At 40.9% G+C, this 144,179-nt stretch overlaps 3 protein-coding genes across 15 annotated transcripts in view; 2 read left to right on the top strand and 1 right to left on the bottom strand.

Moving 5' to 3' along the window:
* Positions 1-22,402, top strand: part of LOC128688654 (probable sodium/potassium/calcium exchanger CG1090) — a 272,867-nt gene extending 250,465 nt beyond the window's left edge. For all 8 annotated transcript variants that reach the window (XM_070084516.1, XM_070084513.1, XM_070084515.1 and 5 more), the window contains 5 exons: positions 12,882-12,961; positions 15,166-15,376; positions 19,449-19,550; positions 19,979-20,110; positions 21,097-22,402. In XM_070084516.1, the coding sequence (XP_069940617.1) occupies positions 12,882-12,961; positions 15,166-15,376; positions 19,449-19,550; positions 19,979-20,110; positions 21,097-21,296 (725 nt within the window). In that variant the 3' untranslated portion in view covers positions 21,297-22,402. The remainder of the gene's footprint in view (positions 1-12,881; positions 12,962-15,165; positions 15,377-19,448; positions 19,551-19,978; positions 20,111-21,096) is intronic.
* A 35,705-nt stretch (positions 22,403-58,107) lies between these two features.
* Positions 58,108-124,646, bottom strand: LOC128688653 (salivary peroxidase/catechol oxidase-like). 6 transcript variants are annotated; one of them, XM_070084505.1, is made up of 16 exons: positions 124,488-124,645; positions 123,328-123,856; positions 116,332-116,474; positions 115,444-115,657; positions 87,255-87,455; positions 86,587-86,810; positions 83,934-84,104; positions 79,992-80,165; positions 79,643-79,761; positions 75,542-75,644; positions 75,007-75,204; positions 74,749-74,888; positions 72,511-72,678; positions 70,233-70,432; positions 67,315-67,484; positions 58,108-64,284 (listed from the first exon to the last, which is right to left on the bottom strand). In XM_070084505.1, the coding sequence occupies exons 2-16, from the start codon at positions 123,441-123,443 to the stop codon at positions 64,103-64,105; spliced, it is 2,523 nt and encodes an 840-aa protein (XP_069940606.1). In that variant the 5' UTR covers positions 123,444-123,856; positions 124,488-124,645; the 3' UTR covers positions 58,108-64,102. The 6 variants fall into 6 exon arrangements, with proteins under 6 accessions (XP_069940606.1, XP_053632551.2, XP_069940605.1 ...); XM_053776576.2 differs by having other exon boundaries at positions 123,328-123,588; XM_070084504.1 differs by having other exon boundaries at positions 123,328-123,859; positions 124,488-124,643.
* Positions 124,647-129,411: 4,765 nt separating this feature from the next.
* LOC128688652 (salivary peroxidase/catechol oxidase) overlaps positions 129,412-144,179 on the top strand; it is a 29,298-nt gene continuing 14,530 nt past the window's right edge. The window contains exons 1-3 of the mRNA XM_070084503.1: positions 129,412-129,476; positions 140,076-140,296; positions 140,455-140,608. Of these exons, the coding sequence (XP_069940604.1) occupies positions 140,077-140,296; positions 140,455-140,608 (374 nt within the window). The 5' untranslated portion in view covers positions 129,412-129,476; position 140,076. The remainder of the gene's footprint in view (positions 129,477-140,075; positions 140,297-140,454; positions 140,609-144,179) is intronic.

Here is a 144,179-nt window from a genome sequence, read left to right as displayed (position 1 = left end):
ACCTGCTTCAGCTAAACATATCAATAAATGGTTCACCCATTGCAAGATACACTGAGGACAAATTTCTAGGTCTCCACCTTGACTGTAATCTTAAATTTCAGACCCACATTCAGCATATAACTTAAGAAAGTTTCCAAAACAGTAGGTATCCTTTCCAAGATACGATACTATGTACCCCAAAGGGCGCTCCTTACTTTATATCACTCTCTAATACACCCTTACCTCACCTATGGTATTTGTGCTTGGGGATCTACCACAGCCAATCACCGTAAACCTTTAATAACCCATCAAGAAGCAGCAGTGCAGATGATCACAAACTCCTGCACCATACAACACACCCCACCACTCTTCAAAAGCTTGAATTTACTTAATATACAAAATATACACACTTATTAACCCTTTCAGGGTTTTCGACGTACTAGTGCGGCTTACGCACAAGGGTTATTGACGTACAGTACTAGAACGCCTAAATTCTAGCGCCTTCAAATCTAGCGAGAGAAAGCTGGTAGGCCTACATATGAAAGAATGGGTCTGTGTGGTCAGTGTGCGCAGTATAAAAAAAATCCTGCAGATTAGATAGATTTTGCCACCAAAGTGGCTAGTTTATTGTGCACCCCATATCCATCCTGTGGACGGTAGCGCGAGAGCATATGGATACACAAAAGGCCTAGGAACTAGGCCCCAAAGGGTTAACAGGAATACATATGGATTTATATCTACATATCTATAGTTCACTTATCTGTTACAAGCAAATTTAGGAAATTTGCTTAGTATATCTGGTATCTTATTTTCATTAATAAGATATCTTGACATGTCACATAGGTTATTATACTGTCTGTCTCTGTATTCCTCAATAAGTGGACAATTAAGCACATAGTGTTCAAGAGAGTGACCATATGCCTGATCACATAATTTACATTTAGTTTGATCATCATCTGTGTGTCTCCCAAACTGCCAGAAGTACTTGTAACCAAGCCTAAGCCTGGCCACTACAACATCAGTCAGTCTGTTCACATTGCAAGTTGCTCCATAAACATACTTATCTACGTTCATGTTATCATAGTGGGTTATAGATCTACTCAGGCTTCTAACTGCATTCCTATAACAATCATTTTCATTATTTACTTCTCTCCTAATATTATTCCTAATGCTAGACACAGTTATACCAAAGTTATATTCTACATTCTCCTTCTGGATACTCTTCTTGGCTAACATATCAACTTCATCATGAAGGAGTAATCCAATGTGTGATGGGATCCATAGCAATTGTACATTAATTCCTTTGTCCCTAATTTTTGAGTATCTATACCTGGCTTCCCCAATGAGCATGTTGTTGGAGTCATTATATGAGCCAAGAGCCTTCAATGATGACATAGAATCAATAATGATGATAGAGTCAAGCTCGGTGTCATAGGTTAGCTTTAGCGCCATTAGGATTGCAAACAATTCAGTTTGCAGTGTAGACGCCCAGTTGTTAATTCTTATGCCTAACTCAACAAATTTATTATCGTTCTTAACTAGGGAGGTGGCAACAAGAGCAGATGCAGCCCTGCCAGAAGACTCCTGTTTAGATCCATCAGTGTATATAACTTGTGATAACTTGTTACTACCAGCTAGGTGAGAAATTTCTTCTTGAGCAGTTGCTCTAACAAGAGATTTAAGGAAGGGATTACTAGCAATGAGCTTCTTGGGAGGGACTTGTAGGTATGTGATATTAAATGAACACATCTTCCATGGAGGGGTGAAATGCTCTTGTTGCCTACAGTGATACAGTTCATGCAGGTTATAAAACTTAATGCAATTGCACGTTTTCACAATCCATTTAGATCTGTGTGTATTTACCTCTAGACACTTGGTAAGATTCACTGTGACAGTGTCTGGTTCATTTCTCAACATTCTAATACCGAGTACAGTGTTAATTTCAACAATCCTATCACTGATACTAGAAATACCAAGCTCCTTCCTCATGTTAAGAACTTTTGTAGATCTGGGACAGCCAAGAATAATCCCGAGAGCTTCATTTTGCATTAACTCCAAGGGTCGGAGAGAACTTTCTCTAGCTAATATCAACATGGGAGCAGCATAATCAATTAAGGACCTAACATAGGCTATGTACATCATTCTCACGATTCTCACATTAGCACCATAGTTGGGATTGTAGCCAGCAACAGCTTTGAGAGCATTTAGCCTAGCTTTACATTTCTTGTTTAGTTGTGGTATAGTGGATTTGTTAAAGGGTACATCTACACCAAGATATCTGTAAGTTTTAACGTAGCTAATGATTTCACCCTGCAAATAGATGGGTGGGGGATGTCGTTTGCTTGTTAATATCTTAGTTTTAGAGGAAGATATTATGAGGCCTAGTCAATTACAAATTGCTTGAACTTCATTAAGAATGGTATTCATCTTCTTATGCCCTGTTGTATGGATCATGATATCATCAGCATAGCTTATAGCTATATGTTTAGGTGAGGCAGGTAGAGCATTTAGGAGAGCATTAATCAGAATATTAAATAGCATGGGACTAAGAACTCCTCCCTGCGGTGTACCTAAAGACATTTCTTTAGAATCACTTCTGAAGCCTTGGTAAAGGACAGAGGATACTCTATTTGACAGGTATCCTATTATCCAGCAGAGTAAGCTACCACCAATATTCATTTTGGCTAGTTCATGTAGTATAACGGTTCTGTTCGCAATATCAAATGCAGATTTTAGATCAAGAAAAGTGGTAAAACTAGTAGAGGTGTGTGCAGTGAGAAAGGTGGAAATACAGTTCTGCACACTTTTACCTTTCATGAACTCATAGAGGTAGGGGGAAAGTTGGTGTCTGATTCTGTAGTACAGTCTGTTAAGCATCATTCTTTCAAAAGTTTTACAAAGACAACTAGTTAAGGAGATCGGCCTAAATGTATCAGGCTGTTGGGGCTTAGGGATAGGCACAATGAGACTATTGGTCCAGGAAGTAGGAAGAACGCCCTCAATGTAACTGAGATTATACAGTGCCAACAAAGCAGCACACAGTGCGTAATGAGAAAAAAAAAACCTTTGACCGTGTTTTTGGATTAAAACAGCGACTTTGCACTGTATTTTCGTATGATATTAATGGTTGTATTTTAGTTTTCCAGATCTCATTTTATAGAATGGAAGACATATTACAGAAATTGAGATGATTTTGATTGATTTCACAATGAAAGTACCTTGAAATTGAGCTCAAAGTAGCAGAAATGTTCGATTTTTACCTAAGTTCAAAAGTAAACAAATCATGCCAAGCGTCCAGTACATGTCAACTGGTGAGTCTAATATTCTTTCACAAGTGCACTGATATTATTTATACCATTTCTACACTAATGCAGTAGGCTGCATAACAGTAAATCTTCTATTTTTTGTGAGAATAAAAATTCAAAGTGGAAAGCAAAAGAAATATAAGATGGGCCTGCGGACGTGACTAACTTGTTTATTCTGGACCCTATTTTGAAATTGGCATCTTCTGAAATTTGTGTGAAATTCTCAAAATTGCCAATTTCTAACCACTTTATTGGATACTTGAAATTGGTAAATGGGTGGTTTCTTGTACTCATTCGATAGAAAAAATGGAGTTTTAGTGAAATAAATATGATTTTTGTCGACTAGTACGAAGCAATTAGCTGAAAATAGGGCTCAAAGTGGGAGAAATCGCCGATGTTTACACATCGGCGAGACCACTAACTTCACAAGAGCATAATTCCGTAAGTTTTCCATCAAATTTCATACTTTTGGTGTCATTATGATCGGGAAAAGATTCTCTATCATTTCATAAGAAAAAATAATTTTTTTCCGAAAAATTTTCAACCCTGAGAACAAGTTTAGGAGAGGTCCTCTCGACCATGAAAGGGTTAATGTGCCTACTATATACAGAACATTAAACTCCAATATTAACCCTCCACTCAAACTTCTAGACAGCTTCAACAGAACACAAAGGTATAACACAAGGTACAGAACACTTTTTGACGTTCCTCGTGTTCCTCTAACTCGATGCAAAAATGCAATGCACATAAAGGGCCCGAAGATCTGGAACTTTTTGCCTGAAACAGCAAGAGGTCCCCTGCCCACAAATCAATTTAGGGCTATACTCAAAAATCATCTCATCTCTCAATAACAACCATACCCACACTATGCTACCTGGAGTTTACCTGGAGAGAGTTCCTGGGGTCAACGCCCCCGCGGCCCGGTCTGTGACCAGGCCTCCTGGTGGATCAGAGCCTGATCAACCAGGCTGTTACTGCTGGCTGCACGCAAACCAACGCACGAGCCACAGCCCGGCTGGTCAGGAACCGACTTGAGGTGCTTGTCCAGTGCCAGCTTGAAGACTGCCAGGGGTCTGTTGGTAATCCCCCTTATGTATGCTGGGAGGCAGTTGAACAGTCTCGGGCCCCTGACACTTATTGTATGGTCTCTTAATGTGCTAGTGACACCCCTGCTTTTCATTGGGGGGATGTTGCATCGTCTGCCAAGTCTTTTGCTTTTGTAGTGAGTGATTTTCGTGTGCAAGTTCGGTACTAGTCCCTCTAGGATTTTCCAGGTGTATATAATCATGTACGTATCTCTCCCGCCTGCGTTCCAGGGAATACAGGTTCAGGAACCTCAAGCGCTCCCAGTAATTTAGGTGTTTTATCTCCGTTATGCGCGCCATGAAGGTTCTCTGTACATTTTCTAGGTCAGCAATTTCACCTGCCTTGAAAGGTGCTGTTAGTGTGCAGCAGTATTCCAGCCTAGATAAAACAAGTGACCTGAAGAGTGTCATCATGGGCTTGGCATCCCTAGTATTGAAGGTTCTCATTATCCATCCTGTCATTTTTCTAGCAGATGCGATTGATACAATGTTATGGTCCTTGAAGGTGAGATCCTCCGGCATGATCACTCCCAGGTCTTTGACGTTGGTGTTTCGCTCTATTTTGTGGCCAGAATTTGTTTTGTACTCTGATGAAGATTTAATCTCCAAAATATTTGATTATCCCTTAACTGTTAAATCATTATTACAAACTTAAAAATGTATGTTTGTATCATAAATTGTACTACATCATATTAATATCATTTTAATTTTTTTTATTAACACATTGATCATTTCCCACCAAGATAGGGTGGCCCAAAAAAGAAAAACTTTCACCATCATTCACTCCATCACTGTCTTTCAGGAGGTGCGCTTACACTACAGTAATAAAACTGCAACATTAACACCCCTCCTTCAGAGTGTAGGCACTGTACTTCCCATCTCCAGAACTCAAGTCCAGCCTGCCAGTTTCCCTGAATCCCTTCATAAATATTACCTTGCTCATATTCCAACAGCATGTCAGGTCCTAAAAACCATTTGTCTCCATTCGCTCCTATCTAACATACTCATGCTTGCTTGCTGGAAGTCCAAGCCTCTATTCACTTGTCTAGACTTAAGTAGTCTTTAACCCTTTGACTGTTTCAGGCCCCTTTCTGAAACTGTCATTCTATGTCGCTAAATTTTTGAAAAAAAAATTATTTTTTCTTATGAAATGATAGAGAATCTTTTCCCGATGGTAATGACACCAAAAGTTCAAAATTTGGTCGAAAACTCATGGAATTACGCTCCCGTGAAGTTAGCGGTCTCGGCGACATATGCATATCGCCGATTTCGCCGACTTTGAGCCCTATTTTCAGCCAATTCCTTTGTGCCAGTTGACCAAACTCATAGCTATTTCTTTAGAACTCCATTTTATCTATCAGCTGAGTACAAGAAACCTCCCATTTACCAATTTAGACTACCCAATATTGTGGTCAGAAATTGGCAATTTGGCCAATTTCATGCAAACTAAAAAATAGGGTCCAGAATAAACAAGGTAGACATTCTTGGCACTAAAATAACATATCCTCTGTTCATTAGTCACATCTCTAGGCCCCTCTTATATTATTATTGCTTTCTATTTTGATTTTTTATTCATACAAAAAAATACAAAATTTACTGTTATGCAGACTACTGCATTATTGTAAAAATGGTATAAATAATATCAGTGCACTAGTGAAAGAATATTAGACTCCACAGTTGACGTGTATTGGACGTGTGGTGTGATTTGTTTACTCCTGAACATTGGTAAAAATCGAACATTTCCGCTACTTTGAGCTCTGTTTCAAGGACGTTTTCATCTTCAAAGTAATGAAAATCATCTCTATTTCTGTAATATGTTTTCCATTTTATCGCCTAAGACCATGAAAACGCAAATACATCGATAAATACTATACGAAAATACACCTCAAAGTCGGCATTTTAATCCAAAAAAACGATCAGTTTTTTTTTTCTCATTACGCACTGTGTGCTGCAGGATTTTTTTTATGTGGTGCACACTGACCACACAGACCCATTCTCTCACATGTGGGCCTACCAGCTTTCTTCCGCTTGATTTGAAGTCGCTAGAATTATTGAGTATATATACGTCTGAAACACTGGCTCGTAAGACGTATATATACAACCAAAACAGTCAAAGGGTTAAGTATGTACATGTACAGTGGACCCCTGGTTCGCGATGCTGTCGGTATCCGATAAATCCGGTAACCGATGCATTATATCGCAGAAAATTTGCCTCTATTCCCATTACAAAACCCGGTATGCGATACGATTCGTACGAGACGTGTCCATGTGTGGCCTGAACTGAACCGTGTGTGCCAGTGTTTACAAGCCAGCCAGTGTGTGCGCATCTAAGGATACATTCGGTACATTCCATATTATCACTGTTTTTGGTGCTTGTTTCTGCAAAATAAGTCACCATGGGCCCCAAGAAAGCTTCTAGTACCAACCCTTCGAGACAAAGGGTGCTAATGACTATTGAATTGAAGAAAGAGATAGTTGCAAAGTACGAAAGTGGAGTGCGTGTGTCGGAGCTGGTCAGGTTGTATAGTAAACCCCAGTCAACCATCTCTACTATAGTGAGCAGGAAAATGGCAATCAAGGAAGCTGTTCTTGCAAAAGGTGCAACTGTGATTATGAAACAGCGACCGCAAGTGTTAGAAAATGTTGAGAGACTGTTATTGGTGTGAATAAATGAAAAACAGATAGCAGGAGATAGCATCTCTCAAGCGATCATTTGTGAAAAAGCTAGGCAGTTGCATGACGATTTGGTAAAGAAATTGCCTGCAACTAGTAGTGATGCGAGTGAATTTAAGGCCAGCAAAGGTTGGTTTGAAAGATTTAAGAATCGTAGTGGCATACATAGTGTGATTAGGCATGGTGAGGCTGCCAGTTCAGACCACAAAGCGGCTGAAAAATATGTGCATGAATTCAAGGAGTACATAGAGGCTGAAGGATTGAAACCTGAACAAGTGTTTAATTGTGACGAAACAGGCCTGTTTTGGAAGAAATTGCCAAGCAGGACCTACATTACTCATTAGGACTTGCTACCTCAAGTCCTAATGGAGGGGGGATTTCCCTTCTAAACAATAGGTTCAACACTCTCCCCTCCTCCCATCCCATCAATCATCACCAGATCTTCATTAAAGGTAAGTGTCAATTATTCTATTGTTATTATTCTATTGTTATTGTTGTTATTGTAATTATTCTATTGCATTAAACTTAATATTTCATGTGGTAAAAGTTTTTTTTCTTACTTTTGGGTGTCTTGCACAGATTAATTTGATTTCCATTATTTCTTATGGGGAAAATTGATTCGCTTTCCGATAATTTTGGTTTACTATGAGCTCTCAGGAATGGATTAATATCATGAACCGGGGGTCCACTGTATTAGGTTAAGTCTGCTCGAAATGCCTCGGCATGATAGTGGCTTTCTTTGTACCAATCAAATTATGAAATGTAAATGCACATTATAACCTTAGCAAAGAAATAAAGTTTTGATTTTGATAAGATATTTTTTCAACTCAGTGGCCAACTCTCACTGAGGTAGGGTGAGATAAGATAAGATAAGATAAGATTTCGTTCGGATTTTTAACCCCGGAGGGTTAGCCACCCAGGATAACCCAAGAAAGTCAGTGTGTCATCGAGGACTGTCTAACTTATTTCCATTGGGGTCCTTAATCTTGTCCCCCAGGATGCGACCCACACCAGTCGACTAACACCCAGGTACCTATTTGCTGCTAGGTGAACAGGACAACAGGTGTAAGGAAACGTGTCGGAATGTTTCCACCCGCCGGGAATCGAACCCAGGCCCTCCGTGTGTGAAGCGGGCGCTGATCCACCAGGAGGCCTGGTCACAGACCGGGCCGCGGGGGCGTTGACCCCCGAAACTCTCTCCAGGTAAACTCCAGGTTTAGCCACCAGGCCACCGGGGCACCTAAAATATACACAAACTGTAAAATATACACACACTGTCACCATTCACTCTATCACTGTCTTTCCAGAGGCCTGCCAATACCACAGTTCAGATGCCCCTCCAACCTGCAAATACCCAGTCCCTCCTTTTGAGTGCAGGCACTGTACTTCCTGTCTCCAGGACTCAGATCTGGCTAACCAGTTTTCCTGAATCCCTTCTCAAATGTTGTATTTCTCACATTCCACCAGTAATAAATCTGTCCTTCAGAGTCAATGTTCTCTATTTTACAATTTATTTTTATCACTTAGAACTTTGCGCATTTTCACATCTGCAGAGCGTCATTCAGTCGCTGCCTTCTTATATTTTGTAATTTTTGTAATTTTGGCATTTTAGTCACCTTTTATGACATTTATGGCTTATGAAGGAAGAATTCTTTTACAAGTCCCCATGAAGAAGAAAGGAAAATAAATAACAAGAACTATTAAGGAACTAGGAGAAAACTCAGAGGGGTGTGTATACATATACATTCAAAGTTTATTCTCTATAAAGATTACAATGCTGAATTTACAGAATTTGGTTGTTGTGTGGTTTACATGTAGTTAAATAATGATTACAGAGTGTACCACTAGAACGCCTAGCATGGCTAGGCATTTCGGGCAGACTTAGTTTAATTCTTTATTTTAAAATATTACAAATTATGAGGTAAGTTGGTATTATGGCTAAGTGACTAAATACTAGTTTGTGAGTTTAGCAATGTGAATGCTTTTGTTTTGGCACAGTACATAGTTTCAGTATTGGAGTATCATAGGATTCATTATTTTAAGATTGAGATTAATATTTCTGTTTATGGTCAAATGGGTGAGTGAGTGTAAGTGTGAACCACCAGATGGTATTCGTGTAGTTAGTTGATGGGGTGTATCAGGGAGATAAGATGTTTTCTAATGGTAGTTTTGAAGGTGATGAATGTGTCTGCAGTTCTAGAGTTCTCAGGTAGGGTGTTCCAGATTTTAGGGCCTTTGACATACATTGAATTTTTGTAAAGGTTTAGTTGGACACGGGGAATGTCGTAGAGATGTTTGTGTCTGGTGTTATGCCTGTGGGTTCTGTCACAACTATCAAGAAAGAGTTTTAGGTCAAGGTTGATATTGGAGTTTAAGGTCCTGTAGATGTAGATTGCACAGTAGTAAGTGTGGATGTACTGAACAGGGAGTAAGTTTAGATCTATGAAGAGTGGGGGGGTGTGTTGCCAGGGATGGGATTTAGTGATTATTCTTACTGCAGCTTTTTGTTGGGTTATTATTGGCTTTAGGTGTGTTGCTGCAGTTGATCCCCAAGCACAAATAGCATAGGTGAGGTATGGATAAATAAGTGAGTGGTATAGTGTGAGAAGGGCATTTTGTGGCATGTAGTATCGTATCTTGGAGAGGATCCCAACCGTTTTGGATACTTTTTTGGTTATGTGTTGGATATGGGTGCTGAAATTCAGGTTGCTGTCAAGGTATAGGCCTAGGAATTTGCCCTCATTATGTCTGGTAACTAGAGTGTTGTCGATCTTAATGTTAATTTGTGCATCTCCTGCTCAGCTACCATGTACATGTACTACATGCTTGTGTAGTGTGATGTAAGTGCAAGTAAAAGTAAGAAGAAACATGTATATCTTTTATCTTTTGTGTTTATGAAACAAAAAGAAAAATATTCAGTAATCCTACAATTGTGTAAAACAATTACAGAATGATGGATTTTTTTTTTTTGGGGGGGGGTCACCCTGCCTCAGTGGGAAATGGGAAAGTGGGTCATCCTGTCTCAGTGGGAAATGGGAAAGTGGGTCATCCTGCCTCAGCGGGAAATGGGAAAGGGGTCGTCCTCGACAAGGTTGGAGAGAGGGGGTAAAGGAGGTTTTGTGGGCAAGGGGCTTTGACATCCAGCAAGCATGCGTGAGCATGTCAGATAGGAGCGAATGGAGACGAATGGTATTTGGAACCTGACGAGCTGTTGGAGTGTGAGCAGGATAATATTTAGTGAAGGGATTCAGGGAAACCGGTTATTTTTATATAGCTGGACTTGAGTACTGGAAATGGGAAGTACAATGCCTGCACTTTAAAGGAGGGGTTTGGGATATTGGCAGTTCGGAGGGATATGTTGTGTATCTTTATATGTATATGCTTCTAAACTGTTGTGTTCTGAGCACCTCTGCAAAAACAGTGATAATGTGTGAGTGAGGTGAAAGTGTTGAATGATGATGAAAGTATTTTCTTTTTGGGGATTTTCTTTCTTTTTGGGTCACCCTGCTTTGGTGGGAGATGGCTAACTTGTTAAAAAAAATTATATATATATATATATATATATATATATATATATATATATATATATATATATATATATATATATTTATATATATATATATATATATATATATATATATTTATATATATATATATATATATATATATATATTTTTTTTTTTTTTTTTTTTTCAACAAGTCGGCCGTCTCCCACCGAGGCAGGGTGACCCAAAAAAGAAAGAAAATCCCCAAAAAGAAAATACTTTCATCATCATTCAACACTTTCACCACACTCGCACATTATCACTGTTTTTGCAGAGGTGCTCAGAATACAACAGTCTAGAAGCATACACATATAAAGATACACAACATATCCCTCCAAACTGCCAATATCCCAAACCCCTCCTTTAAAGTGCAGGCATTGTACTTCCCATTTCCAGGACTCAAGTCCGACTATATGAAAATAACCGGTTTCCCTGAATCCCTTCACTAAATATTACCCTGCTCACACTCCAACAGATCGTCAGGTCCCAAGTACCATTCGTCTCCATTCACTCCTATCTAACACGCTCACGCACGCTTGCTGGAAGTCCAAGCCCCTTACCCACAAAACCTCCTTTACCCCCTCTCTCCAACCCTTTCGAGGACGACCCCTACCCCGCCTTCCTTCCCCTATAGATTTATATGCTTTCCATGTCATTCTACTTTGATCCATTCTCTCTAAATGACCAAACCACCTCAACAACCCCTCTTCTGCCCTCTGACTAATACTTTTATTAACTCCACACCTTCTCCTAATTTCCACACTCCGAATTTTCTGCATAATATTTACACCACACATTGCCCTTAAACAGGACATCTCCACTGCCTCCAACCGTCTCCTCGCTGCTGCATTATATTATATTATAATTATATTATATTATAATTTATTTATTTATTTAAAAAAAGAAGAAGCACTTACACCATCACTCCATCACTTTCTTGCCAGAGGGGTGGTGATACTACAGTTCAAAGCTACAAATATTTCCTTCCCTCTTTCAGAGTTCAGGCACTGTACTCTCTACCTCCAGGACTCAAGTCTGGCTAACTGGTTTCCCTGAATCCCTTCATAAATGTTATTTTGCTCTCTCTTTTTTTTTCTCTTTCTTTTTCTCTTTCACTTTCTCTGTTTTTCTCTTTTTTTTTACACAGGGTTTGACAAGGTTAAGGATCCCTAGCTTTATTGACAAGCTATTTACAGGTTAAGGATTCCTAACTTGATTGACAAGCTAAGAGCTGTTACCTACATCAGCTCATTTGAAAGCATTTTTATTGTTACGATACATACAAGTAGGGAACAGGATGAAGTTGGAGCCATCTGTGGGCCCACATTTTCATTTGATCAGCTGACTTTACCTCGTTGACATCGTGAATTAATCTATGTCTGCTCGAAATGCCTAGCCATGCTAGGCGTTCTAGTGGCCCCCTCTGTAATTAGTATTTTATAACATGTAAACCACACAATACCCATAACCTGTAAACCCCACATTGTAACTCTTATAGAGAATAAACTTGAATTGAATGTGTTCCATACTTGAGTCATCCTGGGGATAAATGATCTCAGTATAGAAGCTTGCTTCATGCTGTTCTCAGTCTCTGTCTGTCTCTGTCTCTCTCTCTCTGTGTCTGTCTCTGTCTCTCTCTCTCTCTGTCTGTCTCTGTCTCTCTGTGTCTGTCTCTGTCTCTCTCTCTCTGTGTCTGTCTCTCTCTGTCTCTTCTCTCTGTCTCTCTGTCTGTCTGTCTCTCTGTCTGTCTCTCTGTCTCTGTCTCTCTCTGTCTCTCTGTCTCTCTCTCTCTCTGTCTCTCTCTCTCTCTGTCTCTCTCTCTGTCTCTCTCTCTGTCTCTCTCTGTCTCTCTCTCTCTGTCTCTCTCTCTCTCTCTCTCTCTCTCTGTCTCTGTCTGTCTCTCTCTCTCTCTGTCTCTCTCTGTCTCTCTCTCTCTCTCTCTCTGTCTCTCTCTCTCTGTCTCTCTGTCTCTCTCTCTCTCTCTGTCTCTCTCTCTCTCTCTGTCTCTCTCTGTCTCTCTCTCTCTCTCTCTCTCTCTCTCTCTCTCTGTCTCTCTCTGTCTCTCTCTGTCTCTCTCTGTCTCTCTCTCTGTCTCTCTCTCTCTCTCTCTGTCTCTGTCTCTCTCTCTCTGTCTCTCTCTCTCTGTCTCTCTCTCTGTCTCTCTCTCTCTGTCTCTCTCTCTCTCTCTCTCTCTCTCTCTCTCTCTCTCTCTCTCTTTTGCTCACATTCATGCACACGCACACACACTATGTATGCACATGAAAATCTAATATAATATTTACTATTATCCCCAGATGGTGAGGGGATGCCCAAGCAAGTAGAACCAGCAGAGGTAGAAGCGGCTCCTACCAGGTCCATGGCTCCTGAGATGAAGGTTAGACTATGTATTTTACTGAAAGAGAATGAATGGTTGCAGGAATTGGAGAAATCATCAAGTGGTGGAGATAAAGGAGGAAAACAAAAATAATTTGGTTTAGTGAAATAAGTGAGAATCAGTTGAGATTAGATAAAAGGGGAAAAAGATGAGCAGGTTACAATATTCTCATATAAACAGTCATCTTGTAATTTTTCTCATTATTTTTATTTACATTTGTTACTATTTTTGTTATTCATGTAATTTTTATTACACTGGCCATCTGCCATTGAGGTAGGGGGACTCCCCCCCCCCCCAAATAAAAAGCACATTCACTGTAACTTGTTCAATTGCTATCTTGCCAGAAGCATACTGACATCACTGTTCAGATAGCCCTCTTAAGGGGGGCTAGTATATTGGTCCATATGTGGTCTATTATGGTTGCACTTGTCTCTGTGAGCCTGGTTGGTTTAGTTATTGTTGATATGAGAAGTGTGTTGTTCATATTATTGATGAAATCAGTTACAGGCTGATCATCTAGTAGGCCAAGGTTGATATTGAAGTCTCCAGCTAAGAGAAGGTGGTGCTTGTTCATTTGTCGGTTAGTTATTAGTGCCTTTAATTTCTCACTGAAATTTGGGATGTTTGTGTGGGATATCCGGTAAATGGCACCGATTGTTATAGGCGTCTTAAGGTTTTTTTATAGTAAAATTAGCAAAAATGTATTCCCCATATTCATCACTAAAGCAAGTGGTGCTAATACAAGATAGTTGGTTAGAGAAATAGATTGCAATACCACCCCCAACTTGGTATGGTCTGCAGTTGTGGATTGCTGTGTATCCTGGTAGAGGGTAGATATCTGTTGTGTCCTGCTTAAGCCAAGTCTCAGTAAGAATAATGCAGGAGAAAGGTGTCTTTAGCGACTCAAGGAGTGCCAGGAGGTCATCATAGTGTTTGCTTAAGGACCTGATGTTGTAGTTAAGAACTGATAGACTTTTAGCACTGCTTAGGATAGTGCTGGCTTGTGATGCTGTGTAATAAAGGCAGTTACTTTCCAGTAGGTTTTGATTGGGTGTTAGATTATGGAGGTTTAGATCAGGGTCAATGTGATCAATCATCTTCTAGGTTTAAATTGTGGCTATTTATAAACATAATTGTGAGTTGTGGTAGCCTGCAGGCTACCACTACTTGCCTCTCACCCTACATTAAGACTACAAATATTTTAAGATAAGTAATGAGTGTACTGTATGTGCATTTTACTTTTTTTATTGTTTTTTTTATGTCTAATTCTATTGATAATACAGTAGGACCCCATATCCTCCGGGGATACATTCCAGGGACCTGCCATGGATACTGAAACTGTGGATAAATAAATAAATAGTAATAATAATTAAATTTTATTTCTTTCCTAAGGTTACATGTGTTTACATTTCATAATTTGATTGGAACAAAGAAAGCCACTATCATGCTGAGGCATTTCGGGCAGACTTAATAGTAGCTACCCCTATACAGTGGTACCTCGGGATATGAACAGCCCAAAATTCGAACAGTTATGTAAGTGTATTTATGGAAGTGCTTTTGTAAGTGTATTTTTGAGGGTCTGAAATGGATTAATCTAATTTACATTATTCCTTATGGGAACATATTCATTCGGTATCGGCACTTGAACAGCCTTCTGAAACGAAATAAATTTGTATCCCAAGGTACCACTGTATATAAGTCCTATACATACCTATTACAAAGTTTAATTAATAAATTATGCACAATAAGTGCAGAATTATCACTTTTTTCACTGATGGGAAGCACTTCATGGCTTCTCGTAGGCTTTCAAGAGCTGCCAGCTTCTCTACTTTGTGCTTTGGGGCCAATATTATGCAAAATTAAGAAGTATTTTTGGCCCACAGTAAACTGTGGATAACTGAAACCATGATAGTGAATTAGTGGATACGGGGGTTCTACTATATATGATAGTGTAAACTTGTTATCAGGCATTTATGCGCATTTAAGTGATAAAAGGGTGATTTGCTTTACAGCAATAGCCTGGAACCTATCCTGCTATATAAGTGGTGCCCTCCTGTAGGTTAATCTTTGATGGTTTATTCTTCTATGCAATGATGGATTACAGTTTTAATAAAGTTTTTCTTTCAAAACTAAATTGTAAAAATTTAAATTTTTAACTCTTATTTTGTAAACTTTAATTGTTTTTTTAACCTCTGCCTTTCCAGGATGACGATGTATCACCCTGGACAGTACCAGTGGGTATATGCGAGCGAATTAATTGGGCTCTGTCACTGCCTCTTGTTGCCCTCCATCACTTCACTACCCCAGACTGCCGCAGGGAGCGTTTCCGTCGCTGGCACCTCATCACATTTATCATGAGCATGATCTGGATTGCTGCCTATTCATATGTCATGGTCTGGATGATAACAATCATTGGTATGTTATGTGTATACGTTACACAGTACAGTACAATACAATACAGTTTTATTTCTTTGGAAATGTTATAATGTGCGATTTACATTTTACAAAATGTTAAGTACAGAGAAAGCCACTAACATGCCTGAGTATTTTGGGCAGACTGATAATAATGTTTACTCACTACTTAAAACTAGACATAATATACAGCCTCTCCTCACTTAGCGACGTACTCATTTACCAATGCCTCAGACTTGCTACGGGCTCTCTGTCCAGCATTCATACCTAAATAATGTATATTAGAGCTGGTTTCCTCTATGTATTCTGTTTATTTCACTATACAGTACACTACTGAATAAACATTTAAAAATATACACCAGAAATGTTATAAATGATGCAGTGGTGACATTAAAACAATATCAAAGATGGTTGACACAAACTTACTACCATTATATTATGCTCCTCACTGAGTGATGAATTCGTTTAATGATGTGGTCTCAGGAGTGGAACTCCGTCATTAAGTGAGGAGAGGCTGTATTGACATAATGTGATCACATTCAGTGTTTTAATGATTGTGAAGAATATATAGTTTTCACATATTTAGCTGATGTTGGGGTATGTTAGGGAGGGAAGGTGTTTTTTTAATGGTAGTTTTGAAGATGCTGACTAAGACAGTGGCTTTGGAGATTTCCAGCAGAGTTTTCCTGATTTTGGGCCCTTTTATATACAATGAATTTTTACAGACATTTCACCAAATCAAATCAAATCTAAGTTTATTCTCTATAAGGATTACAATGCAGGGTTTACAGATTTTGGTTATTGTGTGGTTTACATGTAGTAAAATAATAATTACAGAGGGGGCCACTAGAACACCTAGCATGGCTAGGCATTTCGGGCAAACTTAGATTAATTCTTAACCCTAAATTATAACAAATTGTGGAGTAAGCTGACTAAATACTAAGTGACTAAATACTAAGTGACAGATACTAATTTGTGAGTTTAGCAATGTGAATGCTTTTGTTTTGGCACAATACATAGTTTCTATATTGGAGTATCACAGGCAAACTTATGACTAGCTTGGAATCATTATTTTAAGATTAGGATATGTATTTCTGTGCTTATAGTCAAATGGGTGAGTGAGTGAGTGAGTGAGTGAGTGAGTGAGTGTAAATGTGGACCACCAGGTGGTTTTTATGTAGTTAGTTGATGGGGTGTATCAGGGAGATAAGATGTTGTCTAACAGTAGTTTTGAAGGTGATGAATGTGTCTGCTGTTCTAGAGTTTTCAGGTAGTGTTTTCCAGATTTTAGGGCCTTTGACACAGGGCCTTAGGGCCTCTGACACCAGACATGGATATGCCATAGAGATTTTTGTGCATAGGATTATGTCTATGGGTCCTGTTGCCACTATCAAGAAAGTGCTTCAGGTCAGGATTAATATTAGAATTTAATGTTCTGTAAGTGTAGGATGCAAAGTAATAAGAGTGAATGTTTTGTATAGTGAGTAGATTTAGGTCTTTGAAGAGTGGGGGAAGGGGGTGTTGTCTGGTAGTGGACTGTATAATCATTCGTACTGTGGCCTTTTGTTGAGTCGTTATTGGCTTAAGATGATTTGCTGTTGTGGATCCTCAGGCACAAATAGCGTAGGTGAGGTAGGGGTAGATCACTGCATAGTACAATGTAAGTAGTGCTGTTTGTGGTACATAATAACTTATCTTAGAGAGGATGCCAATGGTTTTGGACACTTTTTGTTCTGTGTTGGTTATGGGTGTTGAATTTCAAGTTGCTATCAAGGTGCAGACTCATAAATTTTCCCTCATGTTTAGCAATAGAGTATTATTAATCATAATGTTTGGTTGGCTGTTACTTGCTTTGCTCCCAAACATAATGTAGAAGGTTTTGTCAGTGTTAAATCTAAGTTTATTGGTAGCCATTCAGGTTGATATTTTTAAGAGCTCTTCATTAACAATGTTGTTGAGTGATGCTGGGTTTGGGTGGGAGATGACCAAAGTTGTGTTGTCAACAAAGAGAATAGGTCTAAGTTCTTGCGATACATTTGGAAGATCATTGATGTATAAACGGACAGGTAGGGAGCCAAAGATGCTTCCTTGTGGAACGCCAGTGTCGAGGGGTCTTGATGAAGAGGGTGTGTCCTTAATAGAGATGTACTGCTGTCTGTTAGTAAGGTAAGACTATGTATGCAGATGCATGGCCTCTGATACCATAATGATCAAGTTTGTGAAGTAGGATACTGTGGTCTGCTGTATCAAAAGCTTTCCTTAGGTCGATAAAGAGCCCTAGTGGATATTAATTTTTTCAGATGCTGTGTAAAGTAGGTGCTTTTGTTTCTCCTGAAGCCAAACTGGCAGGGGTTGAGAATCCTTTGTGATGTTATAAAGGAGTATATATCTTGTGTATGAGTTTCTCAAAGATTTTGGATAGCAAAGGCAAGTTTAATATTAGCCAATGCACGTTGTTTACATCTGTTGGGTCTCCACCTTTGTGTATTGTACTACCTCTTGCTATTTTAAGTAATGTTGGTAAAGTGCTGGTTTCTAGTGATTTGTTAAAAAGTAAGTTAATGGTGGGTGCAAGGACTTGAGTCACTCATTTGTACGATAGTGGTGGGACGTGAGCTAGATTTCCTGATTTATTTCTTGGTGAATTAATAATCAGGGTGACTTCATTGGGCTCAGTTGGAGCAAGATAGAGGGATGGTGGGAAGTTACCTTCTAAGAAATCACTCACTTAGGTATTGGTATTTTCTAGATTTGATCCTGTGTTTGAGAAGTTTGGGATGTTAGGACAATATCTCTAGTTTTGTTCAGCTTTTGGGTGACCAGGATCTGAGAGTGTCTTCCAGGTTTTTTATATCTCCTCTTGTTTCAGTGAATCTATTAGAATAGTACAATTGCTTGGACTTTCTTATAAGTTTGGTGAGGACTGTTCTAAGTTCTTTAGTTATTTAGCCCCATCTATAGTGTTTTTCATATTGATATTTCCCATCAATGGATCTTAGAATGCTGTTAGTAAGCCACAGGCAACTTAGCCATTTATTGGTTATCTGTTTATTTTTTATGGGACAGTGTTGTGCAGTCTGTATTTTGTTTAGAAATGTCTATCCATTTATCAGTACCATTGGCATTAGAGAATTCTGTAGGCCAGTCAGCTGAGCTTAGCTCTTCAATGAAGTTATTAATTGATGCTTCATCATGGAGCCGAAAAGAGATCTTGCTATATTCCATTGGTTGCTTAGAAATGTTAGGTGGAAAGTGGGATAGTGGTTAGTAGTGTTGTCTGTGATTATCCCAGATTTGAGGGGAGCTAGTATATTTGTCTGTATGTGGTCAATTATGGTTGCACTTGTTTCAGCCTTGTTGGTTTGGTTATGGCTAGTATGACTAGTGAAATCAGTTACTGGTTGGTCATCTGCTATGCCAAGGCTAATGTTGAAGTAAAAGAATTCACTGCTAAACGAATTCGTCGCTAAATGAGGAGCATACTACAATGGTAGTGGATTTGTGACAACTATCTTTGATGTTGTTTTAATATCACCTTTGCACCATTTATAACATTTCTGGTATATTTTTAAATGTTTATACAACAGTGTACTGTATATTGTAATAAACAGAATTGAGGAAATCAGCTCTAATATACATTATTTAGGTATAAATACTGGTCAGAGAGCCCGTTGTAAGTCCGTGGCGTCAGTGAACAAGTACGTCGCTAAGTGAGGAGAGGCTGTAGTATTTAGATTAGCAATGGCATTATGTGGTATCATGGTACATTATGTGGCTAGTAATGGTTGTTGGTTCAGTGCAGCATTGGTTTAATGTTTAATATGGGTATAATAATAATGTTGGTTCATTACAGTATGTACTTTGTATGGTTGGCCATATTCTTAATAACGTATCACAAAGATATTAATCTCAATATTTTGACCAAGATTTGCACAAGCATTTTTTTTTTTAATTTTTAATTATATAAGGCAGATAAAAATTGACTTAAGTTGTAATTTTCAGGATTGCATATTATAGATAGCACAGTACAGTAGTAAATTTAGGTTAACTTTGAAATTAACTGAAATTTTTCCAGGTTTCACTTTGGGCATCCCTGACACCGTCATGGGTCTAACACTCATTGCTGTTGGTGTGTCTGCTCCTGATGCTCTTTCATCTCTCTGTGTTGCCAAGCAGGGTAAGTATCCATTTGGATATATACCCAAATAAAGTGAATAGCTACCTGGAGTATAAGAGGGTAATAGATCAAGAATGCATAATTATGCCATAGGATAAGTGGCAAAGCATGAGAATTCACCATTTCTTGGTAGATGGTGTGCACTTAATAAACTCCAGACCTCTGGATGTATTAGTAGTATTGGGCAAAAGGTAGCCATGCAATGGCTACCTTTAAGTGGCCAAACAGAATAGCAGTCATGGAGGAAATGTAATGCTGGAGGCTCATTCCTCCAACATCCCAGATAGAAGTATAATGTGTCATAGCCTGGCTTACATATCAGATCAATCCATAACCACTTCATGACATGCAAGGAATATATGGAGGCAGGTTAAGTGGCTCTCAAGGGTAGATACATAAAAAAATAATTTGGATATATCTTGCTGCAGGTTTTGGAGACATGGCAGTCAGCAATGCCATTGGGAGCAACGTGTTCGACATCCTTCTTTGTCTGGGTTTTCCCTGGTTCCTTAAAACTGCTGTCATCTACCCTGGTACCATTGTTCCGGTTGAGAGTAGAGGTAAAGCACTTGTATCTCTCTTATACTATCATATTGTTATTCTGTAGAGAACATACTATTCTAAATTGTGAATTGTACATATATATACGGCATTTCTAACTATTATTTTATATCTTGGTATATATGTACATACAGTACCTGGAGTTTACCTGGAGAGAGTTCCGGGGGTCAACGCCCCCGCGGCCCGGTCTGTGACCAGGCCTCCTGGTGGATCAGAGCCTGATCCAATACATTGAATGTGTAATTGATTTCTTCTTTCAACAAACCAGCTGTATCCCACTGAGTCAGAGTGGCCCAAAAAGAAAAACGAAAGTTCCTTTTCTAAAATTTAGTAATATATACAGGAGAAGGGATTACTTGCCCCCTGCTCCTGGCATTTTAGTTGCCTCTTACAACACGCATGGCATACGGAGGAAGAATTCTGTTCCACTTCCCCAAGGAGATAAAAGGAAATAAACAAGAACTAGTACGGAAATAGAGGAAAACCCAGATGGGTGTGTACAGTAGGGCCCCACTTATATGGCAGGTTAGGTTCCAGGCTACCGCCTTGAAGCGACACGCCATTTTTTCCCCTTATAAATGCCAAACAAGTTTGCACTAACTTACATGAAGTCAGTAATAGAACTAGACATTAAAATACACAATAAAAAGTAAAATACACAGTACACCCATTACTTACCTTAAAATATTTGTAGTCTTAATGTAGGGTGAGAGGTGAGTCGTATTTATTTGTAGGAAGTCAGGTGTTGTAGCTTTGTTTTATATTTATATTTATCTGTTTTGGTTCATGTCATGTGAATTGTGATGGTTAAACATGTTTGTTATGATATATATTTTTCATTTGGGTCTCCCTGCCCTGATGGGAAATAGCCAGTATGATAAAAAATAAGGATTATTTGGGTTCTAGTTAAAGGATTACTTTTGTCTGGCAAAAATACAAATAAGTTGAAATGCACAACTCCACTGAATACCTTTTATCTTTACAGGTCTGACGTACTCGACCATCTCGCTCTTCTCAACGGTGATTTTTTTGATCATTGCCACTCACATGAATGGCTGGAAGCTAGACAAGAAATATGGAGTGGTGCTCATGTTTTGGTATCTCATTTTTATGGTATTTGCCAGCCTGTATGAGCTCAATGTCTTTGGCTACCTCAATCCACCTGAGTGCTCAAGCCCTTATTGAGCTCACCCACTAAAGCTTAAGGGTATTTATATCAAGCCTACTAGGATTTTCAATGTCATTTGCATATGCTGCAATTATTTTTGAGGCATTGCAGTATTTATGGTTGTGAATTTTGTTTTGAAACTAGAGAGTATGCATTATACATAATAAATAATTATTTATTGCTATGGAAACTGGATATATATATATTTATTTTAATTTGAATGTGAAAATATTTACAGTTTCATATTTAATCTTATCTTAAGCCTTTAGTGAAATGCATAATGAAAGATCTTTCAGTAGAATAAATACTGAAAGTAATACATATTTAAAGACCTATACAGGTATTGTATTTCAAAAGTTTAATGCGGAAATAGGTTTATCTTTAAGACGTCTGAGAGTTCAAAGCTGTTAAGAAAAATCTTAAGATTTTATTTGATATCCTTCCAATAGATCAGAGAATTTTATTGTATAGTTTCTTTATAGAGTGGAATCCTGAACAGATGCTGAGAATGTTATGTTTTGCCTTCTTGCAGTGATAGTTTTGATATACCATAAATGAGTAGAATCTTTGTATTTGTCACCAGCATGCTTCCAACACAAAGATCAATTTCTTGTCCTTCATGTTCAAATTTAATATACCAAAAGCTTGAGCATTTGTATGTGACAAGGATATTTTTTAACTTTTTTTCTGAGAGATACTGTCAAAAAACATGGTAATAATGTTCCTTAAAAAGGTGTGTTACCCAAAACTTTGTTAATAAGCAAAATGAAGATCATACAAGAGAAATGGAGTGAACGTTCGTGACATTTAGGAAAAATAAAGTTAAAATTTTTGTAATTCATCAAAAAATAATAGTTTTAGATTCCATACATAGTTGTTGCATGTTGATCTGGAAATACTGTATCAAAGTGCGAGCATTGCCAAAAAATATGAAAAAAATCCCAGAATAGCGAGAAAAGTATCAAGTTATTATCACTGTTGTTATTGGGTTTAAGGGCTGTGATGGTCCAGGCTGTTGAGTTCATCTCACTGTTATGAAATTGACTACCACAAGGCTTTTGTAAATATAAACTATTTAATTCGTGTTAATAATTTTATTTAAATAAAAAATTAAAATACAGTATCATTTTTCTCATTTTATCAATGCTAGAAATAAGAGTAGGGAGGGAGAAGGGAGAGAAGAGCAGTTTATGAACATTGCCTGCAGAGGAAGGTCACTTTACACATACACACTTGTTTATTTTTCACAAAATATGTTTATCAACTAAACTGATGCGGTGTGTACAGTAGGTACTATATACACATTATATTCAGCTTCCCCTCAATTTAGCCCTCATAATGCAAAATTAGGGAAGCAGAGGGCATATAAATACTGTGCGGGTGGAAGTCTCTCATGGATAGGTCCAAAATATGAATTGAGAATCTGACTTGTTTATTTTCACAAAATACAAGTTAGACGAACAAAACATGCATATTGTATATAAAGTAGGTACTGTATTCACATTTTCTCTAGTTTTCTCTCATTTTAGCCCTGATTATGCAAGTGGATGGATGCAGAGGATACTGTACAGATTTTGGTGGAGTCCATCCAGTATCCTTGCATTTTAGCATTGATGGTGCATAAATATGAAAGCACAGCATGTATTGACTGCTTTACAGAAAATATCTGATTTGGTTATATCTGTTAGTTAGACCTATGACTCCTGTGGTGATAAATAGTATACATCAGTATCAGCAGTTTCTCAAAGAATATGAAAGCACTGCATGTGTTAACTGCTGATGTAGAAGAAAAACACCAGGAACACTGCTCTTATTGGTGTGCAGGTCGATGCAGAGAATGCTATTGTGACTCCAAATAAAAGTTTTTGATGACTATACCACAGGATTATCCCTTCACAGCTATTTTTTTCTTTAATATTTTTTCACACTTAGCAATTGCCAACATTTACAACAATTGTATACATACACCTAGAGTAGGTAATTTATTGTTAAAGGCAAAGGAATGTGTAATTACACTGGAATTATGGCTTACTAGCCATTGTGCAATGCCTTCTAGTTACTGTATTTACCTATAAATTTTTGGTGTGCTATACAAGCATCCTCCCATGCTGCTCGAAATGGGGGTAGTGATGTGTTGAAAATGTGCTGCTCACTCACGTGTTATTTGATGATCTTCTGTGCTTATTAAAATATATTTACAGTTCTTGTTGCTCATAATAAACCTAGAAGCTAGAGATCTGGTTTGTAGAAAACTTGTTATTGTATGCCCTTGATATAATGAATTAATAGGGAGGAGCTGGTAGCTAGTAATGACAGTTGTGATGGATAAAGAAGAGATTATTTTGCCTTGATGGTAGCAATAACGAGTAATTCTGTAATCGGCAAACTTTGTCCGTTGTTTCTCAATCGAGTGACTTAGTTGATTTTGTTTCATGTTTCCAAAGTCTATTATGTTAAGGTCAATTAAATCAAGAGTTTATTTTTTTTTTCAACGAACTGGCCATATCCCACAGAGGTAGGGCAACCTAAAAAGAAAAATGATAGTTTCTCTTTTTAAATTTAGTACTGTATACAGGAGAAGGGTTACTAGCAACTTGCTCCTGGCATTTTAGTTGCCTCTTATGACATGCATGGCTTACAGAGGAAGGATTCTTCTCGACTTTGCCATGGACATACAGCAGGCATGTGTGAGTATGTTAGATAGGAGTGAATGGAAATGAATTGTTTCGGGGACCTGACGAGCTGTTGGAGTGTAATCTGGGTAATATTTTGTGAAGGGATTCAAGGAAACCGGTTAGCCAGACTTGAGTTTTGGAGGTGGGAATTACAATGCCTGTACTTTAAAGGAAGGGTTTGGGATATTGGCTGTTTGGAGTGACATCTAAACTGTCATATTTGGGGGCCTCTGCACAGACCGCGATTATGTGTGAATGATGGTGAAAATGTTGAATGATGGTGAAAGTTTTTTTTTTTCTTTTTTGGGTCACCCTGTCTCAGTGGGAGACGGCCGGCATGTTAAAAAAAAATACGTACATACGAATATACGTATGTACATGCATATGTACATATATGCATATGTACATACATGCATATGTGCCACATGCATACGTACATACATACATACACGTACACATGCACACACACGGCCAGGAGCTGTGACTTGAACCCTGGAATCACAATTGAGTACACATATATGTATGTTTGAACATGGACGTGAGCACACACACTATACATATATTGTACATGGGCAAGGGGCTAGTGACCCCTTTCTCCTGTATAAATTACTAAATTTATTTATTTTTTTTTTTTTTTTAAGATCACCCTGCCTTGGTGAGATACGGCAGGTTCGTTGAAAAAGAAAATATATGTACATATACTTATTTATTTATTTATATTGAGAAGCTCCATTCCAAGCTTTTTCTCCTTTAGAGATACAGCATAAAAGTGTCATTTTAGTTCACAATTATAATAATTGTAAATTGAAATGCTCAAGATTTGATTAATATGGTAATGAAAAATTTTCTGAGCTCAGTCTACATTTCATAATAAAATTGGTGGAAGCATGTATAAAAATAACTTGATCAGATATTGGACATTCGTTATAAAGATTCTTCCTAGTCACTGTTGTCTAGAGTAAATTCACACTTAAAAGTTGTGGTGTTTGTTGATATTGAAGAGTTTTTGGTGTCAGTAAATGTTTTTTTAATTGTGCAAACTAGACAAAACAAATTTGTTTTAGTCCCTGTTGTATATGCAGTAGTAACTAATTGCAAATTAAAGGATAAAAATTATTGAATTTAAATCCTTTGAGGTTTAAGGGACATCAAATTAAATCTGAAGACTCATGATGTTTGTAGATAGTACTAGCTTTTTGAGAGCAAAAATACACTGCAATCAACATCTTGAAATGCAGTTTGTATAGGAATGATCCCATTGTAATTCCTAGTTCTTCCTGGCTTGTATTGAAGGAATGCCAGATATACTTGTATACAGTTATTGCTATAATTTCATACCTCACATTCCTATATATTTATCTTACAACACAACAAAATATGGTGTGTAGAAGTTAGCAGTACTCTAGTTAACATTTTATCCAGTTCTGTTATGAGAAGATCATATTTTATATACATTTGGCTTTATGCAAATAAAATTATCAATGAATTATATAGTGCATTATTGCTTAAATAAGTTGTGGTAAAAACATGAACATAGTACTTTGATTTGAAGTTACACACCATATACTGTTATGCTGCAAGCTTACCACAAAAGGGGGTGAAATGTATGGCCAATAGTCGTCACATTATCACAGGCGTTGACTTGAACACAACTTAGTTGTTATGGCAGAGCTTCCAAGCCTTTTAATTTAGATGAGGCAACACTTGTAGACAATTGTAGAGTTTTAAGAGTCCATAAAACATGTCATAATTGAACAGTTAAGTTATAAGGGTCTGACTTTCAATATTGCATAATTTAGCAAAGATCTCAACTTCTCGTATAGGTTCAAAGTATTTTGCCAGCGTTTTAATAGTCAAATATTGTTGCACTTACAGTAGTTCTGGCCAAGATGGAAAAAATGTTTTTATAGCAGTATTTAGAGGTCAGTCTTAGTACAGTATGAAGTGGTGCAATGTGTGTGTGTGGAGCAGTCCTTGACTTACTGATGTTAGTAATAAAGATAATTTTAGGCCAAGGTTCTGCCTCATGACTTGGTAAAGGCATTTTGAGATTCTGTAGATATGAAATAATAGAAGGCTTCCTTGGATTTTTAACCCCATAAGGTTAATAGCCAAGGATAACCTAAAAGAGTCAAGGAGTGTGGCTTATTTCCAGTGAGGTTCCTAGGTCCACTCTTCCAAAAATGCTACCTATAACAGTTGACTAATTCCTAGGTTCAGGTGTAAGGAGACTTGCTCATACACCTTGCCTTGCCCAGGATTCAAACTTGGGTCCTTTTATTTGCAAGCCAGTTGCTCTGCTATTGAGCCACTGGAGTGCAACTTCACTAGTTATTTTTTAGAAGTGCAGATGTTCATATTGTTTTAAGCCTAATTGAAGTTTAAAAAAGCTTCATGGTTAATTTAGAGCCTGAGGTATCTATATAAATTATAGCTTGGAAGCATTCCAGTAATGTTAGCTCAGATGATAGATATGTTTCCAAACAGATGAAATAAAGGAGTGGAACTGTCTTCCAGATTAATGATTGAAAGTATCATTACCATTTCAAAGTCAACTTACTGTCAACTTACCAGATACAGTGAGATTGTAACCATCCAGTTGTATATGGTTTGTAAGTGTTTATTGCTAAATGTGAAGTATGGTGCACCATTATCATTTATGGTGTATTAGAAGAAAAATCTGCTTATTGATTGAGAAACTCATTCTTATTAATTTTGCCTTTTAATAATAATAATAGTAATATTTTTGTATATTTTTTAACACGCTGGCTCTCTCCCACCGAGGTAAGGGGAACTGAAAAAGAAAGACTTTCACCATCCCTCTATCACTGTCTTTGCCGAGGCATGCCAACATTACAACTTAGATGTTCCTCCAGACTGCAGTATTCCTGTCCCTCCTTCAGAGTGCAAGCACTGTACTTTCCTCCTTTAGGACTCGAGTCCAGCTAACTGGTTTCCCTGAATCCCTTCATAAATGTTACCTTGCTCACTCTCAAACAGCACCTCATCACAAAAACCAGTTGCCTCCACTCACTCCTATCTGACACGCTTGCATATGTCTGTTGGATATCCAAGCCCCTCTAGCACAAAATCTTCTTTATTCCTCTCCCCCAACCCTTCCTAGGATGACCCCTGCCACTCCCTACTTCCACTACAGCTTTATTCATTCTCCAGGTAGTCCCATTTTCCTCCATCTGCTGTGAATGTCCAAACCATCTAGATAATTCCTCTACAGTCCTCTGGATAATACGTTTATTAACTCTGCATGTTTTTCTAATCTCCAGACTATAAGTTCTTTGCATAATATTGACACAACTTGTTGCCCTCAGACAACATCTCCACTGCCTTGAGCCGCCTCCTCACTGCAATGTTTAAAACCAATGCCTCGTGCCCATATAAGAGTGTTGGTACCACTATACTCTGGTACATTGTCTTTTTTGCCTCTATGGATAAGGTTATTTGTCCATACAATTACCTCAGTGCAGCACCCACTTATTTCACCCTCCTCATTTCTGTGGTTTATCTCATCTTTTGTAGACCCAGTCACTGACAAATCCACTCCCAAATACTGAACACATTCCCATAGGATGCTCTGCATCGTATGGGCCTTCAGACCATTGTATGTCTTGTACAGTAATTTTGAACTAGATTATTATTATTATTATTATTATTATTATTATTTTTTTAACACACCAGCTGTATTTCCATCCAAGGTAGGGTGACCTAAAAAGAAAAGCAAAAGTTTTTCTTTTTAAATTTAGTACATAATTTATATAGGAGAAGGGGTTCATAATTTATATAGGAGAAGGGGTTACAAGCCCCTTGCTTCCAGCATTTTAGTCGCCTCTTACGACATGAATGTTATTATTATTATCATTATCATTATTATTATTATTATTATTATTGTAGCAACATACAGGTGACACAGCTTTTGCAAGAAACTCGTGGTATGCTCAGCATTTTGAACAAATTTGAATGAGACAAAAACTACATGGTTGTGGAACTGTTATTGATAGTTAAGATGGTAAACAAAGCGATGTTATATCTTGACAGCTCCCAAGTGAGAAGTATTGGTTGAAAATATTTCATTATTTGTAAATCAAAATTAATAGTTGGATGAGCATACCATAGAATAAAATGCAGTTGTAATAACGTGATAATTGTTAAAAAATGTTAATTTTAAAATTTTGGGGGCAGGATTATAAAAAGACATGAGAGAATGGGTGTGTCTGGTGGGCATGAACAGTATAAAAAAAATCCTGCCCCATGTAGTGCATGATGGGAACAGCAAACCTTGGACCCTATGTTTGGGTTAAAATAATGACTTCGAGGTGTTTTCTGTGGTGGTTTAATGGGTCTGTAACACCCATTAGTGGTCTGCTATGCCCATCAGTGGTCTGCAATACACAGAAGCAATATGCAACATTCATTGGTGGTCTGCAACATCCATCAGTAACCTGCAACACCCATATATGATGTGCCACTTTTTTGTGTCAGTTAATAGACTGAAAGAGACATATTAGTGAAATGTTGATGATTTTGGTTTCAAACTGGAAGAGGCCTGAAATTAGTGGAAATTTTAAATTTTTGGCAATTTTCCTGAAGATGGTTAGAGGCCTCAAAACCCCCTGGTCTGTTTTATTATTTTTTTTACTAGGTTTGCTTCAGTTTTTTGGATAACCTAAACCATGACCAAATCATTCTTAGTTATATTGTATTCACTGAGAAATAGGGTAAAACTTCAATTTTTTGTGTGATGATGGATTCAAAATAGAGGGCAAGTGTTATATGGAAGAGGCCCGGGGGATGTGATTAGAGAACAGTGGAGAGCTTCCTTTAGTGGCTGAATTGCCTACAGTGTTTTGTATTTTACTTTTTAAATTGGAATTTGTTGAATTTTGTGTAAAATTGGCCCAATAACTGATTTCTAAGCAATTTTTAGGGTAGTTATGATAGTTGAATGGGCGGTTTCTTGTACTCACTCAGTAGATTGGGAGGAATACTAGCAAAATAGCTAGGAACTGGTCAGTTTGAGAAATGGAATTAGCCAAAAATATGCTTCAAACTGGGCTCCGTGTGAACAGTAGCACCAGCTATTGTTCACATAGTACTAGGCTATTGTGGAATAGCCCTAGTACCAGGTGGTGTAACCTTCCACATAACTTCAGAAGAAATATTATCTACCATCTCAAGATATTTTTTTTTTTTTTTGAGAGGGAAATCATGATGCTGTCATTACTTTTAATTTTGAGGCTTGTGACAGTGAAAGAGTTAAAGAAATTTGCTTTTAAAGAAATTTACTTTAGTGAATTACATGGAATTACATGACTGGACTATTTAAGTGCACAGTACTTGTTTAATTTTTACTTCCAATTCATTATTTTACAGTTTTTTTAAGTCATCTGGCAAGTTATTCCATATTTTGGTTCTTTAAGTTACGTAGAATTTCTGTAGACATTCCAATGAACATTAGGGATATCAAAGAGGGATTTGTTTCTAGTGTGATGCCTGTATGTTTTGTCACAATTTTCCAGAATATGTCTTAGGTCAGGGTTACAGTGCAGTGTACTTTATAAAGCTGTGAGTAAACAGTAGTATGTATGAATGACAATTATGTTTAGAAGATTTAAGGACTTGATTATATATACAGTATTGTGTTGAATGATAATTGGTTTAAGGTGGGTTGCTTAAATGGTTCCCCAGGTGCAAATACCTTATGTGAGGTATGGGCAAATAAGATAAAAGTAAAGTAATACAGTGGACCCTCGAATTTCGAATGTACCGATTATCGAACTTTTCAAGTTTTGACCGCTTTTTTAGAACCAGTTTTGTTCCGAGTATCGAACTCTACCCATCTTTCAAACCGCCGGGCACCGGACCTGTCCACCAGCCCACTCTGTCCGCGTCCCCGTGCAGGAGTCATGAGCAGTCTGGCTTTGTTGATGCTTGAGTGAACACTAACCTGTGCGCTCATTCAAACATTTCACTATTAATTCATTGTGTTTAGTGCTTGTGCGACTGTGAAATAAACTACCATGGGCCAAAAGAAACTTGCTAGTGTACTCCTGTGGTAAAGAAAGTGAGAAACACCATATGAGAGTAGTGAGAGACTTGTTGAGCTTGCCAGGATGTATGGCAAAAACAAGTCGACCATTGCTTCTATCCTGGCAAAGAAAGAACAAATCAAGGAAGCTGATGTTGCGAAAGGTGTTGATATGCTAACCAAAAATAGACCACAGACAGTCAGTTAGCTTGAGAAGTTATTGCTGGTGTGGATCAAGGATAAAGAGATGGCAGGTGATAGTGTTTTGGAAATTATTATTTGTGAAAAGGCAAGGAAGTTGCATGCCGACCTGGTAAAGAAAACTCCTGGAACCAGTGAATTTAAGACCAGCAAAGGCTGGTTTGAAAGATTTAAGAAGCATAGTGATTAAGGACGTGTGCATAGTGGAATGAGTTGCAAACTTTTGTTGAAAAGTATTACCCTGACCAAGCTGAAACAAGCCATCTCTGCAACAAGTTCAGTGACAGAACTATGTCCCACTTCAGGGAAATGTTAGAGGCACCAGATACAGAGGACTGTGGTCATTTATTTTGTGAGACAGGGGTCCAGTGACTCTGAAGCTGGTCCTAGTGGCATTAAAAGACAGAGAAGGGAAGTAACCCCAGAGAGGGCTTTGATACCTGAAGTCCTTATGGAGCAAGGATTCCCCTTTCAAACACTAACCCCCAACTCCCTCTCTCCTCCACCCTATCTTCCAGATGCCATCACCAGTCTTCAATAAAGGTAAGTAAAAATGTTATTTTGTATGTTTATTTAAATTTATTACTAATTGTACTATGTATGTTTGTTGTGTGTATGTAAAACTATAATATAATCTCTATAAAATGTATTTTTGGGTTTCTGGAACGGATTAATAGTATTTCCATTATTTCTTATGGGAAATGTTGGTTCGACTTTTGAACATTTCAACTTTAGAACTAGCTCCTGGAACGGATTAAGTTCGAAACTCGAGGGTCCACTGTAGAAGCATTGATTGGGAAACAGTAGTGAATTTTAAAATATTCCTACATGTGTGTCGGACATGACCATTAAATTTCAATTTGTTGTCCTTGATTGGACTTTGGAGTTTTCCCTGGACTTATATTTCTACCTCAGTTTTATTAATTCTAGTATCTAATTGGGGACATGCCTAATTTCTAAAAATTATAAATGATCTTTATGAATACTAAAGGATAATTTATTGGAAATCATTCAGGTGTAGACCTTTTTCAGATTATCATTAATTATGGCACTTACTTTTGAGGCCTCTGAGCCTAATAGTAGAAAAGTTGTCAAGAGCAAAGAGGACAAGTTGCAAATGTTGAGTACCATTAGGTAGGTCACTGATGTACCGAAGATGAGGAAAAGAGGAGGTCCCAAAATGCTTCCATGGGAACACCTAAATTCAACAGTAGGGTACTAGAGGTGTCATTTATAGTTACATGCTCTTGACTGTTGCTGAAGTATGACAAAGTATTCATGAGAATTCTCTCTGGGTGGATAGTGATTTAGCTTGAGTAGGAGTATATTGTGATCAATAGCATCAAAAGCATTTTACAAGTAAAGAGTATCATAGGATACTCATTTCTTTGAAGCACAGAATAAACTGTCAAACATTTTTAATACTGCATCTTTGTCCTTTATTTTGGGCTAAATCTATATTGACAGAGTAAGCATATTGTGATTGTGTTTGGTTAAGCATAAATGCAGCTATTTATTCATTTTAGTAGAGTAGAAATTAGTCTGTAGTTATTAACATCAACTGGACTACTACCTTCATGGATGAGTGTTACCTTTTTTTTTTTTAAGACTGGAAAGGTTTGCTCTTAAAGTGATTGTTTGATAATACCTGGAGATCATATCGATGGAGCTTTTATTTATATATAACTGTAAGTACTTCAGTTGCATTACTCGTACTTTTAAGTGATTTTACTATTGAAGTTATTTCTGTGAAGGTGGTAGGACCCAAGGAAAAGGATAATGGCCTGTCAGATAACTACTGATGTTGGTTTGAGTTTCTATATTGTTGTTTGTAAGATTAAGTCCTGCTGTAGAGAAGTTATTTAGGGTGTTCTTAATGTCAATAACTGAGAAGGAGATTCATTTGCTTTGGAGAGAGTTATTTATTGCTATTTTATGAAATGAATTTAGGAGAGTTTTCCATTTTTTTTATATTTCATTTAGAGGAATCATTTAATTTACTTGAACAGTAATTTTGCAGGATCCATTGTAGTTATAATGAGAGTTGTCCTACTGACAGCAGCTGGACATATATTTTTTTAAATAAAATATCCAACATTTTTATCTTTGTGGTTGAAGTTGCCCATCTGGGGAACTCTTAGAATACATTGTATGACTTCAGATACAGCATTAACCTGTTACTAGATCTCAAATTAATGGAATGATATAGAAGTTAAGCTTCAGAAATTTCTTACATTCTTATTACATAACATCCATTAACAAGTTTAAACACTGATGAATGACTTTGAATTTAAGTGGCTTTCTCCGTTCATCAATTTTAAAGTCAACCAAGTAGCTTTCACTTGCATTAGCATAGGCTCAATTTATACTTAATTATTATGCTATATTTTTATATTTTCTTATTCTAGAGTAATAAAAGAATTTTTGGATTATTTTTATTTCATTTTTGGTACAGTATTTTGATAGCTTTAGAAAAATTTATTTGGATAAAAGTAGCAGCTAGTGATGCAAAAATATAATATCATTAACATTATTCATTTTGGTTGCTCATACATTATATACTGTGTATACTAAGTTACTTTTTGTGTGTTTAATATTGTTTAATGTTAAAGGTAAATCATAATAAAATGTTTTATTTATTTGAGTAATTCAGTTTTATTTCTTACTGAATACATTAATAGCTATTGTTTTGTTTCACACATTGTACATTATTTGTTTAATGCAGCTGTGGAATATATCCAGCTGTGGAATGCACACAAGCAGCTGTGGAACACACACAAGCAGTTGTGGAACACACACACACATGCAGCTATGGAACACATGCAACTGTGGAACACAAATGTGACTATGGAACACACACATGCAGCTGTGGAGCCCACATGTAGCTATGGAACACATACAGCTGTGGAACCCACATGTAGCTATGGGACACATGCAGCTGTGGAACACAGTTTGGAAAACACATGTAGCTATGGAACACTTGTAGCTGTGGAAAACACATGCAACTATGGAACACACACACAGTTGTGGAAAACACATGCAGCTGTGGAACACAAACATGCAGTTGTGGAAAACATTTCCAGCTGTGGAACACACGTGCAGCTGTGGAAGATGCACATGCTCAGAAAAGTGTTCCCTGAAACATTTTAGGAATAAGACTATTATTGTATATAATTTAGATGATTATCAGGAACTTTTGTGCTAGTGTAATATAGTGAGAGTGAGTGTACATGAAGAAAATTTGTGCTTTTATTGATTGTCTAATATTTGGATTTTATTTTTGTATGCTATTCCCCCTGATCAGTGGAAAGTTAAATCGCACATAGATGGAAAATACAACACAGTGGAATGGATCTGTATATTCAGAATTATACTAATTTCCCTTCTCTGCTTTATTTTCCATCCCTGTGTAATTTATGGTATTATTTTTGATCTAGGGATAACATTTGGATCATTTATGAGATCACTATTTTAAGGTAGATCCTTAAACATATTTCTTCAGTGGGTTTGAAATAAATATCCTGAATAATGAGAGATAAAGCAAGTAATTATTAAGTGCTTTGTTTAGATTTTTCATGGTCAGTTGGGTCAAAAATTCTCAACATCTCTGGCCCCAGTTGCTCTAAACATTTGGTGTTCAACTGTACAGTGCAAATTCATGTTAAGAAAAATGCATATGATACCTTTAAGAGGACACTTACATAGGTTGTGGATTTCTGTATTTAACCATTAAATGTTTATATATAGTATACTAGAAGATTATGGATGGAGTAGGTGCAGTATGTACATAATTTAACTGGCTGGAGTTAAGTACAGTATTTAATTTTCTATTGCAATATGTTTTGTATACCTCAGATTGATTTAGATTATCCTGTTACGACCAGGAAGACCATGGGACACTGAAATCTCCCTAATCAAGAGTGAATCTTTGGCTATACCCCATCCAGTTACTGGCAACACTCGGTGGTACTTTACCTGAGAGATTGGGCAACATTTTAGCATCCACAGAGCCACATATAAAAGCTATAGTTACATTGTGAAGGAAGATAAAGGTACATTTATCTGTATTTAGTGGACAGAAAGTTTGAAAGAATCTTGAAAGTATTATGTCAATCTAGATATATTGGGATGCTTAACTTTTTAAAAATCATAATAGAAACAATGTTGCTCTTTAAAATACATTTTGTGAAGTCTGTTATATGAGAATAATTGACCTAATGACTATTGAATGTCTATAATTTTTTTTTACATAATTTTGTTGTGTAGGGTATGATTTGCACAAGTCCTAAGGAAGTTTCTGACATCAATTTTTGATTTTAGTCTTAAGCCTGATCTTCTCACTATCACAAAACCATAATTATTTTATATATTCATTATAATCACTAAATATAATTTGTTTTTAATTCTCTTAGTGGGCAAGAGGCTCATGCAGGCTACCATGTAAATTAAATTTAATTTTATTTCCAAATAGTGTGTGCCAAGGTTACAAGTCTAAAATGTTACCGGAAAAGTAGTTACAAAAAGGACAACCTATTTCAAAAGTCACCATGTATGTAGAGCATTTTGGGCTTACTAAAACTATGACTTATGCTAAAGTTCAGTGGTTCCCAACTTTTATTTGCATTATGCCCCACCTTGACACCTCAAAAAATTTGATGTCCTTCCCTGATATAAAAATAAGTTTGAGTGTTGAAAAGGTATAATACTGGGTAAAAATACAATACAGCAAAATTAAGTTTAAAAATTTTTTATTACTATGTATGACATTTTCAAATTGCCCCCCAAAACATTCAAATTGCCCCCCTGTGGGACACACACCCATGTTAGGAATCTGTGCTAAACTATGACTTACAAGTAGGATTTAAAATTAAATGAAGAGAGAAAAAACAGAGATAAAAAAGAAACAAGACATAAGGTTTGGACTGTCTGAAAATTAATATTGACACTCATGAATATGAAGAGGTAGCAGACAGAACTGGCAGTCAGTTTTGGAAAAATTAATAATTATGTGGCTTAAATGGATGGTGACAGTAGCAGTTGGCAGATATGAAATATTTTACATCCTCAGGTAGTGAGTTCTATATTTTGTGGCCTTTAATTTGCATGGAGCTCCTAAACAAGTTAAGCTGAACATGTGACATGTCAAAGAGATAACTGTTCCTTTGGTTTAGCGCTTTATTTGAACTAATAATAAGTGTTCCTTGTGTTGTGTCTGTGTCTTGTTGGCAGCTCTCTAAGAAGGCTGGATCAGTGTTAGAGTTGAGTGTTCTGTAAACATAGTAAACACTAGTAAGTGTGAATATTTTGTATGTTGAGTAGATCTAAACTTGATTTGGGGAGGTGAGTGTTGTTTAGAACATGATTAATTGTTCTAACAGCAGATTTTTGTTGAGTAATAACAGGGTTAATATGATTTGTTGTTGTAGATCCCCATGCACAAATACTTTAAGTGGGGTAAGCATAGATTAACAAGTAGTAAAGGATAAGTAATGATGTTTGAGGCATTTTTGTTATAAAAGAAATACTCAGAACAGAAGAGCCAATAGATTTTTCAGATATAATTTAGGTTTTATAGAAGTGTAGGATAGTACAGTACAAGGACTTCCTGCATCACTGATATAATACTGTAACATGTTTTGTATATGTTGCTCAGTATGTCAGCTAAATGAAATAATCTTGTCCAGTGAAGGTTCATTACTAATGCAGTGGTTTGTTATGAATGATTGATGAATTACTGGCATTTACATGCAGTATAGTATAATCCTACTGGTTTAGTGCTTCCCCATGATTATAATAATAATAATAATAATAATAATAATACATGCAGTATAACCATGAACTACTGTTTGCTGTGTTCCCATGAGTACATCATAAATATGTATTCATGAATTTTTGTAAGTCCCCAACCACAAAAAAAAGACTGTGCCATCGTGAAAACATGTGAAGTGAAATTAATGTACGTGATAATACTCTATATACAAGTGTATTTTACCTTTATTATGAGATATGAAGAGGTTAGGGGAAAATGTGGCATCCAGTGGTTCAGCAGGATCAAAGTGGTTGCTAAAACAGCAGCCTCCAGTGTTGCTTGGGGATATGAATCTCACTAATAAAAGCCTATAAAAACATTAAAGGCATAGTGTGATACACAGATGTATATACATAGTAACTTTTAGGTAATACAGGTAGTTAATTAAAAGAACACCACTTGAAAGTATACAAACAAAAGCAGTTGCTTGAACACACAAGATCAAAATTGATATAAGAACAAAACTCAAAACAGTGTAAAGGTAAGTGGTACATCATTAGGGTGGTGCTGGTAGATATGTAATCCTTATGAATAACTAAATTTTCACTCTGCCTCCAGTATCTGGCAAAAGTTCTAGAGATCAGCTCCTGCAATCCCCAAGAAAGATATAGTATGTTAAATTTTGTTTAATGAACAATTTGAACACACTAAGTTCAAATTACACTTTTGATCCCATGGCATAAATGCCATGGAAACATACACCATCCTGTATAAATACAGAAGATGATTTAAGATGAAAAAAAAAATATAAAATATGTTTCCAGCTAAAGCATTGCGTTAGAGAATGGTTTTGCTGCTTCGAAGTCTAAAAGTAGTACATGGATAGCTTGAAAAATGTACTGGATAATTCACTTAACACTACAATTGCTGGGAGAACTGTACAGTTGCTAAATAATTCATTAATAATACATCAGACAACAAGAGCTCATGATTACAATTTATCTAGGAATTCCACTACTTAACTATTATGCCTGATAACAAGATCATCTAAGAATTTCACTACTATTTGAGAGCTTGGGTGATGAATAAGTTGGTAACATAGTCCAAGTTTATTGACATTATCAGTTACATGTCTATGGTATTCAGAGCAAGGCTTGATCAACTGCCCCTCTTCAAGGGGGGCTCCTTGGCGTGGTGAAGAGGCTCTTGGTCTGAGGAATTAGACCTGTCGGTCTCCTTCCTCAGACCGAACCTAATTACCCCCCAATCCCCCCTTCCCTCTCCCATCCTTCCCTTTTTCCTTTCCTCCTCCTCCTCCCCACCCCTCCCTTTTGCCCTTCCTTTTTGGCCTTTGGGATTTTTTCCCACAGGCGCGCTAGTTCCTAGGTAGGGGAAAGAGTACCGGGGTCCATCCCATTCCATTGAGGTTCTTGGCGGTGGCGTAGTTTGCCATGGAATCTGGATTGCCTGGGGATGTCCCAATCCCTCTCCGGTATCCCGGAGGGTGGCTTTGGGTGTCTTTTGGGCGACGGGTGTATCTCTGGAAGCCACCTTTTGGATTCCGGGGGTGGTGGCCGAAGGAGGTATGCTTTGTAGCGAATATCCGGCCGTCCTCTCTTTTGTCCACCGAGGTAGCTCGGCAGATGTGAGGTTGCTATCCCAGATTGCTGGTTTACTGCCATGATGGGTAGGGTATGGCACGGGTTCCATGCTGCATCTGCGCTACTTGCGGTGCTGAGGTCCTCTTGGGTGCGGAGGGAGATTTCTGGCCCTTTCATTCCTCCTAGGAACTATCCCTCCCCAGCCCCCCCTTTTTTTATTCTTTTTTTTCTTTTTTTCTTTTCTTCTTTCTTTTTTTTTTCTTAAAAACAAAAAGATTGAAGTAACCTAACCATGGAGTACCTGATCCATGACCCCGCTACCCCCAGGCCCCTTATTGTTACCGCACCCTGTTCTGACCTCGCCTCGTCTTCTGGCCACTCTTCGGACATTCCTAAGGCCCCTGTACCTCTTGCTGGTGCTATTTCCTCACCCGCTTCAGGTACCGGGGCTTCCACTGACTCCTTCGATTTGTCTGACCTCCGCTCTCCTTTGACTATGCTTCCAGCTTCTCCCTCTACGGTGCGGCGATTTTCGAATCGCTGGCCCGTCCCACGTCGGACCGACTCTAGTCCCACTTCTAAACGTCAACGACAATCTCCTAATGATGTTACTTCATTACCTTCCCTTTCTATTCGGAAAAGACTGACACGTCATGCACTCCCTCTCCACACTCAGTTTCGGACCACACAATGGACTAAATTCTTTACTTTAAGACCGACTTCTTCTACTGCCTATCTTTCCGACCATAGTATTGGCAAAGCGCTCCTATGCCACGTTGGTAGAGATATTTCCTTTCATGCTCTTAAGAGTGGTACGCGCATCATCACAGTCCAGAATTCTACCCAAGCTCATGATCTTTCACATATCGATACTATTCCTATCACTATCGAGAAACATCATTCCCTCAATTCTTGTAGTGGTACTGTTATTCTGCCCTATACCATAGTCCAACAGAATTTCCAGACATGTGGCACTGACATTCTCGAACAGCTGAAACTCCAAGATCTCCCAATTCTCAAGGTAGACACTTATGTTCTTCCTGCCCGCGGGCGAAGACGATACCCTTGCAATGTGGCTCGTTTAACTTTTGACAGCCGTGAACTCCCATCCTCTGTTTATGTAGCAGGACATCGGTTACAAGTTCGGAAGGTGATCCCTACACCGCAACAGTGTAGGAATTGCTGGCGATTTGGCCACCCAGCAAAATATTGCAGATCTATAGCCGAATGCCCAGTCTGTGGTGCCTATGAGCATTCTAATACGTCTTGCAGTCGAACTCCCTCTTGCCTTAATTGTCATGAGGCTCACCCTTCGTACTCTCGCCGTTGCCAAGTCTACTTAAATGAGCGGGAAATTCGTTGCCTCAAAGAGGCAGAAGGTCTCCCTTATGCTATGGCGGTTTCTCATCTCCGCCTCCAAGGGAGACTGCCCCGTGTTTCTTATTCTCGTGTTTCAAAGCGTCCCTCCACTTCTGGGGTCACATCTTCTGCAGCCTCCTCTGCGGTTGCCAGTCCCATAGTCACTCCTGTATCTAATTCTTTTGCTGTCCTGGGCTCAGACGTCCCTACTTCAACTCCTCAGTCTGTCCTCACTTCTTCGTGTCCTCCTTCACAAACCCTGGTATCGACAAAACCTCGTACGACACCTCCTCCCAGTCGTCCCTCTACTTCTCAGAGGCCAAAAAAATGACTTTGCTATTGCATGTGCAGGCGCTGACTGTCACCTCATTACAGTTTCTCTCCAACATGAGGTCGACCGTGTTTCCAATTGGGCCACCACACATGGGTTTAAATTTTCCAGTACCAAAACTCACCAAATTACTTTCACTAGATGCTCTGTCATCTCCGATCATCCTTTGTACCTCTATGGCTCCCGTATCCCTGAACGTGATACAGTCAGGTTTCTAGGCCTCCTTTTTGACCGTAGGTTATCCTGGAAACTTCACATTACCTCTCTGAAGGCAACTTGTCACAGCTGGCTGAACCTTCTTAAAACCCTTGCTCATCTTTCATGGGGAGCTGATCGTCGAACTCTCCTTCGCCTACATTCCACCCTCATTTTATCAAAACTTGATTATGGTGACTAGATCTATTCAGCGGCCTCTCCTGCTACTCTCTCTAGCCTTAACCCCATTCATCACCAAGGATTACGTTTATGCCTTGGTGCTTTTCACTCTTCCCCTGTTGAGAGCCTCTATGCAGAAGCTAACGTTCCATCCTTGTCCGATCGCCATGATGCCCATTGCCTTCGCTATTATGTACGCTCTCATGATCTCCGCAATCCTTCCATTTATAGAATGGTCACCGATACTAGTAAACATTCTTTATTTGTTCGCCGCCCCTGTTTGCTCCGTCCCTTCTCCCTTCGCCTACATTCGCTCGTCTTCTCTTCAATTACCACCTCTCTATGTTCATATAGCATCTCACTTTTCCCTACCCCCCCTGGGAAGTTCCAGCTGTTTGAGTCTGTTCTTTCTCACTCCATTCCTCGAAAGCCCAACTGTCTACGGTAGCTTCCAGCTCTCTTTTTCTTGACCACTCTCATTCTCATGCCATTGCAGTGTACACAGATGGCTCTAAGTCTTCTGATGGCGTAGGATTCGCAGCAGTGTTTCCCGACAACGTCGTACGAGGGCATTTACTATCTTCGGCTAGTATCTTTACTGCTGAATTGTATGCCATTCTTGCAGCACTTATCCGTATTGCATCTATGCCTATGTCATCATTTGTGGTTGTCTCAGACTCCCTTAGTGCTTTATAGGCTATACAGAAATTTGATACACCTCACCCCTTAGTCCTCCGTATCCAACTTTGGCTACGCCGCATCTCTTCCAAGCATAAAGATATTGTTTTTTGTTGGGTCCCTAGTCATGTTGACGTACAGGGCAATGAACAGGCAGACACTGCTGCGCGGTCAGCAGTACATGACCTACCAGTTTCATATAGAGGTGCTCCATGTACGGACTGTTTTGCTGCAATAGCTACTACCCACCTTCACACCCGTTGGCAACAACGTTGGTCTACTCTGCTCAGTAACAAACTTCAATCTATTAAACCGAGTATAGGTTACTGGCCGTCTTCTTGTCACCAGTGTCGAGGTTGGGAGACTACTCTCTCCTGTCTTCGCATTGGCCATACTCGTCTTACTCATGGTTATCTCATGGAGAGGCGCCCTGCTCCTCTCTGTGAGAATTGTCAGGTTCCATTATCGGTTAGCCACATTCTATTAGACTGCCCACTTTATCAACGAGCACGCAGAATATACCTCCAACGCCGTCTTCACTCCGCTGCTCTCTCTTTACCTTCCCTTCTCGCTGATGGACCCACCTTTCATCCAGACTCTCTCATTGACTTTTTGACAACAACTGACTGACTTCACAAACTCTGATGATATCTTCAGCCCTTTCTACCTCAATCTCTCGCTGCCCTCTACCCCTGCCCCGCTGTTTTCTGTAACCTACTGATCATCCCTCCCCCCTTCTACCGCCCAATACCCTCGCTTCCTTCCCTACCCTGCAGCGCTGTATAGCCCTTGTGGCTTAGCGCTTCTTTTTGATTATAATAATAATTGATCAACTGCCTAGCCAAGTGCTTTAGGCATTGCCAAGCACTCATTTAAACTGTTGGAGCACTGCATGCCTCCTTGAAGTTGACAAAATCAACAATAGTACATTTCTTATTACCTTATAAATTTTGGGAGATGTAGACAAAATACAAAAAGATAACTGATGATCATACTGCATATAGTCTTCAAGCTGAGTAGGCTTTATTTTCCTCCACTGGACTCTTGGCAGACAAAACAATTACCAGGGTGTCATCAGTTAGCTGTTGACTCATCCACACCTGTGGGGTATCTAAATGCATTGTTGTATGTTTTTTTTTTGCGTACAGTGATACTGAAATAAAGAACTGAATTGAACGTAGTGGGTCTAGGAACACGAGTGAGCTTCAACATTTGATGTAACTTTGAACACAAGAGGGCTTTAATGTTGATTCCTGAGTGACAGCCAGCCCTCCTAACTAGATTGTATATTGCTGCGAGAACCTTCTGACCCCAACAACTACACTTGTCCTCTTCCACAACTTTGTGGTGGGAACTTGCATCCTTGCATCATATCTCACCTGGTTAGCAAACATATGCAAGCCACCTTGATTCTTCTCTTTGATCTTCTCCACAGTCTCTGCCATCTGTATTTGTAATAGCATAAAGTAATTCTTAAGTAATAGTGTAGAGTGTCTGCCCAAAATCCTTCACATAACAAGAGACTTTCTTTAGAATGTACAAGAAATATAATCCCAGAGCTGAACTAACATTGTCTAATTCATGGAGAGATAACTTGACTTTGATATTGAAAAATTGGCGAGTTTTCTGCCATTAGAGAGTGCAGTATTCCCTGGTCTTGGGGTTGGAAAAGTAATGTACAGTTGGGTGGTAAATACGCTGCCACGGGAATTTCAAGTTCCTTCTCGTAAATTTGTATGGATTGTAAGAGTTTCTGGACCATCAGTGTCTGGAAAATCGATGTTGTACGTACTTGTATCAGCCTCAAACTTAGTATGTATTGGTATCTGTGGGTATCAGCTAATTTTGATGGTGTTGGTATTAGACCAGTATCATTGAGTATCAATTAATTTTAATAGCATCAATATCTGTCTAAAACTGAGTATCATTATTGACATTGGCAAAAAAGTTGGCACTGTCCTGTCCCTAATGCCTGGAGTATACCTGGAGAGGGTTTTGGAGGTCAATGTCCCATGGCCCTGTCTAAAAAAAAAAAAAATAATAATAATAACAATAATAATAATAATAGTAATAATTTTTATTATTTTTTATTATACAGCACTTAAAAAATTATTCAAGATAATCTTGATCACTCATAGAAATTGATACCCACAAAAATCCATCTACCAAAAGGCCTATGAAGCATAAGTGCCTAGGGTCTACGAGGCCCTTAATCCAGCCAAACGTACCAATGTACTATTCCTGTTGCTGTTAACATTCTTACTAATGCACTATTACTGTTGCTGTTCACATTCTTAAAAGCATTACTATTACCATGTTACTGCTGCTGTAAATATTCCAGCTAATGCTGTTATTTTTCTCCTGTTTTCCTTTCACTTTCTCTGCATTATATCCCCATCCCCCCTCTCCCTTATATTACAACAAAACTATAGTTGTGAATGTTAATCTTCTACCACAAATCCCCCCCCCCCATGTAAGTTCCCTTCTAGTGAGGGTACAGTGCTGAATAATCCTAACACCTAGCCATTGTTTGTTGATCCATGTTACCTTCTAGCATACATTGCTAAATAACCATGACTAACATGGATTTCTTTTCTCCAATTGTTTATTTCCTTCTGATGTGTGATATTGAATAACCCTATGAGCTTAATGTTTTTCATATGTGATCATTAATCCTAATGTTAAATTAAACTAACTTGAGTGTGTTAGTGAATGTACTATCTTTTGTAATAGTATATTGTCAAAGACGTGAATGTCTACTTTTAGTAATATGTATATTATAATGCACGGAATATATTAAGCAAAATTTGATACCATTTGGTGTACAATACTGGACAAATTACAAGGTTCTTGATTTGGCTTGTATGATGACCATCACTTTAGCAGTGACTAAATTATTTAAAAAATGCCTAAATATATGAATAATTTGAAGGAATGTATAAGAATTAAGAAACTCTCTCAGTAGGACTCTTGGTATCATGTAGAACTTCAATACAGTATAAAGATTAGACTAAATATTGTAGTAAATCTAAATCCATTTAAAATGTCAGATATTAAAACTCATGAAACCACCTGCATTTTGTTTTTTATTAATACTTTATTTTAGCAGGTAATATTAGCTAGTGAAGGTTATACTCAACTATGTGTCATATATATTTATTAAATGTTTACACATAGGTTTAGTGCTTCTTTTGATTATAATAGTGTAAAATTAATCACGTTAATGACTTCTGGGTATTTAATATGGTAGTTCTGATGGTTTATTGGGCAGTTTCTTGCAATCATTGGATTGAATGGATGGAATATTAGTGAGATAACAAACTTTGAGCCCGAAACTAGGCCTCAAAATGGAGAAAATTGTTGTGTAAAGTGCTCCCCGACCTCAAACTTCACACCTGTGTAATTCCATAAGTTTTACATGTTTAATGTCATTACTTTTAGAAAAAGATTCTCCACCATTTTAGAAGAAAATTTTTTTTTTTTTTTTAAATGGTGAGAGAGGAGGCTTTTAATTTGGGAGGTGTTGACAGTGAAGGGATTAAGATTGCACGGTACACTGGTAGTATTATTATTATTATAATCAAAAAGAAGCGCTAAGCCACAAGGACTATACAGCGCTGCAGGGCAGGAAGGAAGCGAGGGCATCAGGTGGCAAAAGGGAGATGGATGAGCAACAGGTTACGGATAACAGCGGGGCAGTGGATGGTGAAAGGGTAAAGGGCAGCAAGAGACTGAACCAGAAAGGGCTGAGGGGAGTGCAAAAAGTATCATCAGAGTTTGTGGAGTAAATCAGTCGTTGTCAAGAAGTCAATGAGAGAGTCAGGATTAAAGGAGGGTCCATCAGCAAGAAGGGAAGGTAAAGAGAGAGTAGAAGAACGAAGACGACGTTGGAGGTAAATTCTGCGTGCTCGCTGATAGAGAGGGCAGTCTAACAGAATGTGGCTAATCGATACTGGAACTTGACACTGCTCACAGAGAGGAACAGGGTGCCTCTCCATGAGATACCCATGAGTAAGACGAGTGTGGCCAATGCGAAGGCGGGAGAGAGTGGTCTCCCAACCTCGGCACTGATGACAAGAAGACGGCCAGTAACCTATGCTCGGTTTAATAGAATGAAGTTTGTTACCGAGCAGAGTTGACCAACGTTGTTGCCAACGGGTGCGAAGGTGGGTAGCTATTGCAGCAAAATAGTCCAGAAATGGAACACCTCGATAGGAAATTGGTAGGTCATATACTGCTGACCGCGCAGCAGTGTCTGCCTGTTCATTGCCCTGTACGTCGACATGACCAGGGACCCAACAAAAAACAATATCTTTATGTTTGGTAGAGATACGGCGTAGCCAAAGTTGGATACGGAGAACTAGGGGATGAGATGTATCAAATTTTCGTATAGCCTGTAGAGCACTAAGGGAGTCTGAGACTACTACAAATGATGACACAGGCATAGATGCGATACGAATAAGTGCTGCAAGAATGGCATACAGTTCAGCAGTAAAAATGCTAGCTGAAGATAGTAAATGCCCTCGTACGACGCTGTCCGGAAACACTGCTGCGAATCCGACGCCGTCTGAAGACTTAGAGCCATCTGTGTACACAGCGGTGGCATGAGAATGAGAGTGGAAGTGATCAAGAAAAAGAGAGCGGGAAGCCACCGTAGGCAGTTGAGCTTTCGAGCAAGGGAGTGAGAAAGAACAGACCCGAACAGCTGGAACTTCCCAGGGGGGTAGGGAAAAGTGAGATGCTACATGAACATATAAAGGTGGTAACTGAAGGGAAGACAAGAGTGAAAGTAGGCGAAGAGAGAAGGGACGGAGCAAACAGGGGCGGCGAACGAATAAAGAATGTCTACTAATATCGGTGACCATTCTATAAATGGAAGGATTGTGTAGATCGTGAGAGCGTACATAGTAACGAAGGCAATGGGCATCACGGCGATCAGACAAGGATGGAACATTTGCTTCTGTATAGAGGCTCTCAACAGGGGAAGAGCGAAAAGCACCAAGGCACAAACGTAAGCCTTGGTGATGGATAGAGTTAAGGCTAGAGAGAGTAGCAGGAGAGGCCGCGGAATAAATCTGGTCACCATAATCGAGTTTCGATAAAACGAGGGCTGAATGTAGGCGAAGCAGAGTTCGACGATCAGCTCCCCAGGAAAGATGAGCAAGGGTTTTAAGAAGGTTTAGCCGGCTGTGACAAGTTGCCTTCAGAGAGGTAATGTGAGGTTTCCAGGTTAACCGACGGTCAAAGAGAAGGCCTAGAAACCTGACTGTATCACGTTCGGGGATACGGGAGCCATAGAGATACAAAGGATGATCGGAGATAACAGAGCGTCTAGTGAAAGTAATTTGGTGAGTTTTGGTACTTGAAAATTTAAACCCATGTGTGGTGGCCCAAGTGGAAACACGGTCGACCGCATGCTGGAGAGAAACTGCAATAAGGTGACAGTCAGCGCCTGCACAAGCAATAGCGAAGTCATCAACATAGAGTGATGACCAAATATTGGGTGGAAGAACAGAGGCCAAATCATTTATAGCAAGGAGAAAAAGTGTTGTGCTTAGAACACATCCCTGAGGGACACCTTCAGCTTGGACGAAGTCCGGGGAAAGAACATTATTGACTCGAACACGGAAATGTCTGTCAGTTAAAAAGTTCTTAAGGAAGGATGGTAGATTGCCTCGGAGGCCTAAGGAATGGGCCTGGGCCAAAATATTATACCTCCAAGTTGTGTCATATGCCTTCTCAAGGTCAAAAAATATGGCAATAACTGAGTGATTATTCGCAAAGGCATTACGAACATACGTATCCAAGCGTAGTAAGGGGTCTATGGTAGAACGACCCTTACGAAAGCCATATTGACTAGCGGAGAGACTGTTGTGAGTCTCTAAATACCACATTAAACGTCGATTTACGAGGCGTTCCATCACTTTGCAAACTGCACTTGTAAGAGCGATGGGGCGATAGTGGGAGGCATCATGTCCTGTAGTACCCGGTTTGCGGAAAGGGAGAACAATGGCAGATTTCCACAGCTGGGGAAGAACTCCTTGTGCCCAAATAAGATTGAAGAGGTGTAAGAGGACTACAAGGGCTGACCGATGTAAATGTTGTAACATACGAATATGAATGTCATCAGGCCCAGCTGCCGATGATCGGCAAGCTGAGAGCGTTGCCTCCAGTTCTTGAAGTGTAAAAGGCACATTATACTGTTCTTCTCCGAGAGAAGAAAAGTCCAAGGGTACTAACTCTCTGGCAGACTTTGAGGAAAGAAACGAGGGGCATAGATGGAGCCCTCGGGAAATACGGACCAGATGTGTGCCAAGTTCAATGGCAACGTCGAGAGGGTTTGCTATATCAACACCAGTGACCCGTAGAACAGGAGCCGGGTCAGGAGAGTATTTACCACTCGATTTCCTCACTTTTTTCCAGACTGCACTCATAGAAGAAGCAGAGGTGATGGTGGAAACATAGTCTCGCCAACAAGTGCGTTTAGCTTCACGGATGACACGGCGAGCGATCGCACGCTTCTGCTTAAAATCAACAAGTCTCTCAGCGGTTCTATTGTACCGGTACCTGCCCCATGCAGCACGTTTCAAACGGACTGCACGAGCACAAGCAGGAGACCACCAAGGCACGCACTTCTGAGAATGCCTGCCTGAGGTTTGGGGTATAGAATGAGAAGCTGCGGTATAAACTGATGTCGAGAAGATGTGTAGGAGCTCATCAATGGAGGATGAAGAAGGAACCTCACTAAAAGCAGTGAGGTGTGAGTAAAGATCCCAATTTGCCCGATCAAATTGCCAGCGAGGGCTACGGGAAGGTGGTGAATAGGAAGGAGAAGTAAGAATGATCGGAAAATGATCGCTGTCATGTAAGTCTGGTAGAACAGACCAGGTGAAGTCTAGTGCAGTGGAGGAAGAGCAGACTGATAGATCGATGCAAGAGAGAGTATGAGTACGAGGATCAAAATGGGTGGGAGTACCCGTATTTAAAACATGGAGGGGGTGAGAGGCAAGAAAAGCCTCCAACTGAATGCCACGTGAGTCACAATGAGACCCCCCCCAGAGGAAATGGTGGGCATTAAAATCACCAAGTAACAGAAGTGGTGGTGGTAAGGATGAAACAAGAAAGGCAAAGTCTGGGATAGAAAATGCTCGAGAAGGAGAGAGATATAAAGAACATATTGTAAACCACTTATTCAAGTGGATACGGGCTGCAGTGTAATGCAGCGAGGTATGGACAAATAGTTGACAGTACGGAATATCATTGCGTAGAAGAAGGGCACTTTCATTAAAGGTCCCATCTGAGAAAGGATCCGAAGAATACAATAAATTATAGCCTGAGATAGGTTGGAAAACAGCCGAGTGTAATTTTGGTTCTTGTAAGCAAGCACCAACAGGGGAAAACCTGGAAAGCAACATCTGAAGCTCACCCCGATTACCCCTGAGGCCGCGGATATTCCACTGTAAATAGGCCATGATTGGCGATACACTGGTAGTAGTGGTAACTGAAGTGCTAATTTTCTTAATCTTGATTAAATTTAATGGAAGAATTGCCTTAACAATCATACATCATTAATAATGCTGTGACATTTAGTATGTAGCCTTGCTCTTGCAATTCATATTCTTTAACCCTTAAATGGTTCAAATGTATATATACGTTTTTTCAACATCTGAAAGTATGTAAAAAAATGTAATCTTTTTTGTTTTACATTTGAAAACGTGTAAAAAAAAGTAGATCTACTTTTGTAGCACTACAAATTTGAACGTCGATTTGTTTGGACCGTTTAAGGGTTAAACTTTGTATTTTTGCAGTCGGAGAAATAGCAAACATTGAACTAAAGCTAAAGGAATCTTACAGGAGTCAAGAAATGCAGGAAGAACTAAAAGCCATATTATTATTTTTATAATCATAAAGAAGCGCTAAGCCACAAGGGCTATACAGCGCTGCAGGGTAGGGAAGGAAGCGAGGGTATCGGGCGGCAGAAGGACTAAAAGCCATAAATGAAATTGAAAGAAACCAAAAATGTATTTCTTTTCTTATGCCAAATCAAAGTCGAGAACAACATCTAGTATTGGGCCCCTACCTACATGAGATGGGTCCTACACAGGTGACAGCAAGGAAATGAGTGAGCTACTCAAGCCCCAGATATGACTCGGTTTTTAGTGAGCCACTAACCAGACTGAGAGTCGAAGACCTAAATGAATTTTTGATGAGAGGGACAGAATTTGGTAGACTCAAACCTATCTGATATTATCCTGGTGCCAAATGACTTTGAAAAGGCGATAAATGACGTGCCCATGCACTCTGCCCCAGGCCCAGACTCGTGTAACTCCGTGTTCATCAAGAACTGCAAGAAGCCCCTATCATGTGCTTTTAACATCCTGTGGAGAGGAAGCATGGACATAGGGGTCGTCCCACAGCTGCTAAAAACAACAGACATAGCCCCACTCCACAAAGGGGGCAGTAAAGCAATAGCAAAAAACTACAAACCGATAGCACTAACATCCCATATCATAAAAATCTTTGAAGCAAGATTGCGACCCACCTAGATACCCATCAGTTACACAATCCAGGGCAACATTGGTTTAGAGCAGGTCGCTCCTGCCTGTCTCTACTACTGGACCACTATGACGAAGTCCTGGATGCTCTAGAATTCAAACAAAACACAGATGTAGTATACTGTACACAGCCTTTGCAAAAGGCTTTGACAAACATGACCATGGTGAAATAGTACACAAAATATGTGATAAAGGAATAACAGGAAAAGTTGGTAGATAGCCTTATAATTTCCTAACAAATAAAACACAAAGATTAGTAGTAAACAGAGTAAAGTCTGAGGCAGCCATTGTGAAAAGCTCTGTTCCACAAGGCACAGTACTCGCTCCCATCCTGTTCCTCATCCTTATAACTGACATAGACAGGGATGTAAGCAACAGCACTGTCTTCCTTTGTAGATGACACCTGAATTTGCATGACAGTGTCCTCTGTTGAAGACACTGCAAGACTCCAAGCGGACATCGACCAAATCTTTAAATGGGCTGCAGAAAACAATATGAAGTTCAATGATGAGAAATTTCAATCACTCCGATATGGAAACCGTGAGGAAATTAAAACTACATCAGAGTATAAAATAAATTTCAACCACACTAACAGCACCTTTCAAGGCAGGTGAAATTGCTGACCTAGAAAATATACAAAGAACCTTCATGGCACACATAACTGTGATAAAATGCCTCAATTACTGGGAATGTTTTAAGTTCCTCAACCTGTACTCCCTAGAATGCAGGTGGGAGAGATACATGATTATATACGCTTGGAAAATCCTAGAGAGAGTAGCACCAAACTTGCACATGAAAATCACTCCGTGTGAAAGCAAAATACTCAGCAGATGATGCAACATCCCCCACAATGAAAAGCAGGTGCACCACTAGCACAATAAGAGGCAACACAATAAGTGTGAGGGACCCAAGACTGTTCAACTGCCTCCCAGCATACATATGGGGGATTACCAATAGACCCCTGGCTGTCTTCAAGAAGGCACTGGACAGGCGCCTAAAGTCAGTACCTGACCAGCCGGGCTGTAGTTCGTACGTTGGGTTTTATGCGGCCAACAGTAACAGCCTGGTTGATCAGGCCACGATCACCATGAGGCCTGGTCACAGACTGGGCTGCTGGGGCATTGACCCCCAAAACCCTCTCCAGGTATTGTACTTCAATTAACTCTGAATATCTTAATTTTCATTAAATTTTTCCAAGAAGCTATTTTGAATGACATTACCTAATCATTCAAATAATGATAAATATAACAAAAAAATATTAATGTACAGTGGACCCCCGGTTAACGATATTTTTTCATTCCAGAAGTATGTTCAGGTGCCAGTACTGACCGAATTTGTTCCCATAAGGAATATTGTGAAGTAGATTAGTCCATTTCAGACCCCCAAACATACACGTACAAACGCACTTACATAAATACACTTACATAATTGGTCGCATTGGGAGGTGATCGTTAAGCGGGGGTCCACTGTATATAGATGTATACAGTATTTATTATATAAAGTTTATATAGATAGGTTTAAATTTATTAATGGTATATATGAAAAGCTCCATGTATGAATAGCTTTTCAGGTACAATACTGGCAATGGCTGGAAGTGGCTGTTTATTTTAATACTGTGCATTGATTTAAGTTAGACTAAAATTCATGAATATTATTATTTTATTATGGAATTGTTATAGATTTACTATATTGTAATAATGATTATGGCAGTTTAGTTGTGAATTTTAATTGAGGTAGATGGTGTAATTTTTTTTTTTTTTTTTTAACATAATGGCCATATCCCACCAAGGCAGGGTGAAACAAAAAGAAAACACATTCACTAGCATTCATTCAATCGCTGTCTTTCCAGAAGTGTAATGAGAGCACAGTTGGATTACCTTTCTGACTGCAACATCCCTACCCCTCCAGAGTGCAGGCACTGCCCTTCCCACCTCCAGAACTCAAATTTGGCTGACCAGTTTCCCTGATTCCCTTCATAAAAGTTACCTTACTTACACTCCAACAGTGTGTTTGTTAAAAACTATTTGCTTCTATTGTGTGGTGGTGGTGTGGTGTATGGTGTGCCAGATTTGCTCCAATCTAACATACTCACATGAGCCTGCTGGATGCTCAAGCCCTTGAAACTCAAAAGCCTCTTGTACCTTCTCCCTCCAACCATTGCTGGGATTACCCCTTCCCTTCTACCTTCCTCCTCAGATTTATACTTATATACCCTCTTCATCCACCCACCCTTGTCCATCCTCTGTACATGTCCAACTCACCTCAACAAGTTTTCCTCAGCTCTCTGAATTATACCTTTGTTCTGAATTCTCTGTATGATACATCACACATTTCTCTCAGATATGACATTTCTGCTGTCTCTAGTTTCCTGTTCATTACAGTATTCAAAATGCATGCCTCACACCCATATAAAAGTATTGGTACCATTATACGTATGTACTCTGCTACATTCCCTTGTACTGCCTCCATAAATAAACTTCCTTCTTTAAACTTGTACTTCAACACTTCACCCACCTTTTTCACCCCCTTATCTACTCTGTGGTTCACCTTATCTTTCATGTAGACCCATCTGCTGATATGTCCACTCCCTCCAATCTATAATTGCTTAGGCTTTCTGATACCCTCATGGTGTAATTTGGGAATATAATTTAGTTAGAAATAATATGATAGTTATCACAGTAAAGCTAATGGAATTTTGCAGTGGGAATATGTTACATGTAAGGAAGGACTTGGTGTACATTGGGTTATCAGTTTATTTTACAGGGAAAGTGCAAAATCTGCAGAGGTCATAAGCATTTGGGAATAGGAGGACAGCAGAATTATTTCGAAGGAGAGTAGGTCCAAATTTTTGGATTGAGCCCTTTACCAGTTTCGAGGCACCTTCCTTGAAGGGAGGTACATGGGTAATTATTTGAAAATTGGACATATGCTTGAGTTAAACTGGGAAGCTAATCTATGTTTTGGGCAAATAAATTTTGACTGAACTTCTACATAAGTTGAGTTTAAAACAATCTTCTGGTGTGTTTGAGATAACTAAGTTTTATGTTGTAAGTTATATACAGCCTCTCCTCACTTAATGGTGGAGTTTCGTTCCTACGTTCATGTTGGTAAATGAATTCGTCGCTAAGTGAGGAGTGTACTATAATGGTAGTGGGTTTGTGTCAACTATCTTTTAATTGTTTTAACCCTTTCAGGGTTTCCAACGTACTAGTACACGTAAATTCTAGTGCCTTCAAATCTAACGAGAGAAAGCTGGTAGGCCTACACATGAAAGAATGGGTCTATGTGGCCAGTGTGCACAGTACAAAAAAAAAAATCCTACAGCACACATACATAATGAGAAAAAAAAAAACTCCGACCGTGTTTTTGGTTTAAAATAGTGGCTTTGCAGTGTATTTTCGTATGGTATTTATGGTCTCATTTTATAGAATGGAAGACATATTACAGAAATTGAGATGATTTTGATTGGTTTCACAATGAAAAGTACCTTGAAATTGAGCTCAAAGTAGCAGAAATGTTCGATTTTTGCCAAAGTTCAAAAGAAAACAAATCATACCATGCGTCCAATACACGTCAACTGGTGAGTCTAATATTCTTTCACAAGTGCACTGATATTATTTATACCATTTCTACACTAATGCAGTAGTCTGCATAACAGTAAATCTTCTATTTTTTGTGAGAATGAAAATTCAAAGTGGAAAGCAAAAGAGATGTAAGAGGGGCCTGGGGACGTGACTAATGAACAGAGAAAATGTTAATTTAGTGCCAGGAATGTCTGTCTTGTTTATTCTGGACCCTATTTGGAAATTTGCATCTTTTGAAATTTGTGTGATATTGCCAGTTTCTGACCACTTTATTGGATAGTTGAAATCAGTAAATGGGTGGTTTCTTGTACTCATTCAATAGAAAAAATGGAGTTCTAGTGAAATATTTATGATTTTTGTCGACTAGTACACTGGAATTGGCCGAAAATAGGGCTCAAAGTGGGCGAAATCGCCAATGCGTAAACATCGAGACCGCTAACTTCGCAAGAGCATAATTCCATAAGTTTTCCATCAAATTTCATACTTTTGATGTCATTATGATGGGGAAAAGATTCTCTATCATTTCATAAGAAAAAATAATTTTTTTTCTGAAAAATTTTCGACCCTGAGAACAAGTTTAGAAGAGGGCCTCTTGACCCTGAAAGGGTTAACGTCAGTCACCTTTGCACCATTTATAACATTTCTGGTATATTTTTAAATGTTTATACAATAGTGTACTATATATTGTAATAAACAGAATAGAGGAAATAGTTCTAATATAGTACGTACATTATTTTGGCATGCATACTGGTCAGACAGCTCATCGTAAGTCTGAGGTGTCGGTACACGAGTATGTCGCTAAGTGAGGAGAGGCTGTACATATTTATAAATTAAAATATAGTTGCTGAAAGCTGCTAGAGATTTATGTACCAAATAATACTGGTATTTATGACTATTGGTTTTAAGTTTTTTAATATAGCTTATGATTTAGTTAATTATTTGGCAATATAGTATGTGTGATTCCCATCTTCATTCACACCCCCACCTACCACACCAGTGAAGAGGGGGCCAGGAGCTGTGACTTGACCCCTACAACCACATATGTATATGTATATGTATACAAGTCACAGGTAATGGCTGTATGCTACAAAACAGGGAAAATATATTTTTGTAGTGAGAACTTAGTAAGACAGGAGAAAATGGAAAATCAAAATGTTGAAAGAAGACAAATCAAAAGTACTCATCCAGTATTTAATAGGCAAGTCAGTCTGTCATATGAATGCACGCATACATGTATGTGTACATAGTGATGGTGCTTGTGTTTATGTGGAGATCAACTCCAGTTGTATGTGAGATTACCTATTTGTGATTGACTACTTGTAGTTACAGGAATAAAGCTTTGGTTGTGGTAGGGCTTCTTATGTATTTTGTCATACAAGTTTTTTTTTTTATCGTTACTACTGGTTGTCCAGCAAACTGCTGTACATACCTCTTGTTGGGTAATGTTGTCTCTGTTTACTACTATTGTGAAAAAATATTTTATGGTATCCTTTTGGCATCCCTACTTTGGACAACATTCATGACCTTTTTAAACTCCAGGAAGCCCTCCCACTAAACTCCACATAGCTTATGCAGCATCTGTGAACCATAAACACGAATGAAGTTGTTGAATTAGACACATGTGCAACTCTTGGGTATCTTTATTGAGGAAACGTTTTGCCACACAGTGACTTCATCAGTCCATACAAAGGAGAAACTTGAAGAACAGGAGGAGAATGAGGTAATCAGTCCCTCAGCCTTGAGTCGATGTGGTCAGTCCATCAATCTTGAATTCAAGATTGATCAATCTTGAATCAACTCAAGGCTGAGGGACTGATTACCTCATTCTCCTCCTGTTCTTCAAGTTTCTCCTTTGTATGGACTGATGAAGCCACTGTGTGGCGAAACTTTTTCTAAATAAAGATACCCAAGAGTTGCACATGTGTCTAATTCAACAACATGTCTGTTCTCTGAACCATTCATCTACGAATGAAGTTGCCAACCCTCCAGGTCAGTGAGGCTCGGATATACTAGATGACCGTCAAATTAACCAATAGGCCCTAAGTTTTGTTAACCAAGGAATTTTTGTTCATATACAGTGGTACCCCAAGTTTCAGCCACCTCCCAACTTGAACAGTTATGTAAGTGTATTATTGTAAGTGCTTTTGTAAGTATATTTTTGGGGTCTGAAACAGACTAATCTAATTTACATTATTTATTATGGGAACAAATTCGTTTGGTAACGGCACTTGAACAGCCTTCTAGAACAAATTACGGCCGAAACTCAAGAGTACCACTGTACTGCATAATGTAGTACAGTAATTATGCTTTACAAGATAACTCCCCTTTGTATCTAAGGAACTGTTTTTATTTTCTCCCTCTTTGGATTAAACCTGAATGCCTCTCATTCTTCCGGTACTATATAACCCATATGGGTTTAGTACTTCCACCTGAATAAAATAAATAAATTTATAAGTTGACAAAATAAGATACAAAATGTTAGTGCTGCTCCTATTACTATTCCCTGATGTACAAGCATACCTTGCTTTAAACGATTTCCTTTAGAATGCTTCACTAATATGGCACTTTTCATTTATATTTATGTTTATTATTTTTGGCACCATTTTATTACCCATGCTCAGTCTGTTTACAGCATTTGTGCATGTCATGTCTCGGTGTCATTCTGGCAATTTTCAAAAATTTCCAAACTTTTTACACACACTAATTCGTGTTGCAGAAATGTTTTCCTCCCTCGTATGATATTCTAACTGCAGCTGGTTACAGAATGCAATGTAGCTATTCACTACTAACTGTAACTCCAGAATCTACCCTCTACTAAAGTAGATACTGTACAATGCTTTGTTCTCAGTACTTGCAATGAAAACGCCTAAGCATCAGTGATAATCTTATGTTTAACACCCTCAATCTTCCCTCAGTAATTTGCTTAACAGGTCATGACATGACTGAAAGAACTCTGTTACTCCAGATATGTCATAATTTCTGACACTTCTGATATACATCAAAACATTGTAGGTCATCTTTGCTGACACTATTCATAATGATCCCTTAGCAAGCTGTCCCAACATCATTACCCAAATTTTTCTTGAAATCATCCCTCCGACTCCTATCTGTGCCCCTTATCCCATAAGAAATGCAAAATTTACAACTTAAGGAGTAACAGGGCATGTCATATAGCCAAGCTATAACCCATCTCTGCTAGATGAGCTAGTTACTGACAGTTCACATGCTCATGGTGCCTGTTAAATTTCAACTTCTGTATTGGCCATCCTTTATACACACCTTGTATCTAACCAGTAAAAGGTGATCTGCCTTTTTAACATCAAGAGTTTCCCTGCTACTTCCCTCTTCTGGTTCTCAATCCTATACTTCCCTAAACACATCTCATGCAGCCCTCCCTTGCATTTCCTTGGTGGTACTGGTGAAGGTTCATGCAACTTCAAGTTCCCTGCAGCGCTGTATAGCCCTTGTGGCTTAGAGCTTCTTTTTGATTATAATAATAATTTAAGTTCCCTCCCACAGCATCCTTACACTAATCTTGTCATCTTTTCTAACCCCACATTATCCATCACCTTCCTGCCACTACTTAGGTAGTACAGGTAGATGTTCTTTCTACCACACTCCTCTATGCTTCTCTCTGAATGTTCAGGTCTTCCTCCAACAACCTATTTGATTTTTTCTTTTTATGAAATCCCAGGGTCCTTACAGAGTCCACTGTCTATGAAGTTCTCGAGTCCTAACCCACCCAAGTCAATCTTCTTCGTGTGTTTCTTCTATGTTGAGCAAGATTCACTACAAGATTGCAGTTTCTATTCAGGATACTGCTTACCCCGTAGATCCTGAACTAAAACTATTTTCTCAAATGCATTAAATCTCATAATGACCCCTTGAGACAAGCATTAGTATAGATGACATTAACTGGACTCCCCCACTTTCAACTTGACCTCCTACCAGCTTCTCTTGTTTATACTGCCTTCTCACAGGCTCTTTCTACTTCAGATCCCACATTCTGAGCCTTTGGTACTGTCCCACAATTCACTCAGCATAGGTCTTTTGTAATTTCTTTTCCACTGTTGTCAATCCTGAATTTTTTGGTCATTCGGTTATGTATCCTTCATCCTGCTTTTGTCAAACATCTTTTGAATTCTTGTCCCATTTATCACAGTACATGTAAGCCTAATTTCCAGCATCTCCATGTCCTTGATGATCTCAACCAGGCTTCTGTCCTCTTGGAAAGTACTACCTTTAGAGTAACTTTGACTTAAATGAAACTGACTGACCGCACTAACTTTGACTTTGTTTTACATATAAGCTCACTCTCCACACCTGTTTTTACCCTGACATTAACACTATTTGTTATGCAGTGTTGAATGACTCAAAAAGACTTTGCACTCATTTTGTAAATAATACTGTGTTTAATTATAGTCCATACCATTCATTTCCGGTACCAAACTCGGTGTGAAATTTTCGAGTGGCTTGAGTTTTTTTCAGATGTGGGGTCCATGCCAGTACTGTGTATTCCAAAATTGGCTTAATGTCCCAAGTGATTCTTTGTTAAGTTTAAACAAAAAAGTTCTCAAGTTAGCCAATGAGGTTATATAAATTGAATGTAAAAGTACACTGCTTCCAACAATATGATTGGTGAGACTTACCTCTAGATCTTTCTCTTGTGTGTTATCTGCAGTGCCTTTCATCCCAGGCTATATCCCATATCCAATTTTCTTACTCCATGGGTGTTCTTATGTATGTTCATATTTAAATTTTATTGCCGAGAGATATCAGGTCAAAGTGTTCTTCCATTCTCACAACTTCTTTATCACTCTCCTATTCTCATTCCTTTGCACTTACCAAGACTGAATTCCAGTACTTTTTCTTTCCATGTTTGCAGGTGTTAGTTATTGCATGCACATGTTAAGAAATTAGTGGTTGCATACACACAAGTATACATGTGCACTGGTTTACCATGAGATGCACAAACAAAAGCTTAGCTTTATTTATGATTATCAGTAACTTGCTATCACACTATATAAATACATTAGGCCATTAATTTTTTTCATATGTATTGTATATCTTAATTTTGTGGGGTTTTGTCTGTTTGCAGTTGAATTCAATGGAAATTTCATGCAATTCTTTCAGCATGTACTGTGATGGAAATTACTGAAGTTTTAAGAGGAAAAAGTTTATCTGAAATACATGTATATGAAACCTGCTGAATTATAAAGTATATATGCTAGTCTAGTCTCGTCTCAGTATTTCTTGTTTATGGTGAAAGACGGTGGTTTCAGTTATTTTTTATTCAAACGTGCAATCTTTGATCTTCAAAAATTTAATGTAGGACCTTTTGACCTGGGTTTTCAAGCACTAACGTAGTCTTCTTACCAAATCATGCTTTAGCTAAAAACAAATATTTTAATGATCAAAATATTCTCTAGCAAAACACACAATATTTATGGACAAGATAACTAACTTTCATTAGGGATTTGTTACACAATATAAAATTCTTTTTTTAAGATCCATTAATTTCTCAAATTTAGAGACACCAGAATCATATATGCAAGAACACAGCATACAGATTTGCAAGCTGTCAGAAGAATGTTTGCAGTGTAATAAATATTAAAAAAATTTTACTTCTTGTAGTGTATGGAGTTTCATTGCATTTGAAAACAGGTAATTTTAGCCCTAAAAATTTCTTTAGGCATAAAAGTCAAGCTTTACCGAAATGCTGGCGAGTTTTTTTTTTTTTTAGTATAGACCTATACCCTAACCTTAATGAAATACTGCTCATATTTAATATGCCTTTGTTGTAATAAAATAGTGCTAGTGTTTTATTAAAGGGAAGAAAATTTGCTAAATTCCTCATCCTCTTATTCTTCTGAGGTACAACTTGAGTAATGTACAGTATATTTAAATATCAATACCTTTTTGAGTGTTCAACCTAATGTGTACTTAACAATTCGTCTCTTGAGTGAGTCTTATCCAAAATGTCCTGACAAACTTTCTCTGCATCTTACAGATCAAACTAAGCCTTAAAATATTCTCTACATTCCTATATACTGATGCTTCTTATAACCAATTTTTATTAATTTTTATTATCAGAGTAATATATTGCTTGTATGATAAAATAGGTGCATTTGATACTACTAATAGTTACAACAGAATATAAAATTGGTTTTGTTTTTGAGTATCAGTAAGTGCACGAGAGTTTGTGATAAGTGTAATTGTTAATAACTTTTAGATATATATTTTAGGAGTACAGTATATATTATTGGTTTTATCCATGGAGTTGATGATGGTTGAGAGCACTTTGTCATGGTGATAATCCTAAATATCACGTGCTATTGTGCCACTACGAGTTGTTCCATGTTTTATCATTATTTCTTGTGGTGCTTTGTTTCATTCTAGTGCCATATGTGCATAGAATGGATCACATCACTGAGACACTTTATATTACCATACTGACATGCCACCATAAGATAAAAAAAAAAAAAGTGTAATAAACACCCGTCAATACTACAAACAAATCAGCATAAAAAAATGCAATGTAAGTAGAGTACAGCACTGAATATTTTGACTTGCCCTTGAGGCCCTCATCAGTAGATGACTGCTGGAAAATGCCTCAGTGTGAAGCTGAAATATTCCATACTCTTTTTAGCCACTTGTTTTATTTTCTGTGTTGATTTCTTTGTGCCTTGATATATAAACAACCTAATGACCACAATGGTGCATCATCATAATGTTGGTCTCCAGCCATCATGACTTAACATAACCAACTTAATTCTTGTTACTGCAACTTGTCACTGATGCTTGCTAATGTTGTGATGACACTTCTCAACATGTTTCACTCAGTGTTACAATGGTGGTGACAAGTCACTATAAAGGCATCATGACCTAACTACTTACTAACAGCTCTAGGGTAGACAATCTTGTTGGTGTTTTTGTTAGTAAGAAGTGACATTTTATCTTATTGTGTTTGTAAATAAAATACAGTAATTAGTGGTTTCAGATAAGTTTTACTAGATTCCTAAAATTATTTATTTAAACTGCAAATCTAGCTGTGAGTACAGATTTTTTCCACATCCTGCAAATCCTTTAAAATTTTCATTGCATATGTATTATATTTTTATTTATGTGCTACTATATTTAAGTTAGATTATTCCACATTGTCATTAAGTTGTTTTTATTGTACTTATTTTCCTTGGTCCAGGAAGAAACATTTATGAGAAGGTATACAAAGTTGGAAGTGGAGGAAAAAAGATTATGGAAAATTTTAGAGCAAATACTGTAATCTTTATTAATATTTTAGTTTCACCTTTTCTCAACTGCATATCATGTATAGTTTTGAAGTTTTAAGGTCAAATTAAGGTTAACAATATACAGTGGACCCCCGGTTTACGATATTATTTCATTCCAGAAGTATGTTCAGGTGCCAGTACTGAAAGAATTTGTTCCCATAAGGAATATTGTGAATTAGATTAGTCCATTTCAGACCCCCAAACATACACGTACAAACGCTCTTACATAATTGGTCGCATTGGGAGGTGATCATAAAGCGGGGGTCCACTGTATTTTGTAGAAGTATACTACTGGACTAATTGTTCATATGACAATCACTTATTATAATTAGTATGATGCCTAGGAGGCCCCTTCGGTTGGTGTTGACACAGTGAAGGAGTTTGATCTGAAGAACTGTACCTCCTATCCTATCTCAAATCAAATCTAAATACTACCTCCCCCCCCATCAGTTCTTTCTCTTTTTTTCCTCTCTCTCATTGGCCTAATTAGTAGGGAAATTTCCTCCTCTTGTGACACCCATGTCCAAGATGGGGGGGGGGGGAAGCCACACACAATCTGTCGTTTTAATGTTACGGCCATTACTAGTGCTGCTGTAGTTGTCATTTCACCCAATGGAAATTAGATCTTGGAGTGTATCAGGCAACTCTCCAGTGAGACATCAGGTGGCCATCTGCCAGAGATTTTGATGCTGGAAATATTACTGGATGTTGCTTGTGGATTCTGAAGCAGTAACTGAAGGTGTATGACTCCTGCCATTCATTCCAGTTTGCCAACCACTTATTAGCTGACAAGATTGCATTGTTAGTGCTGATGAATAAGATCTGCACTATTTGGGTATCTTTATTGCCAACACATTTTGCCTGCATAGCGAGCTTCTTCATTCGAATACAGGAAAATGCGACGCTGGAGACAGAAGCAGCTTTGATGTGGTCAGTTTGTCTCCCTTGGTAAGTAGTAGTCAGTCCAAGGTTGTGGGACTGACCATCTACCAAGGGTAATGGACTGATCACATCAGTACTATTACTAATTTAGCAATAAAGATACCAAAGTTTTGCACAGGTCTTGTCAACTTATTTGTATAATTTTATATCATCAATAATATGACTAGTGCCTGATCAGGTGGTTTCACTAAACTTAGCTCAATAAATAATGCATGTTTTGTGTGGGTGTTATGTACTAGGTAGGGTAAAAAGGCAGTTTCCACTAAGGTGACCATTGACTCATTCTCCGTGATCCTAAGTGAAAGTGACCGTGACATCATTTACTGGACTCTGCAGGGCTATGGATTATCAGAATCTAATATTTTTTGGCAATCAGTTGTTGCCTGAACTCAGCTCTGACCTTTTGCATACCTCCTCTGGTACCTCTGACCCACGCTTAACCATGATCAGCTTTTGACAATTCTTGGATTGTTCATGTAACATGATAGATGGACTTGAAGCTTTCTTCCAAAAGACCCTCTACACAGACAGTACTAATACTGTAGGTCACTAACATTCTAAGAAACACACAAGCTGGTAATCTCTTCCCTTACAGAAAGTATTGTATTTAGAAAATAAAACTGGACAAAATTATTTTCTCTTCAGCTAACAAACCAAGCGTATTACCTTACAGAATATTAATAAAGAATTCATGACTGTCAGCCAAAATGTCTTCTACTATGCCCTTAGGAGTGGGATGTATAGTCACTATAAACAATGACCAGGCCACCAACCTTTTGCATAGCCACACTACCTGCAACATCCTAGCCACAGTATAGACATTTCTTCCTCAATTCAAGTTGGACTCATCCCACACACATTAATACAAGAATTTACACAATGCAACCTGGACATTCATGAGCATCTCGAGCTCCAACATCTCTGTGTCACCAAAGTTGAAACCTCTGCACAGCCTGCCCTCAGAGATGATATTCAAGCAATGTAGCTAAACTACCCTTCAGTTTGTAAAGTAAAAGGACACAAGTACAACTAATGTGACATTTTATTGTGGCAACGTTTCACTCTCCAGGAGCTTTGTCAAGCTGGTACAAGCAGTATATGGACACAGAGGGTATATAAAGGCTCAGAGTGAGGTGCAATACTAGTGAGGTACTATTTCGATGTTCACTAGTGGTAGTAGTAGAGACAAAAGTTGTAGTAGAGCAATTAATTCGTACACGAGTAAAAGGATATACAGTGGACCCCCGGTTAACGATATTTTTTCACTCCAGAAGTATGTTCAGGTGCCAGTACTGACTGAATTTATTCCCATAAGGAATATTGTGAAGTAGATTAGTCCATTTCAGACCCCCAAACATACACGTAGAAACGCACTTACATAAATACACTTACATAATTGGTCGCATTCGGAGGTGATCGTTATGCGGGGGTCCACTGTAAAGGCTATTACTTGGGTAACAAAAATAGGTTGGACAAATATAGACTGGAGAAGGCCTGTTTCTGTGTTCACTCTCTGAGCCTTTATATACCCTCTGTGTCCATATACTGTTTGTATTGGCTTGACAAAGCTCCTGGAAAGCGAAACGTTGCCACAATAAAATGTCACATTAGCTGCACTTGTGTCCTTTTACTTTACATATTGTCGGTAATTCTACCAACATTATTACTACCCTTCAGTTCCCTGTGACCAACTTCCTAGATGCCTTGACTGCAGCCAAGTACACCCTGAATTTCTCACCAGTGCCCTGTTTTCCTTTGAGACAGCAAAATACACTGTTGAAAGAAAATAGAGAGTGTCATATGGCTGTGATTCGGCTTCATCTTCAAGGGAAAAATTCCATAGATATCCTACTCCATAGCTGCTTGACAATGCCTAATAGTAACTTCTAATACAATCATCCAAGTTTTAAACCCTTGTGAAGCCCTTACATTTGATGTTCCTACCTCTTTTTTCTTCTGCCATCTTCAGTACCTCTCAGTTCCTCCTTCAACACTTACACCACAATCTCAGACTTTAAAGAAAAATGCAGTCTTTAAAACTCCTTCCCAACATGTCTCTTCATGCTGTTTTCACCTCTACATGCTTCTACTACTCCACCTGCAGCTGCAAAGACACTCCCATCTCAGGAGACAACCTCTCACCTGTTTTTATCATGTCTATCCTCTTGCAACATAGTACACCATGCCTGACTACAGAAATGATTGAGGCCATACCAGCATTTGCCACAGAGAAAACCCAAAATGGATCTCCACAAACCCCAACTTAAAAAAAGAAACATTAAAAGGATTGTTATTCAAGCATGTTTGAATACACCTTAAGATACTAGCTCTGTCAATACATTACCTTCAGATTCTCACCCTACATAAACACCTGTGCCTCTTTCAAACATTTCACATAAATTTACCACTCATCACACGGCTTTACCAACCACCCTAGAACGTAGCTACCACATGCTCCCTAATATCACTGCATTACTGGTAACTAATAATGGTATTACAGTTCCATCTCAAGGAAGATAATGTCTTTATGCTGGTGAGGGGTTTTTGTTGTAAGAAATTAGGCTTGTCCTCCATTTCCTTGAATCAAACCTGATTATCTCCCAGGTGCTCTGACCCCTGTGGGTTCAGCACTCTTTCCTCTCCATGAATGTATGACTATTATGGGTTCTCACCTTTAAGAAGTCACTACCTTACATTTATTTCAATGCATTTTTACATCTTAAACTTCTTGTACAGTATTGCTTCTTGTTTACTACAGGTCGGCCATCACTAATCCGGCATCACTGGGACCTGCTGTGTGCCTGATTAGTGAATTTGCCGGATTACAGGCTGGTTAAGTTAGAATACTTATTTAGCCTATCAATAGAGAGACTGCTACATCTTTCTCATTTTCATCACTGCTTTCTCCTCCACTGGCTTGCTGCTGTGGATTTACAACCATCTGCACAATTTCTGAGTCAGTATAATGATGAAATTTGAAATTATGCTAGCTGAAATTAGTGCCGGATTACTGATGGAACCAGACAACTGATTGCCGGATTACTGATGACTGACCTGTACTACTTATGAACAGCATTTTAATATACTGCTAAAAGTATTTAATATGACAACAGTTTGAATTTAAGAAAACATTAAAAAATTAGATTTTTTTGGTGTGTAAAAGTTTGCTGGCCTATTAGATGCCTGTTCTTATTTATAAGTAACTTACTTTTGAATCTAAACTGTCATTCTCCCCCTATTGGGAGATAGGCATCTTGATGCTAGTAATGGGACCAAGGTCCAACAAACTGGACCTGTCCTCTCTCACTGATTAAATCTGGTGCTGTGTAACCCCTACGGATTTAGCAATTTACCAAATAACTCGCTCTACAATTCAATCACATGTAATAGGCCTTCCATGAATAATGGTTTCAATACAATTCATTAGCTAGCGTTTCTAACCTATAATTGGTCGTTCTCCCAGGGGTCAAGGTCAACTCTAGGAATGGAGGTTGAGGAGCAGGGTAGTCTGGGGTTTCCTGTAGCAAAGTTCCTCAGAGGCCACCGCTGTATGGAGCCCAATTCAGGCACGTTATCACAGAGTATCCTCGCTATAGAGACCTTGTGCAGCTCAGCCAGTTGTTCTGTGGAAGGCAGAGAATCATTACTAAAACAGAACAGAAGCAGATTGCAGTGGTGTTGAAGAGGAAAAGTTCTCAAAGCTGTCGCTTAATTATAAATATTTAGGAGGTAATGAGGAGTTGAGAAACATCCTAAATGAAAAGTCACCCTATAGGACTAAAACCTCTAGGGAGGTTCCTTAATGCAAGCAATTGGACCTGTCCCCCTGGATCGAACCTGATTAATTTACGTGATTCCTATGGAGTTGACACTTCCCCCTACATAGTTATAGAGCTAACAAAAAAATACTAAATGGGTAAAAGTAATGAATTTCCTTTCAACATCTGTTGTGAATGATAAAAGTGCCTTGATACCAGGGAGGGGCTCTTGATCCTCCCTTCACCAGCGAGCTCACAGAATTTACCTCCACTGTCGCTCTACCACTCTTACTTTATCTTCCCTCCTTGCTCACGGCCCTGACTTTGACTCGCACTCACTTTTTGACTTTGAATACTGCTGTATACTAACTGCCCCTTCAAGGCAGGCGAAACTGCTGACCTGGAGAGTGTACAAGAAACTTTCATGGCGCACTACAAATCAAGTCCCTTGACTTGTATTCCCTGGAATGCAGGCGAGAGAGATACACGATAATATACACTTGGAAAATCCTAGAGGGATTAGTACTAAATGCACATGAAAATCATTCACTCTGAAAGCAAAAGACTCTGCAAGAGATGCAACATTAACTCAATGAAAAGCAGGGGCACCACGAGCACAAGAAGAGAACACAGTAAATGTCAGGGACCCAAGACTGTTAAACTGCCTGCCAGCATACGTAAGAGGGATTACCAATTGAGCCTTGGCTGTCTTCAAGAAGGCACTGGACAGGCACCTAAAGTCAGTACCTGACCAACCAGGCTGTGGTTCATACTTCGCTTTGTGTGTGACCAGCAGTTAACAGCCTACTTGATCAGACCCTGATCCACTATGAGGCCTGATCTCCCAACACCTGAAACCCATTCTCTTTCTTTTTTGCTGACGACACGACTTATGTCATCTCACCCTAATCTTGCCACCCCCAACACCATTGTTAACGAGGAGCTGATCAAAATATCGACTTGGATGACAGCCAATAAACTTATGCTTAATACTGACAAAACCTACTATATTATGTTTGGTAGCAGAGCAGGAGATGCACAAATTAACATTAAGATCGACAACACTCTAATTACCAGACATAATGAGGGCAAATTCCTAGGCCTATACCTCGACAACAACCTGAACTTCAGCACCCATATCCAACACATAACCAAAAAAGTATCCAAAACGGTTGGGATCCTCTCCAAGACACGATACTACGTGCCGCAAAATGCCCTTCTCACACTATACCACTCACTTATTTATCCATACCTCACCTATGCTATTTGTGCTTGGGGATCAACTGCAGCAACACACCTAAAGCCAATAATAACCCAACAAAAAGCTGCAGTAAGAATAATCACTAAATCCCATCCCTGGCAACACCCCCCCCCCCACTCTTCATAGATCTAAACTTACTCCCTGTTCAGTACATCCACACTTACTACTGTGCAATCTACATCTACAGGACCTTAAACTCCAATATCAACCTTGACCTAAAACTCTTTCTTGATAGTTGTGACAGAACCCACAGGCATAACACCAGACACAAACATCTCTACGACATTCCCCGTGTCCGACTAAACCTTTACAAAAATTCAATGTATGTCAAAGGCCCTAAAATCTGGAACACCCTACCTGAGAACTCTAGAACTGCAGACACATTCATCACCTTCAAAACTACCATTAGAAAACAACTTATCTCCCTGATACACCCCGAATACCACCTGGTGGTTCACACACTCACTCACCCATTTGACCATAAACAGAAATATTAATCTCAATCTTAAAATAATGAATCCTGTGATACTCCAATACTGAAACTATGTACTGTGCCAAAACAAAAGCATTCACATTGCTAAACTCACAGACTAGTATTTAGTCACTTAGCCATACTACCAACTTACCTCATAATTTGTAATATTTTAAAATTAAGATTTAAACTAAGTCTGCCCGAAATGCCTAACCATGCTAGGTGTTCTAGTGGTACACTCTGTAATTATTATTTTACTACATGTAAACCACACAATAACCAAATTCTGTAAACTCAGCATTGTAATCCTTATAGAGAATAAACTTTGAATTGAATTGAATTGAATTGATCTCAGACCGGGCCAAGGGGGCATTGACCTCAAAACCCTCTCCAGGTATTCACAAGGCATGTAAGAGGCCTAAGCAAACAAAATATAGGGCTAATGAATTAAACCACATGACAAAACACCTCGTAGGACCAAACATTACACATAACCAATCGCCCCATTTGACGAAACACCCAATAAGCCCAAACAGCCCCCCACCGCCCCAAAAAATCAAGCAAATATCCCACAGATCAAACAAGCATCTCACAGGACGGAACTATCATTCAACATCGCCAAAAAATAACAGTTAACAGAACCAAATACCTCACATTGCTCAAGGAGTACCCCACAGCACTAAATAAGTATCTCAGAGTCAAACAAGCATCCCATAGCTCTAAACAAGCGCAAACAGGGTCAAACAAGCACCCCAACACTACCAAAAAATCACCCCATGGGTGATTCTTCGGTGTTGGTATGGTGCTTGTTTGGTCCCATAGAACCAAACAAGTATCTACTAGGCTAAGAAGCACCCCAGAGAGCCAACAATGCACAAGTGCCCCACATAACCAATCGCTTCACAATGCCAAACGAGCACCTCCCCCCAATGAGCAAGACACGTAACTGAGGGCCAAACATTACAGCACCAGACAGGCCTCTCAAAGTGTCAATCAAGCACTCCATAAAGCAAACAAGCACCTTATAAAACCAAACAAGTACTCCACATAGTTAAACAAGCACTCCACAGGGTTAACTAACACAGGGTCAGCCACACTGAGGGACCAAACAAACTCACATATAAACAAGCTTAACCCTACCAAATCAGACAATTTACCTCACCTTTGGTGAAGGCTTGTGGAAGGTCTGCAGTCTCATACCAGAATCTGTCTCCTTTTTTGAGTCTGAGGAACTGGTCAGCGATGAGACAGGCAAAGGTTGGTCCCACTAGACCATCGTTGACTGGTCTCTCAGCCAGACCGCCCGTGAAGAAGTCTATGTCATCCACGTTCCTGTGAAAAATCAAGATGAAATGTTTTTGTATCGGTAATTTTGTTCTCGAAATGAATCATTTAATGTTCCTATCAAGAAAAAAACAATGACATTCGGAATCAGCGCCACAAACTTGCCCTAAAAATCGGTGTAATATCATTAGCCAGAAAAGGAGTGTTGACCAATATATATGGTATCAGTGTAGTGGAAGGACGGGGAATATACGTAAAGTTGTTATTTAGAGGTTAGGGAGAGTCTGGGATTTTATTTTTTAATCAGAATCCGTAACCCATGCGGGTTATCGAGTACAAGGATTAGTGGAGGTTCGATCCTCCGTCCTCTAGTCATTAGACCGATTGTAGTGCTGTACTAGGAAAGGATTGTCATGGGTTAGGTGAGCCAGGGAGTGTTATAGGGAATCAAAGACCTTGATAGGGAATCTGAGACGTAAACGGTCAGAAAATATTTTAAATTGATCTTATTATTACCGAAGTGAATTATAGGAGGCTATTTAGTACTGCAGAGGCAAGGAAGAATTGCAAGGAGTATTTTACACGGGAAGTAATATAGGGGACAACTACATACTGCTGGGAACCATGGAGTATTGCAAGGGCCCAGAGAATATTTCGATGGGCAGTGGCCAGTGCTGATTTTAGATTTTGCCACCGAAGTGGCTAGTTTATTGTGCATCCCATATCCATCCTGTGGACGGTAGCGCAAGATCATATGGATACACAAAAGGCCTAGGAACTAGGCACTAAAAGGGTTAACAGGAAAACATACGGATTTATATCCACATATCTATAGTTCACTTATCTGTTACAAGCAAATTTAGGAAATCTGGCACTGGACAAGCACCTAAAGTCGGTTCCTGATCAGCCGGGCTGTGGCTTGTACGTTGGTTTGCGTGCAGCCAGCAGTAACAGCCTGGTTGATCAGGCTCTGATCCACCAGGAGGCCTGGTCACAGACCGGGCCGCTGGGGCGTTGACCCCCGGAACTCTCTCCAGGTAAACTCCAGTATATCTGGTATCTTATTTTCATTAATAAGATATCTTGACATGTGTAGGGGCGAAGTGATAGAAATATTTGTTAGGAGTCAGACTCCTTGGGGTGCAGGGACACATTTATATATATTTACCTGGAGAGAGTTCCGGGGGTCAACGCCCCCGCGGCCCGGTCTGTGACCAGGCCTCCTGGTGGATCAGAGCCTGATCAACCAGGCTGTTACTGCTGGCTGCACGCAAACCAATGTACGAGCCACAGCCCGGCTGATCAGGAACCGACTTTAGGTGCTTGTCCAGTGCCAGCTTGAAGACTGCCAGGGGTCTGTTGGTAATCCCCCTTATGTATGCTGGGAGGCAGTTGAACAGTCTCGGGCCCCTGACACTTATTGTATGGTCTCTTAACGTGCTAGTGACACCCCTGCTTTTCATTGGGGGGATGTTGCATCGTCTGCCAAGTCTTTTGCTTTCGTAGTGAGTGATTTTCGTGTGCAAGTTTGGTACTAGTCCCTCTAGGATTTTCCAGGTGTATAAGATAAGATTTCGTTCGGATTTTTAACCCCGGAGGGTTAGCCACCCAGGATAACCCAAGAAAGTCAGTGCGTCATCGAGGACTAACTTATTTCCATTGGGGTCCTTAATCTTGTCCCCAGGATGCGACCCACACCAATCGACTAACACCCAGGTACCTATTTGCTGCTAGGTGAACAGGACAACAGGTCTCAAGAAATCGTAATGACACGATTGCAAACAAACCATACCCCCGGCCGGGATTGAACCCGCGGTCATAGAGTCTCAAAACTCCAGCCCGTCGCGTTAGCCACTAGACCAGCTAGCCACAATAAGATTCATCCAACTAGGTATATTTCTACACCATAGGAAGGTTAGCACAGGCACCTCTGTGACCACAAATGCAAGTTTTTACAGACGAATCTCCAGCTAGCGTGGCCGTGACGAACTCTAGCTCAAGTCCCTTCTAGAGCTAGAGTTCGTCACGGCCACGCTAGCTGGAGATTCGTCTGTAAAAACTTGCATTTGTGGTCACAGAGGTGCCTGTGCTAACCTTCCTATGGTGTAGAAATATACCTAGTTGGATGAATCTTATTGTGGCTAGCTGGTCTAGTGGCTAACGCGACGGGCTGGAGTTTTGAGACTATGACCGCGGGTTCAATCCCGGCCGGGGGTATGGTTTTAGGACAACAGGTGTAAGGAAACGTGTTGAATGTTTCCACCCGCTGGGAATCGAACCCGGGCCCTCCGTGTGTGAAGCGGGAGCTTTAGCCACCAGGCCACCGGGCCTGTATCTCTCCCGCCTGCGTTCCAGGGAATACAGGTTCAGGAACCTCAAGTGCTCCCAGTAATTGAGGTGTTTTATCTCCGTTATGCACGCCGTGAAGGTTCTCTGTACATTTTCTAGGTCAGCAATTTCACCTGCCTTGAAAGGTGCTGTTAGTGAGCAGCAATATTCCAGCCTAGATAGAACAAGTGACCTGAAGAGTGTCATCATGGGCTTGGCATCCCTCGTTTTGAAGGTTCTCATTATCCATCCTGCCCATCCTGTCTCATTTGTTATTATTACTATAATGCATTTAAGCGAAACGCTAAACCAGTGTGATTCAATCAAAACAAGAGATGGTGAAGGCTCAACCATCATTCTGCTAATCCCAAAAACAGACCCGCCACTCAAAACCAGACTTTCCCGTCTCAGCTACACAGTTCTGCAGATCCCACACATTGAATAAGCTACACAAAGTCGACCTCTCACCTATAAACCTCCATGATGCTCTTAAGGGCACCAGCGTCCATGTCCTGAGCGAGGTCGGTAAAATTCGAAGCTGGCTTGAAGCCGCAATACATCCTCCAGCGGTTGTAGGCGCTCACTCCGTGGTCTCTTCCCCGCTGGATGTTCAACGATACCAGATCGAGGCCGAACTGATCGTCTCCTTTGAACAACTTACCGGATACCTGCAGACACGCACCAATTTGTGTATTTTTTAGTGTCTCTAAGACATATTAAATAAAGTTGGATACATCAACAATGTGCTGTTACCCTATTCTATATGATAATTAACAGTGGGAACGAAAGCTAGCTCCATCACGCAAGATGGGGAATATAAGAGTTGAAATTCGTCAGCTGGAGCTGGGAGATTTCGATGGGACAATGAAGATATCAGATACTTCAGAAAGTGTTCATCAGCTACTGAAGCTTCAGGAAAATATATCAGATTTTTAGATTATGCCGCCGAAGTGGCTAGTTTATTGTGCATCCAATATCTAGCATATGGACGGTAGCACAAGAGCATACAGATACACAAAAAAACCTAGGTGCTAGGCTCATGAAATCGTAATGACACGATTGCAAACAAACCATACCACGGGCGGGGATAAAACCCGCGATCTAGGTACTAAGCCTCGAAAGAGTTAACAGGAGCACATCTGGATTTATATCTACAGTTGACTTACCGGTTTCAAGCAAATTTAGAAAATTTACTTAATATGCCTGGTATCTTATTTTCAAAACTCAGATATCGTGACATATCACATAGGTTTTATACTATCTTTATATGCCCTATAAGTTAAGTACATAGTGTTCAAGATAGTAAAGGGAGCCAAGGCCGGGTCACCACTCTTGGAAAAGACCCGGGCCGGGAGAGTACCGGCGAATAATAATAAAAAAAACTACATGCTTTGCATTTGATCATTATCTGTGTGTCTGCCAAACTGTCAGAAATATACTGTTAACTAAGCCTAAGCCTGGTTACTACAACGTCAGTCTGTTCATATTGCAAGTTGCTCCATAAACGTACCCATCTATACTTGCGCAAAATTTGGGTAGCTTTACTCTGGAAAAGTTTCGCCAGCCAGCGGCCTTTTCTGTCTAAACAGAGGACAGTGGAATATGAGTAGTAGTGCCTGTCGGTTTTCTAAACCATTTATTAAAAGCACCCATCTGTGTTCATGCCATCGTCAAAGAGATGTTAAGTATTTCTTAAGTCAGAGTTGTCAGAAAGGGGAATAGTCTGGCAAGTGACGTAGTGGAGGTAGGAACCATACATAGTTTTAAGATGAGGTATGATAAAGCTCATAGTAGCGATCAGTGAAAAGGCGGGGCCAGTTTACCTGGAGTTTACCTGGAGAGAGTTCCGGGGGTCAACGCCCCCGCGGCCCGGTCTGAGACCAGGCCTATGTATCGATCCCTACAACCACAAATAGGCGAGTACACTCAGGCCTCCAACCGCTCTCCCTCAACACTCGGCCTTATTATCCACTTCTCTCCTAATATTATTCCTAATGCTAATTTTACATCAAGAAACGTAAATCTGTTCCTTACACAGGAGAATTTTTTTCTATTAAGATATCCTCATTATCCCAGAGCAGGGGCAGTGGCCACTTTATTAGGTACATTTGTACACCCGTTTGTTAATGCATACATCTAATCAGCCAATCAATGACAGCATCTCAAGGCATAAATGTAAACATGGTCGAGAGGTTCAGTTGTTGTTCAGACCAAAACATCAGAATGGGGAAGAAATGTGATCTAAGTGACTTTGACCATAGAATGAGTCTTGGTCCCAGACAGGGTGGTTTGAATGTCTTAGAAACTGATCTGGGATTTTCACAGTCTCTAGAGATTACAGAAAATGGCGAGAAAAATAAAACATGCAGTGAGTGGCAATTCTGTGGGCAAAAACGCCTGGATAATGAGAGAGGTCAGAGGAGAACGGCCAGACTGGTTCAGGTTGACAGGTAGGTGACAGTAACTCGAATAACCACGTGTTACAACAGGGGAATGCAGAAGAGCATCTCTGACTGCACAGTATGTTAAACCTTGAAGTGGACAGTCTACAGCAGCAGATTACACTGGGTTCCATTTCTGTCAGCTAGGACCAAGAAACTGAGGCTACAGTGGGCACAGGCTCACTGTAACCGGACAACTGAAGATTGGAAAAATGTCATCTGACAAATGGCGATTTATGCTGCAACATGCAAAGGGTAGGGTCAGAATTTGGCATAAACATTCATTAAGGTCCTCCAACACCCACTTGTGTAGAAAAGAATGTGTCGACGGCAGCAGCGCTCTGTGAGGTTTGTCCACGTAGTAGGTTGGCCATGGTGCCCTGGTCGTAGAGGATAAACGGCTGTAACATAATACTGTTCAACTGCGTAAACTCCACGTTCTTGCCTGGACCGTCGATTTTCTGCACCAGACCCTGAAAGGAAAGGACTGTCAGTGTGAACATGATTTTTGTTTTAAATTGACGATCAACCTGCAGAGATAATACACTGATAAGTTTGCTTCTCACTAGTTTTGCTGTATTTACGCTTTTAGTCCTTGGTGCTCAGCTACTTTTTGTTTACGTTGTAAACAATTGAAGTTCCGCTGTTGTTGCAAGACTATTAGTTTTGTGTGGATTTATCCCTTACCCTTGGGGCCGAGAACCCTGGGTTAGTGTGATTGCTTAACTGTGTACCTCATACCGATCCAGTGGGCTTGTAACCTAAAAATTAGAGAAATATATAAGGGATCCAGAGACTGGATTCCACCATTCTGTTAACTAAACAAGTTACAACAGTAACTGTTTTCAAAACCCCGAGACTGGGAACGCTTAGAAGCACTTGACTTGTACTCGTTGGAACGCAGGAGGGAGAGATATATCATAATCTACACTTGGAAAATCTTGGAAGGAATGGTCCCAAATCTGCACACAGAAATCACTCCCTACGAAAGTAAAAGACTGGGCAGGCGATGCAAAATGCCGCCAATAAAAAGTAGGGGCGCCATTGGTACACTAAGAGAAAACACCATAAGTGTCCGGGGCCCAAAACTGTTCAACAGCCTCCCATCAAGCATTAGGGGAATTGCCAATAAACCCCTGGCTGCCTTCAAGAGAGAGCTGGACAGATACCTAAAGTCAGTGCCGGATCAGCCGGGCTGTGGCTCGTACGTCGGACTGCGTGCGGCCAGCAGTAACAGCCTAGTTGATCAGGCCCTGATCCATCGGGAGGCCTGGTCGTGGACCGGGCCGCGGGGGCGTTGATCCCCGGAATAACCTCCAGGTAACCTCCAGGTAACCACAGGAAATAAACTGTGCTCACATTTTAACATCTTGTGATAAATGGCCTGTTATCTTTAACGTTTTGATAAAATATTTACTGAACTATGATGACCTCCTGTCGCCCTTGTACTTAACCAAATTTCTTCTGTACTTCTCATGTCTGTCAGCTCCCCGCCTCCCGTAGTTGCCCCAGCTCTTCCATGCAACGCTGATTGACAAGAGACATTTGAGTAACATTTGGGACTGATTATCTCAAACTCCTCCTCATCTTCATCCTTTCTCTTCGTTGGACTGAAGGGGTGGCGAAACGTTTCCAGAATAAAAATACCCAAATGTTGCATAAGTGTCTCTAAGTGGTCGGTTTTATAAAACGTTTATTCACAGCACTGAATGACCGACATGGATTTAACACTCATGATTGTAATTCCAAGTATCACGTTGACTGTCGTATTACATCAAGGTCAGTTGCTGCAGCCATTCATGCAAGTGAGGCTCTTAAAGGTGAAATAGATTAACCATACGACTTTAATAATGAACTTTTAGAATGAAGAATGAATCCATCTTTGGGACGACTGCAGAGAAGGCATCACCAGGTAACTCCTTCAGGAGGTTCCTTGGAGTATTTGAAGGATTCTTGATCTGAGTAGTTGGAGTTTATTATTACATTGATGAGGAGAAGGAATGAACGCTAAATCTGTAGGGTTCATACTAGAGATGTATCGGATGTGAAAATTTAGATATCCTCGGATGTGTATGAGGATGTCTTACTTTGCGGATGCACATGAGGATATCTGTTTACAGTAAAATGCGGTGGCGGATGTAAGAAATTGTGCGGATGTTAGCGGATGCGGATATCCGATACATCTCTAGTTTATACAGTGCCTGGGGGAACAGGAAGCAATTAAGTTCGATTTTGGGATCAAGAGCCCCTCAGTGGCCTCAAGGAACCTCCCTGGAGAGGGAGAGAGAGAAAATGGAGGCGCCTGTGACCCCAGATACCTGAATATACCCACACAAGTATATTGTTGCAGATCTTCCCTCAAGGAAGGTTCTTCGACACTGGTGAGGGGTTCTTGATCCAAAGAATTGGACTTAACCTCATCCTTCGATCAAACCCGAATGACTACCCTCATGCTCCCTCATGTATCCATTAACGCTCACTGGTTTACTTGTTTGTGGGTATGTGGGGAACTTATTTGAAGCTGGCCCTGTAACAAAACTTACTTGTATCTGGCTATGTCCAAAGCGAAAAGCAGCAGCGGCGAACTCATTGGCGATTGTCGGGGATAAGTTCTCATCGTAGTCGGTGGTTTGTTTTCCTTCAGATTGTGGGCTTAGTTGTAGGTGTTTCATGAATGTTGGTCCTGTGGAGGCCAGGAAATACAGGTGTAGGTAAGCCGGTTAAAACATTATATATATACAAAAGACCTCGGAGTCAACTCAGACGTCAGAATTTGTCCTGACCTGAAGCTCTGCACTTACCTATCAAGCTAGGAACGTATTCGTTGTAAGTAATGTGCTGCATCTGAGCCACCACGATCCTCCTGGCTTCCTGAAAGAGAGTCTCGTCGTCCCACTCTGGGTTGAGATCTTTGAGTTCGATGGCCAGCATATTGTGCTGGCGGGCCCACACTGTGTGCAGAGACGTCAAAAGTGTCTGCTCATTGACCCGTGCGTCTCCTGCAAGGAAGTATGAGAGAGAAGGCTAAGGAAAATCCAGGGGAACTGCATCGCTACTCGTTTGATTTCTAAGAAAGCTGGTCGATCTTGTACTTGCTTTATTTTTGTATGTCAATTGTGTACCTGAATCTTTGTCCTCGTGTAGTCCATGCTAACATTTCATCATTAAAATATATCTAAACCACACAATTACTGTATTTAACCCAATACACACAATTTCTGCTTTAAATAAATATGCCTCACTATCTCTAGCCCGTGTCTAAATCACCCAAAATTATGGTCACAATATAACAGTTCCACTGATACCCCCGTGCAGGTGAAGGCTTCATTCATCTACCTGAGGTGAAGCAATATCTGCTGTAGGAATATTCATCTATGGTGTTGCAGCCATCGTCAGGGTCCTCAGAGGCAGGCAGCAACTCTCGTCCGTCCAGCGTCACCTGATGCCACACGGGATATAATGTTTATGGGAAAACCTCGAAATCCGTCAGCGTCATACTGCGTTTGGGAAAGGGTAGGAAATCAGTTGTGATCCGAGGAAGATGAAAGCTCTTAATTCCCTGGATCTAGAACCTTTTCTAGCATTAAGGTACACTGCTTGAGGTGTGGGTCCCTTCTTTAGCTCGGTGGTGGGTAGGAGGTCGGAGAAAAATTAATTTTGACTTATGGTACACAGAGCCGTTATGCTCGATGAAGATCGTTCAGTATATATTAAACCCAATTTGACAAGGCCATGAAGGAGTGTGTGGGTGTGTGTCTCGCTCCATCACTAACAAGCTACATGACTCTGGCATTATAATTATAATAATCATTAATTATAATTATAATAATCATGAGGAAGCGCTAAACCCACAGGATTATACAGCGCCTGTAGGGGGATCTGGAGTTAGTTTACCTGGAGAGAGTTCCGGGGGTCAACGCCCCCGCGGCCCGGTCTGTGACCAGGCCTCCTCGTGGATCAGAGCCTGATCAACCAGGCTGTTGCTGCTGACTGCACGCAAACCAACGTACGAGCCACAGCCCGGCTGATCCGGAACTGACTTTAGGTGCTTGTCCAGTGCCAGCTTGAAGACTGCCAGGGGTCTGTTGGTAATCCCCCTTATGTATGCTGGGAGGCAGTTGAACAGTCTCGGGCCCCTGACAATTATTGTATGGTCTCTTAACGTTCTAGTGACACCCCTGCTTTTCATTGGGGGGATGGTGCATCGTCTGCCAAGTCTCTTGCTTTCGTAGTGAGTGATTTTCGTGTACAAGTTCGGTACTAGTCCCTCTAGGATTTTCCAGGTGTATATAATCATGTATCTCTCCCGCCTGCGTTCCAGGGAATACAGGTTTAGGAACCTCAAGCGCTCCCAGTAATTGAGGTGTTTTATCTCCGTTATGCGCGCCGTGAAGGTTCTCTGTACATTTTCTAGGTCAGCAATTTCACCTGCCTTGAAAGGTGCTGTTAGTGTGCAGCAATATTCCAGCCTAGATAGAACAAGTGACCTGAAGAGTGTCATCATGGGCTTGGCCTCCCTAGTTTTGATATCGTAAGGGTTCTTAAATGGAGATATCACAGGTTGAAAGTAGACACACTTGTAGGATGGTAGCTATATTGTCAGTCTGAGATGGTGTAGGATGGAGCCCAGTGCCTTGCCTGTCTACGCCTGGATGGTCTGCCGCCGAGTGAGACCGGGACAGAGGGATGAGCCTCCTCGTGTGCATCCCATGACGTCACACAAAGCCACAGGCCTACGAGGGGTCTCGTGTCTAAAGCACATGGATGATGCTACTGCTATGCTATATAATACTGGGAATACAGGGATCAGCAACTATGCTGACATTGAAGGTTCTCATTATCCATCCTGTCATTTTTCTAGCAGATGCGATTGATACAATGTTATGGTCCTTGAAGGTGAGATCCTCCGATATGATCACTCCCAGGTCTTTGACGTTGGTGTTTCGCTCTATTTTGTGGCCAGAATTTGTTTTGTACTCTGATGAAGATTTAATTTCCTCATGTTTACCATATCTGAGTAATTGAAATTTCTCATCGTTGAACTTCATATTGTTTTCTGCAGCCCACTGAAAGATTTGGTTGATGTCCGCCTGGAGCTTTGCAGTGTCTGCAATGGAAGACACTGTCATACAGATTCGGGTGTCATCTGCAAAGGAAGACACGGTGCTGTGGCTGACATCCTTGTCTATGTCGGATATTAGGATGAGGAACAAGATGGGAGCGAGTACTGTGCCTTGTGGAACAGAGCTTTTCACCGTAGCTGCCTCGGACTTTACTCTGTTGACGACTACTCTCTGTGTTCTGTTAGTGAGGAAATTATAGATCCATCGACCGACTTTTCCTGTTATTCCTTTAGCACGCATTTTGTGCGCTATTACGCCATGGTCACACTTGTCGAAGGCTTTTGCAAAGTCTGTATATATTACATCTGCATTCTTTTTGTCTTCTAGTGCATTTAGGACCTTGTCGTAGTGATCCAATAGTTGAGACAGACAGGAGCGACCTGTTCTAAACCCATGTTGCCCTGGGTTGTGTAACTGATGGGTTTCTAGATGGGTGGTGATCTTGCTTCTTAGGACCCTTTCAAAGATTTTTATGATATGGGATGTTAGTGCTATTGGTCTGTAGTTCTTTGCTGTTGCTTTACTGCCCCCTTTGTGGAGTGGGGCTATGTCTGTTGTTTTTAGTAACTGTTGGACGACCCCCGTGTCCATGCTCCCTCTCCATAGGATGGAAAAGGCTCGTGATAGGGGCTTCTTGCAGTTCTTGATGAACACAGAGTTCCACGAGTCTGGCCCTGGGGCAGAGTGCATGGGCATGTCATTTATCGCCTGTTCGAAGTCATTTGGCGTCAGGATAACATCGGATAGGCTTGTGTTAATCAAATTTTGTGGCTCTCTCATAAAAAATTCATTTTGATCTTCGACTCTCAGTCTGGTTAGCGGCTTGCTAAAAACTGAGTCATATTGGGACTTGAGTAGCTCACTCATTTCCTTGCTGTCATCTGTGTAGGACCCATCTTGTTTAAGTAGGGGCCCAATACTGGACGTTGTTCTCGATTTTGATTTGGCATAGGAAAAGAAATACTTTGGGTTTCTTTCGATTTCATTTATGGCTTTTAGTTCTTCCCGCGATTCCTGACTCCTAAAGGATTCTTTTAGCTTAAGTTCGATGCTTGCTATTTCTCTGACCAGTGTCTCCCTACGCATTTCAGATATATTGACCTCTTTTAGCCGCTCTGTTATTCTTTTCCGTAGCCTGTAAAGGGAGCGCCTCTTTCTATTTTACATCTACTCCTCCTTTTTCTTAGAGGAATAAGCCTTGTGCATACATCGAGTGCCACCAAGTTAATCTGTTCTAGGCATAAGTTGGGGTCTGTGTTGCTTAGTATATCTTCCCAGCTTATATCGGTTAGGACTTGGTTTACTTGTCCCACTTTATGTTTTTGTTATTGAAGTTGAATTTGGTGAATGCTCCCTCGTGACTAATCTCATTATGTCGGTCTGGGGCTCCGCGCATACATGACAACCTCAATTATGTTGTGATCTGAGTATATTGTTTTTGATATGGTGACATTTCTTATCAGATCATCATTGTTAGTGAAGATGAGGTCTAGTGTATTCTCCAGTCTAGTAGGCTCTATTATTTGCTGGTTTAAATTGAATTTTGTGCAGAGATTTAAAAGCTCGCGTGAGTGTGAGTTTTCATCAGAGCTGCCTCCTGGTGTTATTACTGCATTATTACTGTATTCAGGCTTAATTCAGGGAACTAGAGCACAGATCCAATTCCCTAGATCTAGAGCCCCTCACCAGCGTCAAGGAACCTTCCTGCAGGGGACAGAGCACACTAACACTTACTAATCACTTTTCCGGGAAAAAACCTACAAAATCCTTGCCACAATGTTATAGTGGCACTTTATTTGTTGAGGTCATATTTGCTTTATCTTGTACACTTCTCAAGGGATGTTCCTTGATGCTAGTGAAGGGACCCTTGATGCTAGTGAAGGGACCCTTGATGCTAGTGAAGGGACCCTTGATGCTAGTGAAGGGACCTTTGATGCTAGTGAGGGACCCATTGAGCTAAAGAACTGGACTATTGCTCCTCTTCCCTGGATCAGTCCCTAGTCTCCCCCATTCCCCAGGCGCTGTATGACCTCTGCGGGTTAAGCACTTCTCCCTAAACATAATAAATAATAATAATAATTATGCACTGCAAATACTCACCGGTTATATTAGTAATACAAACAATTCTATGTACCAAAAATATTTTTTCTGAGTTTCAAGTGAATAAGTCCACTGTTCTGGGAAAGGAAGTCGGCAAGTCTATTTTAATAAAATTAAAGCAGCAAAAGCAATTTATTATCGGTCACACAACGTAAGCTTGAGTAAAGGAGGAAGTGTTGCGTGGGTTCCAGAGAGTGAGAGAGAGAGAGATAACCTGTGAGCGGAGGAGACCGTCCTGGAAGGTGCGGAGGGAGCTCAGGTGTTGTTCAGTGGCACCGTAGATAACGGAGCCGTCTAGGAAGGCTGTTTGCTGGTTGAGTTGCTCACGAGGTCCTGTAGATACATGCAAATATGATCATCATTTAAACCTGGATATACGCCAGATTAGAATTCCTGAAGGTAAGTGGGCATGTAATATGAAAATTGTAAATATGTATAGTAGACGAAACATCTGGATTTGTTTCATGTCCAGTTCTACTGTCATCAACCCAAAGACCGTATATGTATACTATCACATTACCAGAACGTAGTTTGTACAAGTTGAAACTATGTGGAGTACCTACCAAAGTGACATCTGGGTGCTGGTGCCGACCTAGTGAACTCCATACAACTCTGGTTGAAGGCAGCGTAAAAGGAGTCCTCGGCTGGGATAGGGATTGGAGCACACTCCGGGTGGTAGAGTGATGGTAGCTTCAGCACTTCGTCAGAGCAGCACGGGATGCTCTGACCTCCTGAAGCTGACACGAGAGAAATAGTCTTTTAATAAACAGAACACTTAACTACATATGTGCTTCGGACAATGGTTCATGTTAAGTATGATCAGAAATAAATACTAGATTATAATTATAATTTATAGGTAGTAGGTTGGTAGACAGCAACCACCCAGGGAAGTACTACCGTCCTGCCAGATGACTGTGAAACAGAAACCTGTAACTGTTTTGCATGATGGTAGGATTGCTGGTTTCTTTTTCTGTCTCATAAACACGCTAGATAACAGGGATATCTTGCTACTCCTACTTACACTTTGGTCACACTTCACAGACACGCACATGCATATATATATACATACATCTAGGTTTTTCTCCTTTTTCTAAATAGCTCTTGTTCTTCTTTATTTCTTCTATTGTCCATGGGGAAGTGGAAAAGAATCTTTCCTCCGTAAGCCATGCATGTCGTATGAGGCGACTAAAATGCCGGGAGCAATGGGCTAGTAACCCCTTCTCCTGGAGACATTTACTAAAAAAGAGAAGAAGAAAAACTTTATAAAACTGGGATGCTTGAATGTGCGTGGATGTAGTGCGGATGACAAGAAACAGATGATTGCTGATGTTATGAATGAAAAGAAGTTGGATGTCCTGGCCCTAAGCGAAACAAAGCTGAAGGGGGTAGGGGGAGTTTCGGTAGGGGGAAATAAATGGGATTAAATCTGGAGTATCTGAGAGAGTTAGAGCAAAGGAAGGGGTAGCAGTAATGTTGAAGGATCAGTTATGGAAGGAGAAAAGAGAATATGAATGTGTAAATTCAAGAATTATGTGGATTAAAGTAAAGGTTGGATGCGAAAAGTGGGTCATAATAAGCGTGTATGCACCTGGAGAAGAGAGGAATGTAGAGGAGAAAGAGAGATTTTGGGAGATGTTAAGTGAATGTATAGGAGCCTTTGAACCAAGTGAGAGAGTAATTGTGGTAGGGGATCTGAATGCTAAAGTAGGAGAAACTTTTAGAGAGGGTGTGGTAGGTAAGTTTGGGGTGCCAGTTGCAAAGGTAGATGGGATACAAGGAGAATAGAAGCATCAGGGAAGAGAGAGGTGAAGGTTTATAAACTAAAAGAGGAGGCAGTTAGAATAAGATATAAACAGCTATTGGAGGATAGATGGGCTAATGAGAGCATAGGCAATGGGGTCGAAGAGGTATGGGGTAGGTTTAAAAATGTAGTGTTAGAGTGTTCAGCAGAAGTTTGTGGTTACAGGAAAGTGGGTGCGGGAGGGAAGAGGAGTGATTGGTGGAATAATGATGTAAAGAGAGTAGTAAGGGAGAAAAAGTTAGCATATTAGAAGTTTTTACAAAGTAGAAGTGATGCAAGGAGGGAAGAGCATATGGAGAAAAAGAGAGAGGTTAAGAGAGTGGTGAAGCAATGTAAAAAGAGAGCAAATGAGAGAATGGGTGAGATGTTATCAACAAATTTTGTTGGAAATAAGAAAAAGTTTTGGAGTGAGATTAACAAGTTAAGGAAGCCTAGAGAACAAATGGATTTGTCAGTTAAAAATAGGAGAGGAGAGTTATTAAATGGAGAGTTAGAGGTATTGGGAAGATGGAGGGAATATTTTGAGGAATTGTTAAATGTTGATGAAGATAGGGAAGCTGTGATTTCGTGTATAGGGCAAGGAGGAATAACATCTTGTAGGAGTGAGGAAGAGCCAGTTGTGAGTGTGGGGGAAGTTCGTGAGGCAGTAGGTAAAATGAAAAGGGGTAAGGCAGCCGGGATTGATGGGATAAAGATAGACATGTTAAAAGCAGGCGGGGATATAGTTTTGGAGTGGTTGGTGCAATTATTTAATAAATGTATGGAAGATGGTAAGGTACCTAGGGATTGGCAGAGAGCATGCATAGTTCCTTTGTATAAAGGCAAAGGGGACAAAAGAGAGTGCAAAAATTATAGGGGGATAAGTCCGTTGAGTATACCTGGTAAAGTGTATGGTAGAGTTATTATTGAAAGAATTAAAAGACGGAGAATAGGATAGCAGATGAACAAGGAGGCTTTAGGAAAGGTAGGGGGTGTGTGGACCAGGTGTTTACAGTGAAACATATAAGTGAACAGTATTTAGATAAGGCTAAAGAGGTCTTTGTGGCATTTATGGATTTGGAAAAGGCATATGACAGGGTGGATAGGGGGGCAATGTGGCAGATGTTGCAGGTGTATGGTGTAGGAGGTAGGTTACTGAAAACAGTGAAGAGTTTTTACGAGGATAGTGAGGCTCAAGTTAGAGTATGTAGGGAAGAGGGAAATTATTTCCCAGTAAAAGTAGGCCTTAGACAAGGATGTGTGATGTCACCGTGGTTGTTTAATATATTTATAGATGGGGTTGTAAGAGAAGTAAATGCGAGGGTCTTGGCAAGAGGCGTGGAGTTAAAAGATAAAGAATCACACATAAAGTGGGAGTTGTCACAGTTGCCCTTTGCTGATGACACTGTGCTCTTGGGAGATTCTGAAGAGAAGTTGCAGAGATTGGTGGATGAATTTGGTAGGGTGTGCAAAAGAAGAAAATTAAAAGTGAATACAGGAAAGAGTAAGGTTATGAGGATAACAAAGAGATTAGGTGATGAAAGATTGGATATCAGATTGGAAGGAGAGAGTATGGAGGAGGTGAATATATTCAGATATTTGGGAGTGGACGTGCCAGCGGATGGGTCTATGAAAGATGAGGTGAATCATAGAATTGATGAGGGGAAAAGGGTGAGTGGTGCACTTAGGAGTCTGTAGAGACAAAGAACTTTGTCCTTGGAGGCAAAGAGGGGAATGTATGAGAGTATAGTTTTACCAATGCTCTTTATATGGGTGTGAAGCATGGGTGATGCATGTTGCAGCGAGGAGAAGGCTGGAGGCAGTGGAGGTGTCATGTCTGAGGGCAATGTGTGGCGTGAGTATAATGCAGAGAATTCGTAGTTTGGAAGTTAGGAGGAGGTGCAGGATTACCAAAACTGTTGTCCAGAGGGCTGAGGAAGGGTTGTTGAGGTGGTTCGGATATGTAGAGAGAATGGAGCGAAACAGAGTGACTTCAAGAGTGTATCAGTCTGTAGTGGAAGGAAGGCGGGGTAGGGGTCGGCCTAGGAAAGGTTGGAGGTAGGGGGTAAAGGAGGTTTTGTGTTCGAGGGGCTTGGACTTCCAGCAGGCATGCGTGAGCGTGTTTGATAGGAGTGAATGGAGACAAATGGTTTTTAATACTTGACGTGCTGTTGGAGTGTGAGCAAAGTAACATTTATGAAGGGGTTCAGGGAAACCGGCAGGCCGGACTTGAGTCCTGGAGATAGGAAATACAGTGTCTGCACTCTGAAGGAGGGGTGTTAATGTTGCAGTTTAAAAACTGTAGTGTAAAGCACCCTTCTGGCAAGACAGTGATTGAGTGAATGATGGTGAAAGTTTTTCTTTTTTGGGCCACCCTGCCTTGGTGGGAATCGGCCAGTGTGATAATAATAAAAAAAATTATTATAACTAAGCGCTAAATCCACAAGGGTCATATAGCTATACCGGATGAAAGAAAAAAAGAGGGAGCCTTAGGTTGATGCAATAAAAATATTCTCTATGAACAGGAGGAAAGTTCAACTGTTTGATTTCTCAAATTAAACTAACAAGTTACCCCGTGGAATGGGAACATGCTAAAATAAAAAAAATAATTCTTTTTTTGACAAGCCATCTTCAATCCTGCCTCAGTAAACACGAGCGGAAACAAGCCACTTATTTAAGCCCTTACATTATACAGGACATACATGTTATTCACTTATGTTTATACCTTTGGAGAGAGCAGTGAGAGTGATATCATGGTCGACAAACTGTCCCCAGCTCATGGTTAGGATGGTGTATGAGCGAGAGTTCGCTAGCGTGTTGAGGTGGACTTTACTGCTGACCAGCCGGGCGCTGGGTAACTCCTCACCGTCTGACGCCAAGCGTAGTGACCACACGCCTACCATTATGCCAATAATAACTAAAACAATAGCAATAAAAATATATTTGGACATATGAAATTAATAATGGTTAGATGTTATTATATTCATGGGTGTGGTAATGTCCGAAGATCTCACCTTCAAGGACCACAACAATGCCACTATCACATCTGTGAGGAAACTGATAGGATGGATAATGAGAACATTCGAGACAAGAGATGCCAATGATTACCTGGATTACCTGGAGACCGATGATCCGTTGTAAATCACTTGTTCTCTCTAGGCTGGAATATTGCTGTACATTAACATCCCCATTCAAAGCAAGTGAAATTGCAGATCTCGAGAGTGTACAGAGAACCTTTACTGCACGTATAAGTTCCATCAAACATCTTAACTACTGGGAACGCCTGGAAGCACTTGACTTGTACTCACTGGAGTGCAGGCGAGAGATATCACAATCTACACCTGGAAGATTCTGGAGGGACTGGTTCCTAACCTGCACACACAAATCACTTCCTACGAAAGCAAAAGACTTGACAGGCGATGAAACATACTCGTAGTGAAGTAGGGGCGCCACTGGTACACTAAGAGAAAACACAAGTGTCCGGGGCCCAAGACTGTTCAACAGCCTCCCACCAGCCATAAGGGGCATTACCATTAGACCCCTCATTGTCTTCAAGGGGGAGCTGGACAAATACCTTAAGTCGATGCCGGATCAGCCGGGCTATGGTTCGTACGTTGGACTGCATGCGGCCAGCAGTAACAACCTCGTTGATCAGGCCCTGATCCACCGGGAGGCCTGGTCATGGACCGGGCCGCGGGGGCGTTGATCCCCGGAATGTCCTCCAGGTAGACACAGCGACTTCGGAGTATGAAATAATCACGTTTGGGCTGAAATGGAGGGAGTGACTAATTCCTGGTATAAAGAGTCAATCTTGGTCTAAGAAGATGCAGTCGACCCATTTCTTAGTCCAGTCAGAGAAGAGTAATCGATATATGGATAGCATTTGCCATCTCTGAACTCTGATGCATGTGTGCGCGCGTGCATGTGTGCATGTGCGTGTGTATCAGCGTTCACGTAACCTGAGTAAAGTTCATTGCCCTCAAGAGTTTGTCTGGCTGTCTGTGGTAAAGAGGAATCATGGTCCTCTGATGCCCAGAGACTGCCGTTTATTTTATTTTATTTTATTTTAGTAATTTAAGCATACAAACAGAGGTACAAAAAAATACAGGTAAGAGCAGCATGCCAAAGCCACTTATATGCATAGCATTACGGGCTGGCTTAAAATTAACTTAAGATTAACTAAGCAATGATGAAATCAGTGATAAAACATTATTGTAAACAGATAACTATAAACCACAAATGAGTATTACAAAGACAGGTCATATGGTTGCATGCATTGTTGTACATTCAGTCGAATGGAGTATTGTTAGGTAGTGTATTTAAAAAAATAATAAAGTTAGATTGGGTCCTAGGTTTAACATTTGTGTGATATAATTGTGAGTAACATATAGGATATACAATTTATAAGGTTCAGTTATTCAGTATTTATTTGGTTTTGAGTGAGTAAGTGATCTTTGAGAAGAGACTTGAATTTATAAACAGGTAGTGTTTCTTTTATATTTACAGGTAATGAATTCCAGATTTTAGGGCCTTTTATGTGCATTGAGTTTTTGCATAGCGTGAGATGGACACGAGGAACATCAAAGAGTGATCTGTGCCTTGTGTTATGGTCATGTGTTCTGTTGAGGTTGGCAAGGAGATGTTTGAGGGGAGGGTTAATATCAGAGTTAAGTGTTCTATGTATGTAATAGGTGCAATAATAAGTATGGATGTTTTGTATGGTGAGTAGGTTGAGTGTTTTGAATATTGGTGGAGTGTGTTGCCTGTAGTGAGAATTTGTTATCATTCTAACTGCAGCCTTTTGTTGGGTAATTAGTGGTCTGAGATGGTTAATTGTTGTTGAGCCGTTGGTGGCGAGATGCGAACTATGGTGGGAGGTGTAGGTATAACTCCAGCATATCCATCGATTCTTATTCTTTTTATGATGAAGATCCTAGAATGTGAGGACTCAGGTTTGACCTATGGAAGGAGAGGGTAGCTCCAATTAACTGAATCACGAACCATTTACCAGCATCAAGGCATCCATCTTGAAGTGTCAGGGCGTCCCTAGCGTTCCTGTTTTAAAAGTTTTTTATCCTCTGGCAGACAGCCAAGGATTGTGGTTAGATGCTGAGAGATCAAATTACCAGGGGAAAGTTAGTACAGGTACAGTGTGTTCTTTCTTGGTGTGTATGTCTGGCCACCTTTAAATATGTCTAACCAGAGTGAGATCAGTCTACATTTCTGTCTCGGTTCACAACAAACAAAACGATCTTTAGATCAGTCTTGAATCATTTTTACCAAGGTTTGATGTTTTATTTTTGTATTTCTATCAATGACTGTGGATTCAAACAGTTAAATTATGCCTATCCAGATAGTGGAAGATGTACTTCACCTACCGTCTCCATAGTCCGGGGGAAGGGCTCGCCTGAAGGGGGTGAAGGAGGCGCCCCAGGTAGGATTTTTAAGGTTATTGCAGGTTCCATCGACACTCCTGTACTTGCCAGAGGCGTTGCAGGGGCCGGGTAGTGGCCGCTGAAGATCTTTGTCGCAGTAGGGCGTAGAGGACATGTCTCCCACCCACCGGGAGTCCAGCGACGCTGCCTCCCGCGTCAGGTTCATCCTGTCAACATCAGAAGGAATTTGATGAAACGTGGAGGTGAAGCACTAACATATTTAAATATAAATAAAAACATACATTGTAGTAATATACTAGAAACAAATATAATATTTAAAAAAAATCCGGTGCAGTGCCTCCCCCCCCAAAAAAAAAAAAATCTTAGGGGCAAGAGTGTAGTCTGGGACCAAGAGGCAACAAATTAATGTGAACATGTGATAATTGTTTAAGGCAAAGATCATTATTTTCTCTGATATTGTTAAATGGTAGACTGAAAGATAAATTAGAAGGAGAATGTGGTGCGGTTCTGCAGAGGTAATCAGAAATATAATAAAACGAAAAATTTTGCAGTTGTTATTTGTAATCTAACTGGGTCTAGCATAGATACCCCATGAATCATCATAAATATCAGAGTTGTACTTATGAAGCAGCTTTTCTGTATTTGTATACCTGTCCTTGAGTTTGGTGGTGGCGTGATCCATGAGGTAGCCTAGCTTGGCCATCTTGGTGGCCAAGGGGTCGGTCTTCTTAAAGCCGTGCTGGTGTTTGTAAGACGGAGACCCAGGTACCAGGGTTAAGTTTTTCTTCGCCAGGTCCTCCTCAAGCAGAGTCTTCTGCTGCTCCTTCTTCGAGCCGTGTGTCAGGGACTCGCTGTTGTGGATAGAAACAGATGGACACTAGCGGAGAACACGCAATGGAAATAAGTCACTGACTTTTCCTTGGATTTTCTTGGGTTAGGTACTTTACACATATGCTGCTATGTATGATAATCTATGTAACTATTTGTGTATACCTGAATAAACTTACAAACACCAGAGTATCTACAGTTAGGGGAAGGGGCAATGATTAGATTGTTGGGCAGTGCAATACGTACTTGTAAGTGGTGCAATAATCACTTAAGTGAATGCAATAGTTAGGTGGAGGCAATGATACATATTAGTTTGCTCACCAATTTATTTCTTTTAGTCTTTTAATATTTTAGTAGTATTTTTACTTTTGCCTCGTATATAAAATACTGTGTTCCATAAATGAATTATGATGATGGTAACTGATTTATCAGTAGTGAGAAGTATAGTAGCAGTGGTGGTGAAATTTACAGACAGAAATATATACAACACGTACACCAAAACACAATAACATAATTACCAAACAATAAAAGCAATGAACGTAAACACTTAACACAAATACTATCACACCAAGGTAAAATAACCAGCATGAATTATAAAAAAAAAAAAATTCAACTATTATCAAAAGACTCAACGGTCTTAATGCTCACACCCCACTTAGCCGGGCATGGAGGGACATAAATAGATTTTTTTTTTATTTTTTATTTAAAATATACAGTATACATGCATATCACACATTGACGTAATCACAATACATGAAACATTTATAAGAAAACATCCTTATAACTAACGGATGACAAACTACCCCTGAAACTACATAATAAAATTGCCACTAGCCAAAAACTGACATTTGTATTCATATCTTGTATGAAACTGTATATACAAAAGTTTTTATATATATAAACTAATGCTCTGGCCTCTTACTGTACATTGTAATATTAGCATTTTATGTATCTAAACATTCTGTAGCTATTACCCCTCAAGGAAGGTTCCTTGATGTTGGTGAGGGGCTCTTGATTTAGGGAATTGGATCTGTGCTCCAGTTCCCCGAATTAAGCCTGAATACCTTCCACAGCCCCCCCCCCAGGCGCTGTATAATCCTCCGGGTTTAGCGCTTCCCCCTTGATTATAATAATAATCTGTAGCTATTCATCCCCTAATTTTGTATGTTTTATTTAGAGCACAGGTATACAATATACATGTAATCATACATGATTGACTGAAATCACTAAACATGAAGCTATAATAAGAAATACACCATCCTTGTAACTAAACAATTTACTACCCACACCTGAATATACGTGACAAAAAATGCTACAAAACTTGCATGTATAAACTCTGTATATGTAACTGTAAACCATACATGAAAAACTTGCATCAAGAACATAGCACTTAACAAAAACAGTACCAGGGTTGTGACCTAAATTAATATACACTTTAAATGTACCAAAACCAAACATATATAAATTTTTACATAAAACAAAGTGACATTAAACAATAAGTTGATACATGCCTCCTCTCACCACACACAAGGTACACAGTATGAACAGTTTGAAAAATAACCCCGTAATCCGTATGTGTATATAATCCTATCTCATTAACCTCCATTCAGAGATAAGCCCTTAATAGGGCAACGTTCAATACTGTCTCCTATAACAAAACATTCTGTTACACCCCCCCTCTTCTCCCTCATTTAGGCAACCACCATTGTCTCTCGGCAGCATACAGTTCCCTGTCGCTCAGTCTCCCAGCTGTACATGAGCATATAAGCCTGTCACATCGCAACAGTATCTCAATCACAACAAACCACACCCAAGCATTCTTGCTGCATACATGCATACAATACCTCTAAACAATAATATATACCTCAACCCTCTGACAGAGGTGTGATGGTAAGTGAGCAAGCATAGCAAGGCGTTATATACACAGAGGGCAATACAGTCATCCCATGGGACACGCATGCAAAGATATAAACCTAAATTGTCCACTATCAAACTGGATCACACACTTAATCCAGCTAGCATCACACGTACCTCCTAACACCTACTAACACACTGAACCTTCCCTCGTTTATATCTGAGCCATACACCCACACCACACCACACACACACACACACACACACACACACACACACACACACACACACACACACACACACACACTCCCGACGGCGAGCCCATTGAAACCCCAGATGGCATTCTCAATCCTTGCCCCAGCCATGACAACCCCCCCCCCCCCACTATAAAGCGAGTAAGATCCCAATAGTTAAACTACGATAACCTACGGGGAAGGCTCCCTCCCACTGCGATCCATATATTTCCCTGTTCCTGCAAACCGTCCTATAAAAGGTAGCTGCCAGTACCCGTTTCCTCGCCACCCAATCCCCATTCCCACGCATACCCCACGACACATACACGAAATCTACCATTAAATATGCCAATGCACGTTGTGTACTCTCTGGCACTCCTCCCACATCCAAAACGAGCGCCCTCAACACCGGTATGCCCCCCCCTCCCACTAGCCTGACAATCCTACTCATCCAATCCCTAACACAAGCCAGAACTATCCTAAACAATGCTAAAAGTCTATCAGTACTTAACTACAACATCAGGTCCTTAAGCAAACACTATGATGACCTCCTGGCACTCCTTGAATCACTAAAGACACCCTTCTCCTGCATTATTCTTACTGAGACCTGGCTTAAGCAGGACATAATAGATATCTACCCTCTACCAGGATACACAGCAATCCACAACTGCAGACCATACCAAGTTGGGGGTGGTATTGCAATCTATTACTCTAACCAATTATCTTGTATTAGCACCACTTGCTTTAGTGATGAATATGGAGAATACATTTTTGCTAATTTTACTGTAAAAAACCTTAAGACGCCTATAACAATCGGTGCCATTTACCGGATACCCCACACAAACATCCCAAATTTCAGTGAGAAACTAAAGGCACTAATAACAAACAGACAAATGAACAAGCACCACCTTCTCTTAGCTGGAGACTTCAACATCAACCTTGGCTTACTAGATGATCAGCCTGTAACCGATTTCATCAACAATATGAACAACACACTTCTCATACCAACAATAACTAAACCAACCAGGCTCACTGAGACGAGTGCAACCATAATAGACCACATATGGACCAATATACTAGCCCCCCTTAAATCAGGGATAATCACAGATAGCACTACAGACCACTACCCTACCTTCCCCTTGACAAACATTAGTAAACCACCACTTGAATACAACAAAGTTTCGTTTAGACTCCATGATGAGGCCTCAATAAGGAAGTTCACAGCTGACCTAGAGACTGTTGACTAGCCTACAGAATTCTCCAAGGCCATTGGTATTGACGACTGGACAGACATTTTTCTTAACAAATTACTTAGACTATACAACAAACATTGTCCTATAAAAACGAAACAGATCACAAACAAACGGCTTGGTTGCCCATGGCTAACCAGCACCATTCTGAAATCCATTGATAAGAAACACCAATATGAAAAGCAATATAGACAGGGCTTAATACACAAAGATATTCTTAAACACTATTCATCAGTCCTCACCAAAGTAATAAAGAAAGCCAAACAACTATCCTACTCCAGTAGATTCACTGACACAAGAGGAGATATAAAAAAGACCTGGAAAACACTCTCAGATTCTAGGGACCCAAAAGCTGAAAAAACCCAAGAATATTGCCCTAACTAAACCTAATGAAACACCACTGCATCCCACTGACACAGCTAACAAGATAAACGACTTCTTCTCAACCATAGGTTCTAATCTCGCCAATAAAATCCCACATACCAATGCCCATGCTGGGGACTACCTAGATGGGAATTTCCCAAATTCCTTCTATCTTGCTCCAACTGAGCCCATGGAAGTCACCGTGATTATAAAGTCACTTAAAAATAACTCAGGGAATCTGTCTCATGTCCCACCATTATTGTACAAGAGAGCAGCCCATGTCCTCTCGCATGCTATCTCATTACTTTTTAACAAGTCACTAGAAACTAGCACCTTCCCGAAACTACTCAAGATGGCAAGTGTTACACCAATACATAAAGGTGGTGACCCTACAGATTTAAACAACTATAGGCCAATATCAAACTTACCATTGCTATCCAAAATCTTTGAGAAACTCGTGCACAGGAGACTATATTCATTTATAACGGCACAAAACATACTCAACCCCTGCCAATTTGGATTCAGGAAAAATAAAAGCACTAACGATGCAATCATAAAAATGCTAGATCTGCTTTACACAACATTGAAAAATAAGGAATATCCACTAGGAATTTTTATTGACCTAAGAAAAGCTTTTGACACAGTAGACCATGGCATCCTACTCCACAAACTTGACCATTATGGTATAAGAGGCCATGCGCTTGCATATTTCAAATCTTACCTTACTAATAGGTATCAGTATGTCACCATTAAAGACACAGCATCAACAACACAGCCACTTGATACTGGAGTTCCACAGGGAAGTGTCCTTGGTCCCCTGCTCTTCCTCATATACATCAATGATCTTCCAAACGTATCTCAACACCTGAACCCCATTCTCTTTGCTGACGACACGACTTATGTCATCTCTCACCCTAATCTTGCCACCCTCAACACCATTGTTAATGAGGAGCTGATCAAAATATCGACTTGGATGACAGCCAATAAACTTGTGCTTAACACTGACAAAACCTACTACATTATGTTTGGTAGCAGAGCAGGAGATGCGCAAATTAACATTAAGATCGACAACACTCTAATTGCCAGGCATAATGAGGGCAAATTCCTAGGCCTATACCTCGACAACAACCTGAACTTCAGCACCCATATCCAACACATAACCAAAAAAGTATCCAAAACGGTTGGGATAATCTCCAAGATACGATACTACGTGCCGCAAACTGCCCTTCTCACACTATACCATTCACTTATATATCCATACCTCACCTATGCTATATGTGCTTGGGGTTCAACTGCAGCAACACACCTAAAGCCAATAATAACCCAACAAAAAGCCGCAGTAAGAATAATCACTAAATCCCATCCCTGGCAACACACCCCCCACTCTTCATAGATCTAAACTTACTCCCTGTTCAGTACATCCACACTTACTACTGTGCAATCTACATCTACAGGACCTTAAATTCCAATATTAGCCTTGACCTAAAACGCTTTCTTGATAGTTGCGACAGAACCCACAGGCACAATACCAGACACAAACATCTCTATGACATTCCCCGTGTCCGACTAAACCTTTACAAAAATTCAATGAATGTCAAAGGCCCTAAAATCTGGAACACCCTACCTGAAAATTCTAAAACTGCAGACACATTCATCACCTTCAAAACTACCATCAGAAAACATCTTATCTCCCTGATACACCCTGTCAACTAATTACACGAATACCACCTGGTGGTTAACACTTACACTCACTCGCCCATTTGACCATAAACAGAAATATCAATCTCAGTCTCAAAATAATGAATCTTAACTAGTCATAAGTTGGCCTGTGATACTCCAATACTGTAACTATGTATAGTGCCAAAACAAAAGCATTCACATTGCTAAACTCACAAACTAGTATTTAGTCACTTAGCCATAATACCAACTTACTTCATAATTTTGTAATATTTTAAACTTAAGATTTAATTTAAGTCTGCCTGAAATGCCTAGCCATGCTAGGTGTTCTAGTGGTACACTCTGTAATTATTATTTTACTACATGTAAACAATACAATAACCAAATTCTGTAAACTCAGCATTGTAATCCTTATAGAGAATAAACTTTGAATTTGAAACATTCGCAAAAATACACCGCATGATATGCCGTATCCTTACCACCACACACTCCACACCCACTCTCCTCTACTATTTGCCTCGCCTGCAGGACTGCTCCTGATGGCAAAATGCCATGCAGGAAACGGAACATAACCTCTCGCACCCGAGGTCTGAGCTTCAACTTACGAAAATGACACCAAATATCTCCCCATCCATACATGGGGTATATTCCCTCCACCGGCACCACCACCCGGCTCCCAATTACTCTCGCCAAAACCCCTATGCGAATCTTGCCAGGCTCCCGTAGGACCATGAGGGTATGCAGAACCTCCTCACAGTCCCTCAACTCTGCACCCACATACCACCTCTGCACTCCCTCATACAGAAGCTTTAACCCCCCCACACCTGACCCGTACATATTCCCTTCGTAAGAAAACACATTTTACCCAACGCCGTAGATCAAATAACCCTAACCCCCCCTGACGTACCGGCAGCATTACCACCTCCCTCCTCAGCCAATCACACCCAGAACCCCATATAAACCTAAACACCTGCTTTAAAATTCTCATAATTCCTTGCCCCGTTAAGAGGTAAACTGCCGCCACATGCCAAACCTTACTATATAGTAACGTGTTTACCACGATGGCCCTCTGCAACAATGTCAAATGATACGGGCGCAAACTCCCCAATCTATGCTGCACCCATTCCACAATACGCTCTGAGTTCACCTCTCTCGACCGCACTTGATTCTCCATAAACACTATTCCACATATCTTTAAGCTATCCACCACCCTCCACTCCACACCAGCATCCTAATCCCCCTGCCAGTTCCAATTTCCCAACTTTAAGAAGCAAGATTTCTCCACATTAACCCTCATCCCCGTAGCCTCCCCAAACGTACAAATGACCTCTCCCACCTCTCTCAAACTATTTCCCTCCCGCATAAGTACTGTCATGTCATCGACGTATCCTACAATCCCCGGCCCACACCCCACCTCCCCTGTCCCCACGCCCCCACAGATACGTGCCTCAATGAGTCTGTAAAAAGGGTCTTGAACACAGGCAAACAGGATTTGAGATAGTGGACATCCTTGCCTGAGACCCCGCCCCATACACAGCTTCCCCTATGCGACCATTAATTTGCTCACGCACCCGCACCCCTCGATACAATGTCTCCACCCATTCCACAACCTCTTCCCCAAATCCCTGCTTTAGAAGGATCTGCCGCAATGCCTCCCGTTCCTCACGATCATAAGCTCCCTGCCAATCCAAAGCAAGTAAGCCCCCACCTTTTCCCCCCAAATCCTCTACAAACCCCTTAAGACATCTGTGACCCTCGACCATAGATCTGCCAGGCAACCCATATTGCCCTCCAGATACGACACGCCCCACGACACATTTCAGGCGATTTCCCAGTATTTTCGCAAACAATTTGTAATCCGCACAAAGTAAAGATATTGCCCGATAATCCTTGAGGGTATTCTGGACCTCTCCCTTTGGGACTAGAACAACCACTGCTGTGGCTTGCAACTGCCCCAGCACCCCCTTCTCCTTCATGATATTCATCAACTCCACCAGGAATCCACACATTAACCTCCAATTCTGCAGGTAAAATTCACAGGGTAATCCATCAATCCCTGGAGCCTTTCCCATATGCATACTCACTAATGCCCATCAAACCTTGCCCTCATCTATCTTCCCACCCAGCGCTACTCAATCACTACGCCCCAATGAACATGGCACTAGCTCACGGACACTATGCAATGCTGCACCTCCCACTGCACTACGTCCCAAATACTGCTCATACCATGCATCCGCATAACCACTCATTCCCTCAGTCGTCCTCAACACTTGACCCTCACGATAATCCCCCACTTCAGAGTGAACGATTAACCTACCAACCTCTGTGGCCGTCCGACGTCGCTGCTGACCTCGTAAAATACACGCCGATGGTCCATCGCCCCATAACACCTCCTCAACCCCCCCCTGCACATGCACCACATTAAACCGTTCATTTTGCAGCTCACTAATCCTTCCCTTCAACGTTTCTATCTCCTCTGCAGGATATACTCCCCCGTGTCCACCTCTCCCATAGCAATCCCTCAACCTACCCTCTAGGTACTGAAGGAGCCCATACGATTGTTGCATCATGCGTTTCCCCTCCCTCACATAAAACTTACGTATTCGTGCCTTAGCTACCCCGTCCCACCACCCCAGTAAATCCTCTATGCCCCGCCGTTCCTCACTGAGCTCTGCCCACAACGTCTCAAATCCTCCCTGCCCCTCCTCATCACTCAGAATCCTCGTGTTTAGTTTCCAATAACTCTTCCACCTCCTGGCCAGCCCATCCCACCCCAGGTCTACCACGACCGCCCTGTGATCTGAATATTCCACCTCCACTGTACGCAAGGACTCCACTCTAACCCGCTTTGTGATGTACACCCGATCTAGCCTCGCCGCATATCCTCATCTAACAAAAGTGTGCTCCACCTCCCAAGCCCCACCCCCAAATACATCACATAGACACACATCTCTCAGAAGATCACCTAGGATAGTGGAAAAATGCCCTGCCCCACGCGGCTCGACATCTGCCCTGCGAATAACACAATTCCAATCCCCTCCCACAATAGCAACAGGTGGTAAGGAACGGAAAAAATAAACGAGCTCATCCCTCACAAAATCCGCTTTCAGATGTGCATCACTCTCTGTGGGTGCGTACACACACTAACGCCACTCGCTCGCCCATCCACCATCCATCCACTCTGATAATATGCCCCTCGCCCCCCCTTCACTTCTACTAACCACAAATGGGCTCACCTCCCAGAGTAGGACTCCCACCCCTCCCTTCAAGCGTCCCATCTGCATCACAAAAGCCCTATAACCATTCACCTCCAATACACGCCCCACCTTGATATTGTGCTCTTGCACAAATACAACATCCACTCTATGCCGGCACAAGAAACTTGCAAACCACGCACGCTTCACATCCTGGCACAAACCATTAATGTTAACTGTCATACACCTTAGGCCAGCGGTGGTTTCTTCCCCCTGTGCTTTGACACCTTCCTCACAACGCCACCATGTCCTTTCGGACCTCCTTTATGCATGTCCCTACTGGCAGCCCTAACCCCTCCCCGGTCCAGCTCCGGGTCCAAAGTCCCCGAGGGACCACCACCATCCTCCTCCACCACCACCACCTTGCCAGTCCTCTGTGCTGGAGTCAGGACATCATCTGAATCCGATGTCACAGCCTCACGCTTGTGCGCGACTCCACCTGTTCCCATCTTCACCTCCTGTGACACCTCACGGTGAACCTCCTCCACCACATGTCCGACCTTCCCACCCTCTGGGCACAGTGCCCCATGAGACACCACCAAGTCAATGGGCTCAGTTTGCTGTTCACATAGGTCTGCAGCATTCCTCACATCAGCCCTCATCACCAACTCGCCCTCCCCATCGGACTGGGGAAACAGCGAGGTGAGCACATTCTCCAGGACCTCGTCAATGGCTTCCTCCGCTGAACCATGCCGTCCCCCACCATCAGGCAAAATGGGTCCCACAGGGCCCCCATCCACAGGGGCAGTCAGGTCCACACCCGCCACTGCCTCTGCCTCCTCCACCTCCTCACTCCAAGACGACCAGGCCCACGTCCTTCCTGTATCTCTAGAGCACGTCCAACTTGCCCAGGTTCCCCTGCAGCAGTACATTCAACACCATGGAGTCGAGTCTGTTGTTCACAATATGCAGCAATGTGATCATAACCACCACAATGCCTGCATGTCCTGTGTTGCCCAGCATAGGAAACCATTAGCTGAGTCCTGAAGGCCTCCAATATAACATATGATGGTATGGGGTGCCGTATCGTCATTTTCAGTGAAAACGTGCCCTCTGGGTATCTCACGTATGCACCTTCCACCCACTTGCCGGGCTGTGCCAGGTGAAAGGTCCCGTAGTCCTTAAAAACATTGTGTATGTCAGTTTCATCAGCCTCAAACGGTACATTTCGCACTAACCCATGTATAGTGCCTGGAGAAGTCATGAAGGCGGACACTCACCATAGAATTGACGTCCACTCGAACATCCTGGTATTTCTCTACCAGCCGCTCGTAGAAGCCGGTGTTTAACAACTTAACAAACACCCTGTATGCACCATTAAGTGCTACACCATACATTTCTTCATCCTGAATATCATACGTATCCCGGATGATTAATGGCAACAGCACAGGAGCAGCTTGCAGTGAAATTGCCCTGCGAACCAGCTGGATACCCACAGTATTTACCCTCCTCCTTACACTCTGCGCCATATTGGAAAAAACAGGAAGTCTTCCAATCGCCGAGAGAGGGCAGCAGGTGTACGTCTGCTCACACCAACAGACGAGCAGAGAATCTTAAATAGAATTAAGGGTAACAGAACTGGGCAGATTGCGCACCCTCATCCCTTGCATAGGGCGAATGAGTTAGTCAATGCTTGGGCTGCTACATCTAGCTATGACAATCTTCCCAGTACCACACAGGCAAAATTAAATGACAAATATGATGCAAGGGAGAGACTTGTTTGCTTTATGCTCAGCAAGGCAGATGATTGCAACATTCCTTTCACTAATTATGAACTTGATGCAGCACTAAGGGCAACTCCACGTCGCCTGGTGAGGATGGTATTACTTACAACATACTCAGATTGCTGTGTCGAGTACCAGGTAATCCATTACTTGAATTATATAACATGAGCTATGTAACTGGGGAGCTCCCTCAATCTTGGACCAACAGCCTCATCATTCCAATTCCTAAGCCCAATCAACAAAATGCATTTCGCCCAATATCTCTTACTAGCTGCTTGTGTAAAACATTTGAGAGAATGATTCTTAATCGTCTCATGTACAGAATCAAACAATTTTTGTCTCCCCGGTTACATGGTTTCATGCATGGAAGGAGCGTGCATCATTGCATAGCCACCTTTCTCACCCTGCACACTGACAGCTCATACACTATCTTCCTTGACCTTAAATCCGCTTTCGATGTAGCCAACCGACATGTAATCATTAGTGAACTTGCCAGAATGGATGTTGGAGGATGGCTTCTCTGCTGGATTAAAGGCTACCTGTCCAACAGAAAATCGTCTGTGTTGTTCCAGGGACATAGAAGTGTAACTAAAGACTTTGAATTAGGAACCCCAGAGGGAGGTGTGCTCAGTCCCACACTGTTCAATATTCTAATTAATGCATTACTTAATGCTATGCCTAGTCAGCCCCATCATTATGTGATTAGTTTTGCTGATGATATAATGATTCACACCACCGGATTCTCCAACACCCAAAACATTCTTAATCATGTACTAGCCTCGTGTCAGGACCTGGGGTTAATAATCTCTACTGATAAAACAAAGATACTCAATAGGCGTCCTCCTCGACAGAGAGGCACAGTTCGTCAAATCCAATTGCATGATGGGTCTCTTCTAGAATATGTAAGCAGATACAGGTATCTAGGCTTTGAGGTTCCACTACTTGGACCTGTTGTAACAAGACTTTGTCGCCAATACAAAGAACGACTAAGAGCACTTAAGAGTTGTGGCAGGGCTTCACCCCAGGTATGGTGCTAATATTAAAACTGTGAAAATGATGTATCTTGCTTATATTAGATCATTGGTTGATTATGCTGCGCCACTACTTGCTCTTGTGTCTGACTGGAAGCTTGGAGAGCTGGAAAAACTGCAGAACGAAGCAATGAGGATCATTTTAGGATGCCCTCGTACTGCCAAAATTTTAAATATGCAAAAAAGAACTTGATATTCCAAGCATCAGAGATCGTGTTACTGAAATAAATATCCTAATTGGGGTTAATATGCTCAGGCAAGCTCATTCAAACCCCTGCACAGAAGCCCTCCAAACTTTCCTCAGCACTGGTGAACACTCCTCTAGATGGATCAAAAAACTGGAACCGACCTCCGCATGAATCAGATACATGATCTATGTCAAGTAAGGCAACAGCGGCACTTCTCCGCTCCATGGAATATTACCCCATTCCAAACTACCATTCCTCCATTTCCCCCCAAACTTCTTAAATCACAACCAAAACTTCGCCTTGAAGCCAAACATGAGGCCTTAAGCTGTATTGATAACTTAGTCACACAGCATACACTCTCGCAAATAATTTACGCTGATGGTTCTGTTCACCAATCCACTGGTGCAGCTGGTAGTGCTGCTGTTGTCGTACAGAGTGATGGCTCTCTTAAAGAAATTGGAGCACGCATCAATAATTGGGCCTCTATCCTTCAGACAGAACTGTTTGCCATACTCCTTGCACTGAAATGCATCTATGTATCAAAGATTGACAGTTTAATTGTAACTGATTCTCTGTCATCCATAAATGCTCTCAACTCATTAAGCATAAATTGTGGCATGCTTGTGTCAGAAGCCAGACACAGGTATGGTAGGATTGTGGACAGTGGAGTCAGAGTGCACATGCTGTGGATTCCATCTCACATTGGTCTTCAGATGCATGATAGAAATGATAAATTGGCTAAGCTGTATGCTTTCAAAGAGGGAGTAGATTACAATCTTGGCTTGTCAGGTAGTAGTTTGAGAACAATAATACGAAAAGAACTTCAACTGAATTTTATGGACTTAAGGCTCAGGGAGATTGACACCAGTGAGTCCATCTATCATCATTCTATCATGCAGGAGGAGCCACATGTCTATGGTGCATCCAACAAAATAAGCAGACTCTTGGATGTCACTACCGCCTGGCTCCGGCTGGGTTACAAGTATCTTTGGCAGGTTAAATCACCACCACCAGATGTAGACCAAACGAAATGTAAACTTTGCCATATGGATTATTGTCACACCTTGCGTCATTATGTACTGGAGTGTGATAAAATTAATGAATTTAGAAACAACTCACTCAGAAATGTTCAAGAAATGGCTAAGTATTTTATCCACAGTGGTATATTACAGACCATTCTGGAGAAATACCCTGACTTTGCTAGCTGTAAATAAAGCATTACCACATGTGTGCATGTGTGTGTGTGTGTGTGTGTGTGTGTGTGTGTGTGTGTGTGTGTGTGTGTGTGCGTATGTGTATGAGTGTGTGTGTGTGTGCGTATGTGTATGAGTGTGTGTGTGTGTGCGTATGTGTATGAGTGTGTGTGTGTGTGCATATGTGTATGAGTGTGTGTGTGTGTGCGTATGTGTATGAGTGTGTGTGTGTGTGTGTGTGTGTGTGTGTGTGTGTGTGTGTGTGTGTGTGTGTGAGTATGTGTATGAGTGTGTGTGTGTGTGTGTGTGTGTGTGTGTGTGTGTGTGTGTGTGTGTGTGTGTGTGTGTGTGTGTGTATGTATGAGTGTGTGTGTGTGTGTGTGTGTGTGTGTGTGTGTGTGTGTGTGTGTGTGTGTGTGTATGAGTGTGAGTAGTCATAATTTCTACAGGGGGGTGTATCCGGTTTAAGGGCCTTCTACAGGGAGGTGTATCCGGAAAAGGCCTTCTACAGGGCGGTGTATCCGGAAAAGGCCTTCTACAGAGCGCACCCTTCCGGTTTAGGCCTTCTACAGGGCGCACCCTTCCGGTCTAGGACCAGCGGCTGGAGGGTCACCTTTTCACACCTAGGTGTTACTTCCGGTTTTGACCATGACCTCGCCCTCGAGACTACCTCACCCTTGACCCCCCCAACCAATACCCCCACCCACGACCCCCCCCCCCTTCGCGACCCTCCTTCGCGACCCCGCCGTCGCGCCGCGCGCCCGCGCGCGCGCCCGCCCGCGCGCCCCGCCCGCCCGCCCGCCCGCGCGCCCGCCCGCCGCCCGCCCCGCGCGCCCTTCGCGACCCCCGACCGCGCCTTCTGCTGCGCCTTCTGCAGCGTCATCCGGATCGCCCCCGCGCCTCGAATTTTTTTTTCTTATGATCTCCTTGGATCAAGGTTTTTGGATTCCCCCCTACGGGGTTTCGATTTTTTCTTGAATTTCATTTTCTTGTGCTCTCCATCTCCTCAGATCAAATTTTTGAGGTTCCCCCTCTCACTTTCACCCCCATCCCAAAATTTCTCAATATCAAAGTCTCCATCTCCTCGGATCAAGTTTTTTTGGATTCCCCCCTATGGGATTTTCGAAATTCTTATGATCTCCTCGGATCAAAGTTTTTGGATTCCCCCCTATGGGGGTTTCGAATTCTTATGATCTCGAATCAAGTTTTTGGATTTCTCCATCTCCTCGGATCAAGTTTTTGGGTACCCCTCCTTTCACCCCAAATTTTCTCGACAATACCCTGACTCCATCTCCTCGGATCAAGTTTTTTTGGATCCCCCCTATGGGGTTTTTGAAATTCTCCTTGGATCAAGTTTTTTTTTTGGATTCCCCCCTATGGGGTTTTCGAAATTCTCCATCTCCTTAGATCAAGTTTTTTTGGGTACCCCTCCTTTCACCCCCCATCCCCAAATTTTCTCGATAATACAAGTTTTGGATACTCCCCCCTATGGGGTTCTCAATATCAAAGTCTCCACTTCCTCGGATCACCCTCCCACTTTCACCCCCCAACCCCAAAAATTTCTCGACAATACCATGACTCCATCTCCTCGGATCAAGTTTTTTGGATTCCTCCCTATGGGGTTTTCGAAATTCTCCATCTCCTTGGATCAAGTTTTTTGGATTCCCCCCTATGGGGTTTTCGAAATTCCTCGGATCAAAGTTTTTGGAATCCCCCCTCTGGGGGTAAGCATTCAAAATAGACTCCTCCTATGGGGGCATGCTTACTACAGGTCTAAACATCTTCCCCTTATTATTTTAAAATGAACTAAAAGTTTCCGCTCATTAAGTCAAATGAACTAAAAGTTTCCTCTCATTAAGTCAAATGAACTAAAAAAGCGTTTACTCGGCGGTCAGTGACGTCACGTGTTGACCCAGCACACAGGTTGAATCAGGTCGGTCCTTTTAGTTCATTCAAGATAATAAGGGAACATAGTAGTGACGTCACGCGCACACAGGCTGAATCTTGTCTACCCTTTTAGTTAATAAGGGGACACAGTACATCAGAAAGGCACATTTTTTCGTTAATACTCACAATTTCTTTACAACACAAGTCTAGACATTTTTTAACTATTTCATCTCAGGTCACTCCCCCCACGAAGTAACCTCCTCCCCACCCTCCCAAACCCTCACACTCCAACCAACACCTCACAATTTTCACTCATAAACCCCAATTTTTCTCGTTTTAACCCTTTTAGTTCATTAAAATTAATAAGGGGACACAGTGCATCAGAAAGTCACCACATCGCTTACATCCACTTTCGTTAAATTCACTACTCACAATTTTACATATTACGAAGTTAAATACGCACTTTTTACTTTGAACATCTTTCAAAACACTCATAAATCATTTGAATACTCACCAAAAAATACCTTTATACATTTCCAAACAACACTGAAATACTCCAAAACATCATTCGAACACCCCCAAATCACCTCTGAATACTCCCAGAACACCTTCATAAGTACTCTTGCACATCATTTGAACACCTTCATAAGTACTCTCATAATCATTTGTACACCTTCAAAAAACACCTTTGAATACTCACATAAACACCCTTGAACACCTTCAAAACACCTTTGAATAACCTCAAAACACCTTTGAATACTCACATAAACACCCTTGAACACCTTCAAAACACCTTTGAATAACCTCAAAACACCTTTGAACACCTTCAAAACACCCTTGAACACCTTCAAAACACCCTTGAACACCTTCAAAACACTCTTGAACACCTTCAAAAACACCTTTGAACATTTCCAAAACACTATTTGAGTACTCCCAATTACACCACTGAATACTACTAAAACACCGCTGAATTCAATCAAAACACCCTTCAACACCTTCAAAACACCTTTGAACACCTTCAAAACACTCTCATAACCATTTGAACACACTCAAAACACCTTTGAATAACCTCAAAACACCTTTGAATACCTTCAAAAACACCTTTGAACATTTCCAATCAACACTGAAACACTTCCAAAAAAACACAATTTGAGTACTCCCAATTACACCACTGAATACTACTAAAACACCGCTGAATTCAATCAAAACACCCTTCAACACCTTCAAAACACCTTTGAACACCTTCAAAACACTCTCATAATCATTTGAACACACTCAAAACACCTTTGAATAACCTCAAAACACCTTTGAACACCTTCAAAACACCTTTGAACATTTCCAATCAACACTGAAACACTTCCAAAAAAAAAAAACACAATTTGAGTACTCCCAATTACACCACTGAATACTACTAAAACACCGCTGAATTCAATCAAAACACCCTTCAACACCTTCAAAACACCTTTGAACACCTTTGAACACCTTCAAAACACTCTCATAACCATTTGAACACACTCAAAACACCTTTGAATAACCTCAAAACACCTTTGAACACCTTCAAAACACCCTTGAACACCCTTGATCACCTTCAAAAAAAACAATATTTGAACACACTCAAAACACCTTTGAACACTTCCAAAAAACACAATTTGAGTACTCCCAATTACACCACTGAATACTACTAAAACACCGCTGAATTCAATCAAAACACCCTTCAACACCTTCAAAACACCTTTGAACACCTTTGAACATTTCCAAAACACTATTTGAGTACTCCCAATTACACCACTGATTACTACTAAAACACCGCTGAATTCAATCAAAACACCCTTCAACACCTTCAAACACCCTTGAACACACTCAAAACACCCTTCAACACCTTCAAAACACCTTTGAACACCTTCAAAACACATTTGAACACATTCAAAACACTCTCATAATCATTTGAACACACTCAAAACACCTTTGAATAACCTCAAAACACCTTTGAACACCTTCAAAACACCCTTGAACACCCTTGATCACCTTCAAAAAAAACAACATTTGAACACACTCAAAACACCTTTGAACATTTCCAAAACACTATTTGAGTACTCCCAAATACACCACTGAATACTAAAACACCACTGAATACACTCAAAACACCACCAAAATCACCATAAACTTAGATCAACACCCACATCCCACAACACCCACAACCCACAACACCCACAATTTTTTCTCGTTTTATCTAATTTCATTAGAAAGTCACAACACCCACACCTCCCATTTTTTTCTCGTTTTAACCCTTTTAGTTCATTAAAGTTAATAAGGGGGCACACTACATCAGAAAAAGTCACAAAAACAACCCACTTATAACGTCTTTTCGGTATCTCTAGTTCGACAACAACACCCACATCCCACAACACCCACATCCCACATCCCACACACACACACACACACACATACACACACATCCCTAACCTAGCCTAACCTAACCTAACTTATCCTAACCTAACCTAACCTAACCTAACCTAACTTATCCTAACCTAGCCTAACCTAACCTAACCTAACCTTACCTAACTTATCCTAACCTAACCTAGCCTAACCTAACCTAACTTAACCTAACCTAACCTAACCTAACCTAACCGAACCTACCCTAACCTAACCTTACCTAACATAACCTAACCTAGCCTAACCTAACCTAACCTAACTTAACCTAACCCAACCTAACCTAACCTAGCCTAGCCTAACCTAACTTAACCTAACCTAACCTAACCTAACCTACCCTAACCTAACCTAACCTAACCTATCTTAACCTTACCTAACCTAACCTAGCCGAACCTATCCTAACCTAACCTAAAATATATTGGAACACCCCCAAAACACTATTTGAGTACTCCAGAATTACTTTGAACGACTCCATTTTTGGATATTTCCAAATTAGTTTTGAAAACTTTATCGTAAAATCGAACATTATTTTCTTGTTGGTAAACACACTCAATGGTAGAAATATTTACTCGATTTCCGAATAGAAGCACTATCCTCGCTCTGAGAGACTCATTGTGGGTCACCCCAACACATGGCGTAATGCGGTTCACACCCAAGGTAGAACATAACACCTGCGTCAACTCAGGACAGACAGGCGCCATGAAATGCGGGTAACATCCAAGGTAGAAAATCATCTCTTTCCAGACCAACTGTCTATCCTAACCTAACCTAACCTAACCTAACCTAATTCCTAACCTAACCTAACCTCACCTAACCGAACCTAACCTAACTCCATCAATCACCTCTATCCTAACCTAACCTAACCTAACCCAACCTAACTCCATCAAACACCTCTATCCTAACCTAACCTAACCTATCCTAACCTAACCTAACTCCATCAAACACCTCGAATACTACCTAACTTAACCTAACCTAACCTTACCTAACCTACCGAACCTAACCTAACCTAACCTAACCTATCCTAACCTGTCCTAACCTAACCTAACCTATCCTAACCTAACCTAACCTAACTTATCCTAAGCTAACCTAACCTAACTTATCCTAACCTAACCTAACCTAACCTAACCTAAAATAACGAACCTAACCTAACTTATCCTAATCTAATCTAACCTATCCTAACTTATCCTAACCTAACCTAACTTATCCTAACCTAACCTAACCTAAAATAACCTAACCTAACTTATCCTAACCTACTCACTTTACTTTGAACACCTTCAAAACACTCTCATACATCATTTGAGACCCCCTTTTCTCAATATCTCTCATCCACAACCTTTATCATCTCACTACAGAACAACCCCAAGATTACTTCGAACACTCTCATAAAGCATTTGAGTACTCACATAAACACTTTTGAACATTTCCAAACAACACTGAAGCACTTCCAAAATATCATTTTGATTACTCCCAAATAAGATTTGACAGCTCTAATTTATCTACACTTACACATTTCATTAAATTACATCTCATCCCCCCAAACTCCCCCCTCATTCTCCAGACTTTACAACATTAGCACAAAAAAAACTAACTCATACACTTATGACATGAGTCATTACCATATCTAACACACTGACTAACTTTGAACCAACTCTGAACACCACTGATCTTCTTCAAAAAATGCTCTGCACATCATTTGAACACCTTCAAAAAAACACCATCAAACACTTCCGAATACTCCCAAAAAACACTACTGATTACTACCAAATCACCACTGAATACTACCAATCACCGTCAAAATCACCAGAAACTAAGTTTAACATCACCATCTAACATCCTTTTTATAGAAATCCCCTCAAATCACTATAACCAAGAACTCCCTCCCCATTTGGCGCATGAAAAAAAAAAAACATGAACACAAACCTAATACGCAAACACTTAGTACATGATCACCATCAACTGAAAACATATCTTGTACACACACATAATATAAGACAATCACCAACTACAATCACCCATGTTCACTTACCTCAAAATCACTAATATCACAGAAAACAATCATTTTTATAAACATTTCACACACACACAAAAAAAAAAAAAATCATATTTGACAATATCTAAGCGCACTCACCTCACTACCACCAACACACGATGTCTCACCTCACAGGACCGACGAGCTCACCTCCAGTGACGTCACACTCCCATTGTGTTACTTGGTGGTTGGTAACATCACACCTAACCCCTCCTTGTTTCAACCTGTTGTACCCTACATTATCTAAGAACACTATATCCAAGACGATTACCAGATTTTATGATCCCCAACATCAAGATCACAGAAAACACACATTTTTATAATTATTCACACAAAAATCACGATCACCAATTCCATATCATGTTTACCGTCATCTATCAACACTAATCACCAAGATCACCAAAAAATCTAAGATCATGCATCTCAAAACTACTATGATCACTGAAAACACTTATTTTTTAAACATTCGCACAAAAATAAGCCATACACAAAAATACCACAACACTTCCACCAACATCTATAACATAACATGAGCACTATAACATATCACTATCACAAAAAAAATAATACACAGACACCCACATATTATACATTTCAATTGCAAATTTAAGACATGAGACATACACACCAAATCTAAGACATTCACCTCCAACTAAGACATACACATCACCCCTAAAACTTCCTTATTCCGTATATCTCCTAGAGCTGTTTTAACCCCGACGGATCCATCACGACGTAGGAGCCAGAGGAACCATCACCACTCCAACACCAACTACTACACTCTGGCTCCTACGTCGTGGTGGATCCGTCGGGGTTAAAACAACTCTAGGAGATATACGGAATAAGGAAGTTTTAAGGGTGATGTGTATGTCTTAGTTGGAGGTGAATGTCTTAGATTTGGTGTGTATGTCTCATGTCTTAAATTTGCAATTGAAATGTGTAATATGTGGGTGTCTGTGTATTATTTTTTTTTGTGATAGTGATATGTTATAGTGCTCATGTTATGTTATAGATGTTGGTGGAAGTGTTGTGGTATTTTTGTGTATGGCTTATTTTTGTGCGAATGTTTAAAAAATAAGTGTTTTCAGTGATCATAGTAGTTTTGAGATGCATGATCTTAGATTTTTTGGTGATCTTGGTGATTAGTGTTGATAGATGACGGTAAACATGATATGGAATTGGTGATCGTGATTTTTGTGTGAATAATTATAAAAATGTGTGTTTTCTGTGATCTTGATGTTGGGGATCATAAAATCTGGTAATCGTCTTGGATATAGTGTTCTTAGATAATGTAGGGTACAACAGGTTGAAACAAGGAGGGGTTAGGTGTGATGTTACCAACCACCAAGTAACACAATGGGAGTGTGACGTCACTGGAGGTGAGCTCGTCGGTCCTGTGAGGTGAGACATCGTGTGTTGGTGGTAGTGAGGTGAGTGCGCTTAGATATTGTCAAATATGATTTTTTTTTTTTTTGTGTGTGTGTGAAATGTTTATAAAAATGATTGTTTTCTGTGATATTAGTGATTTTGAGGTGAGTGAACATGGGTGATTGTAGTTGGTGATTGTCTTATATTATGTGTGTGTACAAGATATGTTTTCAGTTGATGGTGATCATGTACTAAGTGTTTGCGTATTAGGTTTGTGTTCATGTTTTGTTTTTTTTCATGCGCCAAATGGGGAGGGAGTTCTTGGTTATAGTGATTTGAGGGGATTTCTATAAAAAGGATGTTAGATGGTGATGTTAAACTTAGTTTCTGGTGATTTTGACGGTGATTGGTAGTATTCAGTGGTGATTTGGTAGTAATCAGTAGTGTTTTTTGGGAGTATTCGGAAGTGTTTGATGGTGTTTTTTTGAAGGTGTTCAAATGATGTGCAGAGCATTTTTTGAAGAAGATCAGTGGTGTTCAGAGTTGGTTCAAAGTTAGTCAGTGTGTTAGATATGGTAATGACTCATGTCATAAGTGTATGAGTTAGTTTTTTTTGTGCTAATGTTGTAAAGTCTGGAGAATGAGGGGGGAGTTTGGGGGGATGAGATGTAATTTAATGAAATGTGTAAGTGTAGATAAATTAGAGCTGTCAAATCTTATTTGGGAGTAATCAAAATGATATTTTGGAAGTGCTTCAGTGTTGTTTGGAAATGTTCAAAAGTGTTTATGTGAGTACTCAAATGCTTTATGAGAGTGTTCGAAGTAATCTTGGGGTTGTTCTGTAGTGAGATGATAAAGGTTGTGGATGAGAGATATTGAGAAAAGGGGGTCTCAAATGATGTATGAGAGTGTTTTGAAGGTGTTCAAAGTAAAGTGAGTAGGTTAGGATAAGTTAGGTTAGGTTATTTTAGGTTAGGTTAGGTTAGGATAAGTTAGGTTAGGTTAGGATAAGTTAGGATAGGTTAGATTAGATTAGGATAAGTTAGGTTAGGTTCGTTATTTTAGGTTAGGTTAGGTTAGGTTAGGTTAGGATAAGTTAGGTTAGGTTAGCTTAGGATAAGTTAGGTTAGGTTAGGTTAGGTTAGGATAGGTTAGGTTAGGTTAGGACAGGTTAGGATAGGTTAGGTTAGGTTAGGTTAGGTTCGGTAGGTTAGGTAAGGTTAGGTTAGGTTAAGTTAGGTAGTATTCGAGGTGTTTGATGGAGTTAGGTTAGGTTAGGATAGGTTAGGTTAGGTTAGGATAGAGGTGTTTGATGGAGTTAGGTTGGGTTAGGTTAGGTTAGGTTAGGATAGAGGTGATTGATGGAGTTAGGTTAGGTTCGGTTAGGTGAGGTTAGGTTAGGTTAGGAATTAGGTTAGGTTAGGTTAGGTTAGGTTAGGATAGACAGTTGGTCTGGAAAGAGATGATTTTCTACCTTGGATGTTACCCGCATTTCATGGCGCCTGTCTGTCCTGAGTTGACGCAGGTGTTATGTTCTACCTTGGGTGTGAACCGCATTACGCCATGTGTTGGGGTGACCCACAATGAGTCTCTCAGAGCGAGGATAGTGCTTCTATTCGGAAATCGAGTAAATATTTCTACCATTGAGTGTGTTTACCAACAAGAAAATAATGTTCGATTTTACGATAAAGTTTTCAAAACTAATTTGGAAATATCCAAAAATGGAGTCGTTCAAAGTAATTCTGGAGTACTCAAATAGTGTTTTGGGGGTGTTCCAATATATTTTAGGTTAGGTTAGGATAGGTTCGGCTAGGTTAGGTTAGGTAAGGTTAAGATAGGTTAGGTTAGGTTAGGTTAGGGTAGGTTAGGTTAGGTTAGGTTAGGTTAGGTTAAGTTAGGTTAGGCTAGGCTAGGTTAGGTTAGGTTGGGTTAGGTTAAGTTAGGTTAGGTTAGGTTAGGCTAGGTTAGGTTATGTTAGGTAAGGTTAGGTTAGGGTAGGTTCGGTTAGGTTAGGTTAGGTTAGGTTAGGTTAGGTTAAGTTAGGTTAGGTTAGGCTAGGTTAGGTTAGGATAAGTTAGGTAAGGTTAGGTTAGGTTAGGTTAGGCTAGGTTAGGATAAGTTAGGTTAGGTTAGGTTAGGATAAGTTAGGTTAGGTTAGGCTAGGTTAGGGATGTGTGTGTATGTGTGTGTGTGTGTGTGTGGGATGTGGGATGTGGGTGTTGTGGGATGTGGGTGTTGTTGTCGAACTAGAGATACCGAAAAGACGTTATAAGTGGGTTGTTTTTGTGACTTTTTCTGATGTAGTGTGCCCCCTTATTAACTTTAATGAACTAAAAGGGTTAAAACGAGAAAAAAATGGGAGGTGTGGGTGTTGTGACTTTCTAATGAAATTAGATAAAACGAGAAAAAATTGTGGGTGTTGTGGGTTGTGGGTGTTGTGGGATGTGGGTGTTGATCTAAGTTTATGGTGATTTTGGTGGTGTTTTGAGTGTATTCAGTGGTGTTTTAGTATTCAGTGGTGTATTTGGGAGTACTCAAATAGTGTTTTGGAAATGTTCAAAGGTGTTTTGAGTGTGTTCAAATGTTGTTTTTTTTGAAGGTGATCAAGGGTGTTCAAGGGTGTTTTGAAGGTGTTCAAAGGTGTTTTGAGGTTATTCAAAGGTGTTTTGAGTGTGTTCAAATGATTATGAGAGTGTTTTGAATGTGTTCAAATGTGTTTTGAAGGTGTTCAAAGGTGTTTTGAAGGTGTTGAAGGGTGTTTTGAGTGTGTTCAAGGGTGTTTGAAGGTGTTGAAGGGTGTTTTGATTGAATTCAGCGGTGTTTTAGTAGTAATCAGTGGTGTAATTGGGAGTACTCAAATAGTGTTTTGGAAATGTTCAAAGGTGTTCAAAGGTGTTTTGAAGGTGTTGAAGGGTGTTTTGATTGAATTCAGCGGTGTTTTAGTAGTATTCAGTGGTGTAATTGGGAGTACTCAAATTGTGTTTTTTGGAAGTGTTCAAAGGTGTTTTGAGTGTGTTCAAATATTGTTTTTTTTGAAGGTGATCAAGGGTGTTCAAGGGTGTTTTGAAGGTGTTCAAAGGTGTTTTGAGGTTATTCAAAGGTGTTTTGAGTGTGTTCAAATGGTTATGAGAGTGTTTTGAAGGTGTTCAAAGGTGTTCAAAGGTGTTTTGAAGGTGTTGAAGGGTGTTTTGATTGAATTCAGCGGTGTTTTAGTAGTATTCAGTGGTGTAATTGGGAGTACTCAAATTGTGTTTTTTTTTGGAAGTGTTTCAGTGTTGATTGGAAATGTTCAAAGGTGTTTTGAAGGTGTTCAAAGGTGTTTTGAGGTTATTCAAAGGTGTTTTGAGTGTGTTCAAATGATTATGAGAGTGTTTTGAAGGTGTTCAAAGGTGTTTTGAAGGTGTTGAAGGGTGTTTTGATTGAATTCAGCGGTGTTTTAGTAGTATTCAGTGGTGTAATTGGGAGTACTCAAATTGTGTTTTTTTGGAAGTGTTTCAGTGTTGATTGGAAATGTTCAAAGGTGTTTTTGAAGGTATTCAAAGGTGTTTTGAGGTTATTCAAAGGTGTTTTGAGTGTGTTCAAATGGTTATGAGAGTGTTTTGAAGGTGTTCAAAGGTGTTTTGAAGGTGTTGAAGGGTGTTTTGATTGAATTCAGCGGTGTTTTAGTAGTATTCAGTGGTGTAATTGGGAGTACTCAAATAGTGTTTTGGAAATGTTCAAAGGTGTTTTTGAAGGTGTTCAAGAGTGTTTTGAAGGTGTTCAAGGGTGTTTTGAAGGTGTTCAAGGGTGTTTTGAAGGTGTTCAAAGGTGTTTTGAGGTTATTCAAAGGTGTTTTGAAGGTGTTCAAGGGTGTTTATGTGAGTATTCAAAGGTGTTTTGAGGTTATTCAAAGGTGTTTTGAAGGTGTTCAAGGGTGTTTATGTGAGTATTCAAAGGTGTTTTTTGAAGGTGTACAAATGATTATGAGAGTACTTATGAAGGTGTTCAAATGATGTGCAAGAGTACTTATGAAGGTGTTCTGGGAGTATTCAGAGGTGATTTGGGGGTGTTCGAATGATGTTTTGGAGTATTTCAGTGTTGTTTGGAAATGTATAAAGGTATTTTTTGGTGAGTATTCAAATGATTTATGAGTGTTTTGAAAGATGTTCAAAGTAAAAAGTGCGTATTTAACTTCGTAATATGTAAAATTGTGAGTAGTGAATTTAACGAAAGTGGATGTAAGCGATGTGGTGACTTTCTGATGCACTGTGTCCCCTTATTAATTTTAATGAACTAAAAGGGTTAAAACGAGAAAAATTGGGGTTTATGAGTGAAAATTGTGAGGTGTTGGTTGGAGTGTGAGGGTTTGGGAGGGTGGGGAGGAGGTTACTTCGTGGGGGGAGTGACCTGAGATGAAATAGTTAAAAAATGTCTAGACTTGTGTTGTAAAGAAATTGTGAGTATTAACGAAAAAATGTGCCTTTCTGATGTACTGTGTCCCCTTATTAACTAAAAGGGTAGACAAGATTCAGCCTGTGTGCGCGTGACGTCACTACTATGTTCCCTTATTATCTTGAATGAACTAAAAGGACCGACCTGATTCAACCTGTGTGCTGGGTCAACACGTGACGTCACTGACCGCCGAGTAAACGCTTTTTTAGTTCATTTAACTTAATGAGAGGAAACTTTTAGTTCATTTGACTTAATGAGCGGAAACTTTTAGTTCATTTTAAAATAATAAGGGGAAGATGTTTAGACCTGTAGTAAGCATGCCCCCATAGGAGGAGTCTATTTTGAATGCTTACCCCCAGAGGGGGGATTCCAAAAACTTTGATCCGAGGAATTTCGAAAACCCCATAGGGGGGAATCCAAAAAACTTGATCCAAGGAGATGGAGAATTTCGAAAACCCCATAGGGAGGAATCCAAAAAACTTGATCCGAGGAGATGGAGTCATGGTATTGTCGAGAAATTTTTGGGGTTGGGGGGTGAAAGTGGGAGGGTGATCCGAGGAAGTGGAGACTTTGATATTGAGAACCCCATAGGGGGGAGTATCCAAAACTTGTATTATCGAGAAAATTTGGGGATGGGGGGTGAAAGGAGGGGTACCCAAAAAAACTTGATCTAAGGAGATGGAGAATTTCGAAAACCCCATAGGGGGGAATCCAAAAAAAAAACTTGATCCAAGGAGAATTTCAAAAACCCCATAGGGGGGATCCAAAAAAACTTGATCCGAGGAGATGGAGTCAGGGTATTGTCGAGAAAATTTGGGGTGAAAGGAGGGGTACCCAAAAACTTGATCCGAGGAGATGGAGAAATCCAAAAACTTGATTCGAGATCATAAGAATTCGAAACCCCCATAGGGGGGAATCCAAAAACTTTGATCCGAGGAGATCATAAGAATTTCGAAAATCCCATAGGGGGGAATCCAAAAAAACTTGATCCGAGGAGATGGAGACTTTGATATTGAGAAATTTTGGGATGGGGGTGAAAGTGAGAGGGGGAACCTCAAAAATTTGATCTGAGGAGATGGAGAGCACAAGAAAATGAAATTCAAGAAAAAATCGAAACCCCGTAGGGGGGAATCCAAAAACCTTGATCCAAGGAGATCATAAGAAAAAAAAATTCGAGGCGCGGGGGCGATCCGGATGACGCTGCAGAAGGCGCAGCAGAAGGCGCGGTCGGGGGTCGCGAAGGGCGCGCGGGGCGGGCGGCGGGCGGGCGCGCGGGCGGGCGCGCGGGCGGGGCGCGCGGGCGGGCGCGCGCGCGGGCGCGCGGCGCGACGGCGGGGTCGCGAAGGAGGGTCGCGAAGGGGGGGGGGGTCGTGGGTGGGGGTATTGGTTGGGGGGGTCAAGGGTGAGGTAGTCTCGAGGGCGAGGTCATGGTCAAAACCGGAAGTAACACCTAGGTGTGAAAAGGTGACCCTCCAGCCGCTGGTCCTAGACCGGATACACCGCCCTGTAGAAGGCCTAAACCGGATACACCGCCCTGTAGAAGGCCCTTAAACCGGATACACCGCCCTGTAGAAGGCCTTTTCCGGATACACCTCCCTGTAGAAGGCCCTTAAACCGGATACACCCCCCTGTAGAAATTATGACTACTAGTGTGTGTGTGTATGAGTGTGTGTGTGTATGAGTGTGTGTGTGTGTGTGTGTATGAGTGTGTGTGTGTATGAGTGTGTGTGTGTGTGTGTGTGTGTATGAGTGTGTGTGTGTGTATGAGTGTGTGTGTGTGTATGAGTGTGTGTGTGTGTATGAGTGTGTCTCAACAATCAATATTTGCACCAATAACTCACTACAGTTGTGACCGGGTGTGGAAGTGTGAATTGCTTATTGCTCTAAAATTTGTTCATGATTGTAGCCATGTATAAACGTAAGTAACCATTCTTACAGTATTCATTACCTCTGTAACTTGCTCATCTATCAAAACTTTGAGGTCCAGTCCCTGGACCCATTATGTACCTCTGTAATCTTTTGACTACCGCCCACAGGATGGGTATGGGGTGCATAATAAACATATTAAACTAACTAAACGTAGTTATAAAAACAATGACAACGGCGGAAAGGTTTAAGCCATGGACAAACTGTTATGTGATCCATAATCAGAGGCACGCCACAAAATACAGAGTGGGACAACAACACCCGTAAACAGGTGATCACACACATCTTTATTGTTGAAATGTTTCGCCTACACAGTAGGCTTCTTTCAACAGTAAAGATACCCCAGCTGTTGTTTGTGTCTTAACTCGTCAACCTGTTGATATTTTATACCATTTTCAACATAAAGAGACCGATGTTGTAGCAGTCAGGCTCAGGCTAGTTACAAGTACTTCTGGCAGTTTGGCAGACACACTGATGATGATCAAACCAAGTGCAGTGTGGCCAGCCCTGTGGTCACTTTTTTTTTTTTTTTTTTTTTATTCGCCGGTATTCTCCCGGCCCGGGTCTTTTCCAAGTAGTGGTGACCCGGCCTTGGCTCCCTATCTGGGGAGTGTCTCGAGACTTAAGTCTCCCATGGGAGGAGGTACAGTACCTCCACTGTCTTGAAGAGTGCTTAATTGTCCACTTATTGAGGAATATCGAGACAGTATAATAACTTATGTGATATGACAAGATATCTTATTAATGAAAACAAGATGCCAGATATATTAAGCAAATTTTCTAAATTTGCTTGTAACAGATAAGTGAACTGTAGGTATAAATCCAGATGTACGCCTGTAAACCCTTTCGGGTCCTAATTCATAGGCCTTTTGCGTATCCATGTGCTCTCCCACTATCGTCCAAAGGAAGGATATGGAGCGCACAGCAAACTAGCAGCTTAGTGACAAAATCTAATCTATCTAATATGGGTGTATGGAAGTAGCAGTGAAGAAAGTAATTCGTGGTTTAGCAAAAAGTTCATCTCGCAGCAGCGTTTTCCAGGGCTGCGAGATGATTAATTACAAACAACAAACTTACACCGTAACTTATATGCCGCACTTTATGTCACACACAGTATGCTTCACCTTGTTTAAAAAATCAGAATGGTAAGAAAATCACAGTTGCCTGTCTTACCTGATGTCTAGGCTGGACCACTCGGGTAGTTTGGAGGGACGACGGGTCCAGTACCAGGTGTCGTTGTTGGGGAAGGTCGAGTGGTCGGGGATGGACCACTCATGACCATCAGGGTCGTCGGGGATGAGGGGGTCGTCGTCGTACTGCCTCTTGTGAGGGTCGTCTGGAGTCATGGTAACACTCCGCTCCCAACGACGAGTATACCACAACTGATCTGGGGAGGGGGGAGGGGGGAGCCAGGGGATGGTGGTGAGGTAGTGGAACAAGGAAGGAGGTAGTTTGCAAGGAGGGTAGATGTAGGCATTAGAGGAAGAGGGGGAGTAATGGGGAAAGTGAGGGGCAAAGGCAGTTGGGGAAACAAGAACAGGGACGGAGGAGGGAAAGCAGGGAGGGAGGTGGGGTGGCGGAGTGGGACGGGACGTAAAACAAAGCAGGGGAGTAAATTGAGTATAAAAGAGAAGGGGGGGAGTAAGATGGAGAGGGAGCGCAAAGAAATGGATGAAAGGATGGAGGTAATGTGCATACACATTATATATATATATATATATATATATATATATATATATATATATATATATATATATATATATATATATATATATATATATAAGAATCGGGAACAAGCGATACAAGATGCAAAACAACCATATGAGGGAGTTGAATAATAGTTCTTGGCCTTTCGTCTTGCAATCAACAAAATCATCAGGAGCTTACAAAGTTGCAAAATGAGTATGAAATCTCGGCAGATATCACTGTAGCATTTTTTCTATATAAAGTGTCAATAAATTTTTATTTACACTATAAGTTACACTTCTAACTTACACTTTAACTTACACTATGGAACTGCCATTTTCTTGGCAGCATGACTTTGAGAGTGGTGGCACTCACCTCTCCTGGGCCAGGTCAGAGCCATGAGGGTGACAAGGCTCTGGTTAGCTGGAGGCACTGCTGGGGGAATGATGTCAGTGGTATCAAGGCTGGCACCGATGAGCAGGGACACCAAGCTAGCCAGGGTGATCACCAGCGCTATCCTGAAGCACCAAGAGATTTTTTTTATTTGTCAAAATTAAATACATGAGCAGTGTGTTTGCTACCTTATTCTGCATGACAGTTACACAGCGGGAACAAAAGCTAGCTGCTTCCCTGTCATATTCCATCTCACAAGTAATAACCTCTCCAAATCCTTAACGAAAGCCGACATCAGAGTTGCCATGATAACTTCCAGCACAGTAAAGGACTCAGTCACAGAAATAGAAAACAGTCGTCGTCTACGTGACATCCTGACAAAATTATATCAGATTTCACACTGGTGAAACTTCTGGGAACCTGAACACGAGGATCAGCGAACACAGAAATGCCTGTCAGAGATGTAACACCAACAACCCTTGTGATATTCACCTCTACACAGAAAACCATCCGGTGATCTTCCCCAGCGTCAAACTGGTTATCACAGAAGCAGACAGATGGAACTGACTTTGCTTAGGAGACGCTCTGATAGCAATCACTAAGACCATCCCTCAGATATTAAGTTCATTCCTAATTTCTGAAGTATTGGCTAAACTTATTCTCACTGGACATGACACAGTTGTTACATAAACTATAAGGAGAAGTAACGAAAATTTGAACCTTGAATTTCCACTTGTTTGAACACATACTGCAAGTGACGTCACTCGCTCATGTTGCACCTCACGTTGCTATGCTATACATGCGCTCTCTTTCTGTCTGTTAGCATTGATAAAGTCTCTGGTGAATGGAATATATTTCTCAATATAGTGCCATAAACCACATATTTAAAATGCTATAGAGAAGTATGTAACATCACTGATACACAAGCAACATCATGGCGAAAGTAACAGTAATGTATAACCCTCCACCAAACAACAGCATGCCTGTAAATACATACACACACACACACATACACACACACACACACACACACACACACACACACACACACACACACACACACACACACACACACACACACACACATTCGTTTGTGTGTGTAGTAGTAGTAGTAGTAGTAGCAGCAGCAAAAGTAGCAAGTTAGGGTGATTTAAGGAGAGATGAGAGTATGAGATTCGTGGGTCAGATCTCTAAACATTTTAGGAGTTTTCTGGTCAGAGGTTACGCTAAGTTGTAGAAATTACTATTCTGGCTCAAGTTTTTTATAAATATTGTTGAATGTTGATGTAAGACACCTCGTTTAGGAGTTGTTCTTCCTGGCAATTTATAGTGCACTATTCCAGGTAGCCAATGATTGTTGTTTTTCTGTAGACTCTGCAGGTATTTTTATGAGTTGTTTAATATGTTAGTGAGATGCAGTGCATACATATCACCTCTGCAGGTCATCAAAATTTGCACAATCATACAATGAACTGGAATGATATGCCATTAAGTGACAGAAGGAATAACACTCAGAAGACGATTTGTCTTGAATCAGCACTTCTCAACCAGTTTTAACCAAGATAGCACACTACAACTTAGCACAAGCTCTGACCAAAAACTCCTGGGACAGTTGGGGACTGATGTGACCTGGCATGTACCTCTCTCACTGCTTACCTCACATCATCCCAGCCTCTCCTCCCAGGTTTATCTGTGTGTGATTTGATAAAGCCCATTGCATGGGCAAAATATCATCCACTAAGTTTCCATATATCTGCTCTTGTTTATATCACACTGAGAGGAGGCAATGAACCCGCATAACTCGTACGCAGATCCACACAAAATGAGTCACGTAATTACTGAATTGGTAATTTAGTTTATAATAAACCAAATGTTTTGTTATTATATTATAAGTTTCCATCCTTGCATTCTTGACAAGCTTATTTAGTTAGAAAACTAAAGCAATTTTATTCCTACAAAAACTAAGACTAGAGCAAATTTGGTGAAGTGAGAAGGAAGGGAGAGAGACATGGATGATGAGGTACACATTAAAAGCCCAGAACAACATTAACTAACTTGAACAAAGAATCCTTCAGGATACTTTACATAATGTATGTATGACCCTCCATAGAGTATGCAGCCCCAGCTTGGAGCCCTACCTGATGAAACACATACAAAAGCTAGTGAAAGCTTAAAAGCCTGAAGGAGACATGGATAAGCAGGGAACGTATCTTCAAAATGCAAAATCCAAAGACCAGAGATAAGTGAGCAAAATGAGAGCTAAAAGCTCAGACAAGTCACTGGAACACTACGAAGTTTTTTTTCCACTCTCACTGTAGCAAAGAAATTAAATATGCTACATCAGAGACAAATACTATATATATATACACAGTTTCAAGAAAAATACACCCGGACAAATGAGGAGAGAATCCATTAAACATATATCACTTTAGTTTGAGAACTGTGACCACGAACAGTTTCGACTCTTATAAACACATCTTTCTGAGTAGAACTCGCCGAGTATTGAGTGTGAAACAGCATGTCTTCTGGTCACAGCATGTCTTCTGGTCACAGCATGTCTTCTGGTCACAGCATGTCTTCTGGTCACAGTATGTCTTCTGGTCACAGCATGTCTTCTGGTCACAGCATGTCTTCTGGTCACAGCATGTCTTCTGGTCACAGACACGGAAGCCCTTTAAAGTGGCGGCGGCAGGTGAGGGTGGCAGGTCAAGTTACTTAACACCTGAGACACATACCTGGATCCTTACGTGTGTCAGCCTCGTGATAATGCTGATTATAACCTTCATAGCTTATATCTCACTGTATCCGGTCTTCGCTTAATGACACTTTGAAAAGGTTTAATGAGCTTATTGGCATTGTACATTGCACTTTATCATAGTACCTTCCCATGACTAAGACTCAGTTGCTTGTTAGAGATGGATGGATATATTCACTAGTACAACACTTGTGCTGGAGCGAAGTGAAAGTTAAATATATGGATATACCTCGACAGAATCGTAATATAGATCACGGATGAAAAGTATTGAAATAAATCAGTCAGGCTAAAATATCTCACATAGAATAAAACTGTATAGAGTATCATAGACGTAACTTTATACAGTTGAGCAATGGTAAACTAGACATTTCCTTTGCAATATCAAAACTAATGTACCGTGAATAATTCACTTTTAGCTTCTTAAGATATATTGAGTGTAAGAAACATAGGCTTCAAAAGTGAAAATAAGACGGACCAGGATAAACAGTTTTGTGTCAATAGACAGTAACCTGATGGAGGACATTTATATAATGGATCCAAACTTGAGTATATAATTTAACTTTAACCAGTGGAAGTCATGTCATATAAGTTCTTTATATTTTAGCTTAGACAATGAAGCTGTTATCTGGAGAAGCGAAGCTGAATTCAAAAAAGATCAAGGAGATAAAACTGCATGACAAACAGACTACTCATGACCAGTCATGGGAGTCCCCATTGTGTGTGGGAGGCGTGATGGGGGAGGAATGTGGGCGTACGGCATGGGGTCGAGGGGCCGGCCAACGTGGTTTCGTGGTTTTTAGGTCTAGTCTCGCGTTACAGAGGACCAGGACTTGAGTTTCCTTTACTACAGCTCGTCACGTCTCACGTCGCAGAGGTCACCTGCCGGGAGAATGTCTTCGAGTGTCTGGCGAGCGTCTTGCGTGTGTCTTATGTGTCCTTCATGTGTCACGCATGTGTCCTGCATATGTCCTACATGTGTCACCCATGAGAACTGCAAAAATTAGTCTAATTCTAGTACATTTTCTTAAGAGATGCCCGGAGTCACGTTCTTAGTGTTTCCTGTAACTAAATATATTGCACATTTTATGTTAGGCTCGCCTAGGCAGGCTTAAGTAGGCCTAAATTATGTTGAGCTGGGTTAGTTAAGTCGAAATTACACTACTGCCATAGTGAAGAGCTCTGTTCCACAAGGCGCAGTACTCGCCCCCATCTTATTCCTCATCCTCATATCAGACATAGACAGAGATATACACCACAGCACCGTATCATCCTTTGCGGATGATACTAGGATCTGCATGAGGCTGTCATCTGCTGAGGACGCGGTTAACCTCCAAGAAGATATAAACAAAGTTTTGCAGTGGGCAACGGTAAACAATATGATGTTCAATGAGGACAAATTCCAACTACTCCGTTATGGAAAACTGGAGGAGATAATAACTAGAACAGAGTATACTACAGACTCTGGATATACAATAAAGCGGAAAAATAATGTAAGGGACCTGGGAGTAGTAATGTCTGAGGATCTCACTTTCAAGGATCACAACAGTGCCACGATCGCACGTGCAAAGAAAATGATAGGATGGATAATGAGAACGTTCAAAACGAGAGATGCCAAGCCAATGATGATCCTTTTCAAATCACTTGTTCTCTCTAGACTGGAATACTGCTGTACATTAACATCTCCATTCAAAGCAGGTGAAATCGCAGATCTAGAGAGTGTACAGAGATCCTTTACTGCACGTATAAGTTCTGTCAAGCACCTTAACTACTGGGAACGCTTGGAAGCACTTGACTTGTACTCGTTGGAACGCAGGAGGGAGAGATATATCATAATCTACACTTGGAAAATACTGGAAGGAATGGTCCCAAATCTGCACACAGAAATCACTCCCTATGAAAGTAAAAGACTGGGCAGGCGATGCAAAATGCCCCCAATTGAAAGTAGGGGCGCCATTGGTACACTAAGAGAAAACACCATAAGTGTCCGGGGCCCAAAACTGTTCAACAGCCTCCCATCAAGCATTAGGGGAATTGCCAATAAACCCCTGGCTGTCTTCAAGAGAGAGCTGGACAGATACCTAAAGTCAGTGCCGGATCAGCCGGGCTGTGGCTCGTACGTTGGACTGCGTGCGGCCAGCAGTAACAGCCTAGTTGATTAGGCCCTGATCCATCGGGAGGCCTGGTCATGGACCGGGCCGCGGGGGCGTTGATCCCCGGAATAACCTCCAGGTAACCAGGTATGGGTCGCATCCTGGGACGAAAACTGACCTAATTTGTCCGAAATGCTCTGCATAATAAGCAGCTTGCTATATACAAGTATGTTATTGATGTCAGCTAGGACTGTATACCTTGTACATGTACTTGTAGTAAATATATTATTATTATTATTATTATTATTATTATTATTATTATTATATTTTTATTTTGATTCCCAACTTTTTTTGTGTTTTTCGTTTTGTTTTTTGCTTCTCACCGTGAACTGTTTATTAATCGTGGTTTACCTTGTGGCATTAGCAAAACCACAATGGGTAATTTGTGCTCTGTTATCTTTATTTTATTTTTTGTGCTGTTATTTGATCTACTAATTTCATAACCCAGCACAACAACCACACTATCTCATGATAACTAGTATTATTATTATTATTATAATCAAGGGGGAAGCACTAAACCCGTAGGATTATACAGCGCCTATGGGGGGATGGAAGGCATTCAGGCTTAATTCAGGGAACTGGAGCACAGATCCAATTCCCTAGATCAAGAGCCCCTCACCAGCGTCAAGGAGCCTTCCTTGAGGGGATGATAAATAGTAACGTAACATAGCACAACACTCGACACTCTACTGCCACTCGACTAGAACAATCCATATCCGGCTACTAACAACCCCCCCCCCGCTGTATAGCCCTTGTGGCTTAGCGCTTCTTTTTGATTATAATAATAATAATACTAACAACCCCGCCCCCTCACCCTCCCTTCAGTCAAGTACCCACTGCATTTCGTCCACTAATAACCTCTCACAAACTCTACCTTTCATGCTGAGCAAACTTTTCTTCCCTGTCCGTCATATAACATTTCCAAACCACCACATCTTGAACTATTTACAAAAACACCCACATATTACACGAGTGACAACCTTCACACACAATGTATCACATACGTTCATTCACCTATCCCCAAAATGCTTCCTCTGATACAGATGTAAGTCACACATCTTTTCCCATCTTCATTTTCCCATTTCCCCACGTCCCTTCCGCACGCAGGAATATACATCAAAGTAACGTATATAAACGAAAATGAGATCTCAAACGAAAGACGCAAAAGACGAGACTCATCTGCAATTGCAGCTACGGTACCCAAATTAAGAGATATGATCACAGTCGCCTTGTGTCCCAGGATTAACTGCATATGAAAAACAGAGATTAAGGTTATAAGCAGGTCAGTGGGTATGGCGCTGCTACTTGGGAATGGTTGGAAATTCGCTGATAATTCTCAGTTCCGATGGCTTCTCAAATTACATCCTGTAGCTAGGATGCTGATCACAGAAAGCCCCAAAGTATGTGTGGGTGCCATATACAATCGGAGAAAAAACGGACCCAGCTCATGATCTTAGGTAGGTAGGCAGATAGTTTTGAGATTTGAAGAGTGCTTTGATCACAGTCTTGGGAGACTTCGACGTTATAAAATCGACTGGGAGAACTGGAACTCCTCACAAGTGCCTAGAGAAGTGGTAACACGTAAAAGAACCAACGCGAATGAGAGGCAAATATAAATCCCAAAGAACGAACTTCTATTTTCCGGTGGAAAATAGAAGTTCATTCTTTGGGATATATGGAATGTTCATAGGAGCAAGTGACCGCTGCAGAGTGACGTTTTATTATCTGGTGGTAGCATTACTGAGAAGCGGAGATGGAGACAGTATGAGACCCCTGTACAGAAAAGGTAAATGTGAAGGAATGTGATAATGTCTTTCGGAAATACAGCGAGACACTCAGCTCAGCTCGGGAGACAGTCTGCCAGGAAATGACGAAATCTAACTGAAAGTCCAGGAAGGATGTTTGTACTGACGTGTGCGGCTAAGATGAAAATCATTGCTACATTGGAAAGCCCATTTCTTAACTGGCAGTGCAAGGAGGAGATGAAAATTAATAAAAACTTATTTTAACCCGTTGTCTTATTTTATAGCAAGTGGTCCAAAAATAAAAGCAATTTTGTAATGCCGTACTTACATTAGGGTGGCGGCGATGCAGTAGCGGTAGTTCCTGAGTGTTCTCCTGAAGGTGGCCAAGGGTCTTGGGGACTCGGTAAACACACCAGGAATCTCACTGTAACCGCTCGCAGACATCCTGGAGTCTCTATCTCTGATCTTTTGTTTCTACTTTGATTTTGGTTTATCATATATTGTCTGTCAGTATACGACTTTTTAAGACAGAAATATGCTTCTATAAAGACTCCCGGCGTTTTTGTGTATCCTCTTTCATAATTTATGCCTTCGAACGAATATAAACAAAATGTTTAGCAATAACTCTTGTATTTGCATGGGCTTCCGACGAAGATTAGGGAAGCAAATACTTCCAAGAATCCCTCAGCACCGGTTTGAGGGTGCAACATTTAACATTATGTTAGGCACTGAAAGAGTATAAATGTTACAGCACAAACCCGGTAAGCAGGCAAGTGTACCTCGAACTTTATCTTCGGATTTTTTTCTTTCTTTCGTCCATCTTCTGTATACAAGAACACTCTTCCCAGTCGCAACCGCTACTGGGATGAAATGAAGAAATACAAGTTTACGTCGTCAGTGCTAGGAACTACTAGTTTACGTCATCCGTGCTTGGAACTAGTAGTTTATATCAGAACTAGGAACGAAACGTCGTGTTGCTGACAGTAGCGAAGGAAAAGCACACATCAAACTTCCCTGCTTCCATTGGACATTGTCTCAATGAAAGCTTGCTAAGCTATGTCTTAAGCTGGTTACGCTATCTTGAGTTAAGCTGTTACTTAAGCACGCTGTGTCTTAAGCTAGTTAAGCAGAGTGTCTGTCTTCTCAACTACTAACTTGTTTATATCTGTGGAGCTGGGAAATAGTAGTAGCAGTAGTTTGTATCATAAGGATCGGGAACTAGACGTTAATACAATCGGAGCAGGGAATTACTAGTTTATATCGGTAGTCCTAGGAACACAATGTTTGTATCGTCAGTATTAACAAGTAATTTATATCGTCAAACCTAGATACACAATGTTTATATCGTTAGTATTATTAACTACAAGTTTATATAGTCAGAGATAGGAATTAATATTGTACATTTTTAAAACTGGGAACTATGTTTATATTGTCAGGTGTGAGAACCAGTACTTCATAAATGTCAGACGGTCAGCTAGTATATAGTACCTGATAAGGTTCAACGGCGAGTTAATCAAGGCAGTGCAAAGGTCGTAAAGTTCTTCAATAATAAGAGTGATAAGTTCCCGTAGGCGTGTGCGCGTGAGAGTGAACGTGCGGCAGCGAGCGAACGCGTCGAGAGATTGAGTGACGCTGGAGATGATGGAGGGCGAGGTGAGGGAGGGGAGGTGAGGTCCCGTGAGTGTGAGGTAAGCAGACACGAGCTGACCACTTGACCGGCTTCAGCAACTCCACCGCCTTGTGACACACAAATTGATCCTGTGGGGAGGGGACGTGGGGAGGTGGAGGGTATGATGTGGGGAAGTGGGACGTGATGTGCTAAACGGGAGTACATGGGAATAGTCAGTTAGAGAATTTTAAGAGTCCACACTGAACCTATCTGCTGAGAAGAATGATTTTCTGCTATTTAAATCAGGGACTATCTTGAATTATCTAGGTCTTTGAGGCAAGGGCAGTAAAACAGAAGGGCCCAAGACTGTTCAACTGCCTCCCAGCATACATCAGGGGGATTACCAATAGACCCCTGGTTGTCTTCCAGCAGGCACTGGACAGGCACCTAAAGTCAGTACCTGACCAGCCGGGCTGTGGTTCATACGTTGGATTGCGTGCGGCCAGCAGTAACAGTCTGTTTGATCAGGCCCTGATCCACTATGAGGCCTGGTCACAGACCGGGCCGCGGGGGCATTGACCCCCGGAACTCTCCATTCAATCCGGCCTCTGCCAGGATGAAAATATTAGGAAAATTATACTATACTATATCGGAAAAATTACAGAATTTATAGGGAAGATAAAAGTGGGTGGAAGGGATGAGTTACATCTACTCAATTAGAACTATGTCAGAAGTAATCGTGGCACTGTACTGTGCACCAATGCTGTGGCTTACACACCCGTCTATTTCTGCCACTGCTGTTGTTAACTTGGTAGGCATGTCGCCAACCGATTGTCGTGATGCAGCAGCTGAACAGTTGAGTTCAGTTTGCCTCAGCGTAATATCTGGTTGAATCTTATACTTACAAAGTGCTTGTCCAACTGGTTCTTCAATAACTGTATTGTCATCGCGTTTACAGCTGGTGGGGTGGAGTGCGTTGGGGTGGGGATATTCTGAGGTGGGTTGGGGTGAGGATATATTGATGTGGGTTGGGGTGTGATGAGGTGGAGTGGAGTGGTACACAGGAGGCAAACGCAGCTCTGAGGAAGTAAACTTCACCCTGACACACGTACTAGCAGGAGGTCTATTTGTTCGTCCTTGTTTAAGAGGGACGAACAAATCACCCTGCCAGGGGGCGCCTTGATGCCGGTGAAGGGGGGGGGGGGTACAAGAAAACTGCTTCTCACCCATTCATTGAATCACCTGTTTGCCTTCCGTTCCATAGACACTATAACTTTTATTTGCTTAGCTGTTTCCCGTAAATATATTAGATAACCCCAGAAGTGGACACCTATATGGCTGTCAGAATATTTTATTATTATTAAAGATTCGCCGGTAATTTTCCCGGCCCGGGCCTTTTCCAATTGGTGGCCCGGCCTTGGCTCCCTCTTAAGGGAGTGTCTGAGACCTAAGTCTCCCATGGGAGGAGGTATAAGTACCACCTCATCTTTGGGACCAACTGTCCACTCTGGGCTGCCATCCCCGCCCCAGGGGAGCTAATGGGAATGACAGTCTTTTGAGCTGTAAGCTCGAGCTCAGGCACCTACCCTACCCTAGAAGGGTTAGGCATGGTGTCGATTCAGAATATTTTCATTATCGTTTCTCTGCCATAACTTGAGAACGCATGTTCTGATCGATTTCAAACTTTCAATGCTGCTGTAACTTAGTGGAGGGTTTCCGAACTGTGACACTGCGAATTTCTCACTTGATTTAAAAATCAGAATTAGTGTTTATGCGGTTATTTGAAAAATGCCTCTTCTAATAGGCTTCAAACCTTAATTGTTGTTTAGGATCTGACTTGCCAATTATATTAAAAAACAATAACAATGCCTCTTCCGAACGCCTTCAAACTCACGACGTAGGTGTATCTAATTTTTAGGAAGAACTGTATTGGTGCTGGAATTTGAGTGCAACTCAATTTGGATCGAAAAACACAAGTAAATACACAAGAAACAAACTATAATCGGAAAAGCCTATAAAATATGTTTTTTTAGTTACGCTGTTATAAGGAATGTTTGTTACATATATATGAAGGTTATCCGCGTATCTTAGAGTTTATGAGATGTAAATAATGTACACAAAATTATGACAAACGTGGAAAAACCACAAAGTCGAAAAATCTAACGATTTAGTTTGACTTAGGGGCACCAGGATCACCAGGATCACCAGGATCACCAAGATCACCAGGACCACTAAGATCACCAGGATCACCAAGATCACCAGGATCACTAAGATCACCAGGATCACCAAGATCACCAGGATCACCAGGACCACCAGGATCACCAGGATCACCAGGATCACCAGGACCACCAGGATCACCAGGATCACCAGGATCACCAGGACCACCAGGACCACCAGGATCACCAGGATCACCAGGATCACCAGGACCACCAGGACCACCAGGATCACCAGGATCACCAGGATCACCAGGATCACCAAGATCACCAGGATCACCAGGATCACCAAGATCACCAGGATCACCAGGATCACCAAGATCACCAGGATCACCAGGATCACCAGGATCACCAAGATCACCAGGATCACCAGGATCACCAAGATCACCAGGATCACCAGGATCACCAGGATCACCAAGATCACCAGGATCACCAGGATCACCAAGATCACCAGGATCACCAAGATCACCAGGATCACCAGGATCACCAGGATCACCAAGATCACCAGGATCACCAAGATCACCAGGATCACCAAGATCACCAGGATCACCAAGATCACCAGGATCATCAAGATCATCAGGATCACCAGGATCATCAGGATCACCAGGATCACCAGCTGCACTAGGCTCACCGGGCTCACCAAGATCACCAGGCTCACCAAGATCACCAGGATCACCAAGTTCATCAGGATCACCAGAAACATTAGGATCACCAGGATCACCAGCTGCACTAGGCTCACCAGGCTCACCAAGATCACCAGGATCACCAGGATCACCAGGATCACCAGCTGCACTAGGCTCACCAGGCTCACCAAGATCACCAGGATCACCAAGATCACCAGGATCACCAGGATCACCAAGATCACCAGGATCACCAGGATCACCAATATCACCAGGATCACCAAGATCATCAGGATCACCAAGATCACCAGGATCACCAGGATCACCAAGATCACCAGGAACACCAAGATCACCAGGATCACCAGGATCACCAAGATCACCAGGATCACCAAGATCACCAGGATCACCAGGATCACCAAGATCACCAGGATCACCAAGATCACCAGGATCACCAGGATCACCAGGATCACCAGGATCACCAAGATCACCAGGATCACCAAGATCACCAGGATCACCAAGATCATCAGGATCACCAGCTGCACTAGGCTCACCAGGCTCACCAAGATCACCAGGATTACCAAGATCACCAGCTGCACTAGGCTCACCAGGCTCACCAAGATCACCAGGCTCACCAAGATCCCCAGGATCACCAAGATCATCAGGATCACCAGAAACATTAGGATCACCAGGATCACCGGCTGCACTAGGCTCACCAGGCTCACCAAGATCACCAGGATCACCAGGATCACCAGCTGCACTAGGCTCACCAGGCTCACCAAGATCACCAGGATCACCAAGATCACCAGGATCACCAAGATCATCAGGATCACTAGAAACATTAGGATCACCAGGATCACCAGCTGCACTAGGCTCACCAGGCTCACCAAGATCACCTGGATCACCAAGATCACCAGGCTTACCAAGATCACCAGGATCACCAAGATCACCAGGATCACCAAGTTCACCAGGATCACCAAGATCATCAGGATCACCAGAAGCATAAGGATCACCAGGATCACCAGCTGCACTAGGCTCACCAGGCTCACCAAGATCACCAGGAGCACCAGGATTACCAAGATCACCAGGAGCACAAGGAACACCAGGGGCACCAAGATCACCAGGAGAACAGCAGCACTAGGATCACCAGGAGTACCAGGACCACTAGGAGCACCAGGAGATCCAGGACCACTAGGAGCACCAAGACGACCAGGAGCACCAGGACCTCCAGGATCACCAGGACCTCCAGGATCACCAGGATCACCAGGATCACCAGGACCTCCAGGATCACCAAGACCTCCAGGATCACCAGGACCTTCAGGATCACCAGGACCTCCAGGATCACTAGAAAATTACTTAACTGTGATCATACTTAAAGCATACCCCTGGTGGAACATATCAAGCAAATAATAACAGCAGCGTCTGAACGACTACTGAACAAAGAACAACATTCATGAAATTGAACAAAGTTTATTTCAGATCCTCGTATATCATTTCCATAACACCTGTCCTAGAGTACATAACACCTGTCCTAGAGAACATAACACCTGTCCTAGAGTACAAAGCACTAGTATGAATTTCTCACCTCAACAAACATCTACGGAAATAAGAGATAGAAAGATTTGTTCCGATACTACGGGAAATGTGTGAACAAATACGAAAATAAATGATCTTCATGAAAGAAGAGAAGAGAATGAGGCAAAATATAAACACGACATAAACGATTGTCATATGAATCGATAGCACAGAGGCAGAGCAGACTGCTCTCGTAAGTACGCTAAAGACGCAGGTCACTCACGAAGACATGAAGTAGCGCTTCACTCTGTGGCCGGTGAAGATGATGAACCAATCTGAAGGAGTGCGTGAGACGTTGTGATTGAAACCGAAACTAGACCCCCAGCAGCCACTGCTAGGCAAGTACAAGAGAACACACACACACACACACACACACACCTGTTGATGTATCATGTGTGCTATTCGTTGTTAGTTGTGTGTGGTGTGTTGAGGTGTACAGTCGCTGGGTCGTCCCTACCACCAGGTGAGGCAGTTCTCTGTACTTCACCTTGGCATCTGCCATCTTGTAATGTGCTCTCTCTCTCTCGCGATATTTTAAATTTTAACTTTCTATTTTTATTATTCCTTCCATTCGTATCATCATAAAGTTTATGTTATGCTTTCCTCATCATATAAATTTTTTTCTCGTCTATTATTCTTATTATTATTATTATTATTATTGATAAAAAAAAAAAAAAACCAAACCACGGTACCAAACCAATCTCAGTCGTGGATGTCTCTGTAGATGTCTTCCTGTCTCATTACATTGCCAGATGCTCCAAACTTCATAACACCCATAACTTGACCTGATATTTTCTTCTCCTCCTCTCCCAGCCTCTTCGTCTTTCCCATTTTTGTTTTGTCATCCTTCTGCCTAGGTGTGTTCTCTCCTTCAGTATTTTTTTTTTTTTTGCCCCTTGTGTTTTTGGTGTCACCCTTGTGGGCCATTTGCTCTCCTGTAGTGCTCCTTTTTCTTGTCCATTTGCTTACTCCATTACTACTACTACTACTACTACTACTACTACTACTACTACTACTACCTCGCTTCACTCTCTGTCTATCGTGCCACTACCACTACTCCCTCTAATTACTACTACCATTTCTACTTCTACTACTACTACTTACACTACAAGCATTACCCCTACTACTACTTCTCCATTTCTTTCTTCCTCTCTTTGTCCCGTCCCTGTCCTTCTCTCCTGTATATACTGGCTCCCTCACCTTCGTGTGTTAGTGTGAATTGTAAATGGTCCAAGTCGGACCGAAACGTTGTTGTAAGCTCCTCCTATGTGCGGGTTATTTGTGTATTATTATTATTATTATTATTATTATTATTATTATTATTATTATTATTATTATTATTATTATTATTATTATTATCTGTTTAGAGTTTGAGCATCATGGTGGAATTATACCAAGACTTGGTAGTCTTGTTCAACACTGACAAAGCTTTACTGCAAGATTCAACACTGACCTTTACTGCGAGACTCAACACTGACCTTTACTGCAAGACTAAACGCTGACCTTTACTGCCAGACTCAGCACTGATCTTTATTGCAAGACTAAACACTGACCTTTACTGCAAGACTAAACGCTGACCATTACTGCCAGACTCAGCACTGATCTTTATTGCAAGACTAAACACTGACCTTTACTTCAAGACTCAACACTGGGAGACTAACCCAACTCTCTCTCGAGATCTCATGCCTGTATAGTGATGACTGTGTTTTATGTAGGTAATAATTCAGTTTTATATACAGGAGTGAAGCATTTTATGTATGCAAATGTGAGATGTAATTATGTATGGACATGTGGGACATGATTATGCACGTGTGTACGAGACATGAGTGCCTACATACATGAGAGGTAATTATGTAAGTAGAGGGAGTGATTATTTACGTGGGAAGGGGTTATATGCGTACAGGAGCGAGTAATTATAGAGGGTCATGACTGGGACTTGATTATAGAGCCGTAAGGCTCTATAATCAACACCGCGCATCCTTCCTCACAGTTATTAGAGCTTCTGAGACAGACTGACAGATCAGAGACAACGGAAGGAGAGAAGGAAGGAAGGAAACAAGGAAGGAAGAGATGAAGGAAGAAGGGAGGAAGGAAGCAAGGAAGGGGGGGGGGGGATGAGCAAAATGTATAGTTGACGAAATACTTAACAATCAAATCATACCACGGGCGGGATTTGAACCCGCGGTCAGAGAGTCTCAAAACTCCAGACCGTCGCGTTAGCCACTGGACCAGCTAGCCACAATAAGATTCATCCAACTAGGTATGTTTCTACACCATGCATTTGTGGTCACAGTGGTGCCTATGCTAACCTTCCTATGGTGTAGAAATATACCTAGTTGGACGAATCTTATTGTGGCTAGCTGGTCCAGTGGCTAACGCGACGGTCTGGAGTTTTGAGACTCTCTGACCGCGGGTTCAAATCCCGCCCGTGGTATGGTTTGTTTGCAATCGTGTCATTACGATTTCGTGAGTCATACTTAAAAATCATTTGGTTAATCAATACTTTTAATAAAGAAAAAGTAGCTATTACTATTTATAATTATTATTATTAATTTCTTGGACCATCTACACATTTTCACTCTTCACATATCAATCATAAAATAACTGAAACCGCAGGCGTTCTTTGTTACCAGTTCTTAGGACGGTCATGGGATCCAATCCCACTCACTTAGCTAATCTCATCCCCCTGGTGCGCTATTAATATCATCTTTACACGTGTTTCCTCTCCTACCTCTTCCTCTCATTTTTTTTCCCCGTATCTGCTCTGTCGAATTCTCTGATTTATCTTTTTATTACATCTTTATCACATTTCTTGCTTCTCTCCTCGTAGGTTTTTAGTTCTAGTCTTGTAGGGTGAATAACGTAGGTCATTATGTAGAGGTCTTTCAAAGTACATAATGTAGAATTTGATCATACGCAATGCGCATGGTAAGTCATGGTAAGTAGGTACCTGGAAGTGAGACAGTGGCGTCTGATCCTGGTATATGCAGCAGTGACGGGGTGTTTATACCTCTGGTGTGGACTACATGCTGGGGCTGTGTTCACCTCGTACACGTCATGTTTGGGTTGTGCGCCTGGTACACGTCATGTTGGGGCTGTATGCCCTTGGTACACGTCATGTTGGGCTGTATGCCCCTGGTACACGTCATGTTTGGGCTGTGTGCCCCTGGTACACGTCATGTTTGGGCTGTATGCCCTTGGTACACGTCATGTTGGGGCTGTATGCCCCTGGTACACGTCATGTTTGGGCTGTGTGCCCCTGGTACACGTCATGTTGGGGCTGTATGCCCTTGGTACACGTCATGTTTGGGCTGTATGCCCCTGGTACACGTCATGTTGGGCTGTGTGCCCCTGGTACACGTCATGTTGGGCTGTGTGCGCCTGGTACACGTCATGTTGGGCTGTGTGCCCCTGGTACACGTCATGTTTGGGCTGTGTGCGCCTGGTACACGTCATGTTGGGCTGTGTGCCCCTGGTACACGTCATGTTTGGGCTGTGTGCCCCTGGTACACGTTATGTTGGGCTGTGTGCCCCTGGTACACGTCATGTTTGGGCTGTGTGCCCCTGGTACACGTAATGTTGGGCTGTGTGCCCCTGGTACACGTCATGTTTGGGCTGTGTGCCCCTGGTACACGTCATGTTTGGGCTGTGTGCCCCTGGTACACGTCATGTTTGGGTTGTGTGCCCCTGGTACACGTCATGTTTGGGCTGTGTGCCCCTGGTACACGTCATGTTTGGGCTGTGTGCCCCTGGTACACGTCATGTTTGGGCTGTGTGCCCCTGGTAAACGTCATGTTCAATATGAATGATGACATGTATACATTAGACTTAAGAGAAACGGACACCAATGCAAATACTTCGTTTTTTTTTTTTTTGAGGTCAAATACTTCGTTATATGAAGTGATGAAAACCCAAAGACTGAAACGTGTGTTTCTAAGTTGTCGTTAGTCATTTACCTTCACACACACACACTATATATATATATATATATATATATATATATATATATATATATATATATATATATATAATATATATATATATATATATATATATATATATATATATATTGGGTTCATTATATACATAGCTCAACGGGAACCCCAATTGCAGAGGTCTGACGGAAGTCAAAAGCGTCGTGATGGAGTCACTATGCTACCCTGGAAGGATGGAAAGTAGATTGCCTGAGACTACACATGTGCTGCCACATTGGCAGACAACTACTTGCCATACTCAACAGCTGAAGGGGTTGGAGCTGCCAGCTACAGGGAGACCCAGAAAACCCGCAAATATGAAGACCTTACCCCTTCCTATTACTTCATCTCAATTGGGTCGGAGACCCTTGGAGCATGGGGCGAGTGTGCTAAAGTTCCTCAAAGAGCTGGGTGAAAAACTCATCATAGAAGCCAAGGACCACAGGGCAACCAGCTTCCTCTTTCAGAGGCTCAGTGTCGCGAGCCAGAGAGGAAATGCCAGCAGCATTCTGAGCACGCGGCCCACCGCCGGGGAGCTGGACGAAGTATTCGAGATATAGCTCTGAGTTGTTATCTATGTTGTTTTCCTCCATATTGTATTTTTGTCAGTGTATTTTGTCAATGTATCTTGTTTTTAAATAAAGCATAAGTAGAATATATACAGGGGGTGGTAGGAGAAAATTTTCAGACAGCTTCAGGGAGAGCCTTGAGTTTTCCCTGAAGCAAGTTTATTCTTTTCTGTGAGGATGAGGGTCCCCAGGACAGTTCTAGAAGTGGTACCTCCCTATGTATACACACACACACACACACACACACACACACACACACACACATACACACACACACACACACACACACACACAATAGTGTGAAGTTCATTCAGACAATGATAACCCCCCAGCGGCAGGTGAAGGGTTGCTACACAGGTGTGGCAACAGTGTCAGTGATCCTCAGAATGTATCATACGAAATTAAAAAAAAAACTTTTACGAGATAGAGCTAAACCAAGCTGAGAGAGAGAGAGAGAGAGAGAGAGAGAGAGAGAGAGAGAGAGAGAGAGAGAGAGAGAGAGAGAGAGAGAGAGAGAGAGAGAGAGAGAGAGATAAATATGGAATTAGACATTAAGAAGAACTATATACTTCTGCCTAGATCAGAAATTATCGTCTATTATCAAGATGTACGAATCAAGGAGAAAATAGCAGAAGGCTCTCTACCCACTCTCCACTCCCTCCGCCGCTGACACCATGAAAATTATGAACTTGGTTGTCTGATTGTCAGGTGATCATGCGGGAGCAGTCAGAAGCTAGTCAGAAGTGGCACTCAGAAATTATTGCATAAAAAAGCAGCGTTTCATTTTTTCCAACTTCCAGAAAAGCGAACTGGAACCTACACATCCTAAACCAAATTCAAACTTTTCTCTAAATAAGACTGACCAGTTTTAAGAAAGTAAGCAAGCTTTACGTAAGCTTAGTGAACTGAAAGTTTAAAGCTGACCGGAAGATGCATTTTCCAGTTATTGCCCATAACTCAATAAAAATTTATGCCTACACAGCCTAAACCCACGAAAAGTTTTATTGAAGATTGATGCCCCTCACAGAAGAAGAAAGTCGCTAAACCCGCAAGGGTCACACAGCACCTGTGGAATGGGAGGCATTAAAATTTGATCTAAGCAAAGGGGAAGATAAATCCGGTTCCTTGGATCAAGAGCCCCTCGCCGGCATCAAGACAAAAACTAATGCAATAATATAAACTAACACAACACCATTTCGAGATTAAAAGTGTCAAAATGGCATCAAAATGGCATCAAAATGGCATCTCAGTAGGATACGACACTGTTGGCATTTTGAAGACGATCAGGAGAGGCTGTCTCCAGTCATAACATGGGAGCAAAATTTGCGAATGACGTGTGTAACACCGTGCATAGTGCGCCCACGCATGTAAACACTCCCATGAATCTTGCCCTAAATGCATTACACTAGCTTTTGAAAAGTTGAAGCCGATCGAATAAGTCGTTTCCGAGTTATATTAAAAAAAAATTGTGGGAAAGCAACGGGAAATGTTACTGAGAATGTTCCCCCCAAAATAGAACAGTCTCCCTCGTTAAACTTAAACATAGAACAGTCTCCCTCGTTAAACTTAAAAATAGAACAGTCTCCCTCGTTAAACTTAAAAATAGAACAGTCTCCCTCGTTAAACTTAAAAATAGAACAGTGTCCCTCGTTAAACTTAAAAATACCATAAAATAAGATATTTTCCAGCTTTCTGTTCACTTATTCGTTCTATTTAAAATTCTATTCAATCCTGTTAGAACAATAATTGACTGATAAAACGACAATATTTTTGCAAACTGGCACCAACACAGCCTAAATTAATACAAAAATACTTTATATTAAGATAAACCGGCATTCAGGGTTTGAAGACGATCATAAGAAGCATTATTACCCGGGAAACAATTTGCTTAATAAAACTGGCGATTATTATTATTATTATTATTATTATTATTATTATTATTATTATTATTATTATTATTATTATAATCATGGGGAGCGCTAAACCCATTGGATTATACAGCACCTGTGGGGGGGATGGAAGGTATTCAGGCTCAATTCAAGGAACTGGAGCACAGATCCAATTCCCTAGATCAAGAGCCCCTCGCCAGCATCAAGGAACCTCCCTTGAGGGAATAAAACTGGCGAGTTGAAACTTAAACAGCTCAGAGAGAATGACAAGTTTTGTTTTAATAAAATCCACCAATGACAAAAGTTTGAAGCCAATCAGAAAAATCATTCTCGAGTAATGGATCTGATTCCAACGATTTCAAGTTTTTTTTTTTTTTAGCTATTTCAGTAAAGTTTTAAATTTTCGCCTCAGACTCGACTTTTGAGTATCGTTAGATTTTATAGAATAAATTATCAATAGTTTGAAGCCATTCGAAACAAGCATTCTTTAGTTACTCGGTAAAATTATAAATATTTATCCCAGTTGCAAATTGAGACTTACGTCACGCAACATCAGCGTGAAGTTTGTGTTCGGCCAGCCACACTAATGATGAAAATTTGAAGCCGATCGGATGAGCCATTCTCCAGTTATAGCACGGATCCCAACGATTCTATTTTTTTTTGATATATTACTGCGTTAACAAAATTGCCACTATGAGCTTAATTGTCCACTTATTAAAGAATATAAAGATACACAATACAAAATTTCCCTAAATTTGCTTGTAACAGATAAGTGAACTATAGATATAAATCTAAATGTACTCCTGTTAGCCCTTTTGGGGCCTAGTTCTAGGCCTTTCGTGTATCCATATGCTCTCGCGCTACCGTCCACAGGATGGATATGGGATGCACAATAAACTAGCAACTTCGGTGCCAAATCTAATCTATTCTCTACAAATTTTCCAGCACGGAAAGAAAACTTAGTAGGTACTATCCTGACCCTAAGATGCATCTCCCTTTAAATACTGAAGTTGTTTAGAAGAGGCGAATTGGAACTGATCTAAGGCGATTGAACGAGAATAAAAAGCACCGCCACTGAGGGCTCTGGAAGCTATCTGAGTTATCCAGGATGCTGGGAAGGGGTTCATAGGACACGTCAACATGCCAGATATTTCAAGAATCTGGTCCTCGTTACCGTACACAAGCGTTGAAAGTCTGAATCTGATTGCACGAGGCGTTCTCGAGTTATGAGCGGAAAAAAATCGAAAAGTTGGTGGTACGGGAATGACTGCGTTGTGTTTGTGCCCACAGCACTTGCTATCTATCTATTTTTGCGAGAAAGAAAGAGAGAGAGAGAGAGAGAGAGAGAGAGAGAGAGAGAGAGAGAGAGAGAGAGAGATTAGGATTAGAGTTCCAACACCTGTGCGAAACACATCTGCCGGAGGCTAACACTCACTGCCACCACTACTACTGCCGCCGCTATTGTTCTCATGAGAGAGAGCAGACAGTGTGTTCACACACACACCAACACACTTGACTTCGTCTTACAAAAATAGCCAGTGTGAGAGGCCATGAAGACCTGAAGACCACCGCTCTACCCTGACTTGAAGACCACCGCTCTACCCTGACCTGAAGACCACCACTCTACCCTGACTTGAAGACCACCGCTCTACCCTGACCTGAAGACCACCGCTCTACCCTGACTTGAAGACCACCTCTCTACCCTGACCTGAAGACCACCGCTCTACCCTGACCTGAAGACCACCGCTCTACCCTGACTTGAAGACCACCTCTCTACCCTGACCTGAAGACCACCGCTCTACCCTGACCTGAAGACCACCGCTCTACCCTGATTTGAAGACCACCGCTCTACCCTGACCTGAAGATCACCGCTCTACCCTGACCTGAAGACCACCGCTCTACCCTAACTTGAAGACCACCGCTCTACCCTGACCTGAAGATCACCGCTCTACCCTGACCTGAAGATCACCGCTCTACCCTGACCTGAAGATCACCGCTCTACCCTGACCTGAAGATCACCGCTCTACCCTGACCTGAAGATCACCGCTCTACCCTGACCTGAAGATCACCGCTCTACCCTGACCTGAAGATCACCGCTCTACCCTGACCTGAAGATCACCGCTCTACCCTGACCTGAAGATCACCGCTCTACCCTAACTTGAAGACCACCGCTCTACCCTGACCTGAAGACCACCGCTCTACCCTGACCTGAAGACCACCGCTCTACCCTAACTTGAAGACAACCACTCTACCCTAACTTGAAGACAACCACTCTACCCTAACTTGAAGACTAGCAACTTACCTTAGCATGAAGACACTGCAAGTATGATCTGCCTTGCATGTGTCAGTATGATCTGCTTTGAATGAGTCAGTAGGATCTGCCTTGCATAGGTCAGTAGGGTCTCCATAGCACGAGTCACTAGGATCTGCTTCGCATGGTTGGTAGGATCTACCTTGCATAGGTCAGTATCTCCCGAGAGGCTGCTTAGATGACTCGGGTTCGAGTTGCAGTATATTTTTTGCTTTAAAACAACTTGTTTCTGAGGGAGGGGGTGGATGGATATATATGTCGTGCCGAATAGGTAAAATTGGTCAATTAGCAAGAACTCATTTAAAATCAAAATTTTTCTAAAATTTTCTCTTATACTATTCAAGATATTTTTTTTCATTTATGCTAATGTAAAATATTAATAATTTTGTACTAAAAGATCCTTAGAAAACTTATCTAACCTTATTATAACAAGCGCAATTTAATTTATATATTTAATATATATTTTAGATAAGTTTACAATAATTTAATAGTAAACAAACACGATGAAATATATTTTTTTTCGTTAGGTTCAGAATGATTTTTGCGAAATTAATGAATACACAAATTTTCGCTTGCCTTAATCGGCAAGAAGAACGTTGCTATATAAGTCAAAATCGCAAGTTTTACCTATTTGGCACGACATCACAATATGCAAAAAACTTCTAATATATATATATGTATATATATATATCTATATATATATATATATATATATATATATATATATATATATATATATATATATATATATATATATATATATATATATATATAGATTGAATAGGTGGAAAGTTACTAAATGCTGTAAAGAGTTTTTATGAGGATAGTGAGGCTCAGGTCAGGGTGTGTAGAAGAGAGGGAGACTACTTCCCGGTAAAAGTAGGTCTTAGACAGGGATGTGTAATGTCACCATGGTTGTTTAATATATTTATAGATGGGGTTGTAAAAGAAGTAAATGCTAGGGTGTTCGAGAGAGGGGTGGGATTAAATTATGGGGAATCAAATACAAAATGGGAATTGACACAGTTACTTTTTGCTGATGATACTGTGCTTATGGGAGATTCTAAAGAAAAATTGCAAAGGTTAGTGGATGAGTTTGGGAGTGTGTGTAAAGGTAGAAAGTTTAAAGTGAACATAGAAAAGAGTAAGGTGATGAGGGTATCAAATGATATGGATAAAGAAAAATTGGATATCAAATTGGGGAGGAGGAGTATGGAAGAAGTGAATGTTTTCAGATACTTGAGAGATGACGTGTCGTCGGATGGATTTATGAAGGATGAGGTTAATCATAGAATTGGTGAGGGAAAAAAGGTGAGTGGTGCGTTGAGGTATATGTGGAGTCAAAAAACGTTATCTATGGAGGCAAAGAAGGGAATGTATGAAAGTATAGTAGTACCAACACTCTTATATGGGTGTGAAGCTTGGGTGGTAAATGCAGCAGCGAGGAGACGGTTGGAGGCAGTGGAGATGTCCTGTTTAAGGGCAATGTGTGGTGTAAATATTATGCAGAAAATTCGGAGTGTGGAAATTAGGAAAAGGTGTGGAGTTAATAAAAGTATTAGTCAGAGGGCAGAAGAGGGGTTGTTGAGGTGGTTTGGTCATTTAGAGAGAATGGATCAAAGTAGAATGACATGGAAAGCATATAAATCTATAGGGGAAGGAAGGCGGGGTAGGGGTCGTCCTCGAAAGGGTTGGAGCGTGTTAGATAGGAGTGAATGGAGACGAATGGTATTTGGGACCTGACGATCTGTTGGAGTGTGAGCAGGGTAATATTTAGTGAAGGGATTCAGGGAAACCGGTTATTTTTATGTAGCCGGACTTGAGTCCTGGAAATGGGAAGTACAATGCCTGCAATCTAAAGGAGGGATTTCGGGATATTAGCAGTTTGGAGGGATATGTTGTGTATCTTTATATGTATATGCTTCTAAACTGTTGTATTCTGAGCACCTCTGCAAAAACAGTGATAATGTGTGATTGAGGTGAAAGTGTTGAATGATGATGAAAGTATTTTCTTTTTGGGGATTTTCTTTCTTTTTTGGGTCACCCTGCCTCGGTGGGAGACGGCCGACTTCTAATATATATATATATATATATATATATATATATATATATATATATATATATATATATATATATATATATATATATATATATATTTATATATATATATATATATATATATATATATATATATATATATATATATATATATATATATATATTTATATATATATATATATATATATATATATATATATATATATATATATATATATATATATATATATATATATATATAAGAATTGTTTTCCCCTGCAGAATGAGGAACTGGCGTAGGTTGGGAGAGTGGTCGATGTGGTTGATGGTGTCAGTGAGGGTAACGGTGACGCAAACATTACCAGGTGGTCTCTTGACAGACCCGGCCTCCCAGTGTGACGGAGCCTTGCCGCTGTACCTGAGAAAGCCGAACCAGATCTGGACATCCACCCCTCGGGACCGTAACTTGGAGATACTGATGGGTCTTCCCTGGCCTCGACGAGGTGAGCACTAAGGGGCAAGGAAGGTGGGATTCTTGTCCCCTGGGTGGGATTTCTGACGCCTGAGTGGGATTTCTGACGCCTGGGTGGGACTCCTGGAGCCTGGGTGGGACTTCTGTCGCCTAGATATGGCAGCGCTGACAGCATCTTCTCGCCGACAGATGGAGAGTGGTTCTTGGCACGGCTTCACGCCTACATGAGAGGGGAGGAGGCGAGAGTGGAAGAATCGGACCGGTCCACCTTCCTTCCCGGCGACCCCTACAGCTGGACCAGGTTGCCGCACATCCTGCCTCCCATATCCTCCAAACTCATCGAGTGAGTGTTTCTCTCTCTCTGTCTTTCTCCCCATCGTGAGGATGCGTCTGTCTTTCTTTTATACGTGTACACACACACACACACACACACACACACACACACACACACACACACACACACACACACACACACATTTTCCTGGACTGCAGGAAGGCCTTTGACACAGTTCCTCACAAGAGATTAGTGCAGAAGCTGGAGGATCAGGGGCATATAACAGGGAGGGCACTGCAATGGATCAGGGAATACCTGACCGGGAAGCAACAACGAGCCATGGTACGTGAAGAGGTATCACAGTGGGCGCCTGTGACGAGCGGGGTCCCACAGGGGTCAGTTCTAGGACAAGTGCTATTTTTGATATATGATGGAAGGAATAGACTCTGAAGTGTCCCTATTCGCAGATGATATGAAGTTGATGAGAAGAATTAAATCGGATGAGGATGAGGCAGGATTGCAAAGAGACCTGGACAGGCTGGACACGTAGTCCAGAAACTGGCTTCTCGATTTCAACCCTGCCAAATGCAAGGTCATGAAGATTTTGGAGGGGTAAAGAAGACCGCAGACAGAGTATAGGCTAGGTGGACAAAGATTACCGACCTCACTCAGGGAGAAAGACCTTGGGGTGACCATAACACCGAGCACATCACCGGAGGCACACATCAACCAAATAACTGCTGCAGCATGCGGGCGCCTGGCAAACCTGAGAATAGCGTTCCGATACCTTAATAAGGAATCGTTCAAGACACTGTACACTGTGTATGTTAGGCCCATACTGGAGTATGCAGCACCAGTCTGGAACCCACACCTGGTTAAGCACGTCAATAAGTTAGAGAAAGTACAAAGGTTTGCAACAAGGCTAGTTCCAGAGCTCAGGGGAATGTCGTATGAGGAAAGGTTGAGGGAAATCGGACTGACGACACTGGAGGACAGAAGGGTCAGGGGAGACATGATAACGACATACAAGATACTGCGGGGAATAGACAAGGTAGACAGAGACAGGATGTTCCAGAGAGGGGACACAGGAATAAGGGGTCACAATTGGAAGCTGAAGACTCAGACGAGTCACAGGGATGTTAGGAAGTATTTCTTCAGTCATAGAGTCGTCAGGAAGTGGAATAGCCTAGCAAGTGAAGTAGTGGAGGCAGGAACCATACATAGTTTTAAGAAGAGGTATGACAAAGCTCAGGAAGCAGAGAGAGTGAGGATCCAGTAGCGATCAGTGAAGAGGCGGGGCCAGGAGCTGAGTCTCGACCCCTGCAACCACAATTAGGTGAGTACACACAGTTTAACAATACTTGGGATAAAGAAGAGTTTGATAAGATAAATGATCCGTTACACAATATATTATGTTAATTAATAATGAAAAGTGACCTTGAGAAAGTAAAAAGAACTATTGTACTTGGTGATATTTCTTTTAAATATGTCAGCCTTTGTGTAACATTTTTTAGACGTTTTATCTTCTGGACTTTCGCTTTTTTTTAGGTGTGGGGAATACCACACTACCATTGTATATTGTAATTTAAAAAAAAAAAAACGTATGTTGTGAAGGTCTTAGCAATTTTCACCAGTCTTGAATTTGTAGGTTGTTTCTAAGTTTGTGTGTGTGTGTGTGTGTGTGTGTGTGTGTGTGTGTGTGTGTGTGTGTGTGTGTGTGTGTGTGTGTGAGTTTCTCAATATGTTAGCCTCTAGTGACAATTTTTTTTGCCTATTATTCGTCCTAGATCTCTCTCTCTCTCTCTCTCTCTCTCTCTCTCTCTCTCTCTCTCTCTCTCTCTCTCTCTCTCTCTCTCTCTCTCTCTCTCTCTCTCTCTCTCTCTATCTATCTATCTATCTATCTATCTATGAGTTTATTTCATTCCCATGTTTTGTACTTTTCAAATCAGTTTTGCATGGGTAAAACCGTACAAGTGTTTTCCTTTAAGGTTTAACACTGAGTTTACGACTCATGAGCTTAGAGATACCCTATGAGATACCCTGTGAGATACCCTGTGAGATACCCTGTGAGATACCCTGTGAGATACCCTGTGAGATACCCTGTGAGATACCCTGTGAGATACCCTGTGAGATACCCTGTGAGATACCCTGTGAGATACCCTATTAGATACCCTGTGAGATACCCTATGAGATACCCTGTGAGATACCCTATGAGATACCCTGTGAGATACCCTATGAGATACCCTGTGAGATACCCTGTGAGATACCCTGTGAGATACCCTGTGAGATACCCTGTGAGATACCCTGTGAGATACCCTATTAGATACCCTGTGAGATACCCTATGAGATACCCTGTGAGATACCCTATGAGATACCCTGTGAGATACCCTATGAGATACCCTGTGAGATACCCTGTGAGATACCCTGTGAGATACCCTGTGAGATACCCTGTGAGATACCCTGTGAGATACCCTATTAGATACCCTGTGAGATACCCTATGAGATACCCTGTGAGATACCCTATGAGATACCCTATGAGATACCCTATGAGATACCCTGTGAGATACCCTGTGAGATACCCTGTGAGATACCCTGTGAGATACCCTGTGAGATACCCTGTGAGATACCCTGTGAGATACCCTGTGAGATACCCTGTGAGATACCTTGTGAGATACCCTATGAGATACCTTGTGAGATACCCTATGAGATACCCTGTGAGATACCCTATGAGATACCCTGTGAGATACCTTGTGAGATACCCTATGAGATACCTTGTGAGATACCCTATGAGATACCCTGTGAGATACCCTGTGAGATACCCTGTGAGATACCCTGAGATGAGATACCCTGTGAGATACCCTATGAGATACCCTATGAGATACCCTTGAGATACCCTGTGAGATACCCTGTGAGATACCCTGTGAGATACCCTGTGAGATACCCTGTGAGATACCCTGTGAGATACCCTGTGAGATACCCTGTGAGATACCTTGTGAGATACCCTATGAGATACCTTGTGAGATACCCTATGAGATACCCTGTGAGATACCCTATGAGATACCTTGTGAGATACCCTATGAGATACCTTGTGAGATACCCTATGAGATACCCTGTGAGATACCCTGTGAGATACCCTGTGAGATACCCTGTGAGATACCTTGTGAGATACCCTATGAGATACCTTGTGAGATACCCTATGAGATACCCTGTGAGATACCCTATGAGATACCTTGTGAGATACCCTATGAGATACCTTGTGAGATACCCTATGAGATACCCTGTGAGATACCCTATGAGATACCCTGTGAGATACCCTATGAGGTACCCTGTGAGATACCCTATGAGATACCCTGTGAGATACCCTATGAGGTACCCTGTGAGATACCCTATGAGATACCCTGTGAGATACCCTATGAGGTACCCTGTGAGATACCCTATGAGGTACCCTGTGAGATACCCTATGAGATACCCTGTGAGATACCCTATGAGATACCCTATGATGTAAATTCTGTGCACTAACGACAGTTACATGTTGTGTGTATTGAAGACCATCCATCCTTGTAGCCAAAAAAAATGTAATCTACCTTTTAACCTTACCTAAATTTAAATTTTAAGTTGGCTTATAGTTTTGGGTGACCGA

Source organism: Cherax quadricarinatus, chromosome 13 (genome assembly GCF_038502225.1).
Source record: "Cherax quadricarinatus isolate ZL_2023a chromosome 13, ASM3850222v1, whole genome shotgun sequence".
In the NCBI taxonomy this organism is placed as follows: domain Eukaryota; kingdom Metazoa; phylum Arthropoda; class Malacostraca; order Decapoda; family Parastacidae; genus Cherax; species Cherax quadricarinatus.
The sequence above is the reverse complement of the archived record's forward strand: the minus strand, read 5'-3'. Positions and strand labels throughout refer to the sequence as shown.

Excerpts from the sequence above, each read along its gene's own strand:
- LOC128688653 (XM_070084505.1), bottom strand. The coding sequence starts at position 123,443 with ATGTCTGCGAGCGGTTACAGTGAGATTCCTGGTGTGTTTACCGAGTCC. Across the intron at positions 115,658-116,331 it reads TCTGACCTGGCCCAGGAGAG|ATCAGTTGTGGTATACTCGT; the intron begins GTGAGTGCCACC and ends CCCCCTCCCCAG. Across the intron at positions 75,645-79,642 it reads ACGGTCTCCTCCGCTCACAG|GTGACGCTGGACGGACGAGA; the intron begins GTTATCTCTCTC and ends GTGTGGCATCAG.